At 41.2% G+C, this 118,678-nt stretch overlaps 9 protein-coding genes across 17 annotated transcripts; 1 reads left to right on the forward strand and 8 right to left on the reverse strand.

Moving 5' to 3' along the window:
* The first annotated feature begins 6,449 nt into the window (after positions 1-6,449).
* Positions 6,450-29,179, forward strand: LOC124186778 (pyrokinin-1 receptor-like). Of its 2 annotated transcripts, XM_046578784.1 has the most exons (4): positions 6,451-6,660; positions 6,724-7,521; positions 21,852-22,078; positions 25,744-29,179. In XM_046578784.1, the coding sequence occupies exons 2-4, from the start codon at positions 6,771-6,773 to the stop codon at positions 26,503-26,505; spliced, it is 1,740 nt and encodes a 579-aa protein (XP_046434740.1). In that variant the 5' UTR covers positions 6,451-6,660; positions 6,724-6,770; the 3' UTR covers positions 26,506-29,179. The 2 variants fall into 2 exon arrangements, with proteins under 2 accessions (XP_046434732.1, XP_046434740.1); XM_046578776.1 differs by having other exon boundaries at positions 6,450-7,521.
* On the reverse strand, positions 27,497-60,993 carry LOC124186763 (pyrokinin-1 receptor-like). 3 transcript variants are annotated; one of them, XM_046578747.1, is made up of 6 exons: positions 60,861-60,993; positions 57,735-57,972; positions 39,303-39,552; positions 38,258-39,151; positions 32,633-32,838; positions 27,497-30,863 (listed from the first exon to the last, which is right to left on the reverse strand). In XM_046578747.1, exons 3-6 carry the CDS (start codon positions 39,469-39,471, stop codon positions 29,973-29,975), a joined length of 2,160 nt encoding a protein of 719 aa, XP_046434703.1. In that variant the 5' UTR covers positions 39,472-39,552; positions 57,735-57,972; positions 60,861-60,993; the 3' UTR covers positions 27,497-29,972. The 3 variants fall into 3 exon arrangements, with proteins under 3 accessions (XP_046434703.1, XP_046434713.1, XP_046434721.1); XM_046578757.1 differs by lacking the exons at positions 57,735-57,972; positions 60,861-60,993 and adding an exon at positions 46,515-47,338; XM_046578765.1 differs by lacking the exons at positions 57,735-57,972; positions 60,861-60,993 and having other exon boundaries at positions 39,248-39,443.
* Positions 60,566-63,784, reverse strand: LOC124186812 (sorting nexin-4-like). The gene is made up of 10 exons (XM_046578840.1): positions 63,437-63,784; positions 62,798-62,904; positions 62,496-62,712; positions 62,308-62,413; positions 62,055-62,164; positions 61,835-61,972; positions 61,554-61,764; positions 61,348-61,480; positions 61,142-61,256; positions 60,566-61,050 (listed from the first exon to the last, which is right to left on the reverse strand). The coding sequence occupies exons 1-10, from the start codon at positions 63,545-63,547 to the stop codon at positions 61,000-61,002; spliced, it is 1,299 nt and encodes a 432-aa protein (XP_046434796.1). The 5' UTR covers positions 63,548-63,784; the 3' UTR covers positions 60,566-60,999.
* A 133-nt stretch (positions 63,785-63,917) lies between these two features.
* On the reverse strand, positions 63,918-72,198 carry LOC124186790 (splicing factor 1-like). Of its 2 annotated transcripts, none has more exons than XM_046578805.1 (9): positions 71,999-72,198; positions 70,420-70,572; positions 69,545-69,620; positions 67,083-67,235; positions 66,828-66,934; positions 66,563-66,729; positions 66,314-66,472; positions 65,968-66,236; positions 63,918-65,881 (listed from the first exon to the last, which is right to left on the reverse strand). In XM_046578805.1, the coding sequence occupies exons 1-9, from the start codon at positions 72,126-72,128 to the stop codon at positions 65,326-65,328; spliced, it is 1,770 nt and encodes a 589-aa protein (XP_046434761.1). In that variant the 5' UTR covers positions 72,129-72,198; the 3' UTR covers positions 63,918-65,325. The 2 variants fall into 2 exon arrangements, with proteins under 2 accessions (XP_046434761.1, XP_046434752.1); XM_046578796.1 differs by lacking the exon at positions 71,999-72,198 and adding an exon at positions 70,763-71,091.
* Positions 72,199-74,136: 1,938 nt separating this feature from the next.
* On the reverse strand, positions 74,137-105,820 carry LOC124186751 (rootletin). 4 transcript variants are annotated; one of them, XM_046578705.1, is made up of 28 exons: positions 93,963-93,978; positions 93,486-93,807; positions 84,842-84,934; positions 84,540-84,776; positions 84,254-84,456; positions 83,757-84,141; positions 82,908-83,054; positions 82,517-82,819; positions 82,201-82,437; positions 81,983-82,119; positions 81,745-81,905; positions 81,527-81,657; positions 81,090-81,452; positions 80,664-81,023; positions 80,404-80,596; positions 78,877-79,236; positions 78,610-78,795; positions 78,292-78,536; positions 77,989-78,204; positions 77,726-77,927; positions 77,540-77,658; positions 77,277-77,453; positions 77,105-77,212; positions 76,849-77,028; positions 76,100-76,312; positions 75,701-76,006; positions 75,184-75,573; positions 74,137-75,108 (listed from the first exon to the last, which is right to left on the reverse strand). In XM_046578705.1, the coding sequence occupies exons 2-28, from the start codon at positions 93,492-93,494 to the stop codon at positions 74,824-74,826; spliced, it is 5,946 nt and encodes a 1,981-aa protein (XP_046434661.1). In that variant the 5' UTR covers positions 93,495-93,807; positions 93,963-93,978; the 3' UTR covers positions 74,137-74,823. The 4 variants fall into 4 exon arrangements, with proteins under 4 accessions (XP_046434661.1, XP_046434679.1, XP_046434672.1 ...); XM_046578723.1 differs by lacking the exons at positions 93,486-93,807; positions 93,963-93,978 and adding an exon at positions 105,691-105,820; XM_046578716.1 differs by lacking the exons at positions 93,486-93,807; positions 93,963-93,978 and adding an exon at positions 86,286-86,517.
* LOC124186820 lies at positions 95,247-96,530 on the reverse strand. Its single transcript, XM_046578852.1, has 2 exons — positions 96,268-96,530; positions 95,247-96,165 (listed from the first exon to the last, which is right to left on the reverse strand). The coding sequence occupies exons 1-2, from the start codon at positions 96,424-96,426 to the stop codon at positions 95,953-95,955; spliced, it is 372 nt and encodes a 123-aa protein (XP_046434808.1). The 5' UTR covers positions 96,427-96,530; the 3' UTR covers positions 95,247-95,952.
* LOC124186802 lies at positions 100,383-104,250 on the reverse strand. 2 transcript variants are annotated; one of them, XM_046578827.1, is made up of 2 exons: positions 103,698-104,249; positions 100,383-103,486 (listed from the first exon to the last, which is right to left on the reverse strand). In XM_046578827.1, exon 2 carries the CDS (start codon positions 103,369-103,371, stop codon positions 101,749-101,751), a length of 1,623 nt encoding a protein of 540 aa, XP_046434783.1. In that variant the 5' UTR covers positions 103,372-103,486; positions 103,698-104,249; the 3' UTR covers positions 100,383-101,748. The 2 variants fall into 2 exon arrangements, with proteins under 2 accessions (XP_046434783.1, XP_046434774.1); XM_046578818.1 differs by having other exon boundaries at positions 100,383-104,250.
* A 3,971-nt stretch (positions 105,821-109,791) lies between the features above and the next one.
* Positions 109,792-111,290, reverse strand: LOC124188189. Its single transcript, XM_046580758.1, has 2 exons — positions 111,191-111,290; positions 109,792-110,772 (listed from the first exon to the last, which is right to left on the reverse strand). The coding sequence occupies exons 1-2, from the start codon at positions 111,243-111,245 to the stop codon at positions 110,414-110,416; spliced, it is 414 nt and encodes a 137-aa protein (XP_046436714.1). The 5' UTR covers positions 111,246-111,290; the 3' UTR covers positions 109,792-110,413.
* A 225-nt stretch (positions 111,291-111,515) lies between these two features.
* On the reverse strand, positions 111,516-112,356 carry LOC124174448. Its single transcript, XM_046553626.1, has 2 exons — positions 112,284-112,356; positions 111,516-112,077 (listed from the first exon to the last, which is right to left on the reverse strand). Exons 1-2 carry the CDS (start codon positions 112,342-112,344, stop codon positions 111,659-111,661), a joined length of 480 nt encoding a protein of 159 aa, XP_046409582.1. The 5' UTR covers positions 112,345-112,356; the 3' UTR covers positions 111,516-111,658.
* Between the last annotated feature and the right edge of the window lie 6,322 nt (positions 112,357-118,678).

A 118,678-nucleotide genomic window follows, 5' to 3' on the forward strand; every position in this document is an offset into this window, starting at 1 on the left:
TAATATGTATGGTATGAGAATAAACTTCCGGTCAGATATTATAAATGACATACATGAGGAGAAGAACTTATCCGATTGCTCAGCCAAGAATCCAGTTGAATTTAACTGTCGCTTACATCAACTTGTTGCTGAAATTTAAGTGAGGTGATCATTTTTTAACTTGAATAAGCCGGTTACTGGTAAAAATTGTCGATCATTTCGGCGGACGATTTCGCTGAATCGCGTCATTTATCACGAAGCATAAAAAGGAAATCTAGAGACTATCCGAGTTTCGGATAGGCGAGAAAATTGGCCGCCGACATTGACTTACGAGCCGAAAGTTAATTCAGGAAAAGCGATTATCTCGATATCGAGAGGGAACGGTAGCTTGTAAAGAATCGTGAAACCCGGAGGCGAAAAAGCTCAAAAGCGTGAAGCTCCAGGTAAATGTAAGGGTGAAGGAATTTTGCGATTCGTTGGAAATTTTGGATAAATGTTAACTTGTCACGACTTCGAAAGCTGCATAAATTCTCAGCAACTAACGATAAAACGAAGTTGAAAATCCTGGGAACTCGCGTCGCCTGTTTACGACATTGAGTGAAGACATAATATGTTTGAGAAAATCCCGCGACTAAGAGAATCTTCTTACCGGCGTTAAACGTCTTTCAGCTCCTCTAAAATCTCGTGATCCCCGCAAATTTCGCGAGTTTCCAACGTGGGGTTGCAGTTTTTTTTTTCCGTTAAAAGCTGAAACGGAGGAAGAAGATGGGACGAGGAGTGGGTCACTCGAAGCAACTGACAGTGAAAAAGGGGGTTTATGACAGCCATCAAACTCGAGGATACAGTTTCTTTTTTGCATTTTCCCCACAGCAGGGATTTTCCGGGAAGGGAAAAAGCTGTTCAACTGCCCCCGTCGCCGGAATGTAAAGCTTCTCTGACTCTAGCCATGCAATGCATTTTTCCTTCTTTTTCTGGATGGTGACACATTCTTTTGTAAAGTCACTTTTCGCCCCACGCTAGATTCTTTCTTGTCCAATTTTTTTTCTTTCCAACAACATCACCATGGAATTTAATACGAGAACTAAACTTCACTTAAGAATCCCACGGTGTTTCATGGCGGATTTGAAATTATTTTCAATCACTTTTTATCCACCATTTTCAATTAAGGGATGAATTTTCTTTATGATTTCACGCCACGCGTACGTAAATCTCCTTTAATCACGCGCAATAATTTATGTTTAGCCATGTGTAAGAAGCTTGTTCGTCAATTATCGTTATAAACATTCAGACCACTTTGGGAGCACCGAGAAATTCCCCAACAAATTTAGAAAAAATTTGCAAACAATCTACTGAAAACGAACCACATTTCAATTCGCACGCAAATTTGTTTCTATGCCCGCTTTTGTTCAGTGTTTTGTACAATTAGAATCAAATTCAATTTTATAACAATTTATTTTATTAACGTCAATCCGCTTCAATTAATTCCGTACCTCAAAGACGGAATAGAATATTTACAGAAATGAGAAGAAGAAGAAGAAGAAGAAGGAAAAAATAATAGTTATATAACCTTACGCTTAGTATACCTAATTTCTAACTAAAATCCATACAATTTCAGTTCCGGTTAAATTACAAAGTTTTCTTATCCCATGCAGTTCGAATTGCAACGATTTGAGCGACTAATGCCTCGGGCTGATTGCAACTCCGCATCTCCGTCTGTCTGAGCACACATCAACCATATTTTGCTGACCTAAATTTTATCCTCTTCTCTTCTCCTCCAGCGTTCTTCGCTCATTTTTCATCCTTATTATATAATAATCGGACCGAATAATTATCGGGTTATGAATGATTCAGTTCAACGTTCCACTTGACAATTAGAGTGCAAATTTCCGTGAAATTCACAGCAGCCTGATAAATTCGCGATTCGTTAAGCGATTCGCACGAATTTCCGCGCCTCGCCATCATTTCACTGCGCTCCAAAAAAGCTCGGGATAAATTTCCGCTAATCTTCGGGGCCGTGACTTCCCCCGTTATCAAGGCTTCTGCATATTCATAGATCCGGATCTCGCGCTTTTTCCTGACCGCCGCGGTCTGGCCTAACATAACTCTCCTACGCTTCAAGTTGACACCTTAGAGGCACCTACGTGAAAGCTCAGTCGTTGAATTTAACGATTCGTCCTGCCTCGAATGCCAGGACGATAATCGTGTTTGTTATTCAGCCGCACCGGAGATGAGAGATTGACTGATTCAGCATCGGCAGCCTGTGGAAATAAAGTTATCGATCGACTTGAGTTTGGGTGGAAAAAAACTAACGATCGTTTCGTGCTAATTCAATTATTGACCCTTTGGCTGTTGGCTTAGATCGTGTAAGGGCTTCGCTGTTATTATTTCACCAAATCGGCCGCGATCCCGTTTTCCCAACCACTTCGACGGCGTTTATCTGTTCCTGGAACAACACTCGTTCCATCGATATTGCCGAAATTGCCCACCGACTCGTTTATATTTCGCGAAAAAAAGCAAACTTGATGAAAAAAGATTTGAACAAGTAAACACGAATGAAGAAATGCGAGAGGAAATAGAACGGTAATAATTTTAAATGCTTTTGGCTCTTATAGAGAGGAGATGAACAGACGAGCTGTGAAAATTCAGGAAAGTAACATTATTTCTTATTGTTAATTGTTAAGATGAGTTTAAAATTTTCTTCAAGAAATATTCAGACGATTCGAACAAACTGTGGCTCGTATTTGATTCTTTTACCGACGCAGTTTCTTATGAAGCGTTAATTCAACAGTGGACAGGTCATAATCAGTTGGATCGCAAAATCGTTCGACGTCTAGACTTTTGTATACCTTTGGGAACGATTTTGATTGTACGTAATGTGACATGTGGGAACGATAAAGTTGGCAAGCGAGGGTCAAGAGACGATTACTTTACACGTGGCGTTAAATTTCTCGAAAATAAATTTTGCACAGTCTGATGAGAGGGTGCAGTATTCTATGCATTATCTGGAAGACAAGCGTTCTCAACGTGATATACCCTCCGCTATACGTTTTCATCGTGTGAGTAGAAAAATTATAATTTGTTTGAACAAAGGCTTTACATCATCCAAAGACAGCTTTTTTCGCGGGCTGATACGTTTTGTCATACATACAGCCTTGAGCGTCGATTAACCTTCGAAGTTAATTAAAAATGTGGTAGAGTAAGGGTTAATTTTTCGTACGAACCTGACGTTTGCGACGACGAGAAAAGGGAGAAGTTGACTTTGTATTTGTATCTCACAATCAGTTACCAACAGCCTCTCGATCTGAATGAAATACTCGTTTGTGTCTGGAGGCAGTAAATTCAAGTTAAACTTTTGGCAAAAAGATAAGTTGAGCTGCGTCAAGTGTCTTTTACAATTCGCCTGAATCCTCTCCTGCCTTTCGAATATGTCGATCTATACGTACGTACTTGCAAATAATATACAATACAACGATTCTTTACTTCCTTACATGGAAACGGCCAATTGTCTGGGTAAAATTTCTGCGTTCGCACAATCAGTCAAAGTGCGAAATTTTATTATCACCCTCGTTGTATTTCCTCTCGTGAATTTATCCATCATCAAAGGGGGGGGGGGGGGGGGGGGGGGCTGCAGGGTGTGCTTTTCTAATGTTACGATGAAACTGCATTAATCCAATGCCGTATGAGCCTTGGCGACACAACTGGGACAAGCTGGGAAAACAAACCTTCAAGATGAAACACGTCTTTCCTTTACGTTAGACGTCTGTTGCAAAGGGTCAAGGCGCTCGTCATTCCTTAAGCACATAAAACCGAAGGTTGCAGTATGTTCACCGCCCCTAATAACCTCGATCCAGTGCCAATATTGAACCCATAGAAAATGACGACGGGACTTTTCAGTAGAGGAACGGCGAACGGTTGCGACTTGTTGAAAAATTGACGCAATCGAAGACTGTTGAAATCGATTGAATTAATCACGAGAAACCTTCTCGTCTCAACTGATAGATATTTTAATATCGTTTGACGTGATCCTTAAATAAATTTTGCGAGAAGAATTCTCCGCAGCGGAATTGAAGCCGAGCTATGAAAGCACGAGTCCCATTGTCGAAGGAATAATTCAAACCTACGAACCGTACCAAGTCTGGCTTTTGTGATTTTAATTCAAGCCGTGATTTAGCAAGCCCTCCCAGCTGCCGAAAAGCTCGCCTACCGTACATCAGAATGTTTAACTAATCGTTATAATGGGACGTGTGGAACCGCGAAGCTCAAGAGCGCTTTTAGGGAATACCAACCGCAAGAATTCAATTCCCGAGAAATTGCCAAAGTTGAGAAAGCAGCGGCAGATCCTCTCGGTTCCGTGGCTGTAGTGCGAAATCGTTTAGTACAACGCACCCTTGTCACGGAGCTTTTCGTAACCCAGACCTGGACCCTTTTCCCTCCCCGAAGACTTTCAGAAACTACCGTCGTCAGAGAAAAATAAGGAAAAGTGTCGACTGGATATTACGTGAGTAATTAAGCCGTGCCTCTCCAAAATAATCGAGTTTTCCCGAAATTCCATTTTTCCCTCGCTCGATCATTTCTGTTCATCGTTGCAGAAACTCCACATGGCACGTATAACTATAACGCAGTTTTTTCCTATTATTTTTCTTTTACGCTCGATCATTTCCCCATAAAATTTGACGGGTATTGATCGATTCAAGATACCTGTCACATGGTCACTCCACGATAAGCGATACGATGCAGTCTTACAACTGGCGTGTATAAATATAGGTATTCTGACATTGGTGGTGGAACGGATCGTCGTCATATTGTCATCATTCCTCATTTGTACAAAGTGCGTATGCGTAAGATAGAATTTTTCTTCAAAGTTGTTTTTCGAGCACGGAATAATACCCACATTTTTTTTCACACAGAAATTAAAAGAAACTGACGCATGCGAGTGTTTGATGATTATTTTACGCAACCGACGAATTTTTTTTCATTTAGTAACACCACTTGCGCTATATTATGTATAATAATACGACCGTGAACACATCTGCTGTCAATGTACGATGAAAATATAACGATCTATTTACACAGATGCACCTCGAGTTAGGAATTCATGAGAATATCACCGGCGCTTCCGACGCAGATTCCAGCATGCGGTAACAGGTTTATTCGGATTTTCAGCCTCTGGGTAAAATGGGTAAGGTGGTTATATACGTACGATTCGCGTCGCGGTTCGTTTCAAACGATGCAGATATTTGCATTCACGCCGCTATCCGCCGCGTCTGAAATAATCTGCGTAATTTATTTGCGAATTCAAACTCGGCATGCAAGGCAAATATCGTCTGGAAACATCCAGGAACTCATTTTCGTGCATCGATGAACTATGTTAAGATTATTATTTCAAAATTTAACAGAGAGCTTGCGAAGGCTGCCGATTACAAGACTGCTAGGTTATTAAAAAGTTTCGAGCATATTCAAATGCTGTAATACATGTTTGGCAAGTTTTTCCACGTAGCTTAACACTTGTTTCGGTTCAATATATGGGCAGGATTTGCAAATCCCGCGGGACTACATCTCTTTTTCCTATCACAGGAATTATGTAAATCGGACGTGACGGCCTCTGGAGTCTCGTGCATTGTAATTTTCTTTTCTTCTTCAACGCAAGAATATATATGCCACTGTATCAAGTGGGCGAGAATTTTCATATCCGCTGGAAAACAATTTCCTTAAAGATACACTTTTTGGTTCATCGGTTTCTGTATCGACGACAATCTCTGAATAAAAAATTGGCTCAAATCTTGACGTGAGGAATTATTAAGTGGCTGTTACCGAGTTTAACATTAAATTTCTGAAAAGTCAAGTTCCGATCTACAATATACGTTTTATTGAATAATTCAATCGGATCTTTTCAACTCAATATTGGATCCTCTTAAGCAGCTAACTTTTCTCTCGTTATAAACTTTCTGAATCGGTTTTTCAACGGAGTACGTTTTATCCAACCAAATGAAAAGAATACGGGTGAAAAAAACTCCCTTCTGAATTTCGATTACCCGTAATTGAGTTCCGAGCAGTGATAGACTCTGGTTTATAATTGAGAAGACCGTGAAAAATCGATCAGGTTAAAAAATGTGTACACATTTTTTGCGTTGTATAAAATCATCTCAATTTCTCCTTCCGTCGATCTCCGGATGTTGTCTACAAAAATATCTCACTTGCACGTATAAAATCGTATTCCTTAATTTTTTTTGCGCGATTATTACGAGGCCGACGATCGGAAGAGAAAAGAAATCGTCAAGGCAGGAGAGATGAAGTTCCAAAGGGGATGCAAATCAGAGTTATCGCGAATCGGGCAATAACAATAGAATTCCGCATCGACTCGAGATCAGCGTGCGAAACCTGCGTCGCTGTTGGTGATTCGCGTGACCGCGCACAACCGACGATTCCCTTCCCACTACGCGAACTTCGACGCCTCCGCCGCGACGCTTTTCCCGCCGTCGCAGTTGTCCCATTGAAGCGGTGACTCGCGGAGCGAAATACGGAGAACCGGCGGCAACTCGGTGGCCGGTTTGAATCGCGAATGACAAATAAAGCAAAGGAATTCAAATTTTACCGAGCGGTGATAATATCCCAGTGAATTCAAAGAATCCTCAACAATACCCGTAAACAAACACAAACCATGGTGAAAAGTGGCGATTATCAGTGAGTTAAAGATGGCCTGGAACAACTCCGGGGCTAATTTAACGGGGCTTTTTTCGCCCCTAGATAACCATTCCGCGTGGTCGAAAGACGGAGGGGACGCGGCTTACCAGATGCTGGGTCCGCGTCGAGACGCGCTTTACGTTGTGGTGCCGATAACGGTGATGTACGCGTCGATATTCCTCACGGGTATAATCGGGAACGTGAGCACGTGCATCGTGATCGCGCGTAACAAGTCCATGCACACGGCCACCAACTACTACCTCTTCAGCTTGGCGGTCTCCGACTTGCTCCTCCTGGTCTCCGGACTTCCGCCGGAAATCTACCTCGTCTGGTCCAAGTACCCCTACGTATTCGGCGAGGGTTTCTGCGTCCTGAGAGGACTCGCAGCCGAGACGTCGACGAACGCTACCGTGCTCACGATAACGGCCTTCACCGTCGAACGTTACGTGGCGATCTGCCACCCCTTCCTCTCCCACACCATGTCGAAACTCTCCCGTGCGATAAGGTTGATCCTGGTTATCTGGTTGGTCGCCCTTTGCTTCGCCGTCCCGCAGGCCCTCCAGTTCGGCATCGTCGTCCACCCCGACGAAGCGTCGGACATCGTTATGTGCACGTACAAGACGGTGATCCTCGAGCACTCCTTCGAGCTTTCGACCTTCCTCTTCTTCCTCGTTCCCATGACCCTCATCACCGTTCTCTATGCTCTGATCGGACTAAAGCTCAGGAAGTCGAACATGATGAAGAGAGTTTCGGGCAGCGGTCCTAATGGCCGGAAGGGCGCCGTCGTAACACTGAGGAAGGACAGCAGGAACTGTCGACACAGCACCGGAAGGTCGTCTCATCGTGTTCTGAAAATGCTCGGTGAGGATTCGGCCTGAATCTCGATTCGCCGATTGTTTGTAAACGGCTTTGACATTTTGCGAGATGTCAAGGAGCAGGGAACTTTTTTCGTGATGCGTCATTTTCGATACCGCGGTTCGGTATCTGTTCGACTTTTTCTTTTTTTGTTTCTTGTTTTACCTCTTTTTTTTGTTTTTTTTTTGTTTCAAACTATGGCAATTATCGCGCACAATAACTGAGAATAACGTTATAAAGTAAACATATTTTTCATTCATAATTTATTCTCAATTTACGATTTCAAGTCGTTATTGATTCTTCATTAATTGAAAATCGGTTCGTACATGATACTTAATACAATCATGCTCAACGCTTGTAATAAGGAACGAAGCGAAATTAGATGCAGAACTTACAGTTAAAATATGGTATTTTGGTCAATATTAGCATTTCTCACTGTTAGATTTAATTACAAGTTCTTTAAGAGTCATAATCAAAAATTACAACTGATTCACCAGGAATTATGGTTCAATTAGAAATATTAATAAACTCACTAACACGAATGTGGTAAATTTCGTCATTCTTTCGCACTTACATTTCGACCGTAGCTTCAACGATGAATTTAAATTCACGTATTTATATTGATTGTAAAATCGAATAATAGCCACGCAATGCATTGTGAATAACTTACAAGTGCGAAAAATGTATGCAAACGAAAAACCTACAAGTGCAACGTTTTAGCGTGATTTGTAAGGAGAACCTGATGGAACCACCGGAATTTAAAGTTCGTAAAAAGAGACAAACTTACTAGTTTAAAAGGGCGAAGGGTACGAACAAGGCTTCACTGTAAAATATAAAACAAACTTTACGTCTCCCGAATTTTCTGTCTCGCAAAAATGCCTGTTGTATTACGATTATTGGGGATCACTGTACGAACCGTGATCGGATCAATTTTTCTGTAGTCAAAATCACCCGGAATTCATACCATCGACGTAACACCACGTTTCGTGCCGTACGTAACAAGGGTGGAATTTTCGCAGACTTGGGGGATAAGTATTCGGTAATTCTCTTCTCGTGGCTTGTATGCGAGTCTGCATTTTTCTATTAGGCGCATACCTCTTGCCGATACCCTTGACGAGTTCTTCTCACAGAGTTAGACTTCACTCTCTGATTTATTTTATACTTTTAGGAAGAGAAGCCGGAGTAATTTTTTCTCGCTTGCTTCGAGTCAGAGGAATTCCGATGCGAAATTACGCTACGTTAAATCACACTAATTTCAATATTTGGACTCGTTTCTTCCACCTTGCTGGCTCACAATTTTCCCCCTTTTCCGTGGGATATCGTATAACGTTCGGAAGTATATTTATGTTAATAATGCTTGTGTAGCCTGAGTATCGTACTAAAAATCCGTAATTTTGAAGCCAGGTCTTCCAATATTCATTTTTATCAAATCATCGTTAATATTATTGGAAAATATTTCCCTTCAGAGCCTACGTAACGTTGATGAAATTTCCTCCGGCAATTCGAAAAGCTTCGTAAATGTAGCCGATGTACCAGGAACAAAGAAAGAAAATACAAATCTTGGCTTCTTATATTATCTTACGTAAAATACATAAAAGCTCGCGACGTAATATATCATGAAACTACGTACAGATGGCGGGATAATCCAGGGAATAACGTACGAAGAATAGTCAGGAATATTAATATACAACCCGTTAACGATACTCAGACAAACCGAATCGATGCGCTTGAAATCCGCAGCTGGTAGAAACGCTTGCAATTAGAAAGGTTTTTAGTATAATATTTCCCTGAATCGAGAAAATTAAGAAAAAAAAAAAAAATAACGAGACGTAATTTCTAAACGAGCAATCAACGAGAAGCAAAATGTAATGGAAAAAAGAAGGTAGTGAAGTGAGAAGAGATTCAAACACTAGGTCGAATCATTTTTCTTTTTCTTTCATTAATTTTAGCTTTGGGTTTAGATTTATCAATCATCCTTAGAGCGTCGATTAATTTGGCATTAATTTTCTCGCTGTATGTAAGCACGTAGCGAAATGTAATGCAAAGTTTGTTTTCCCTCGCGGCGTAAAGCTCGGTGATGCTCGTACATACATTTGCAAGTCGAATTTTCAAGCGGCTCTCGCATATTGAACGTACATTACACATACATATACATGTATGTATATGTGTATATGTATACCTGGAAGCCACTAGACTCCAAAGGTGTTTTTCGGTCTATGCTAATACTCGCGGGTAATTTATTTAGATCACGAAACGATGATGTATCGTTTCAAAATGAATGCTCAGCTGTGTTTGCCCACCGTCTTATTATATCGGCGCATTAATCTTGGACAGTTGCTTGATCGTCCACCCGTGTAACACAGGGTATGATTTTTAAGAAGGAAAAAACAAAAAAAAAACAAGAAACACTCGTACTGGCAAGAATTATTACAAAATACTTCTCGTCTTCGTTTCCGTCAGAGTTGACTTGATCAATTACTTCTCCATGCAAATTCTTTTCCGTTTTCTTTCTTCAATCGTGATAATTCACTCTATTACTACTTTTTTCGAAGAGCACGAATAATCTGTTATTTAGCAAATTTTTTTTTTTATCATTCGCTCAGCGTCTGATGAAATATTTTTCCAATAGATGGTTTTTTTTCTTTCTTCTTTACCAAATAATTAGTCGAGACAAGGTTGCGGGTTTTTTGTATCGGACACATGCTTGTTTTTTAAATTTATTTTCAATAATCTCTGCAAAAGTCTGGACAGTATGCGATCGCGATATAATCGATTTTGGAAAAAGACACGACAAGATGGAATGAATTAGAGACTGAAATGGAACGAGAATTCCCATTGAGAATTATATTAGTCCCTCGGTGTATCTTTCATCCTGTAATTACAAGTTCGTATACATACAGGTATGTACAGGAAGAAGGTGTCATTAGCCTCGCTGTATTATTTCACAGCTGTATAATATCGCAGCTAGGCTCGAGCGACTCAACTTCCCGAGTGTATAGAAGCTAAAACGATCAATAATAAATGCATTTCAAACTTCGCCTTCAACAAGTCGGTAATCAACGAAGTAAATTTCGAAAAGAATAGAACGAGAACTGAAGCGATAATCATCGAATTACGTCACAAGGATGTATAATCCTTTAAGTTTTCACTGCTTATCGTGACAGCGAATAGTGATAATGCAATATTACGTATTGATGGAAATGAAAAAGTGGAGAGAAAAACAAAAAAAGGAAAAAATTGATGATGCAAATTTCAACTACGCGGTGACGCGGATCATCGGCAGATAAAATTGATGTACATGAACGTGTGAAACACGAATAAAAAGAGGACAAAAATTGAATTCCATATTCGCAGCTGGTTATTAAAAAATTTTTTAAATACTCGGTTCCAAAATTAAATAATCGCTGAATGGTTATTGAACAAATTTTATAAATTTTAGTGTAACAAAGTATAATATCCGACATACATCGACGTCTCGATTCTTTAGCAGAACTCGTACAGGTTTTCAGTCGTTTCTCTCCGTAATTTTTTACGGTACGGGATTTCCATTATTATTCGACGTCTTTTTACTCGATTAATTTACTTTTTAATACTTTTTTCTTTTTTTCTCCCTGCAACGCGAGGCTCTCAGTCTGCTTGGCGTTGCCGACTTCCATCGGCGACCGGTTTGTGCCTTCGTTTCTCAATAAGGTTGGATGTACGGGAAACGTGCGTTGTAAATGAGAGATTACAGCGATATCGGTGTCGCAATGAATTCACGCAGACAGACGTTGCACACTCGCGTGTGTGCGAATAATGTGTATTTTATCTACATTTATTAGGTTCAACCTGCATCTGGTCGTTTCACGTATAACGATATCTAGCGACTTTTATCTCTGCGTATCTATTCCGTCCGTTGAGTAACGAACGCGATCAGGTGAAAATAACGGCGTTGTTATGCGAGTCAAAAAGAGAAGCAGAAAAAAGACTTGTCGATCATCGTGATTTCATCATGGCCGAAACGATAAATTGTATATTGATTGGGTATCCTTCGTTCTTCAATTTTATCGCGAGAAGAGGTTTTCTTAAACGAGTTTTTCGACTTATGTATTAAATTCCATTAATTTAAGGATGACAGATAAATTTGATACATACGTACATAATAAGTAATATAGGATCTGTCGAGAATATGAAATATATATTTGAAATATCGTTTTACAAAGAGAAGAGACAAAAACTTTGACCGTGAAAATTTTCTTTTTCTTTATTTTCTTCTTTTTATCTTTTATTCGCCTTAACTCGAACATATCCGTTATGCTTGAACGATTGGTTTTAAATATATACGTTGAAAAAATCGTTTTCCGAAAATCTCTTCTGGTGAGTTTGTATGTACGTCAAAAATTAAACACGTGTTACATTGGTTTACATTAGATTACTTAGAAAAATCTTCATTCTTATTGTAAGTTGTAAAAATCGTTTCAATCATGTAAGCGAACATAAGACACATCTAATCTTTTCCGTACGATGCAAATATTTGTTGAGGAAAATTTACTGTTTCATTATTTTACGAACAATTCTGTATCGACACAATTATAGACGGTGATTCAGATATTTTGGAGAGTCTATCATACGTGGAAAAAGAGTCGATGGTAATAATTGTAATAATAATTCTGACGCTTGCTGATTTAAGACTTAGACCGGATTGGGCTGTATTTAAATATTCGCGAAAAAGAATAAGAGTCGAAAATAATAATAAAAAAAAAAAAAAAAACTTACAAACGGGCTGAAAAAACGGCTGAAGACGCCAGAAAGGCGTTTATTCGAGGAATCTTTGTTGTCTCGGGTCAAGATAGCTTGTAAAAATGCACTATTTTGCAATCCATGCCGTAAGAGGTGGCAATTTTTGCGCAGACTTGTCGTTGAGATTATTACCGTTAATCGTTAGTTACTTATTCGTGTTATGAGGGTAATTCTCATGGGTGTAAAACGGCTCAAGGCTCGTTACACAATGACGATAATATTTGACCCTCGTTATTGTATCGAGTCGATAATGTTTTGCCAAACTTTATCACGTCGGTTGTTAATAATCGACACGTTTCTTCTATTCAATCGTAAATTGGAGAATTACGCGTCCATTGGAATATTGTATCTCTGGAGTGTCGACACGGCGATAAATATTGTCGCAATTTCAGATCCTCGCGGAATTTGCCAAAGCATAATATAATACCCGGGAGAAGCTTCTTCGCCAAGTTGGCAGCTCTCGAAATCGGCCAAATTACACCCGTTAATGTACATTGCGCTGTACTTTTCAACTCGAAGTTTACGGTGAGCCAATTTTGCCCGCTTACGACGACGGCATGACGTCTGTATCTCCGTACCAAATAGCATTAGGGACAATTTTGGAACCTCGTTGTGCTCTTCAGTCGAAGTTAATTATTCCCGCTCAGAGTTTCCAGGAAGTCTTATCCGGAAACGGAATTTTCAAATTTTGTTTAACTTTTCAGGCACCCAAAATGAAATCTCGTTTCTTCGATGTACGATTTTTTTTGCAGAATATCATCGATTCCGCATCTCTGATGCTTTTGTAATTATAGAAAATTTGCTGTTTTACTAACTCCGAGAATAGATCAGCTCTGCTTTCGTAGAAAAGTATATTTTTTTTTTTCTCAATGATAATTGTAGCCGAAAATTTTCGTTGAAAGATAATACTCTAAATTTGCCAAGTTTCGTGAGAGGCAAATGAAGTAACGAAAAGGAGCAAAGACAAAGCATTACGAATGTAAAGTTGAAAAAAATTGTGCCTAATTCGCAAACTCACGGTCCATTTGTCAAACACACGAAGTTTGCACTTGTCCCGACAGTCGGGGTGGGGTTGAAGTTCCGAAATTGAAAAGTTTCAAAAGACCCAAATTCTTACTTATTTGGTGACGAAACTTGAAGTGAAAAATTCAAACTTTTACGAAACAACAAAGTTTCGAATGGTCGGAAAACCGACGGGTCAAGATCTGAGACACAGGGTTTCGATAAAGAAAAATTCCGAAAGTTAAAGTATCGGCAGAGTAAAATCCCGAAAGTTAAAATACACTCGCACCACGTGGCTTACTCAACGAGTGGGTGTAAAAAATCAGAAAACCCAAAAATCAAAATGACCAGGATTCCGAACGTAAAAATATCGCAGATCTGAAACAAAGAAAGATCAAAGTGGTGAAATTTCATCAAGCTAGAAATTCACAGAAATGAAAATTTTCGATCGTTCGGAATTTCAGTGTTTCAGATTTTGTAAATTTCCTCATTTTCGAATTTTCGAAACTTTGAGCGTCGTGTATCGGACCACACGCTACGTTGATGTTTCGTCAAAGTTGCGATTTGTTCACTTTTAAGTTTCGCCAGCAAAAAATTTGAGCTTAGCGCTTCCGAAACTTTTTAAGTTTGAAATCCCGAGAACCTGGGGATAAACTACTATCCGCCCGATCGAATCTTGACGCGTCCTTCTTGTTCGCGTCGAGAGTAAACGGGATCCGAGAGGCTTTAGTATTCCTTGCCTCCGGCAATCGAGCCCTGGGTACATCTGTCACGGTCTATTTCAGTGAATTAGCGATACCTTTCATCATTGCGCTGCCGGCTACAACTTCCCCGAAAGCCCTCAAGCCCAAATCCTTGTTTTGTCTAAAGTTGAACCGTCGCTTCGAGATTTCCGAGTATCCTGGTTTCTCTTAATCGCCAATATGCGCAGGTGAAGTGAAATTGGATCCCGCCAACGGAGCGAATCAACTATCCTTAATCATTTCCGAAAAACGTCAATATATGAAAAGTCAACCGTCAGCCAATTACGGATTTTGTTACATTATACCTGAAAACCCTCCAGGTGCTTCGGTTGAATTATTTATCCACACAACGAGAGACTCGGTGAACTTTATAAAGCTCAAGTACGTTGCCAGGAAGCGCGCTATCCGAAAACACGAATGAGTACTTAGTTGGACGCCCTGAGCACGTGCAGCTTCACAGGCTTGTCATTTCGGGTAATTACTAACAATAAGTAGAGCTTAAAGGTACATTACGCGTAGATAACGACCAGATTGGCCCACAACCAATTTTCGTTCCACGTATGGATCATTCTTCAAAGAGCATTTTAATCCGTTCAACGACATACATTTTCATCCAATTACCGTCATTTCTTTTCGTATTCTGAATCAACATTCATTTCCAGATTTGTTCAATTTTTTTCTCCGAATAACCTACTAGCTATTTATATTATAACGTATAACGTATTATACAAATGTACTGAAATCTAATCGGTATAGTTATTTCTCGCTTTGATGTTCTTCGTCCGCAGTGGCGACAAGGAAAGAAAAAAAAACACATCAGCGTGATGCCTTTTTCGTATAATGGTCGCAGAGGATTTTCTTTTATCATTCTTTTTACCTCGCCTCTTGTTACAGTACAATTACGTTTTTTTGTAACATTTACTTCTCTTCGAATTACAGACACTTTTTCGAGTCCAAATTTATCGACAATTATACATGGTTGTTCTCGAAGATTTAGTATTCGAATTTTTTCACACGAGTAAGTAAAGTTCCCAAGGAATATTTGATTTCGAAAACCTTCGTCAGATTTCTGGAAAGATCATTGTCAAATTATTCAACATTATTTTACGATTAACCTAGATAAACGTGATGCGGTGAAAATATAATCGTTTCCACCAATGTATCAAAATTGCTACAGCAGGAACATGTCATACTCGTACATCAAGATGATCGAAAATTTTATCCTCTTTTTATTTAATCTTCACCCCGTTCCCTGCATGATAAAAGTATCGTGAAAATCTGACGGAAAACCTGCCTCGAAAAAATAAGTATTATATAATATGCGCACGCATGTAATCAAAATTAAACCCACGCGGGACGAGAGAGAATATTATTACCTGGGGGAGTGGTTTTACAGTAAAAAGAAAGAGGCGCGGAGTGGTGATATCTTTCATTTATAGAGACGTACTTATGTAGCAAATTGAATTATCGTATAATAAGATCTGCCGAGAAAAAAACCTCTTTCATAATCAACCGCAACAGACAGCCGCGTGGTTTTCTTTTTTTTCTCCAATTTTTCCCCTCCTCATTGGAGCGCTACTTTTTTTTTTGTTTTTGCACAAGTCCATTTCAGCGTTCGAAATTAGTTTGCGGTTTTGCAAATTATTGTTCTAACGCTTCGAATGTGACGAGTAATCAAAGTTTTAGCCAAAATTGTAGATTGTAAACTTTGACAGGGGATTAAACCGGAAATTAGATGTGAAATTACGTGGCGATGGCATCCAATTTTTGCGAGTGAATGAATCTCTGTAATTCTTCGTCACGGATTATTTATTATACAGATTTATCACAAAGCGAGGGAAACTTGTCTTTGAACCACCATGTAATAGTTGCTTTTTTTGCCAATAGAAAAAAAAAACGCTGTATCGGAATAAGCGTCGAGTCTTATTTCGCAACTTGTAACACTCTTTGAGACTCTTTAAAAAGCTCTTACACGTTACTTCGTCGAAACGTCGTTGCGTGTATTGCCCCGACTGCGACGTCTCAAGTAGATTTGGGCTTTACAAGCTTTCAACAAACTCGTACATCTCTTGCTCTCAGCTTTCTTGCTACCATTCAACAAGTTCAAACGAAACATATTTCGGCAGCTGGCTCAGCTTTCGCTTTTTATTACACTTCTTTCCTACCTTCAACGTATATCTGTCGATTTGACTTTACCCGCAAGTACATCCAACTGCAGCTTTTTGAGATCGATAAATGCGACGTTGATTATTTTCACTTTCCGTTTCCAGCCGAATGTTCTCCAATTTTAACACCTACTTATCGTTGGAAATGGTAAACTGAACTGGAATATAAAATTCCGATTGTTAATCGTTATCATTTTTCAAGTAAGGTAGATTTTCAGTCGCGGCCGCGGATTTTGATTACACACGGAAAAAAAAATTCTGTTCGGCGAGCTGTATTCTACAGCTCCAGTAACTATACGCACTCTACGGTCTATCTTGTAGTTACAGCAACTATATATTAGTCAGCTCTGATAGCTGCAAGTTGTTCAGCTCTCACAGCTGAATGGTTTTGCTCTAAGAGCTGTAAGTTGCGCTGTGCTCTGGTGCGTTGACATATTTCATAACCTTCAAATTTCATGAGTACGATTTAAATACAGTTGATAGATAATTGTTTAAATAGTCCATTCAAATATGTAAATGACACTGAATAAATAATGATAATAATGATGAAAAATAATACTAATAGCAATATAATTGTACTATTTAATAATAAGCGCTGTGAGCGGAGCCGAAAAATTCTGGTCTAGCTCTTCGAACGAAGCTGTTTAGCTGAGAGAGCTGAACAACGTACAGCTATGACAGCTGACTAACAGTCAGTTATACGAACCATGCAGTGCTCTTCCAATAACAGAACGTGTAGTTCGACGAACTGTTTACAAGTAACTATCTAATGTTTAGTTCCACGAGCTGAATTTTTTTTTCCGTGCATGAGTAAATTAGTAGAAACAAATTTTTCAAAGAATCAGGAAATGCTAATTATCGTGGGAAATGGGGGATTAAACTGAAATATGCAGTTCAATTATTCGATTGTTATTTTTTTAGCTTCACGATTTTTTCGTCATTCGACTAATCTTCTCGATATTTCATTCTTCCGAGAGTTTTTCATTCAACATTTAATGAGGTATAAAAATTTGCGGCACAATCGTGACTGGGAAAAGCCCGCGATACAAGTCGGCTTTTCCTTTGAATGTGTATCAAGGTCAACACCTCTAATCGCGTGCGTTGCGTGAGGTCCGAACATTACCTGGATCTGAATAATCGCTGCATGTATTTTACCCGTGTAGCAGTTTTTACACACGTGCTGCAGTTTCTTTCCTTCTATTGTGCGAATAAATTCTTGTTCGTAGCTCTGGAGGTGAGCGGAAATTCGGAATCATTCGTTTTTTAAAGCTACAAATTTTTGCAAATTTAACGATTTGGTATTTGCTGCCTTATCGACATTTTATCGATGCGTAGGCCATCCAGATGCATCGTTATAACGAAATTGAATACATTATAAGTCATAAACAAACCTCAAGGGGATTCCCGATTAACTTGAATCGCAGTTAATTGTCTGCTAATTTTTATTTTCAAGAAACAAAAAAAAAATAAAATCGACGTTGATTCATAAACCCGCGGATTTATACCGCAGTGGTTATAATAAACAACGCTGATGCGCTTGAAAAATGCCTGCGGCTAAAGTTTTAATGATATGTATGACTAGCATATGTGGTAGATAATGTCGGCCAGGCGAAACATGGGTCTAGACACAGGACTGGTAATGGAGAGCAGGATATTTTAAAAAAAAGACGTAAACTAATTAGCATTCGGAAAAATTGTCATTACGAATATTCATCTTGGTATTATTCTTTAGTAAGTATGTTCGATTTGTTCTGTTTACAATCATAATTAGCAGAAAGGATGAATAATAAAAATAGTAGAAAAGGAAAAGGACAAAATAATGAATTATTATTTCACGGAAACACTTGCGTATCACGAAACGATTTTCGATGATACACGAGCAAGTGAACATAACACGAAGCGTCGAATATATCGTACAATTACGATTGCAAAATGAGTATAACGATGCAGGCGTTAACCGTTTTTTTTTTTTAACGCCGAAGCAAGCGTGACCAGTTTTTGCACAGAGTTGCAGGCTGAGTAAAACAATCGTCGTAAATAAATTTGTTTTTCATTATATATCGACGAACATGAGCTCAAAAGCTATTATAATTGTACAGTGCGAAGCCATTATAAACCGGCCGTATGAGATGGTTGGAATTTGTTTACGTTATCTACGAGCAGACACCCGATGATCTGTTATTTATTTACTTCGGTTGTATTTTTAATTTCATTCTTTTCACACTCGCTCGAATCGCTTGTATACGCGTAATAGTTCGATTTAGCGAAAGGATAAGATAACTCGTTCTCAGCGTGCTGATCGATTCGAAAAAGAAAAAGGGAGATACAAGATCAAAGCCTCGACGTATCGCGCCTGCAGTTTATTGTACAGCTGAACATATATAAAATCACCCGATATGATCGCTTTAATTACATGGCTGCTCATGCGCCATTAACCACACGAATCTCGCGCGTGTTCACAAAATTTATACAAATATATCGGTACGCGTGCTGCGTATTACTGAAAAATTGAAAGAAGCCAGCTCATCTGCAAGCTGAAAATTTAATACCAGGGTACAAAAAATTTTCAACATATTTCTTTTCACATCAGGTACTATATGCACAGTGTACATCATACCTATGTATACATAATACAGCGACGCGAAGCCGTGGGTGAGATATACATATATACATACACACATATGTTTAGATATTGAAATAAATCATGTAAATTGAATTGTAATTGCTCGTTTGTCAAGCTTGTTCCGTACATTGCCTACAGTAACTTCCTTGAACGGACGCGTATATCTTAAAAATCACCGTCAAAGCGTGCAAGTAATTTTTTTTCTTACTTTTTATCCAGGAAGATCAAAAGGGTCGTGACTCCTCCTCATTAACAACGTTGCCAGTGAGTTTGTCGTTTATGAATAAAATTACAAACACGCGACGAACTTTCGGCGTTATAACGATGCGCACTCAACTGAGCAGAGTGAACAACGTTTTGAGCGAACAAAATAATAACGATGATGATAATTTTAGAAAATTAAAGTGCAGAAGGAACAGAGAATATAAAATATGACGTCCCTTGCATATTTGGATGTGCTCAACAGCTGCTGCACGGTTTACAGCCTGCCTTTGAGTTCGAAATTTTCGTTAATTATCCGAGGCACGTCGTTGTTTTGCAACGTACACTTGCTAATGGTTCGCGTAATGAAAATTCAGCTCAAGGAAAGATAGAGGATTATACGGGTCTGCGCACCAGCTCGCAAGTAAATAAATTCGAGTGTGTAATATATGTATAGAATAACATTTTTCCACGGAATTTGCAAGTCTGAACGAGCGATGGTTCGAATTCGATACACGCTAAAAATTCGGCATCGCATCGTACCTGCAACGTATGATATTCGAGGCAAATCATTGTCAAATCGTCAAAATCACATACCTATAATACGCATACCAATTAGTTGTTTGATTTTCAATAATGATTCAGGATGTGGCGTGATAATTATGCGCACAAATTTAATTTAATCACGTTAATAAACATTACGCAGCTTCTCCGATGGGCAATTTTCAGCAATTAATTTCCTTCTATTCGTCCACTTTGAATATTCTAGTGCGAATCACACAATCAACGCAATCGTCACGCGCAACATTGTCATCGGCCAAGTTGAGACGCTTGAAAGCAAATTAAAAAGCCCCCGCACGTTCTGTTCCGCAGATACGACAAACAACAATTTTCCTCCGAAAGCTCGGAATCGGCGACGAGCTCAATGTGATCAGGGGAAAATTTCGGAAAACGCGTTGAAACGTGAATGCCTTACAGACCAAACAGTAAAATAATGGTTTCGATGAATGCGTAACTAACGACCACCTTTATCGCCGAGATGTGGGCTAATTGTTCGGCACTGTCAATATTATACTCATCTCTCCGTCTCTCTTGTCTCCAATTAATGACTATGCCACTGACCCAAATTGCTCGGCGTCGCCCACCCATCAAACTTTCGTCAGTTCGAAAGTTCACTAATTTAGTTGGTAACCCATGAGACCACAGGAGACGAAGTGTTTCGAGTTCTCGTTACAAAATCGTGTCGCCACGTCGAGGTAACTCCGTGTCAAAATCCCGAAGGCACCAGGCACCATGAAGACATACATAACGCATCAGGAGGTGAAGTTTGAATGGGGTAAACCAACCCCCTTGATAACGTTTGTTCCAATCTTAGCGTCTCGTTTCCGCAATACTGTTAGTTCCCAAAACATTGACGAAGGGTATTTTTTTTTTCGGGGATGAATATATTCCAGGTACACAATACTTTCGGCTAAATTGAACGCGATTTGACCCTTGATAATTTATGCCTCATCGATATCCAGGAATAATCACATATGCGTACGAGTTATAATTTCGGACGAAGAACCGATCGATGTAAGACGTCGTGAAAATGCGTGGAGCATAAATTGAAGCGATCTTCGAGCGTAAAAATTGGCTCAAATATTAGCTCAAATTACCGATGCGAAATATTAGCCAAGATAAAGACACGATCGAACATGGATGATGGAGACAGTCGAAAAGAATACAGACTCGACAAGAAAAGAAAAATGAACACAGGTCCGGTCGAATGTTGGTTTCGTTACATCGTAAGAATATCATCATCGGATATCTGAAGTGCCGGTTCGTTTAGTGTTAAGGACCCTGTTCAATTACGGATCCATTAGCCATTATCAGGTGGTCGTTACGGCTCACGTGGCTCGTTACGCCTCTTTTGTACGATGTTGAATATGTGGGCAATGATTTTCAGCACTCGTAATACCATAACATCACACTGTCCTGCACAGACGACGAGATCCGATTCGCGCAAACCTCACAAGTGCGATAAATTCGTGACACGGTACGGACGCGAGACGGTTACGAATTAGCATTTTTAATTATACTCTTGTGGCACATAATGTGTTCTTTGACTGGCAAATCAATAGCATAGTTGCGAAGGAATATCGAGCTATCGGTCTCTCATACAGCGGGAACGCTGAGTGGCGGCTGTCAACTGGCAAAATGACTTCCCAAGTTTTCCACGCATAAACCACGTGAAACATCACCGCCTCAATCACCTTTCACGAACCCGGGTTGTGCCTGGTCATTACGATTCAACGCGTAATAAAGCCTATTTACAGTCTCTGATCCGAAGCCAGCATAGTGGTCAATTATAATCAAAGTGCTGCTCGACTAACCTGCATAATTAACACCAAGTCTACCTCTCTTTCACGTGAAGAGAATTAATTAAGCGACTCCGTTCGTCCTCTACGCGCTTTCCTTTCCTCGGTCTTCCCATTTCACTGATCATACAAAATGCCGGGGGCGGATGCTCTGACCACATCGCATTAAAACGGGCTACACTTGCAACGTAGCATCGTTCCATCGTTTTATTGACTGATCGTTGAATCGAGCATCTGTGAACCTGATGTTTTCAATTAGTTACGAGCTTTGGCGTGGCACACGCGGAACTTGAATGCATCGCTGGTACTAAATGCAATCGCACATGCTTCGCATAAAGTTGAACGTACTTTGCACCGCTGTCTTTTGTAATGGTTTTCGTAATGGCAAACCTGTGTAAGCAGTCGGTACACGTCGATGTTCGTTGATACAATGATGCGCGAATTATGATTTCTCTCATTCCAGTGGCTGTTGTGGTGGCGTTTTTCATCTGCTGGGCACCGTTTCACGTCCAAAGGCTGATCGCGATCTATGGGACTAACACGGTGGACCACATAAGCTCCAACAGCCCTTGGATGGCCTTTCTGTACCTGCTGTTCACCTACATTTCCGGGGTTCTTTACTACTTCTCGACAACCGTCAACCCCATCCTCTACAACATAATGTCCAACAAGTTCCGCGAGGCTTTCATGGTGAGTCCCGACGTCGAAAGCCTTCTGCGTCAAAAAATAAGTCTTTCGGCATTGGCGAAAAGTCGAAAAAAATAAAACTTGCCAGTTAGGCTCTGGGTTTTCCTGATGGGCGTGACACTTGATAAGGCTCGTGAAATATCGTTCGAGTCTCAAACAAAACCAAAGTTTCCTTCTGATCGTGAGCTCCAAACTTTTGACCAACACCAGGTGTAATAACGCTCAGGGAAAATCAATCACTGAGAGTGGTTCAGCCGTTGTACAATCGAAGTCTACCGCGAACTAAAAAACGAGACGAAAGCGTGAAAATCAAAGAACAGTGCTGAGATTCAGCCTCACTTTCGTTTTCGATTCACTTCATTGAAGAAAATGAAGGAGGTTGAAAAAAAAAATATGACCAAGAAACGAAGTAAATCAGGCAGAAAAAGAACAAGAAAAGTGTGACCGTTATCTGCAACTGTAGAATCCCGTTATCCTTTCAAAGTTTTATAAATGCAGAATTTGTGAGTATTTCAAGAACCGTGAATACTTGAATACGCTACGTTGACTTTTAATTGGGGGTAAAAACCAGTTATTGAACGTGGAACAGGTTAGGCCTTTTTCCTTTTAATTCCATTCCTCGATAACAAGAAAAAAAAAGTCAGTTTCAAAAAGTGCCGTAATGTGAGGAAATTTTATAATAACGATCGTGTGCTCGATTTTTCGTAATTCGTTGATGGATTGTTACAGCGTTTTTCCTTATAAATCGGTCGATAAATATTATCGACCGCGTCTGGCCAGCCACCAGCCGCCAGCTTTGGTTCACTTTTCTCTTGTTATTTATTTCCGACCGGTTGAATCGCGGTGCCTGAATTTGACTCGCGAAGCGATAACGAGCTCTGAGCTACGGTAACATCAACCGCCTGGAGGAATATGACGTGTAATAACTTGACACTTCACACCCTCCTTAGTTATGAAATTGTCGGGATAATATTTCTCAGTATCCCGAACGAGGGAACGTCGCAAAGGATAATGCCCGAATAATTTCAGATAATTACAGAAAGCCGCAGAGCTTTTGCCGTTGCTTTGAAAAATCTCGGTAAAAACTTTTCCAAGTGAATTAAGTTCTGCTCGAAACTTATGCAACGATTCTGTTTACTCGAAGCGAATTTAAAGTAAACAAACCGGTGCGAAATCAAGTCGTTCATCTTTAACGACTATTGGTTATACCGACCATAAATAGCTGCAGTTAGAATATCCCATAACGCAAACAGTCGATCATCAAGCGCTACATCTAAGGTACGAAACTTTTTCATTGCCTCGTTTCGCGATTTTCAGCGTTAACACGATAAAATTCCAAATTCATACTCCGTTTCGGACTTGAATTTTTTATCCCAATATTAAATATAATATACGTATTCGAACGAATGCTGAGCCTAATAAAATAATAAATATCTTGTGGAAAACAACGTCGAGGCGTGTTATCGATTGTTGACGATCAAGCTTAACGTGGGGGTAGAATTTTACAGCTGTAATTGCTGTGAATAACGATTTAGACACGTTAAATGACACGTTTATTTAAAAAAGAACGTTACGATAATGCGGGTAAAAATGTTTTTGCAAATGAAAAGGAGTCGAAAAAATGTGGATTTAGTCGGGAAAAATGATAATTCATTCATTCGGAATAACGTCTATCAAATATACAACTGCCGAAGGTGAGTATATAAAAATGGGTTGTACGTTTCGATTCTATAATATCGCGTTACAATCATAAATGATTCATTAATCAATTTATTACCAAAATTAAGTTCCTAGTTGCAGTCCCTGAAATTTTCATCATTAGGGATTATACGTACTGGAGAATCGAGTAAGGGATAGGAAAAAGAATGCGAGACGGTAATAGCATATGGGGCATTCCGTGTAAACTCGACCAATGATTGTCCCTCACCATTTTTAACTTGCTTGAGGATTTTACGTACGATTTTCCAATCGCAGAGAAGCGCTGCTGAATTTTTTCAAACTTTTTCTCACAATCGTTAATGTTTCGCTCATTCAATACCGTTAAGGCAAAACAGACAAGGATATGCGGGACTGAATATGTCGGAGGTCAGAGACAGGAGAACCCAAATCGAAACGCATTTACAACGAAAAAAAAAAAATGTTTTTTGGCCTTACAGCTGAAACAGCTGTAGCAGCAATAGTTGTCGACGAAGGAAAGCAATGTGTTCAGTGATAAATTTCCGCTATCACGACCGACTCGGAGCTCGTCAAAATTCCAACTGCCCTCGTTCCGCGATCGCGCTGTCAAATCAAGTTCGGTTGATTCCCCCACTCTCGTGGATCACGATATAGGTAATTCCCCAAAATAGTTGATTTTCCATGATTATTCAAATCTATCTAAAATTATCATTCTTAAAAATCTCAAAAATCTTGTTCGTCATCCCGATCACTCTGATATCGGTCCACGATGGGACGACTTATTTCGATTTTTTCTGTCACTATATGTATACACATCTTGAATAAACAAAACGCCATGTTTCAACATTCCAAAAATGCACAAAAAATAAAAAAATTATAAAAATTCTGCACTCTTGCGTCGAAAGATTCAGTGGTGAATACAGGATTTTTGGTCATTTTTTGAGGATTTTCAGAACGTTGCAACATGGCTTCTTATTTCGTCAAAACGTTTCAAGTGCTAGAAAAAATCGAAACAAATCGTCCCATCACGGGCCGGTATCAGAATGATCGGGATGAGATTTGTGATTGTTGAGAATTATTTGGGAGTTTTAATAAATGCCAATTATAGACAGGTACGAATAATCGTAAAAAATTAACGGTTGTAGGAAGAATCGAAAATGGTGAGGGAAAATCATTAGTCGAGTTGACGTGGAATCCCCGGTATGTATAACACACATTTTTTTTGTTTGGAGTCAAAATTACAGAGACAATTATACTCAAAATTACATACCTATCACTATTATATTGAAGTTACATTCGAGAATGTTCTTTCAATTTTTCTTCTACTCTTTCAAATATTAAAACAGCTGTAAATTTTACTTCAAAAATATTATACGTAGCTATTAAACTATTCGGAAATAATCGGTTTTATATATTAAACTACCAGAGAGCCAGTTCAGAGTATAATCGTTATATCTCACCAACGTGTAAATTCAGCAAATAGAGTTATAAATCCAGCTGTATTGGCCTTTTATCGCGAGGGTTCAGCTCGCCTTCTACCCGTTTATTTCTTTTTCATTTGATCCTACTTGCATACATATGTATATATATAGTTATTTATTATTTCTGTTTGTCGTAAGGGGACAAGGGTGAAAATGTCGAAAGATTGAGAAAATAGAAGGTTCATAATATCGAATTTTCAAAGTATGGAGATAAAGTACAGAAGACTAAAATATTCAATAAGATCGTTATAATTCTGATAATTCCATAAAAAAATGTTGACTATCCTTATATTCTTAATCACTGTGACGATTCTATATTTTCATTTTCCACACACTGACCTTTCCACATTTTCAAATTCTATGGGAGATAAATTATTGCATATTTAAAAATTCCACATTGTACAAACTTTTCGCCCCGAACCTCGCAAGCAGATCCGTATAATTTCCTCTCGATTTGTTCTCATTGTTCGGCACGTGTTTCGGTATAATCAGCGTATCCATGTGTTCCAGGAAACCCTCTCCCGCTGCTGTAGAATCGGTGGCTACAAGGGCAGGCGAAGCCAGCGTCGTTCCTATTCGACCCTGTCGCGGTCCCAGCAGCGAGCAAACGGCGTTTTCGGCTGTCGAAACGGGGGCCCACACGGGGCCCAAGAAAGCACGGACTGTTCGGGTAACTCCCAGTCAATAAGAGACGACAGCTTGCAGCAGAGCGTGTCGGGGGGCGGTGGTTGCAACGCGGTTTCGAAGAACCCCTCGTGCGATTCGCGGCTACCAATGTCGGGAAAGCGTTCCTCGTCTCGTCGTACGCTGAGCACGGAAATCGGGAGCAGCGAGGCGAATCCCAGCGGCGTTAAGCTCAGCGGTCAAAGTCAGCGCGGGCGTTGGTCGCAAGCTCGTAAAAGCTCGCCGCGACGGGAGGGGAGTCCGCATAGTCCCGAGGGAGCTGCGAAGGTTCGAGGAACGGCGATCGTCTACTACAGGAGGAGCGGCAGGCCGCGGAACCGACGGTGGTGGGACATCTTCAAGTGGCTTTCGGGCCGCAAGCCCGTCGCGGGACGCGGGGCATCATACTCGCCTCCGGGGCCCCTCGAGAACGTCATCGTCGACGTGCAGATAAACCCCGAGGAGTACTCGATGACCCCGTGCAACATCAGCAACACCAGCCTCAGGGACGTCGATCACAGGGCGATGGACGAGGAGCTTTCCGCGTACATGGAGGAGATCAGGAGGAGGGAGCTTCAGGGCGAGATCAGGGCCTCGGGGAACGGCTAGGCTACGGACTCTTTCGTCTTTTTGTCGAAATCGCGGCCAGTCAGCTGTTTCGTCTGGTTAAACTGTGGTAGTGGGTTTAACAAATTGCCCTTGGAGAAGATCGTCTGGTTTAATTGGTGCGCAGGCTGCGAGATGAGGACGCGTAATTTGCGTCCCGTCAGTTTTTTACTTACACTCCGGAGACAAGATTCGTGCGTGCGGAAAATCATTATTAATTAGAGTGCGGGTGCTTAAAATTCCTTGTTATAATAATGCGGTGTGTTAATGTAAAGAAAATTCATCGTGTCGTTTCCTGATTGGACGGATTATATTATGTTATATTATATTATGTTATATAGCTGCTGTTTTGAGGACGCATCACAGACTCGATTTTTGCGGTGATTAATTTACATCAAACCGGTCATCCAGATAATGAGATTATTATCGATGATGGATTAGCGTCGAGTTCGCGTGGAAGAGATGACAAGAATGTTTTCGCTCAGTATATTTGATTATTGGTAATTTTTGTGTTTCTTTTTTCTTTGACATTTTTTCTTTCATTCTTCTTCTTTCTTCTTCAGTATTGTTTTCACGCGTCATTTGAGATTGCTGTAGCGTTCGTAAGCTGGCAAGAACAGTGTAAATTGTATAAACATAACTGATTATTAATATAACATGTAATATATTTTCGCATCGACTGTTTGTTACTGTTTGTATATGATTGTATCCTGTATCAAAGACGTTATACTACAATTAGTGGCAGATACGGTTCGCGTTAACGTGACGTATTTTTCGTTACTCTATAATATAATCATAATTATTTTAAAGAGTGAGAAAAAATTCACGTTTTTCGCATTAATGAACTATCTATGTTATAAGTATAATGCGCGTGCGTGTGTTTAAAATTTCCGAAGGAAATGAGAGAGAAAAAGAAAAAAACAATTAAAGAAATAAAAAAGTCGACACTTATCACGTCAATAATTATTCACGCAAATTATTTTTTTAATTCCAATTTCCAATGTCTCGCGTATAGGACGATTAAAATAACGTTCAAGCTCAAACTGACAAAACGAATTATGAACGTAGTATTATAGGGGAAATTTTTGCATGTATATACGCAATGACACTTTATGACGCTAATGTAAATAAATTTAATCTACTCATCAACGACTCGTGTGATCGATCGCGGTATGCGCGATTATTAGTTAGAGTTGTAATTATACCGTGGGGGAAAAAAAATTGACCAATTATATACGATGTGTTGGAGAATCGATCGATCATTGTACGTTTAATGTTTATTGTTGAAAGTAATCGGCAGTTGAATGGCTTTATTGTGATGTTAATTTGTTGGAAATTTTCTGTGAAAAAGCAAAGTAGAAAAAAAAAAAAAAAATAATAAATTCAAATATTCTTTAAGTGAAAAGAATCGAATTGAAGTATACGAATATTTAAAAAAACGAAGTCAATCAGACGGACAACGATTTGAGATATAAAATTAGGAATAGGCGCAATTACTGTGTTGTGAAATTGCAAAAATTTTTGTTTGTGTAAGGGTGAGAGTAATGAGCGCATAAGTAGAATTACCGAAGTGATAAATAATCACCGGATAGCTATTGCATGAATATGTATGACGAAAAGACAATTTGCAAATGTTGAAAAATAAAAAAAACTAATTCAATTCTTACATGCAGGTATAAAATGATTGAGAAATTCTGTGATATTATGTTACTACAATTATGTGTTTACGCGTCAATTTTTAACAGGGAATGTTGTTATAAGTTTTTCGCTCTTGCTGTATGTTTAATTTTATGTGTTCCATGAATTTTACTATATCCTATATGTATAACGGATTTGTGACAGTCATGTGTTAAATGTAAAGCGTATGTATGTATTACAGTAACTTTTTGAATTTTGGTAATTCTGACAGTTTCCCGATTGAGAAGCGACCAAAATTCAACGAGTTTAATATATCAGATATATACTGTCTGAATAAATCTGCAAGACTGTTCTTTCATTACCTGTTTTACCATCCACGACGAACCTAATCTCGATGCTAGAAATTGAATCGCAAATTTTACCTGCCCTTACGGCGGGTTAATGAGTACAGTTTCGTTTTCTCATCATTTCTTATGATCCGTACTAAGGACTGTTCAGATTAATAATTAACATGCCCACCTCAAACATGCCCGCGTACATTGTTTAATTTGAGTATGCATAAATTTTATTCATAAGCGACAAAAATATAATATAGTACACACATATGTATATACATATATGTACTATATATATTTACATTTACAAAAACACGTTATTATAGTATTGTGAACGTAACGTTATTACATATAATATGTATATAAATTTGTTTATATCTTAAGTAATCCCCTTGTTCGCGTATTCTCAGAATTAGAGGTTTCACTCAGATAAGAGGGTTTCCCTCTAAAGTAAATTCTATCGAGATAAACTCGCAGCGTTCCTCGAATTACACACGTCGATGTAAAGCTGATTAAAAAACACATGCATAGGTATAACACGCCAAGTAAAATTGGCGATGTAGGGTTGAAGCAGCTTTTTGTCTTTTGTACACCTCCACCTTCCAGCAATAATCGTAAAACACGCGGCTACCGGATCTCACCTCAAGTACAACAACAGTAGCGAAAAAATTCAACCTACGCTGCTGACGAATGCTTCGTACGTATATGCTTTAGAAAAAGTCGAAACGAAAAATAAATACATAAATAAATAAAAAATGAAACAAGCTCTTGCGGGTTCCGACCAAAGACGAGAAGTCTTAAATCAGATGGGAATTTTATATCTACTACGCAACGTTATTTGTACGCAGGTATATAAATGTAAGTCAGAGAACAGGAAGAGAGCCTTTTCTCAAAGGTAAATTGTGCGTGCCAAGCATATCTACATACGTAGGTACGCACCATTTATTATTCCTCGAGCTTGCCTTTATATACCTGTTTATGTTATATATATATTTATATCTGTCTATTTATTTATTTCATCTTCATTTTATGCCTATTACGTAATTAAATCTCGCCATTCCGGCAACTCTGGTTTTGTACCTACACGGTCAGAAATTTACTTTCTACATAATCCAAGGATCATTAAACTATTTGCTTGGCTTAACGATGGTTTTCTTAATTTTCGAAATACGAATGCGATTACATTCGGAATGCACAATCCTCAAGATCTCAAAGTCGAGATTTTTTCCTCTCCAGTGTGATTTTTACATGTATCTTCTTATGTAGCTACGCACGAGTGGCAGATTTTGAGTTAACGGATCGTGTTCATACCTCGAAAAACTTTTTCAATCTCCAAAAAGGTCCTCGTCCTCCGTCGATCAATCCGTTAAACCGATCGCTCCTTCGCTTTCGAAAATTGTACCCACCAACACGAATGTCACAAAAAAACAAGAGGAAGACCTACCGTAATAATAATTCCAAGCAGACAGTGACCCTCGGTATTACACCTATTAACAATCAGCCCTCGAGGCCTGCGGTAGAGAGTCCTAAAAAGCGTTCTGAACCAAAGCTCGTTTGACAGACGGTTTGACCGTGGGAAAAACCTGAGGGATCAGATACTCTGGCCGAATTATTCCTCTTGAGATCCCGCATGACGAATCTGTGCTCGTGGAATATCTCTATGTCCTCAACCTTGGCAAAGTTATCCGCACAACCGACCCCCCGACCGACCATAGTTCCGGAAGTTATCGTCGTCGGACATCGCTCCTCGTCTCGATCACAAGCGGAGACCTTTCCGTCAGCATCGACGTCGTCCTCGTCGTCGGCACCCTCGTTTTTGCCAGTTTCCTCGGGCGTCCGGTACGATTCCAAGAGAACAACCGTCTTCCTGCAGGCCTCGAGGACCTCGTCGTCTTTTTCTACGGCAGTCGACCCTCTGGAAATCAGACGTAAATGCATACCGTTATTCCCGATTGCCGAGGATGAGGCGGTGGAAATCCGCGCCGTAGTTTCGAGGTGAGACCTCCGCGACCGGGCGCTTTTTCCCGCGTCATCGGCCAGGTCGGCCAACGCTTCCCGCAGCTCGTTCTCCAGTTTCGGAGCTTCCGGTTTCGCCGCGGTCGCGGCGTGACGCCGACGGAAGGACACCACCAAGGGTCGGCGAAACTCTCGCAAGCTCGTCACCTCCGTGCAGTCCTGCGGGAACCGGGGACCACTCAGGCCTCCGTCGTCTTCCAGGACGCAGCAGCCACCCCCGTTCCCACTTCCGTTGCTCGTGCTGTTGTTCTGTGAGAATCGCCCCGACAGGATTGAGTAGCACCTACCTACGCCTCCCGTGGCGCCCCCGACGCCGCCCCCCGTTCTCCGCCGCGCAAGTCGACCTCGGCCGCAGCATCGGGCGAGCGTGTCCTGTCCCAACATAAATGAGAAGGAGGGAGTTTTACTTCATCCACCTTTCGGAGCGTTTAATCCCGGGGGATTTGTTTGGGAGGATTTGATGGGTATGCAGGTGTACTCTGCTTTTACTTTGCGGAACAGATTTCTGCGCCACCGGAGGCTGGGCCTCGCTTGTTCTTCTGAAAATAAGAAAATTCTGGATTGACGTTCGTTTGGAGGAGGAGGGAACGTGGGTTAACGCGAATTCCGAATTTCTTTCAGCAGATATGTAAAATGAAACTCTCTCCCGACTTTAAAGCCCTCGTATACATATGTACGTACACGGCACGTGGTTCTCGAAACAGAAATTACATTCGGGTCTCTCGAATGATGGAAAGTTCGTTTCGGGTAGATGAAAGGTTACGCAAAACCGTGGCAGCTTTTTTAAAAGAGAAACGAGATTCGTATATTCAATAAAATTCACCAGATTCCTTTTAACTTCCCATTCCTCTGGTTTCTAAGAAAAAAGAAAGTTATTGCAAACGTGGCTAAAATGAAAATTTCAGTTTTTACTAGATCTCGACTTTTGAAGGTCTAGATAACCACCCCTGACTATTTTCAGACGGACGATGGGTGTGTGTATTTATATGATCAATTTTTTGATCCGACGATATCTCGAAAAGAAATTGTCGCGTTTTAATGATTTTGGTCTCAATCGACGCGGCTTTTCTAAACATAGAACTAATCAGATTTTGGTTCTGACCGCTCCAGTTCTTTTTTAATTATTCAAATCACAAATTTCTAAGAAATCAAATAAATATATATTCAAATTATTATCGTGGTGTGCTTGCCTCACGAAAATCTGATAATGATGTTTCAGAAAGAGTTTGTCGATTCAAAGAGACAGTCGGAGTTCTGATCAAAATTATACCAAGACAACACGACGAATCAGGTGCTTTTACAATGTCCGCAATATTCCGAGCGAGTGGATAAGGTGAAAAACTTTTCGCGCAGCTTGAACCAAGCGAATGTTATATTTTCCAAAGACTTGACAAAGTTTTGTACTCGTTATCATGTACAAATAAACTTTCGGTACAGGTGACTAAACGGAACTTTGTTGCATCTCGGAGCCCGGTTGGGCACGCAAGCCAGTTATTATTATATCGCTACCAAATTTTACGAATTCTGAAAAGGGAAAACTCTTTGACTATGTAATTAAACACGTGATCAGGAATGAGCAATTAAAAGTTTGGCGTTATCCCAAAGCCCGGACTTTCAATACACGGCAAACTTTTCATAATTGGCAATTTTCCACCCTCGACGAGCTGTTCGCGGTTCAGTTTGTTCGTTGGTCCGATTCCTTCTTATTTGAAATCTGGACAAAAAAAAATTATACAATCGCGATAGCAAATTGCGCCAGAAAAATACCCGGACCTCTGATCAAGGATCGTCCACAGGTTACGGACAGGCCGAAAGTCGGTAAGGGAAGATATTTCATCCCTCGCAATCGGTACTGCAGATTCTGGTTTCACCCTTGATCAGATTTGACGGATTCAGGGTACTGCTTTGACCGACCACTGCGTTGAAATTTAGATGTCTCAGGGGCAAGATCGCGGTAACAAGTTGCATCGAAAAAGCGGCTGATATTTAACCAAGGGAGGGATTTCCAACCCTTACAAATGGTGGAACAGATTCCGTTCTTACCCTCGGTCGGATTTGGGGTACTCGGGATGCCGCTTTGTCCGATCTTTAGGGGTGCAAAAATATCTTACCACCAGAGTTTCGACTTGAGCTGAAATTACCTTGAAGGCCTCGCGGAACTTGTTGGACATGATGTGGTAAAGCAGGGGGTTGATGGTCGTCGAAAGGTAGTAGAGGACCCCGGAAACGTAGGTGAGGACGTTGAAGACCGCGACCATGTGGGGGGCGTGGTTGGTGCCGTAAACGGCGAGCAATCGCTGAGCGTGGAAGGGAGCCCAGCAGATAAAGAACGCCACGACAACAGCGACTGGAAATAGAAAATAGGGAGGATGAAGCAGTCGGACGTATGCGTAATAAATCGCGAGAAGCGCTTGCGTCTGACAAATGGAACGATGGATCTTTCGCCGATTTGAATTCGGCAGGGGAGTCCCGCTCGCTGATTTGTGACCCGAGAAACGGGCCCGTTATCGAGGGCTGAAACCCATTCGGAAAGATTGATTTTGCGGTAGATAAAGCCGGCGATTTTCACGTACTTCGCAACTCCTGACCGACCCTTCGTGCCTGGAAATTTTTATTGAAATCGCGCATTTCCGTTTCACGTTATATCGTTAATTACGGTTCCGCTGTTTTTCGAGCCACAGGAAGGGGTTGAAAATATTCACCCTTGCTTTTCAGCAAACAATTTTATAAAGTTTGGAATTATTCTGCTCTCGTTTCGACGATGCAGGATGGATAAAATTCAATTTGCACGCGGCGTGCTCTGCGCAAAGTCTTGGAATTCGTACCGTTGATTCAAAGAATTACTTCGGTATAGATACCGAGTACTCTGTCCGAATAAGCTTTGCGCAATGCACCAATGTTGCGACAATTTCTGAGAGGTAAACAGTGCGGTTCTTAGACTCGAATTCAAGCGTCCACCAGGCAGCTTTTCATTCCTCGTTAATGCGACTTGAATTTTGCTGAATAATTAAGCTGCAGAGAAAGGGAAAGGTCCTTGTTCAATGCTCACCACTTGCGCAAGAGAGTCGGTAACAAAAGACGAAGCGATATTTGCTGGGTAAATTCACTTTAGAGTTACTTTTTTATTCACTCTTCGTTTGGGATCAAGTTTTAATGGATTGGATGCTGTTCGTAAAAATATCAGGAAATGAAAATGTAGATTTCTTTTAAAATGTGAAAATTCGGCGTCAATCGATTATAAAAATTGAAAATCAGGCGTAGAAAATAAAATTGTGATTTATTTTCCTCGCTTCGTTCAACAGTCACACTTCGATCTTATACGCTTGAGCATATTTGAGGTATGGAATTAAAATTGATGCCAGGTTCTCAAGTCACCGTCAATGATCGTTGGTGCTTTTCAAGAGGGTAAGAAAATTGCAAGGCAAAGTATTTTTCGCCAATCCTCCTTCCGTCAGAAATACGTATAAACCTGAAATTTTCTTCATTGTCATTTTTTCCCTGCTCCTGTATATATATATATATATATATATATATAAATTTCAAGGAATAAATTTTCCGCATTTATTCAACGCCCCAGCTTCACCTACAGCAGCTTGGATTTTCCGCGGCTGTGTTCTGCTTTAGTATTCCGGTGTCTGCACGGCTGGTTCCATGCTCCCTGAATAAAGGGAAAACAGCTTACATATCTTCTCGCTTTTCCCAGGTAGGTAGTACAAGAGCGTAAGACTCGTTGCCACCTCGTCTCCTTGCCGAGCGAGAACCTGCACCCTCTAAAATTATGTTAGATGGACCTCCGCGTCAGCGACGTGCGTAAAAGTCAAAATTACCCCACGTTTGTTCCCTAAGCTGCATAACTACAGGAGCGAAATAATATATAGCGTGGCAAATGCCTTAAGGAGGATAAATTCTCAACGTAAAAAAAAAGAAGAAGAAACTCTACGACTTGTTTACTTGTGGTAATATTTAATTATCTGTTTAATGAATGAGCTGACAGTTTTTACCCGGAGAAATTCTAACATTAGATTAGAAACATGCGATCGTTAACGACAAAAGGTTTCTGCCAACACGGATTCAAAGGGCGATGCTTACAGTCTGTTGCGATTAATTTTCACTAAACTGTCTATAACGAAGCTTTCATCACGTTATATTTCAACGTTTACGATACTCGGTTTCCAAGCTTAGCTTAACTTAATTGCCCGTTTACCGTCACTATTTATTATTGAGTTGAATTCATTTTTATTTGTTACTCACGGTGAGCATTGAAAAATTATTATTATTCTTGGGCTTTACTGTTATATAAGATATTATGTAACAGGCAATAGGCTAGAGACAATGAAATTCAAACTTAACGGTTTACAGATCAAAAATTATGTGGTCGACCAACACGAAAATCGGTAAATCTATCATTCAACAGTTGCCTAAGTCTTGTAAATTCATGATTCTTTCCGTAGATAAAATATTTAATATCATTAAAAAGTTTAAACTACGTAGTCTGTGATGATAATAAAATTGTTATACAAAAATCTACGAACTCTGTAGGGATTCAAAATAATTAACCTTTAATAGAAAGTAGAAAAATAAATCGCGCTGTGTGACTCCAGAACGAACAGAACCAGAAGTAATTAACATACATGTTATAAAAGCAACTATCAAATTTCAACTACCAAATTTATACTTATCTACACTTTTAACCAATAACCTTTCATTGCGTGAAATAAAAAAAAGACTAAAAATCTCATTTGCAATATTATAATATATTTAAAATATTAGTTTTTAAGACTACGAAACGTTACAACTAGAAATTAAAAACTGAGACGGATCGTAGAATTTGAAATCACACACGGTTTGTATAGATATACCACCGACTTAGAAACACCCGCACGTACATTTCAATAAGATTACCTCACGTCAGTTAAACGCTCACGAGATACCGAGATAATCTCTCCTAATTCACTTTTCTTATTTCCTGCCGAAAAAGTTGACCGCCTAAAAAGAGAAAATAAATAAAAAATTAAAAGAAAAGAGGAAAATAACAAGAAAAAGATAACAAAAAAATGTTCGTGTTCCCGCTCATCCACGTCGACTCGACTTTATATTACACGAGCTATTACGAACGTAATCCAAAGAACGGGAGGGAAACGGAGATTGAGAGAAGAAAGGAAATCTTTTTCTACAATACTTTACTTCCCCTCATAGTCGTGGATATTACACGTCGTCCACTTCGAAATATCACAGCGAGAGATTTTCTGTGAAATTATTTTCTCCATTACAAATATAAAGTTATATTCCGCGAAAATTTTCTTTAAAGACAAAAATAAAAATGAGGAACAAAGAATTACGGTAGAAAATCCTAACTAATTATACCCACGTGACGGAAAATTTTCCCCGTATTTAACGCGATGCTCAAAAGTTATCGGCTTAAGCGCGGACCTTCGGTCCAGAATTTCTGTAGTGCGAAATTAATGGCGTGATAACGATTAAAGGTCGGGTGTATTTGGCTCGTATCTATTCGAGGCAGGGGTTCATTAACTCGGATTACAGACTATCAATGACATTAAACAGTAACCAGCAATTAACTCGTTCGTAGTTAACCGGTGATCTAGTTGATTGTTCAGCAAGGGTTTACTTACTAAACCCAATAATTAATCTCCAACGAATATACGAATGTGTAATATAAATCGGTCGACAAGTTGGAATTCTAACGTTTTGATATCTTGCTGTTTTCACAAGTTTCGTTGCGGGGAGGAGATTTTGTTCATCAATTTATCAAATTCTACAATTTTCGGATAAATTTGAGCCTGAGAGAATGGTGGAAAGATTTATTAGAAATTTTCTCTTTCCTCGTAGTTCCGCTATTATTTGTACAAATTGCAATTTCACCCTGCAGATTCGATGTTCGCACTTATAAGCGCGTAGCAACAGTTCGTTTATGTAACACACGTATATAGATTCGCCCAGCGTAACTTTCCGCGTCGATCCCTCGCGGAGCGAGGCACTTAAGTTTAATGATCGTTGGCGACGATTTAACGTCTGCAGCCTGAGGCCAGAACTAAGGGAATAGGTACGATCTTGTCGAGCCGTCGATTACGAAGCCGCGAAACATAATGGCGAGAATAACGCCCTTTCTTCGGGGAGTAACTTTCGCAGCTCGTCTGGTAAAAATAGACGTTCGATAGCCGATCATCCCTGCTATAGATATTGCCGTGATGTAGATAAATTTTTCATATATTGTCATTTGAAACATCAGGGAAAAATCTACATTTCACAATTTCATAACGACATTCAAAATAAGATTATGTGTTGTTTGTTATCGTTTGTTGAATTTCGAACATTGCTAAGGGTGCGGAATAACGATTTTTCCCAAACATGCATCGTTAAAGTAACGTCACTGACTTTATCCCGATTACTTTTTTACAGCAAGAAATAAAATGATAGTGGATATAGGTATACTGTGTATGTATACATGATTTTGGACAAATGCTCACACGATATACCGAAAAGCCAGTGTATGTATTACAGGTATATAAAATAAAAGCCTGATCGATTTTTTTTCCAGGACTCGGCATCGTTCCGCCTGTGAAACCTATAAATTCGTAGCTAGAAAATACCGTGAAAAATGACTCTGACGTTCTAGGTTTTCACGCCGCAAATCACCGGCTCGCAGCGAATGTTACAATGATATATTTCAAACCTCGCAGAAGGTGAAGCACCGCATGCAGGTTCTGACGTACAACATCCAGTATTAGCTGAACGCGTGCATGGACCAATGACAAAGTAGGTAGCACTTTGACACCGAGGGAGGGTTACTAAGTCTGAGACTTGTGGTAGGTATGTTTCGACCCTCGAAACCGCTGGAAACTAGTTCCAAAGTCGTAAAACTTCAGGAGAAACAGCGTCCGCGAGTTTCAAAATCGTATAAAGTCTTCGTCGCAGCGTACGCGACTCACTTTTTCATTACTCATTTCCCTGCCCTTAAATAAAGGCGGCTCGTAACGATGCATCAGACGTGAAGATAAGTAAAGAGCAGAAAAAACAAAATTTGTTGGAAGAAATATACGGCGAAAGAAAAAAAGCTGATTAAGTTGGGGTGATTTGTAAGCAAAAAAAAAAATGGATCTTTTGTATTTATTTTATTACGAGATAGTCCAAAATTGAATAGTTATCAGATTCTATTGTATTGCGGTGAGCTGAGTCTCTCTTCAAAAATACAAAAATAGAAAATACATTGGTATAAAAATGAAAAAAAAAATAACAAAAACACTTTGACATCAACGATTTATCTCAAATCGTTTCAAAGTATAGGTTGGTTATCAATTGGATTTATTCGATTTGACTCTACGAATGTTCGTTCAACTTTGAAGAGTTTTTATTGCAAATTCACAACACTGGATTCTCTATCATGCTGATATCGTTCAGTATTTTAGTTTACATCATTGCAAGGATATAATTATGGTCGACAAACAGTGAATTGACTATTGGAAAAAGGGGAAATCCATGTTTCAGTGACTTTATAGAGAACAGCCGTCTGAATAAAATCAGCTATCGTATGTAGTGGAATCGAATTTTGATTTTATGCAAAATAAAGCATCGATGTCTAAGGTTGTCTCTAAATGTTCAGTATTCTTCTATTTTTTTACAACTTAAAAAGATAATAATTCGAGAAGTAACATCAAGATATTTAATGTGCGACTAATTCGTAATAAAATTGATAAAAGGCACCGATGAAACATGACTTTAAAATGAATGAAAGAAAAGTGGAAACTCACCGAGCATTTTGACGACGTGCCTCGTCGCCTTGTTCTGAACATTCTTGGAGTAATTTTTCCTTCCATCGTCGTTGAGGCTCGCGTCGTTTCCCTGTCCCTGACAAGTCTCTGGCAGCATAACGGCGACGACTTCTGTGGCCGGTCGTTCCTTTCGTTTAAACATGCCCCTGGCCTTGAGGGAAACGCTGCTTCCGGCTGCGCCGCCTCTCGCTATTACGCTGGAGCGTCGAAGCTGGAGTCCAATAAGTACGTACAAAACGGTGATAAGAGTCATAGGAGCGACGAAGAATACGAATGTGGAAATCTCGAAGGCGTGAGGAATGACGACCCGCTTAACAACGCAAACGTAGTGATCCTCGTACGGAATCCTACCGTCGTCGAAGGTCTCGTAAACGATGCCAACGGACATGGCCTGGGGAACGGCGAGGCAGAGAGCGACCAGCCAAATCGCAACGACGAACTTTATCGCCCTTGTCAGCTTGGACATCGTGTGCGAGAGGAAAGGGTGGCAAATGGCCACGTAGCGTTCGACGGTGAACGCTGTTATCGTAAGCACAGTGGCGTTGGCCGAAGTCTCGGCGGCAAATCCTTGGATCACGCAGAACACCTCGCCGAAGACGTAGGGGAAGTGGGACCAGATGTAGTACATCTCGGGCGGAAGTCCGGAGACCAGGAGAAGCAAGTCGGAGACCGCCAAGCTGAAGAGGTAGTAGTTGGTGGCCGTGTGCATGGACTTGTTTCGCGCTATAACCACGCAGGTGCTGACGTTACCGACGACGCCGGTCAGGAATATCACCGCGTATATAACCGTCACCGGGATCACGATGTAGAGGGGGTCCCGGCGCGCCCCCCACGTGCTCCGGTACCCAGAGGGAACCGGCGTCCCCGTTGCACCTAAGAAGAGACCAGAGGATGATGAGGCCGCCTCGGCCTCCGAGAAGGAGAGCGACGTTGGACTCGCCGTCTCCTGGTATCTGTAGAGCCACCTACCGTCCTCCAGGATCAGAGGAACCATGCCACCCAGGTTCTTAGACAAGGTTCTTACCTTCTTTGGACGAGGTTGTCGAACCCCGTCCAGTCGGTTTTACGGGCATTTTTCCGTTCAGGAATAAAAGGCCTGATAATCTTCCACCGGAGGTTCTTCCGGTTTGAAGGCCGCGCTTTCGTCCCTCAGGACACTCGTCGGGAAAGGAATGTCTCGTGTCTGGAAGCATGGAGGAGCCATCATCGGCCTTGACGTGATTCACTGAGGGACTGTTGAAGTGTCTTTCCACATTCCGATGAACCTCTGCACTCTGCGAAAATATGCGAAGATAAAATTTTAGCAAATTTGTTAACCAGTTAGCTTCTTTGGCTGACTTTGATAATTCCAAGCACTGGGGGGCTGGGAGAGAACCGTTTCCGACTCTGAAAGTCAGGGTCTCACACGCTTCACGGGTTGATTAAAGTTATTGAAGAAAATGCATAATCAACGGTGATTATTAAGGTGTGATGAAAAAAATAATTTGCGATTTTTTACCATGGAGCCCCCTTAGAGTTTGTTTGCGTTAAAAGAAAGGTTCTGTCAACAGATGAGCGTTCTACGTTAGGTAGAAAATCGCGCTCAGTTGATTTTTTACTTTTGTAGGTTTTTAAAAATTTATAAAGTATCCCGAATAAATTTTTTTCCTTATTGCTTACATCGCACATAATATCAACTTACATCACACAGAAGACCCACACTTCTAATATTTAGTCTCCGGTTGATGTTTGAGAAGCATATCAGACGATCTTTTTCTTTGTTAATTCAATCTCATAAAACAGTTATAATTCAATATGAACTTTTAGTTTAGGAGAATAAGATTCCCAGTTGATATATTGTTGTGTTATGGATCTTTGGGTTGAACATAAACGTCAGGAAAGAAATAATAATTCAAGTGCTACAACGTGTTTCTTCAGAAATACAACAAATTGTGAACAAAGCGCTATCTTCCACATGACTTAAAACGCACATCTTTTCACAAAACCTTTCTTTTAACGTAAACAAACTTTTTCGCGGATACCACGGTGGAAAATCGTAAATTATTTTTTTGAAACACCCTACTGGTTGTGCTCCTCGTATCGTTCGATAAGACCTGTAACCGCGAGATAGGCCTCGGCAAGAAAAAGCCCCGAGCATTTCGGAGTAATTGCCTACACTTTGGCCCAGCCCTTTAATTCAAATAACGGAAGCTATTTTCGTTGGATCCTGGCTATATTCTCGTAAACTGGACACCTTGGAGTTTCACGTTAAACTTACGATTAGGAAGACAAAATTCTCCTTCTAACCCGCGAAAAATTAGCTCTCAAGAGGGGTATATTATTCTAAGTTCTTAAAAATTACGTCAGCGAGGAAGGACGAGGGTCGAGATTGTTATTCTTTCTTCCCATTCTATAAATAGAAACCTGTCCTTTGTCGGTGCGAGGAAATCAGGAGTTTTGGCGAGGACCGCTGCTCGTTATAGCGAAATGTCAAGCGGACTGAACGATCATTCACGCATTATTTCGTGTTCCGCGGCGTTTACGGACGCGGCCAAAATCCGGAGGTAACGTTCAGTTTAAAAAATCATTTACCCGGATGCGGGTCTCGCCTTTTAAGGGATAAGGACGGCATTAACTCCGCACTATCAAGAACACTCGGTGCAGGCTCGTTTGTATATTTATTCAAGTTTGCCTTGCATAATTACGCTATTAGTCGGAGAAGGATAAACTTTTCCGAAATTCATTGCGATGGGTGTAGTTAACTTCAGGGAGAACATTAACCGGCAAACAAACACAATGAATACCGAGTTGAAAGTAAATTGAGAGACGCATTTCAGAGGCTGTCTAACTTTTGAGCACTCTCTTGAAGCAGCGATTTTCGGAATTCGCGAGTCGAGCTTTCGAGAGCTTTAACCGTGACCGTCCGCCAAAATTCTTGTCTGTCACATGCCGTCCCATCGACGCTGTCAGCTATCGCGTTATTGAGCCGAATGATTACTTCGTTACTCCAACCTTCGGCCGTTGAAAACGGGGGGAAAATTTAGTTTCTACGATTGTTATCATAGATATTTTTCTATGAATCGCGAAAATACATCGCAGAAGCGTCACCGATATTTTGTTTCCAAATATTCTTAGCCGAATATCCGCGTACACGGAGGCGCGTCACGTAATGGAATTCAATCATGAGCCTGGCTTATCTGAAGTCTATACATTCGTATACGCAGATAAGTCCCGTGGCTGTAGGGCCCATTGATTTATAAAAACAGAGTCGAACACCGGAGGTACGGTACTCGAAATTATCGCATATCGATCAAGTCTGTGTGTACGAAATTATACCGGCTAAAGCGATTCCTTGGGCAAAGACCTAATACGTCTGAATTTGTGGAAGGTGGTCATTTTCTCGAGAGTGATCAGCCCTTAGGGCTATTAACTCAGTAGGTCATCGGTAGGTACCTCAGACTAGCTGCACAATTTAATACCTACAGAAAACTGCAACTATGCGGAGTGCATAATTACACATATTTTATTAATGGCAAAATTAAAGCTCTTATTTGTTCAAGAAATGACCATCAATAACGGAGCCTTTTAGCTTTTATGGTAACATAAAACGATTTCATATCGATTCGCGACGTACGTATCAAGTTTCCAATCTTCTGACGCAAGGGTCACGAATCGCGTTTCTTCATACGACACATTTAGTGCACGTCACGTGTTAAGGAAATTTCGTTCCTAACAAGGGCGTGTTGATTTTATTCTACAATTTGACGAAAATGTCGCCTATCCATTCCATCGTACTGTTTTTTCATAGTGTGAGAATTTCAATTGTGACGAATGCGAATGATATTTTCCAAATTAGTTAATTAATTGACTCCGTATTGCACATCGCAACATAGTAAATGTTACACTTCAATTAGTGAATTATACTAAGGATAGTAACTAGGTGAAGATAATGATTAAAGAATTTGCAATTGTATTAGCTCGATTTAGGCGAAGTGCCGTTTTGCACCTCGAGGATAAAAATTCAAAAACAACCCTATTAAGGACCACCCTAATGTATCTGTAATACTCTGGGGCAAACACGTCGTATTATTGAGTATTGGAAAAATATTGCCTTCCCGAGTTTCGACAAGTACTACATTATATTCGAGAAGTAGCCATCTGTCCATCCATCTTCGCTTCAATCTGTCCGCCGCACCGCGACGTGACGTACCTGGTCTACTTATACACGTTGGGATGATAACCCTGGAAGTTTCCGACCGGAAGCCAGTGAAATTATTAATATCGAGTAAGCAATAGTCCGAGCTTGCGGATGCTGTTATCAATGGATAGCGATAAAAGTGAAAGGGATGTGAACAGTAACAATAAACCCCTCGTTGCCCCTTCCGGAAAAAAAATTCCACACCCCAATAATTTTCGTCCTGATTTCTCGGTGAGCTCAAAATACATTGTTAACAATTTTCCAGTTCAAATATTCGTCGGGGATGAAAAAAGTGGAACACACAATAACGGGTTTGATATATAAAATATTCAAACAGCCGTATATGTATATCCGTATAGTTGGTAAGATTTTCAAGAATCTAGGGTAGAAAAAAAGGTATTAAGACTATACTCTATACTTCATCTTTCAACATTTTGGAATACCGATATGAAAAGAAATTCTATCTCTCGAGCATTCGAAAATTTAAAATAATTCGTCAACCCCGCTCCGAATTTCACTTATTGAAATAGCTGAGCAAGCAAAGAAAACGTTGTAGAAAAAATGAAAAATCAAACGACGAGCGATAATTTTCGGTAATCACGCTGCTTTTCCACTTTCAACCGACGTTACAACAACGCGTATTAATTTCGTACAATGTTTCGATGAGGTTGCGTCGTTACGATCACCGTACATAGTTGCACATGTTTAATCGAGCGATGTGCATCAACCGATTGAAAATACAAAAAAACAAAAAACATTTTTGTGGAGGAAAAAAATGGTCGGTTTTTAATGGGAAATATATATCTGGGGTGCGTCAGGGCGATGCAAAATTTACAACTTCACCCCGAATTCACGTCTCGCTACCCACGTGAATCTACCGACCGACATCCAGGGGGTTGCAAATTTGCATGTGTGTCTTCCTGCTAGACCCGAATCGTCTCAGCCACGAACCTGTTATATTATCCCAGGGAATTTTCTCTCCGCATTATTTCTCGCCCCTCCCCGAGTTTTTTCTTCTCCGTCGTTTTTGTTGTCTTTTTCAACCAGTCGGTTATACGGAAAACTTTTAACCCCTGAGGCTGCTACCGCCACTGATCCTGTCGAGGAATTAATTGCAGTCAGTTTCTTTCTTCCACGCTCGGTTTTAAGCGGGAAATAAATTTTTTCAACAGCTTATGAGATAAGCTCGATTAATCAAACAGAGGCTAGCTTTCTCTGAAGGAGAAAAAAAATTGAAATGTGCTTTATTCCGGTTACTCTGCAGATTCAAGTTATCAAAATAAGAATGAAATATTTTTCATCGCACAGCGGGAGGCGCGATGCTTGAAAAACTTTCGTTCGCATCGCTCTGATTTATGGTTAAAATTTCGAACAGTTTTCTTCAAATTTTATCAGAAGCATAACGTATCGCACCTCGTAAATCCGACTTATTGAATATCGCGTTCAAACTTCCTCAAGATTGACGATTTTTTTGTTCCCTCTTCCCGGAAACAAAGTTTCATGAAAAATTATAAATAATTGAATTTATTGCTAACCACACAAACATAAAAAGAATAGACAAAAATCGGTACTGGATATTCGTGGACGCTTTCCAGTCTCGTTACTGCAACTGAACCGGGATGATAATGTAATATAGGAGAAGTTAAAATATCACTTTTTCAACTCCATCTCTTAATAGCGATCTCTCCAAAACTTTTTCGGCCACAATTTAAACCACGAATGCTCTTTACGAACTCGCCCTTTAACGATTTCTCCGCCATTTAATGCGTGAGCGATGGCTTCTACCAGAATTATAAATGGCAAGTTGTGAAATTACTTGGGGAAAAAAATAAACCCGAATGAGAAAACAAAAAAAAAAAACACAAGTCCTAGGATCAATAATAAGCGTGGAAATTATGCTCTAGCGTGTTTGGCCGTTTACAAAGAGTTTTATAACAAGCAAAAAGAAGAAGGAAATTCAAAGCTGAACGCGCGCTGCAGCGACAAATCTAATGGAGTTTTGATGGATATTTTTCTTTCTTTTTTGTTGTTATCTTATTTCTCGAAGGAAAAACCGGAGCGTTATTAAGTCTCAGGATAGATCGACGTCGGATCGGTTCACTGCTTCTAAGAGCCATCGATTAGAAGATCGCGGATACGGTTTTCTGGGCCTCAAGCATTATTCCAACATTATATGCGGTCGCAAAGTTGCCTGCTTGACTTTCATCGCGGTCCTTCGCATGATAAGGACCCCAAGGAAGTGCGTTAGAATAATTTACACCTCGGCTTGTGAGGTGGAACAAAGTGTAACGAGTAGATATAAAAGAACTTGTAACGTCGTGATTGTCGATAATTCTTGAAACTTTCCGGTTACGCAAAATTTTCACACTGCGAAAAATGTTATTTGTTATTGTAACTGGAAAAATTCAGTAAAACAGGTATCGTTAAAAAAAACTGTTGGAACATTGTTAAAATTGCGAAAAACCAGGTACTTTTTTAGTCAAGTAAGGCTTTAACATCAATTTATTGTTGCGCAAGAATTAAATTTTCGCAAGAGTTACAAGAAAATAGAACAGTAACGGACACTAGACCTTCTGGTAACAGCTACAAAACTATTCTTCATTTTGTACCTAGAATTATATTTTTCGGTTGTGCCGTTGTGTCATTGCTTTATTTTCTGCTTGTTTTAACGCAAAATCAGTATGTTTATTAGACCGCACTTCCTCGGTTGAATAAAACTTGATGTATTATTAATTTATTGTTGCATCAAAATAAAAATAGTAGCAGTGATCAATACTAGTTAGTTAGTTAATCCAATACTGGATTTCCTGGTTATAGCTCCGAAAGTAATCGTTACTTGCTATCCAGAAATATATTGGTGAAAAATGAAAACAGTTAAGGAAAATCAGTGCAATTTCGTCATTTTACTTTTCTCTCTCATAACATTACACTTGTCACCTTGAAATAAACAGCATATTGTCCGATACCAGGGTGTTAATTTTCGAAGCTACATTTCACCCGTGAAGCTAACCATTTTTATTTTTCACGACAGGTCACGTAATGCGAGAACTCCAATTAGTTTGACTCGGAAGCCGTGCGGCATGCATTGCTCCGTTGGGAAAATAAATCGTTCTTTCGATGTCGAAAAAATAAAATAACAGAAAAAAATAACCGACTACAACCAAACGAAGTAGCCAAAATACACGAAATGTTACCGTCAAACTGCTGCAACTATAACGAGGTTCGGTTTAATGGGCAGCGTCAGCGCGCAGCTATGACAATAAACACCGTGATATTGTTTGCGGGAGTATCGGAGGGTGGAAATCCGGATTGTTGAAGACTGTTTTCTCAGTGACAAACCTTGTGCAAACAGCGCATAATTTTGATAGGGCGATGAGACGACGGAGGGAATTCAAAGCCCATGAAACCGTGCAGTGCAACGTCAGTGTTGCCGATGCCGATGTGGCATTCCGTAGTTTATGGCCATGCAATAATAGCCAGAGTGCTGGATTCGCACTCTCGAAATCGACCGGTACGAGGAATGTATATAATTTGATTAATGACGTACAGCTGCGACCTGGCACATTGTTCCGGTACCTAATATTCTTCGTTTGATTTATACGAATGATGAGTTGGAATGAGGGAGCTTTTGTTACGCACCTTTTAATGTATTTTTATTTTTTTTTTTTTTTTTTTGTAACAAAGGGCGCGATTCTTGAACGCGGGAGGGAAACAAATCCGCGTACGATGTTGTTACGTAATTCGCGATAACGCAGGGCAGGACAAATTTGGAGAGGGTGAGATTTTTATTGACCTGGGGTAATTGGCGAAATAAATTTCGCAGGGTGAATGGAGAAAAAAACGAGAAAAGAGAAAAGACTCGAGATTTTAATATAATTCACTCGCGAACGGTACTTTATTATACACCCGAGGCATTTAGCGAAGTGAGAATTTCTAGCACAGAAAATTGAACGATAAATTCAATTCAAGCTTTCGGCAATGCTGTTCAGAGGAGATCCTTCATTTTCATCAACTTTTTTTTTCTGTTTAAGTAACAAATGTGATTGTGCATAGACTTACCTTGCACACAGTAGACGAGAATCCCAAGCTCCGTATAATTCACCCCGAGATCTTCATCATCTCGCACAGAAAGTTTCACACATCGGTTTAGCCATTAAATTATAAGTTAGTTTTTGCAAATTACGCGATCATTTATCAACACCGTGAATTTTACGGGTTAAAAAAAGTCCGCGCACGGTTGACAATACGAAGAGACTCGTCGGAATTGGGATTTCGAAGCGAAACGAAAACGTGTAAAAAGTGATTACCTAAGTAATAATTTAATAAAAGCACACGCGCAACGATCTTCCCCTCTTGCAAGCTCTACACTTTCTAGACCCGCGCGTCTCGCCGTTCATTCACAAAGTCCGAGAAGCGAAGCGTGGTTTTGGTGAAACTGGATACCCCTCGGGACGCGAGCTTTAGTTCAGAGAAGCTCACTCGCGGTCCGCAGGAACAATGACACGCAAGCGCGTCGCCCTTGCACCTTACACATACCTACACGGTGTTCACGACCACCTATAACCCAATGCTAGAAAAGAGCCAGCGATGATTTATCCCGGCAATATTTTATTCACTTTTTCTGCACCGACTGATCGGCTTCTGACTCTCGAGCTGCATAAATTCTTCGGTTATATATATCGGAAGAAAAAGTACGCGAAAGAATGACGTCTTGATATATCTTGAGTCGGGTCTTGGCGCGATAGAAAAAGCGCAAAAACACCCATGTTTTCTCTCTCGTACACAAGCGTAAAATCGCTCAACTCTCCCAACACCGGACGAATCGCGTTTCCAATCACCATTCTGTTCACTATTGCCACTAGAAACTTTGAACCGACTTTACGCTCGATTCTTCCGACGTGAACTGAACGCTATCCGAGTTTTCGACTCTCAACTTTCCAGGCATTAGTGCGCATGCGCGAAGACCGGTAAGTGTTGTTGCCGATCGGCTGTCTCGATAACACCGTAACAATAACACCGGATTAAAGACTCGAGGATTTCTTAATCTCCGTTCGTTCTTCAGCTTCTGTTTCGCGTCATAAATTCCGGCCGACGATTCGGATTCGACGGATTCGAACTGTCGATCGTAACGCAGCTTTTTGGGCTTTTTCTTTATACCGAAATTCGCGTCCCCTTCTGAGACTTTGAGTCCCGTCTTTATGACGTTGTTGTTTTTTGTTTTTTGTTTTCTTTTTTTTTTTTTCCATTTAGTAGGTACGTTCCGCTCGTCCGTATCGTCTGAAACGCATTACGACAATCCCGTCAAATGAAAGCCGTCATTTACAGAATTGAATTTGTCAACTGGTTTCACAAACGCGAATTGAGAATGAAATTTCCCTGGCAGGGATGTGGTGGGCGTCGGACGTAAGGATCTATTTTTCGTTTAACAAGACTCGGCGACTGTCTGCATCTTCGTGTATACGGCTTCGGTCTCGTTTAAATTATTTCTTTCCACCCTCATCGCTTTCGGTTCCTGCTGCGTGCGTTAATCGATCAGAGGCTTGTCAATCCTTGAAAAACGTCCGACGATAATTGCATCGCCACTGTTTCCCCGAAGATAGTCGCTCACGAGATGCCCGAGGTTGCAATGACTAAAAAAAGCTTTACGCCCGTGCAGTCGTACTTTACAAGACGAGTTATACTTGGTTAAACTTTAGTTACAAAACGTGATAATCCAAAAAGTTTCTACTCCTCGGTATCAGTTTAAGTTAAGAATATAGATCGCAAGCGCGATTAACGCTCATGTAGATCGTACAGCAAAACACACTAGCGTAAATGAAACTTGGAGAAATTTATCAGAAACCCTTGAAAGCGGATTTGGGGGATGAATTGAGGTCGGTGGTATATAACTGGGTAACCTTCGAGGGTTGATATGATTTCCCAAGGTACCATTTTCGCGACCGCGCGGATACCTACAAGGTTGAAGAGTATGAGGCGTCGAAACCCCGAAACTAAGAGATTAACCACCCTGGTGGTTCTAATTTATGTACAGAGGTAGACCGTGCTTTTATGTAAATGTGGGAAATGATACGGAAGCCGTTGCATTTCACTCGCGGAAAATTTCTTTCAAGAGAAAACGCAAGGGGTCGACTGACTGATTTTACTATGAAATGGATCGGAAAACGGGCTTCGAATTCGATTTAGTATCTTGCATGAGAAAAGTTATCCGTCGACCTCGTTTTCCACCTTCCACGGTATATAAATTTGTTCCGTGTGTTATGTGACTAAATTCGAAGGGTGGATTCCGATCCTTGACGTGAATCGCGCGGATACAGTTTTCTTTATTTATTTATTTTGTTTCCCTTTTTTCTTATCTTGAACACAACGCGACAGGGATGAGAAAGTATAAGCTCACCTCGCGCAACGATGCACGGAGTTGGCAGTTACATGCGGCACAAATTACAAGAACAAGCCGGGAGTTTTTCACTCGGGTAAAGAAGGTGGGTATAAAGAGCTGGTTGTTACGCTTGGTGAGCTTGTAATTGCAACATAAAGTCCGTTTATTGCGAAAGTTCTCGAGGTCAGAAGCGTAATGAGGGTTGTTAGAGGTTCCAGATCTTCGGGGGATACTCAAATAACGCTTATGTATTTTTTAAAATGAAGGAGAGAGGGAGAGCAGAAGGATGTACCTGGCGATAGAATAAGGCGAGAAACTCGAAACCTTCGCTGCAGAAAGATTAACCGACCGATTACAAAGGGCGTGTACTTTTTACTTCCCACTTCATTAATCCCCCCCTTAAAAAGAACCCAACAACTTCGCAAAAGAGATAATTGGCTATGATCGTGACCGTAATCAATTATTCGCGGAGTATGAAAAATTAAACTCCTTTATATCACCCTGTCGCAGTTACATCGTACGTTAGCTCCAAGTTTTCGGGTGAAACTTTGATCAAAACAAAATAATAAATAACGACATCAATAACAATGATAAACAAGGGGGGACAACAACGAACCATTCGGTAAAATGTAATCTCCTTAGAGTACGTACGTATCAGCTATAAAACAAATTTATTCACACTGAAATAAGGAAATCGTGACCCTGCACAAACTGTCAGCGTGAACAATTGTTGACAATTCTTACGTGGCCATCCCCCCCCCTCCAAGAATTTCTACCCCCCGATGGGAAGAGACGGCTATTAATGTCCGCGATATTTCTCCCTCTGTGAAAACGCACGGCCATTATTCATAAACATGTTTCGCATACCTTATACCACAATTCCGATAAAGATCTGACACAACAACGTTCCGCCGATTCGGCGTATAATGTCTGTGAGATATGAAACCGGCACGCGACTTGAAGAAGTTTCGCTACCTGGTACAGGGTTGGAAATGCATAATATCGAATCGACAGCCGAAACTGTGTGGTTTAATTTTGACGGGATGAATCCGCTTAAAAATCCCGGCGAGCTTTCGTGACCAAGTCCTGGTCATTTTGAAATTGTAGTTAATTTTTCTCCGGATGCTCGTCGCTTTTTTCAAATGAAATTATGCAAATCGCCGCGTGTTTGTCGGACTGCGAATTAACCTGGACGAACTTTGCATAAACTTTCGCACGTGTTCATAAAGGGAAATTATAAGGGACGGTGGCGACTCGTGACAAATCGAGATGGCTGGACAGCCTTAGCGCGAACGAAAGGCTCGATAAAAATTATACGAGCGGTTGTTATTTCAGCGATATAACGACGAGGAGACGACGATTTTGTTGTTGTCGTATCTCGTGATTAAAATTATCGGGTAAATCTCAGCTGCGAAGCTAAACCAAGGGATATTTTTCGCCGTGAACGTTACGAGAGTGAGGACGAAATTATTACACGGGGTGAAGTACGTTACACGTAGCGCCTTGGAGAGAAAATTGGGCAAACTGATCATTTCTGGTGGGAAAAATTTATGCTTCTCTTCTCCCTGATACTAACAATAATCTGGAACAATGTATGCGGTAAAGGCAAATTGTTTTTAAAACGCGATAATTTACATACTTTAGCTAATTGCCAGATGAACATTTCTTCAACTGGAGGTGATGCAAAAATGGGGTCAAACGCTTCAAAGCACACAAGCAACGCGGTCTAATTTACAGGGTTAATAACGTTCCTCATTTAGTTCACCGCGTCGCTCGTAAATAGCAAGAGATTAACTTGTAACAGATGTTGTACCTACTTTTCGTAGACGGGAATCAAAAGATCCCGGCGTCAGGAGAGACGGCTTGAAGTTCCGAATTGGAAAATTTCAGAAAGAGCCGAATTCCGATTTTTTTGTGGCGAAACTTAAAGTAAAGAAATCAAACTTTGACGAAACATCAAAGTTTCGAATGGTCTGAAAGCCGACGCTCAAAGTTCCGAAAGGGTAAAATTCCGGAAGGTCAAAATGCCGAAAGGGAATGTAACTACGACAAGTTAAAGTTCCAAAAATGTGAAAATTTCTAAATCTGGAACATCGAAATTCTGAATGATCGAAAATTTTTAGATCTGCGAATTTCTGACTTGTTGAAATTTCACGACTTTGATCTTCTTTGTATTGGATTTTCGACGTTTTTACATTTGGAATCTTGGTCATTGTAATTTTTTATTTCAATTACAGATGTTTCACTCTATCGAAACTTTGCTCTATCGTAACTTGTATCTTCGGGATCTTGTATGTCGGAACTTTAAGCCGTCGGTTCTCCGATCATTCGAAACATTGTTGTTTCCTAAAAGTTTGCTTTCTTCACTTCAAGTTTCGCCACAAAATAATTCGGGGAATTACCCGCTTTCGGAACTTTTCAAATTCGGAACTTGCACCTCGGACCTAATTGCTGTCTCGGACATGACGTTTAATTCACCTCTCCCGATTGTATCCACACGTCAATTGACCCACGGTGCCCGGCACAGCGTGGATAAATATTGATTATTTACCGTCTCGACAGCTTCTTCGCAATTCCCTCAATCTAAGTAATTCCCTTTTTTCTTCCCTCACCCCCTGCCGTTATCTCTTCTAACTTTTTCTCCTATATTATTCTTGTATACCCAATTGTTCAATTCGGGATCGCTTATTATTTGACGGTAAGTGCGTAATGGAGCGGCAATCATCGTACAGACTCGATGAATTGGCAGAATTTCCCGCTTGTCATGCGCGAGGAACTTCATTTCGGTCACAATTGCGCGACTAGAATCGCGAGACCGATAATATGCTTCCGAATTAGGAAACTCCCAAAGTATTAGGTATCAATTTTATACGCGTCTTGGCAGATCAATAGTTGCCGGTCAGTTTCTTCGCGTTAACGAGGAAGGTGTGTCTCTTCTACACGTGTATGCATACGAATCAAACGGACCGAAATTCTGTTTGTTCTCTATTTACCCTGATCGCTGCCTCAATTAACCGCAATCAGCTGCGACGGGCGCGAAATAAACGAATAAACAAATTTACTGTTCGACTTTATTAACAATGTAAGAATTACTCGCCCTGATCTTCTTGCAGTTTCACAGAAATATTAGTTCCATGTTTCTCAGCCGCTGCATCGGGTCGGAAATCTGGACGTTTGGATTTCGGTAGTTTCGAGATCTGCTTGTAGACGCAAATTAGCCGATTTCAACGGACCATCTAATCACAAGCCCTCCACTCGGAGAACTGTTTCGTTCATCAGTCAAGTACATTATTACACGCTACAATCATCGAATTGAAAGGGAATTTCTCTTGTCACTGTCGCCGCTTGGTGATTAATTAGGAGGATGAGTGGACCGAAGTTGGAAGCTGCGTCAGTTTATCTACAACCGAGTGTTTCTGCGAATGAAGACGTTATAATTTAGTAGCCAGCAACGCGTGACTCTGTAGAGAATTTATCAATGTCAGTGGTTGCAGGCTGAAACAGTTTTCGAACTGCTGTTAGCGCGGAAAAATTCATTGAGTTGATTGCCTTTTTTGTTAATTTTCTCTTGCTCTTTTTTTTTTTTTGCTATTATTTTATTTCAAACTCGCTCTTCGCCTGCACCATTAATTGTAGTTCTGCAGGGAAACTGGAAGAGTCTTGATTAGACTCAAGCGGTTCGAGCAGTCTTGAGTCCAGGCTTTATTTCCAGGTCTTCGTGTCAATTTACGCAACTTTAACCGTAACGAGGTCGCAGACGATTAGCTTGCGAAGCGTTTGAAGTGATCATCCTTGCCCCGTTAAGTCCGTTACTCTAGAGAGTATATTTTCGGAATTAATTCATGCCGAATTGAGTGTGTTATACTTGGGACAGGATATCAATCTCTAAACTTCCTGGAAATTATTACACCGAATACTTTCGGCGGATCAAGTTTCATATTGATTCGAAAAATCTGAGAAGTTTGTTCGATCAACAACGATAAACGGCGCGCGAAAATCGAGTTGTTCTCCCTTTGTTGACAACTTCGATGAGAAAGTTTTTCCGGCAGAATTATTCAAGTATAAGGTATATATAATATAATTCTTGCGAATGATAGCAACTCAAGAGAGCAAAGTTTGCCAGTTTCGCAAACTTATTGTTTCTTCGATGCGAAAATCCATTTCGTCAGAAGCTCGGAAACGGATGAGAAGACATGATCGTGGATAATGATTTTCGACGTATGTAATGTAGGGTCGGTTGACTGCTGCTGTATACTTTGTCGTTCTAACGATCAGCGAGGTTTCTTCGTGTCATTTATTCGAACATAAACAACGGAACGTTCTAAGAAAAAAAGAAGAGAAAATGCGGATTTTCTACGGGTGAATAAATTCAGCCCGTTCAACAATATGCTATTTGCGTATGTATATATAGGCACGCCGAAGCAACAGCTGAAACCATGACGATTGTTTATAAAACTCTCTTAATCAGGCCCTATTAAACGAGAGTCAATTTGCATCGAGCAGACACAGTCGGGAAAACGCGTTTGCTCCCTTTTCAGGCGCAGGATATTCATTTCTCAAGAACGAGGAGGCGGAGCCAAAAGCGCGGATAATTATTTCGGGCAAATTCCGGGTGCGATTTAAACGAAAGGAAGTTGGCCTTCACGCTCTAGGTTGTTACCCTAAATCCCAAAAGTTTTTAAACAACCCTCTGAGTCTCACCGAAATCCTAAAATTCCTCATTCCTTATTCAATTAACATTTTACAGGATAGCTCACTGAGAGAATTTTCTAGTATTGGTTTATACTACATAGTTCTTGATTGAAAATTAACTTTGTAGATTTAACCCTTTTAGTCACACATTATTGTGCTTGATCAACTTCTACGAGAAGATGGAATAAAATCGTTTTTAGGGTCGCTGATTGCGAATCGGAAATCAGATTACGAAAATTCAGTATCGCGAATCCAATCAGCGACCTCGAAAACCCCGGCAAAGAGTTTTTTTCGTTCACCATACTGGATCCGCCATCTTGAATTTTTGTAACTTGTTTTCAGATTCGTAAACAGCTACTCCAAAAACTTATAATTTATGTAAAATATATATACGTATAGGGGGGTAACTTTCTCGGAAATGAATTATTCCTTAAATATTCACGATTTTTTTGTTTCAGCCAGTTTGTTTCTAACAACACTAATCTACATAGTTATCGCAACAATTACCCTCGAGTATTGAAAAGCTATTAGCATACCACCAGAAACAGCAAAAAGGCGCAAAGAAATATGTTTTCAAAATTCTCTAAATATACAAAAAATTGCTGTAAAATAGGTGGTGAGAATACTTACCGCTATGACTGAAAGGGTTGACAATAGAGTCAAGTAAGCGCCAGTCTTCTTTCCAATTATCATCACGCTATTAACTATTGCAGCGATTAGATGATTGGAAATATCTTCATATTATATCCACCGAATATTCTCTCCCGACCATCAAATCTGACAATAAAATGTTGCGAAATACGTAAGGGGAGGTTAATTTCGAACATTGACTTAGATTTCTCTGTTTCAGCACATCGTGAGTAGGAAAATACCGAGCGATGGGGTTGGCGTAGGTATCGAGGTGGTTAAAAGAGCTTCTGCGTGTTGTTGCGTAACAACGTGAAAGTAGGTACTTGTGGCTCGTTTTTATACCTCTTCCGGGGTCATTCGCGAGGCTGAACGAGGTGGATGAGAGACGTTGTCATCCGACGAGGTATCAGAGCGCACTCGTGACTCGAGTGAAATCGGTTGGGTCCAAGCTTTTCCGAGCTTTGTCACAGCTAACCGCACGAGCCTGGCAAATTGACGAACAAACTGTTGTAATCAGGGAGGCGCGACGCGACCCTGCATACAAACTGCCGTCTTGCTGTTATAGACCGAACTCGTTGACTCGGGCCTCGGAAAAGCCAAAGACGACGCAGCGCTCGAGAAATGTCTGGAATCGCCCGAAAATCAAATTGGATGAACGGCTGTTGTATTCAAGAGAATCTCCCCCCAGATATTCCTCATAATCATACGCACTGCCCTGAGTATGAATATCATCTTATTCAGTTTCGCAGCGCCAATTTTATCCCCTTTATTTACATTTCTATGTGCGCGAGTCACATAAGCACGTGCGGAAAATCGTGCAATTTTTTTACTTCTCGTTATTGATCGGTAGCACATCGGAAACTGTAAAAAGCAGTCAGAAACGATCGTGGAATCGAATAAAAAAATATGTATGTATGCATATTTAAACAAATTTACTCGCAATTAATTACGCCAAGTTAAAAGTTGTGCGGTAATTGTAGAGTGTTGAAAATAGAACAGACGACGTTGATGGAGAACGATTTTGACACCTATGGACAGGAGTTTTTTAAGAAACGAAAAAAGGAGCAGTCAGGATAGAGCCATTCCTCCTCGACAAATTGAATTACGAGGCTTTCAGCTCGGCGCCGTTCTTCAAGATGAAAGCGTTTATTCTACCTCTTCACCTCTGTATTCGTTTCACTATATTTTTTTTTTCTCCCTTCTCTTTAAGCGTTCCACTTGGCAGACACAATCAGCTGTATTTTGCACCGTGTAAAAACCACTCTTATTCATCGACAGGAATTCCGCCTACAATATCATCGATTACCGTCACTCTATTCGCGTATAGGTATAAGGTAAACAATAATCGAACGTTGGAACATTCGAAGCTTTAGCTATTCTGCAACGATTCGTGGAAAAAATTTAAGGGACCTAGATTGCGAATTCCAAGGGGTAAAAGACAACCAGAAACGAATCAGACTTATAGCAATTCCGATATCAGGGCCGAAATCCGAATTGAGGTTGGATATCACACGGATTGGCATACGGCGTTATCATCGCGCCGGCTGCCCACGCTTCTTACATTCCGATCTATTTTCATTCTCCCAAAGTGGATTCCTCCCTATCGATACACCGGTGATCGGGCCCCGTGAAATTCGGAGGCAGCCGGCCGCCAACCCGGTTTATACAGACCTAAATTCCCCAATTCCGGACCTCAGCTGCCTACATCGCGAACCCGGTAAATCACCCGATTTTTTTTTCCATCTTAAACCCCGCCCCGAGTCGATCGTTGTAAACACTTTATATCGCGGGGTTATTTTAGCCTGAATAAAAAAAGTCTGCCCGTTACTGCAATAATTATGTTGTTAGATTTTACGAGCTTCAAAGTGTAAAAACGAGGCCGCGGAATTGAAGATCCTCGTTTTACGCCCCTCGTAACAGGGGCGCGGTACAGAATGTATATATATCTTTTTTTATTCATATTTTTACTGGGTATACAATCCCCCCCCCCCCCCCTCCCCCAACCTAATTCGCGGCCTATAATAGGTCGGAAGCGCGGCTATAACTCGAGCACTTGAATTTACCGAATACAACTTGGAGTTATAAAATATTGGGCACAAATCGATTACTCGTAAAATCTAAGTCCAATTTTTTACTTCGGTCGGTCGGTCGGGCGTTCTGTCCTCGGGTTTTTATCGGAGGTTTGGTATAATAAAATCGAGTGTCGCCACGCGGAGCCGAAAGTGCGGAAGAGTAAATTCCTATCCTTGGAAGCAAGGGTTCCTAGAGATACAGGACAAAAAACAGCTCAATACCTTCCCGCGACCCCATAAAACGGGTCGGTTTGTATGTGTGCGAATATTTGCGTTACAGACTGGAGGGAAAAAAAATTTCGCATGCTTCTCACTCGGTTTTCGATTAATCGGCTGTAAAAAGGCAATACAATATATGTATGCAATCCCACGGATATAAATCGCTTGAAAGGGAAAACCGTCGAAGCTATCTCCTTTATTCGCGATAGCTGAAGATAAATGTGAAACTTGAAAGAAACCGCGAATTAGGAGAGGCTCAAGCGCGATAGCGATATTCGATCAAACCTTGATCGGGTCACCGGCATCGATGATTCTCCAATTAATTTTCTCACAGATCCCGAAACGTGACGTATCGTTAGAAATACCAGCAGAGGCTTGTATTACGGTATAATTTTGAAAAATTGAAACGAGAATATTTTCTGATCTATAATTCTGCAGGTGATGATAATATTTCGGAATTTATTTCATCGGGGGAAAACGACACACGCTTTCTTCTACATTGCGACTGGATCTATCGCATCGCTTATAAGTTTCAAAACTTTCGTTATCTATCCGTACAGCGGAAAAGTTTACTTTACACTTGTACGAGTGTCGAGCTAATAAATTTCCGCTCGCCTCAAGTCCATCTGGCGACTATCGGAAACTGCACCGTGAAACGTAAGGCGAGCAATTCTCTGCAGATTCGAGTGAACGGACGTTTTTCTAGTACGACACTCGAGTTTCATTTTACGCCTGAAAATACGAAGACTTGAACTCGAAAACTGGGGAAAATTTACGGCCGTTAAATTTTTACCTTTCGATACGGCGTACGTATAAGCGATAGAGGGATTCGATCCGTTGGATACACGGAGATGTTGGGTTCTCTGGAAACTTTAAGCTTTGCCTCGGGTGACGCGGACCCTCAGAACTCCGCTATCAAGGAGCTAGATATACCAATTGCAGGGCTTTCACGCGTTAAACAATTGGGATAAGAAGTTGAGGAAATAATCTGGCCAGTCGCCAGATGGTAGAAATAATTTCTGGTACATATACAGGGTGGGCAAAAAATTTGGGAAAAAAATGTCACGACGTTTCAAGGTTGTCAGTTTTTCCAGTTCTAGTAAGTTACTAAAACCCAAATCGTTCAGGCTATCAACTCTATATTCGGTTGAAATTCACTTTGAATTGAAGAAAAATATAATGCACAAAAAAGATAGTTTAAGTCAATTCATAACTAATATTTTCAGTTTTTTCAGTGACCAAATTAAAAATCACATGATAATTCTAGGTTTTCCACGAGCTTTTAAATACCTTGACATTTCCAGTTTTTCCAGATGTGGGGTCAACCTTGATGTAAGAAAGCTTCCGTTTTCAGTGCGGCCAATTTAAACACGCTGTGCAGGATTCTCGAGACCCTCGAAGACGGTCAAGGGTCGTGAATTTGTGCAGGCTTCGATTTCCGTCTCGAGAGTTTCTGTTGTGGAAAATCGCAACTGCGACGAGAATTAGGCGGCGAAGTTTACCTCGAATTTGCGAAAGCTCGGTACACCTATACATGCAGAAATTACACAACGTTGTACATAACGTAATTAACAAGATTAATTTCGAGAGATAACGCGCCACCTGCACTCGTGCAGATAAATACATACAGACGTTACAGGTATGCACAAACGTGAAAACCCGACAGAGACGCTGCAAGCGTGCCAGTTGGCGCCGGATTTGCACCATTTGCGGTGAAGCGAAACAAGCATGTGATTAACCAGATAAACTGAACCAATGCTTCCCCGTTCAACCGGAACTTCCTATAAAACTCGTGTGAACGGTTAATTCGAGGCGTCCGATTAAACCGATCCGTGCCGATCTCGTTAGCACCGAAATCACTCGCTAATGATCGAGATTCGGAGACGCGAGTTTTCGGAGAAGGGAGAATCTCGTTTCAATGTTTATCCAAACCGCCGTTCGAAATGTTTTTTAAAGCAAATATAAAATTCTATTTATTTATCTATTTATCCCCTCAACTTTTTGTCATTCAAACGTGGATTTCAAACCAAATTCGATCGCCTTCTATCGTTTTCCAACGAAAGACAAACTGTTTGACAAACAATCTAGTCCACCGATCATCAACGATTCAGAAAACAAGAAACGATTATTTTTCAGTAACATTGTTCTATTTTAATCGAAATTTGAAATTTTTGCTTCCCTGTGATAAATTAATCACAGCGTTACTGAATATGGATTTCCTTCCATTGGTCAAATGGCATTCGTAATACCGGTCCTTTATAGCTGAACACGCGAAGTAGGTACGGGAAATGTATAAAGGCATATATTCGGAAGATTGATAAACACGTAAAATGCTTCCAGGGTAGAAGCAGACGGCAATTGAAAGGCACTTCGTACGTGGTTTCATACATTTCGCCATAAATCATTTTCGTGGATATTGAACGTTTTAAGTGTCTCGAGAAACCCTCGACAGCAAATGGAATATAATTGTAGGTATATGCAAATTAGCTTTTCATGGATACGCATGATTTCCATACACGTAATGCGTTTCACGCCGTTTCCAGAATTTCGGTTCGGTTTGATTTATACAATCCACGGATTATTTTTTCACACAAATTGACAACTAACTGCAATTATTTATTGTTTTCGTTGCGCATGCAGTTAAAATTTATTCCTAGAATATAAATTTACGCTGCGAACTTTGAAAGAGAAAAAAATTGATTAGAGGTATAATATTTGCAAATACAGTTTAAGGGTCTCGGTCAATAAATTTTATCGCAATATATTTCGTAAGGAATTTTCAACGGCGACAAAGAATCTTCGCCAAAACTTTTATGACGAGCATCTATGCTGTGACTCAGAAATAAAACTGAAAAATACGATCTTGACGGATAATGGGAATTTTTTTTTACTCATATTTCACGGACAATCAATTTTTATATTTTTGATCCAAGATTTGGCTATTACATACATCCAAATATTACGACTTCGTTGTTATACCTTGCCAAAGAAATTACAACATTCCATTCGTTATTCGAGCCGGGAAACGTTTAGGAAATTTTGCGTCTCGGAAGTTTTCTGCTTTACCGACGCTTCTGTGATACGTCAATGCGAAAATTAACGCACATCATTCGGCCGGATCAGCGATTCCGATTTTTCCGAGATTTTTTTTCCTCGTGAAAAATATATTTCCCAGATTAAGGCGAGATATTATCACGTCACAAAATTAATACGACAATCACGGTACACAACGAAAAAGAAGATACTAAAATTGCACACGTGATTAATTAATTCTATTCTAAAAAATGACGCACGCTTTGCGAACCGATCAATTACATGTAATTTTTTGTTGCGAAATTGTTGAACCAAATCTCGCGGAAACGTTTGTAGGACGAACGATCCATCACTTTCATATACTAGCTCACAAACAGTGGGCACGTGATATTTTTTATCAAAGCAGGAACGTGTCAGCAGCCTCGTTGACTTTGGATAATTAATGTGTGAGAGGCGTAACAAGCCTCGCGTTACGATTGTTACGATTTAAGGTTTAGAAAATTTTCTATTGTTAATAAAAATCTGAATAATTCTATTCCCCGATATTCGTTACAGACTGAGGATAAATTATTGGTGAATTTTTGCATTAAAATAATTATTCTTGCGTGTTGAGAGGATAAATTTCTTTTCAAAGTTTATAAAATGTAAATTGGGAATTTAGAGCTTGTGTGAAGCAAAAAAAAAAAACTTGATTAGAGAAATACTCTAGGTCAACGGATTAAGCTTATATCAAAGCTCGGTCGACTAGGTAGAAGTTTGAAAATCATTGTGCAAAAATTTCACCTCATCCTACGTCGTTTGAACTTTCACACTTGCGGTAGAAAGCGGCGCGAAATAATCTCAGGCAAAACTCCATCCGAAACTTTTGCCTCGATCATACTTAAGTCGATAAGTATTATTGGAAAATCGCATGACTTCCATTTTAATCATAACAAATCTCCGGCAAGATGTTATTTAAATATTTTCGCGGATCGTGCGAACACGTCATAACCGGAAGTTTAGCATGATTGATCGTTAACAAAAAGTTATACTGTGATTCAGTATTTTATGAAGGAACGAAAACTCGTTGAATAATTTGATTCAAGCGTAGGAACGTTGTACGTACATATGCGAAGTTTATTAAATTTTTAAAGCAAATTTTGCGTCAAATTACGCAGACGCTTTTACTTAAACTTTGCCGAACAATAGAATATATATATACACGTATATATCTATATTCATAAATATATATATGTTTTTTGTTTTAAATATATAGATGTAGGTACATATAAATACTAAACGGTGCTGCTCGTCTTTCAGGTATTTATACACAACGCGTATACGCTGTGCTCATTATGTATTATGCACAAACTAATATCTATTAAATAAGAATATTTAAATAACCTTAGAACATCAAACGTCAGGAGAGCTTATAAATGCAGGAATGTAGATGTACATCGGGTGACATGGAACGATTAAGGTTGTTTTGTGATGTTGCACTTGATAAAGAGATATTGTACTTGCAGGATGTGCTTTGAATAGCTTAAGGAATACTCTCAAGGCAATCTTTGATATGTTGCCAAGTTTGAAGACCCTGAAAATATCAAATGTTAGTTTATTTTCATTTTATTTCGAACAAGACTGCAACGCCAAAAACAACAGAACAAAAGTACAGCTTTTATTACCTTTCTAGCTAACTTAAACTGTAGAACACAATATGCAGCGAGAGTTTCCTTCAAATCTAGTACTTTCTGGTGCTGGAATCTTTCTATATCCACCATTGCTTTGATGGAGAAAGATCTGGAAATAAAGTGTCGACCGTTATCAACGTCCCAACCGATAACATTGCAACCGTCAAGATATTAATGAAAGTCAAAAGAGCTTAACTCACTCCAAGTCTTCGTTCGCCTGTTTCACAGCTGTTTCACTTTGATTAATTCTCTGCTCCAGCTGGTGAACCTTCAGCTCACGCACCTCTTCTGTATCCACAGACCCGAACAGACGGGATATGAGCCCAGTTTTACCTGTAAACGATGTAACAATGCGTGTAATAAATTGTTGAGAATTAGATGTTTATTCTTAGAGATTTTCGTATACCTTGCTGCAATTTATCCTTATGCTCACAAGTCGCGGTGAGAGAATCGTAGGTCTCATCGCTAACCAGTTGCAAAGCTTCTCTTCGTCTGACGACTGCCTGTAGTGCAGAAGCCCCAAATAACCACTCCTTCAATTGGTCTGCGATGAGTTCCTCCTCCTCTAGAGCTGTGTCAATACTCGCGGCTATGGAGTCTAAGTAATGTCCAGATTTCTGTAAAAATCATTCAGGATAAGGTATTAAATACCGATGAAGTGAGGAGAAGCAAGGATAAATAAAGTACCTGCAGACCATCGCCCATTTCTTTCTCTATAGCACTCCACTCGCTGAACACACGTCCATAATTAGCGTGTAATTTGTACAGTCCATATTGCTTTTCAACCAGACGTGCTCGAACTCTAAGTAGGTTGCATAAATTGCTCTGAAATGATGAATGGTGGATAAATTCGGGACATGATCGCGGAAAGGTTGAATAAACAATGAATCTTTCTGTACCCCCTTACCTGTAATTCAATTCCGTAGTTTTTTATTGTTTCAAATCGTTTATCAGGTTTTTTCAGTCTCACAGCTACGCTAAGAGCTTTTAGCTTGGATTCTGCTAGATGCAGATAGCCTAGAAGAAAGAAAGAACCGTATCACACTATGCAAGGCTAGAAAAATTCGTGCTACAATTATGTATCCTGATTAAAATAGACCTGAAAAACTCAGCTGCTATCTTTATCAGTGGCACAAAAGTTTAGCCAACTTTATACTTACCAGTTTCCTTGATACTCTCTCGCCAATCGTTTTCCTGCTGCAAGAAACCCATGAAGTGTTCGTCGTGTGATAACACTGGATGTGAAGCAACACGCAACAGGAAATTCTGTAGGCAGTAAGCAGCGGGAAATATAGTATATATTTAAATAATTTATTAAGCAAACATAATCTACAGTCTACATCCTTACCTCAAGTCCAGCTCTACGGCGATCGACAAAGTCAGGATCGAACGTATCTGAAGCTACCTTTTGCCATCCATAAAGTACCTTCTTCTCAGGCAGCGCAGGCAACACTATGTAAGGATAAGATACCTCCAGGTAAGCACGTAACAATTCAAATTCGGTGTAGCGTCTCCATAACGAACTAAGTCGTGTCAGAGCGCCTTTGAAATCTGGATCGGTTACTCTGAAACACACACGATGTATCATTAGTGCGGTAAAATCTCAGGCTGAAATCAATATACTTGTTTAGAATAACAAGACCCACTCACTTGGTTTCCACCAAATAAACCGTGTAAAATTCTCTGAGATTTAAAGCTCCGTTGGCACGCTTTTCTGCCTCCACTATCACGATTTCCATATGATCAAGAAGACAATCCTGAAATGGCGAATTAGAGTAATATTATTTATCGATGATCTAATGCTCACAAAGTTTTTTAGCAAATGTTATTGAATCGGGATCCAAAGGAAGAATGTTAAAACTCTTTGATATTGAGATTTTTCAGTTACTCCCACGTTATTTACTGAAAATATTTTATTTACTTTATTATAAAACTCGTGTTCAAATCAGAGTTGAGTAAAATTGATTGGAGAGATGGGTCACTAGGTCAACATAACAGGAGGAGGACTTTGCTGATTATAGTAGAAAGTCAACAGGCGAAGTATACATGATAATATTGTTTGTACACATGTCAGGGTGCGACTAGAGTATTTGAATTATCTTCTGCCGTTAGAATTATCGCGTTACCTATTTTTGATTCTCCCTCTCTTAAATATGTAGAGCAGATCGAACTGTAATCATATGTAGGAATAATGTTTAGAAATTACAAATAGACACTGTACCTAGGACGCGTCTCTCAATCTTCTTCCACCCCGTGATATTATACTAAAAATCATCGATGCGTATTTACCTCTTTCCGTATTATTTCCTCTGATGTAGTCATGTTGGCTGTTGTTGTTATTGTTGAGATGTTATTTCCTAGTCTATCGTCGTAATTCCCGTTTTGAAATATTTCCTCCATCGTTCCTCCGTGCAGACGGATATCGACTTCGATTTAATATTAATTCGCGATTGTCTGTCCATCAACTCTTCGCACTACGCCAAAGTCACCTGATCACATCACGACCTATTTATTTCATCTTTGGCTAGCTAATTGCTAAAGCTGCTGAACTGACGTCGATGCAAAGCGTCGCATCGGAGGTTCCTACCCGTCTGAACCGAGCGGTGAAACGAACGCGCGTGCGCCGAAAGTCGGCGTGATGAATTGGGCCAAGTCGCTACAGTTTGTCCATTCGTTATCAGTTTAGTCGCTCGGGTCGTCCAATACGTCCCAGAAAGCCAATACATCATATGGAAGAGATATACTCATTCAAAAACATCATACGTGTCGATGATTAATAGAATGTATCAAGATTCAAAACTAATGTTTGCAGCATGATATAATTAAGAATTTCAAATTACCCAAGAACCCTTGCGCAGGGTGCGCAAGAGTGGGGAGCAGTCGCAAGGTGGGGAGGCTACGTGTATAAGTCCTATGTGTTGCCCCTGCCAAGTCACCGATTAGAGTGAGAGAAAATGCCTGCAGCTGTCGTTCTTTGTTTTGTCACAGCTTCAACACTGTGCGCAAAGCGCGCAGTCTTCTCTATGGCAATACATAGGATGGACAAGTAGTACGCCTAAATTCCATACGACTGGTTCAATTATGCGACTATGCTCGTCCCATTCGTCAGAATTATACCTTTATTATTGATAATTTTATTTTTCAGTAATATTTGACATATGCAGTACAATACACTGATAATAACCCAAATGACATTTCATTCCACGTAAAAGTTTTGTTAAATTAGGAAGATTTATAGTGAATAAAATAATTAGAAATCTGCGCAGGTTGATGAATATAGTTACTTATTAACTATTATATACGCATGCGCTAATTAAAGAAGTGATTATGTTTTACTTAGTAAATTAACCTTTTGTTAAATTTCTTGTTTCTTTTTCTTGCATCATTTTTTGATTCTGTATCGTGCTTTGTATGTATATACTTACATATACTGTTTGAGTATATGATAATTTATACTATTGCTGTTGTGAAATCCACAAACAAAAATTATATTTATAATATAGAAAATTGTTCCAAATTTTCGAACGTCATTCGAGGCTTTTCACATTGTAGACAAAAACCCCGTGCAAAATTTTTTCTAAACAGCCAACAGATGTTGACGTACAGTATATAAAAACACTCACATGCTTGACTGTTTGTCTTTGGATCTATTCAAGAGAAATAATGTTACAAAACATCGTTCCTATCAGGTGAGGTCCGAATCAATTTTCAAGTGGTTCTGTTGTACACAGACGGATGATCGCTCAAAGTGATGAAAAAAAACATTTGTCAATTAATTAGATTGTATCTAACAAATCTAAATAACTAACATTGAATAATTAAATTTTAAGGGACGCTTACTACTGGAAAAAACAAGATAACGTTTTTCACACAATAAAAATGATAAATTTCATCGGCTGATTTGTGTTATTCAGTGTCTACTCCATGATATCTCGTAAATTGTGATACACATTCTGAGAATACGTGTTTCAAAAATAAGATGACTCACGTGAAACAACGTAAGAAAACGAAGAAAAGACGAATTTCAGCCACATCTCGATCGGCATGGACACCCAACCGACGTTATCGAAACCTTAATTTCTCACACTGAACGAAGTAGCAAATTTAACTTACCCTTTTGGCTGTTACACCTAAGTGGTAATTCAAAATTAAATTTCGTGGTTCGACTCAGTTTTGCACTAACTGGTTGGCGGAGGTGGCGGCGGGGGTTGCGCCAACAATGTCGGTAAGCTGTTCAAATCGATACCCGGCGGTGCAGGTGCCGGTTGCTGAGGTGGCGGAGGTACAGGGGCTGCTGGCGGCCATCCGCTCAGGGTTTGCTGTTGCCATCCCGGATATCCAGGAGGTGGAGCTGTTCCAGGAGGCGGAGGACGCATCGGACTTTGTTGCCCTTGTTGCCACGGTGGCATTCCTCCCATTCCCGGGGGCATTTGGCTTGGTGGCATTTGGCCGGGTGGTGGAGGCTGGTTGTTTGCAGTCATCCACGGCATCAACGGTGGAATATTGGGTTGCGTGGTTGAGCCGGGGGGCGGAGGTGGCGGCTGCATCACACCTGGAGGCGGAGGCATGCTGACCGGAGGTTGCCACTGCATATTCATACCATTCATGCTGTTCACATCGTTCTGGGTCCAGGGAGGCGGCGCCATGCCTGGTGGAGGCATCATTGGACCGCCTTGCATCATCTGCGGCGGTGGATGTGCCGGAGCTGCCATCAAAGCACGAGGCGCTTGTTGCCTGAAAGAAGTATCAATTTTTATAGCTAATATTGTGAAGAATATCAGTAACATAATTCTGGTCAAGTCAGGGAGTCGACGACTTACCTATCGAATAGACCCGGATAATTTGTGTTTTGGGAGCGTTGATGTCCCTTGGATCGATCTGGGGGTGGACCCTCGCCGAGCTCAGCCATTAGTGACATGTATTCCTCATCAATCTTTGCTTTATCGCCACCTGGGGTGATTCCAGTCATTCCAGCAGCTGCTGGACCGCCTTGACCAGGTCGTTTTGATCGACAATCTCGCGCTATATGTCCTGCGCCTCCGCAACTCGAGCATACGATGTTATTGGTAACATTGGGTTTGTCAGGACACTGGAAATAAGTTGCAAGATAATAAAGATTAGAGCTTCTGCAGCGGACCAGAAGACGAAGAGTGGTGATATACTTACCAGCCAAGATTTGTGGTCGCTTGCGCCACAGTTCGTACATCGAGGTCCGTCATTCTCTCGAAGTGTTCCATTCAGTAATGCTAATTCGCGTAATTGATTGCGACGTAAATCGTTCTGGCCCTCAGGTACTTCAACTCCTTGTCTAATTATTTCATGAATCTAACAACAACGATACACTTGTGTATTTTTCTGGAGTATAGATTAAATATTGGGATGGTTTCGTTTGGTTTTCATTAGAGGCATACACACCCTTTCAACTGCTTTCTTCACAGCATCAAGATTGTTCGCAGTAATGTACGCATGCAACGGTTCGTCCTCTCCTGGCAAAGGCTGACCATCTTTTCTACCAACTTTACCTTCTTTCACTGAACCCTTTCCACGAATAATAATCTTGGCGCCGGTTTCTTTTTCCATTGCTGTAAAAGGATGGAATAGGAAAAAAAATTCAGCTACTCTGTACCAAATAAATTCACTGCAGTCATGACACAAGTTTAGCATAAACAAAATTACGTACATTTCAAAGTATTCCCACGTGGTCCAATAAGCAAACCGACAAAGTTTATGTCCGGATGCTCCTCTTGTGGAATCATAACTTTATCATGTACACGGATTATTGGTGGCCTGTAATGAATAAAGTTAGACTATAAATTACAATCATTCTTAATTCCATCAGGATGTATAAGTAATCGAGTTTTCAAATTATAGTATTTTGATGACACGAAGTTTCAATCGAACGGTGAATTGATTACAGGATTTTTTTAAATCTCACTTGTAATCTGGTGGCGGTTTGAACTCAGGATTAATTTTCAGTATCTTCTGAATAAGATTGTGCCTTTCCTCCTCCAATTTTCGTCGAGTTCGATATTCGCGGGTGTTCAAGCGCTTACCATCGCTACTGTAAATCGGCTCCGGAGATGGGGACCTGAAAAAAAAAGTAATCATAGATCAGTACCTGGGACATAGGGAGATGGTACTAGCGTACAAGCGACCTGACTTTCTAATCTCACTCTACCTAAAACTTGATTCTCACTTTTATGATTTTTAATTATAGAAAGCTAGTTGTAAGGAATTTTCTCTGAATGCATGAAAAAACTTCAACTTCACATAGCGAAGAGCTGATGACAATTCTATGTTTTCACTTCATCATTTTGAACGCAGTTATTTTTTGTTTGTACGTTACGTAGGCTTTACAAGCCTATTCTATACGGTGTATGCTCTCATTTCGCTGACTAATGTCCAAAAATTTCTTTGTAGTTCCCTTTGTACCTATTTATACACAGTTTGCTTCAAAATAAATTTTCCGCGTAGATGATATTTGGCAGTCACACAACTCTTATTGCATTTCTTAAGAAAATGACTTGCACGAAAAGAAAAACAACTTCAAGTCTAGATATTGTACTTTTGTTTCTGTGGCGTTGTTAGTATATCGTAAAACAATGCAGTAAAAGACTAAATGATAGGCGAAACTTTGAGAAATTATTTCTATGGGTTGGACATCATTCATATTATATACCAGTTCATGACGTAGCAGCGTATTATAGTATTTCACATGATTAGTTTGCCCCCAAAATGCAGAAGACAGAGGAAGACAGAAGAAAATAATGAGAAAGAATTGATAATTAAAGGACCCACGATAACCGATTGTAAGAATACATATGGTCTTTGAAACACGCTGCCAATGTATTGAAATATTAATGCAATTGACCGTAAACACAATGGCTTAGCTATTGTGCGTATATCGATTATATCATATTGTAGTGAGCCGCTGGTAGACTGCACGATTGTGCACGGCAGATATGGATATGATGTCAGCTGCTAAGATAAATCCTGTGATTATTAGGAAATAATAATTTTTGTTTAATTAGTCATATGTCACAGAGCTGTATGCATGTACGCTTCTTGCATACTTTCAAACAGTATACAAACACTAAAACGATAATACAATAATACACAAGAATGCGTCCAGCTAAAATTGAATTAGTAAAACCTATTGGAATAAATTAAAGAGATTAAGAAATTACTGTGAAGATTAATTCAAGTTGTGTTCCTGAAAGTAACGTTAGATCGATGGGTAAAGTAAAAATGATTATATTATTAACATTTACGCTTTCATTGTTTTCTTTTTCCTGTAATCTGCCCATTAAATTTTTCATTAGTAGTAAAGATGTGCTGCTGTATGCTATCTGTACAACCTGGTTCTTAGCATTAAAGTCGTAATCATCATTAGTGGTTCATTCAGATGCCGTGCAAATCACGGCAGTCTAGTTACCGCACGAAATAATGACAAAGGTGGCCAATGAATATTCATTAGACACAGAATAACGGGACATTTACAATTCTACAAATTCGGCTCAATGCATTCAAGTCAAGTTTCATTATGCAAATCATCCTGAGAAGCACGACGAGTGAATAGTACTCGCCTTGCCAATACCATACTTTTAGCCAGGTATTTTGTAGTCACAAATGTTGACTCTTGATAGGGAATTGTTTTGCTTTAGACTTTTCTAATTCTACATGAACGGTGTGCACTCAAATATCCAAATCTAATACGAAATTCATTGGTAAACTCATCGCCTAAGGACTACCAAGGATAGCCACTCAAGGGCGTTGATTTGAAGCCTACTTTGATCCAATTATAAGCTATGTGAGATTTCTTTCTGTAAATATTTCTGCGCTTGAGCTGCGATAGGTCTTTGCCTGCCTATCTTTAGCAGTCTGAAGCAATGGTAAACGCAACTTGTGCATTCAGCCACCCGACTCATCCCGCAACCGTAACCTGTTGCTATAGTAGGTACTGGGTAAGATTAAATACTAGACGAAAAAGGTGCCAGGAATGCCCCTTAGGTATTAAATACTGCTACGCAATCGATGGAAAAGAGAAACCACCTCAAGCGATAACATTGAAAAAAATTGCATCATTCTAAAAGTTTGAGGCATAAATTTCCTTGCCGTTAAGTATCCTAGAAGAGTGTAGCAGTATTCAATTAAAATGAAATAGTAAGATAAATTGATTAGAGCAAACCAATATTATCATAATTCATCTTCGGTGAACATCAGAGCTCGAGGTTCCAAGCCCCCAGCTCTCAGTTGGCCGTCAGGGGTCCGACTAATTTATGTAGAGCCATTTTAAAAACCTTTTAACAACCATGAGTTAGCGGCTGCTCAGTGACGGCAGTCGATACTGTAGGTATTGTAATGGTCATTTTTTTGGTACGTAAGATTCGTTCAAACCTTTCTTCGGGGTTTGGCGGTATTCCAAGGTCGCCTGTACGGAGTTTCCTGCTGATTTCCTCAATCTGCAGCTGAACTGTAAACCAACGGGTTAGAGGGGGCGGAAACCCCAACAGTTAGACAATGCCAATTTGTCAAAAGGGTATACATTGCTAATGTATAGCAATATATGTACATATGTTCTTTTCATAAATCGTACGATATCAGCCTGAGAATCAAAACCTTGAGTGGAATTGGTTAATAGCATGAGTTATAAGTCTATAAGATTAAATCTATCAAAAAGTATCACCAAGTTCAATCCTGACTCATCGCACATTGTTCACATTATTCCATCACAACGGCTTTCTCTCAAAAGTAGGTTTACCCACGGGATTGAGATTATATGCAATCTAGGTCAACGGTATTCGTTGTTAACATACAGCTCCGAAAAAATCAGATACAAAAAAAAAAAAAAAAAATTGTAAAAAGGTTCTCTTCAAAGTTTTGATCGTCCCAAACGTTGAACGATATATATTTTTATTTTCCTTATTGATTGTTTTTTTTTTCTTTCTTGAATCAAATAATTAATAGTAAAACTGCTTACCTTCACCACTAAATAACTTTTATCTTATACAGTTTAACAATTTTTCCAACTTTTTTTTTTTTTCCCAAAAATAAATTTATCATACTTACATCGTAACGGTCATCTAATGTGAAGCAAAAAAAATAATAAATAAATAAATAATAATTGAGATAAACAAACAAATGAACAAGTGCTTTTCGAGCTCCAAAATTTTTCCTCGCATAAATAATACAGTACCACCTAAATGTATCCTAGAGGCTATGAGCTTATAGGAGTTACGACGGATAAGACATGGCAAGAAAACACAACTTACAGAGGTAAGCCTGCTCCTGTTCCGGGGTAAGATTAGTCGGGAGAACCGTCGGCATCCCTGGAATGAATGTCTTGTCGTGTTCGCTACCTCCCCATCTGGTCTTCCTTCGCTTACGCCGTTCCTCTCTGGACTCCTTGTCTGATTTTCCATCGCCTGAGTTTAAGAAGGATAAAACAAAAAAGGGGAATATAAGTGTTAGTGGGTAGCTCTCTTGGGTAATTGAAAATACGTGCAGTCAGTGAAATGTAACTCCCAGGTTTTCATCATCGAATCGAAATGTAACCTGTGCGCGAACTTAGTGGCTAATTCAAATCGAACGAGGCTCCTGAATTTCACTACTCACTTTCAGCTTCCCGCTTTCTACTCTGGGACGAACTGCTGGAGCTTAACGAAGTCCCGTTGGCGATAGCCGCAGACACAGCAGCAGCTGCAGCGGCTGCTGCGGCGGCCGCGTTTGCCGCAGCGGCATTTTGCGCATTTTGTAAATAACTTGGATTCAACAGGGACGTGAAATTCCGAGACTGATTCATCGCTGACTGACTCCCTTCACGGGCAGGCGCACGATTATTACACCTATTATTAAACTCTGGCACCGCGTTGCTGACGATTTTACACTGTAACGGAGTTAGCAACAGAAAAAAATTCGATACACTTCAAAGATGGCGATCCCATCTACGACTGCATCCACGCATGCGCACTTTCCAATGTTGCCAGACCTACCGAATATACGCGCGTCCTTCAGAGGCTGCGTTTGATGCGGCTGTGAAAAAAGCGCGTCTTTTCAAATTCGATTATACACCCGACAAAGGTCAATCTAAATTCCGATAATGTTTTGTACAGTTTGAAAAACCGTGTGCTGTTACCTTGAAGAAGAATCGAATTGCAACTCGAACTACTCATCTGATTACCGAAAGAAATGATCAATTTCTATAAAATTCGCAGCGAATTTTTAAGCGCATTCAACGAAGCTGTACGAGTCGGATTGCCGTTGGTCGGGTGACAAGTGCGATATTGTAAGGTGAAAATTTTACTACAAATTTAAAAGTACAACATCAGAGATAATATCAAAGGAGATATCTTATCTGTAGAAAAATTTATTGAACAATAGTGTACTAATGACAACTTCGATTCCTAGGAGGACATGATTCATTACAGACGTACGCAAAAGTGGATGAGACAAACGGCACAGCTTGTCATTCCAGCAATGAGAATTTAGCGTTGGAACATCCTTGGCGACGGCGTCCGATTTCAATTGCGATAAATCAATTGCAGGTCTTCTGCGATGTGGACGAGCGCATTTACCCGACGATTGTGTGATTGCGCGTGCGGGTTTTTCTGGTTTGTTGAGGCTATTCCATTTCCAACCAGTTATCTTGGCGAGTTTTTTTATCGAGCAATTCGGCATCCGTCTATACATCTTCCATAAAAATGACGAGTTTGATTTCGCTGATTTTGCAGTGTTCCGGACCATCTGCTTTGCTTTGACACCTTTCCCGCGAGCGACGCGACTCATTTCAAATTTTTATAATAAGCCTCACATTACTTTTTGTTAAATTCGGTTAAAATGTCATGTACTCCCGTTGGTGATCATGTGTCACATCTCTGTCAAACACTTGTTTTATAAAACAACGAAAAATTACAGCCGAAATTAGACAACTCTGTCGATTAACTCGTAATTCTGCGATGCAACGTTGCCTCAGCGTTCGCATCGCGACGCGAGTTTTAACGGCATCGACGTTATGCGGCGCAGACGCGGAGGCGAGTAATCAACGATCGTGGCTCTCATGCGGTGAAAGTAAGCCAAACCACCGGATATTTCCCGGCTAATCCAAGTCCTGCGAGCACCGGGAGTCCTAGAGAACCAACATACGTCGTAAGTGCACGGAACTTGCGCAGAAGAATCGCGGGGATTTCGCGGGAACACCGCGAAATTTTAGCGCTAGCTCTGCACATTTGCAAGATCCAACGGAGTCTCAGGGACTCTATAGGAAAAAAAAGCCCTGGTGTAAGATACAAACATCAGATGCTTCCGCACTCGGTTCCAGTATTGTCTGTGTCCGATATCCGAATTTTCCTTCCTTTTCTTGCAGTATCATTTGCAAACGTTGTAAGTATCCCCTCAGCGACATGCGTTGAAGCTCTAGCTTCGTCGAGCGGGATTCGTTTCTTCCCAATTCATCTTGGAGGCCCTGTTTTTTATATTCCAACTTCGCTAGTGCTTGTCGCATTCTTTCAAGTTTCTCCTATCGCAGATAAAGGTTGTTACGTGCCAGTAACGATTAAGATAATAATAGATAAAGTTGATCTGGGGCTTTTCTCACCTCGTACTGACTCTTTCCTTCAGACTCGCTACTGATGGTTAATTCGGGTGGTCATTTTTTCCCGCATTTGTTCATTCTCCTCAGTTCTTTGCACGTCGGTTAACGTTTGACTCTTAATCAAACAGATAATTATATTAACAACAACGATCATCAAGCCATTTGTAAAATAAGACATATTTTTGTAGCATGAAAATATAGAGAGTTTCGGGTTGTGAGTTAAATTTTTATTATCTACTCATGCAATGTTCAATATGAAGTGAAAATTATAAATGTCGTTCGAATCTCATGAAAATGAGTGAAACTTATATTTATATACGTTAAGTCAAATTATCATTCACCGATGTAAATTGTATGGGATTGATATATTATTATACTATGTATTGTATGTATAGTACATGATGCCGTATATGATATTTTGGTATATAAAGTTGTACAAGGACATGAAACGTAGACTTATTTAAAACAAACGTGTGAATTTTTCATGTTCCGATACAGTCGAATGGTATAGTTTTAAGTCTGAGTAGATGATATGGCTGGACTGGATGTCAATATTCTCAATATTAAAGAACTGACACAATCCATTCTCTGCCATCTACATCTTCTGGCTACATATACTCATAATAAGTTACAATTTTGATCTATCGGTAATCTATGCCAATTATATAATCAGTGAATCTGATTCAAGCAAACTCATAATGATTGAATTGAAAACTTGTAAAAGCCTATGCATGTTATTTGTTTATGCTCTCCTCAGATGATAAAGTTTGGTCTCGGGACGAGACTAAACATAGCATTTCCTTATTGTATGCACATTCTGTGTTGCAAGAGCCTCTTCCACTGTATCGATCATGAACGAGGCAATATTATAATACACTTAAAAAATAACTTTGAATATTGTCATAAGATAGCCTGTTCATTATTCCGTAACATATGTATCATGTATAGATTTATATTGTTCAGAGATCAGAGAGCAAAGATAGATAGAGAGACTCTTTAAAATGATTATTTCGAAAACTATTTGCTATTAACTTAGAAACGGTTGTTCGCAATTTCTTAACGATAATATATATTAATATTGTATATATATATATGTAATGTGTATGTTGTGTAAATAATATGAACGATACGTATACCGCTAGATAATTAATCGAAAAAATAATACTGGAGGCATAACAAAACAAGTTATAAAATGAATCTAACAATAAATAATTGAAGTTCGTGAATTATACTGATACGAATAAATAATATAAATATATATTTATAAATATATATACGAAGAACATATTTGTAACGTTGTAAAATTTGAAATATACTCAACAATTTTTCCTAATTTTTCTTGCAATCAACTCAAAATAAGATCTTCAAATTTCAGTGCTATAATTTTTTTCCAGTTCAGTCAAATTATATCAGATTTATGTGAAAAGAATCAATTAATTCTGAATTCGAACAACGAGGTCGATCAAATATTCTGGTCTCTTTCGTACGACATAATGCGTAATTTTCGGTGATAATATTATTATTGATCTTCACAGAGTCGATATGCTGGAAGCAAAATATATAATAAAACAAGCGATAAAAAAAAAATCAATTCTGTAAATGTATAATATAATATAAGTGTATACCCACGTATATAACGTACACATAACGAAATTTTAGGCGTGATTTACGAAGAATAGAGAACATCGACTGACGCACAGTTACACAACAAAACACAAATAAATCAATGTAGTTATATAATTTGCATCAATAATAAAGAAACTTGAATGATCATCTACGTAATAATATATCTACATCTGTCCCTTCCGGTTCAGATCGACTAACTTTCTTCGGTCCGCAATGCCTACCGAGCATCGAGAGAGAACAACTTCTAAATGTATCCTCAACTATCATAGAATGCCTCATAGCAGTTCCCAAAACGAAGAATACACGTACCGCTATACAATATGATTAAATATTGTGCAATGCCCTCTCGATCAACGCATTTCGGCAAAGGCACCGAATTTTCATTACACATTGATTGAACAAATGTTATCATTTTTCCTTCCTTCTTCTCGGATTCATCCTCTATTGATTAGTTTCAGATTTATTTCAGCCGCGTCGGCGTCGGAGATCTTCTGTCGTACGAAGAGGACGGAGGCAAGGCCAAAGAAGGCGGCAAACTCGCGGTGCTGGAAAGAGTCGAGTCCAATTTCCTGGCTTCGTGTTCCAGGAGTACCGCGTCCAAGGATGGATCCTGCGACACCGTCCTCAAGGAATCCCCCAGAGCCTGTCGAAGCTGTTGCATTTCTCGCCCTGCGCGAGAACTTCGCAGCACGTAAAGTTGACGGCGTTTGATTTCCTGATTCAGTTGTTCTCTCAGCAATTGAATCTGGACGCGTCAAAAGCCGAACGATAAGAGATAAATGTTTACTAAAAAATCCGAATACCGTTACACAAAAAATACCTGATTTTCAAGTCGCAACACTTGTTGACGGTGGCTTTGCTCTCTGGCCTCTAGCAATTTTTCTGCCTGCAACTGAGCTGCTCGCAATCTTTCGATCTCTCCGCTTCTATCCCTGCTTAGATCTGACGTCGAATGCGAATGGGAGTGCGAATGTGACGTTCGCAACCGAATAAGCTCCGCTTCCTTTTCCGCGAGATTCGTCTCCAATCTGCGAATCCTCAATCTCAGATCTCTGTTCTCTTGTTCCAGATTTTCCACGCTTATGTTAGAACCCATCAACTCCATCTGAGCCTTTTCGGGACGTTCGTAACTCTTGCTACGGATATTGCTCGATCGAGATGATGAAAGCTGTCGTTCCATGTTCCGTTTGTCTGCTTCAAGAGCTTTTACCTGTGAAAATACAACATCGAACAGAAATGTATCTTTTCTAACTCATACCTGATATTCACATTCTATCATTCCATCACGTCTCTGTAACGAACGAATCGATAGAATCCGAAAAGAAAGAGCGACTCACTTTATCGTTCAAAGCATCGACCTTTCCTTTAAGTTCACTTCTTTCTCGTTGTGCACTGTGGAGTTGCCTTACGAGTTCTTCGTCTTTGTTTGATGAGCCTTCCGGAGGCCAGCTGGCCAATCTTAGTTGAGATTCCAGGCCGGATCGTTGTACTTCGTTATTGGCCAATTCGTTCTGAAGCCTGGTTGTCTGGTCGGCTAAAGTTTGATTTGTGCGTCTGAGCTCAGCCATTGCTTGCTGCGTGGAGTCCAGCCTCTCTGATAATATGCGGCGCTCGTTCTCGCTGTTGGATAGTTGTTTCTGCAGCTGGTTTTAATTGGGAGGAATGCAATGAGTGTACACATGAACTCTTCCATCTACGACCATCTAAAAGCAATATACTTATAGCTGTATCTCAACCTGTTTCAGTTTTTCGTTCTGGCTTTGAGACGACGCGTTACTTTCCATGAGACTTCGTTGCAGGGCGTTTATCTCATTCCTGAATTCACTTTCGCCGGACGATGCTCGCTCCAAAGCCAAGTTCAGTTGTTCAATCGTTGTTTTCAACGAGGCGCACCTTTCTTCTAGGCTAGCCGTCGTTCTGCTTTGCGTTTCAACTCTGTCTTGCAATTTCTAGAAAAAATTCCAACAGTAGCTTGCACGACAGGAGCGAAGAACAAGATCCGCGATGTACATCAACAGCTACCAAGCAAGTTCTAGTCTCCCGCGAATTGAAATTCGAAATGCGCGCCTTTTCGCATCGCAAGTTTTAGTAGCTTTGACGCTATGCGGCGCAGACGCGAAGGAGAGTAATCAATGATCGTGACTCTTTCGTAGTGAAAGTAAGCCAATCAACCGAATATTCGCAGGCTAATCCGAGTACAGGGTACATGGGGAATCCCAGAGTCTCAGCAGAACCCTTGCCGATGCATCGAGTTGCGCGGAGGCGTCGCGAAGACCCCGTGGGAACGCTAACCGAAGTTCCGTTCAGATGTAGCGAAGCTTCGGTGGTAGTTCCACGTGGACCTCACAAAATCTCAGCGCTAGGTCTGCGCATTTGCAAGATCCAGCAGAGTCTCAGGGACTCTTTTTTTTTATAAAAACCAGGTGCAAGATTCAAATATAAATCATCCTCTACACTCAGTTTTAGCACTGTCGATGTTCGATACCTGAATATTTCCTTCCTTTTCTTGCAGTATCATTTGCAGACGTTGCAAGTCTCCCTCCAGCGACATGCGTTGAAGCTCTAGCTTCGTCGAGCGGGATTCGTTTCTTCCCAATTCATCTTGGAGGCCTCTTTTTTCATTTTCCAGCTTCGCTAGTGCTTGTCGCATTTTTTCAAGTTTTTCCTATCGCAGATAACAGTTGTTACGTGCCAGTAACGATTAAGGTAATAGGTTGAAGTTGATCTGGGGCCTTTCTCACCTCGTACTGACTCTTTCCTTCAGACTCGCTACTGATGGTTAATTCGAGGGTGGTCATTTTTTCCCGCATTTGTTCGTTCTCCTCAGTTCTTTGCTTTAAGGCTTCGGACTGGAATACATACAAATTACCAGCTGACCTTTATACGTATTTGCATACAAAATGAGGTGCATACCTGCGCTTGGAAGGCGGCCTGTCTCTGGGACAATTTTGCCTCAAGTGTACTTTTTTCATCCTGTAAAGATCGCAGGTTGCTCAGTAAATTGTTGAGCTTCGAATCAGCCTTTGACTGGTTCTCTTGTGCCTCTGTCAGCTGCTTCCTGATACTGTTGATTTCAATTCTGCAATCGTCCTGGAATCATCAAGAAAACGGGCACACGTCAAGGTGTAAATTAGCAGAAAACGTTGAACGAATGGACGATTGCAATTGGGCCCTACTCGCTCTCGTTCAATTTGAGCCACTTGCTGCATGAGAGATCGAACCCCCTTTCTCACAGCCTCCGGATCAACATCAAGTATGACGTCTCGTCCGCCGTCTCCGTGATCGGCGTGGCTTGCTGCAACATGTATCCAGCATTGAAGATGGAGAACCTTACTCAAGGGGATGGCTTATGAACTACGTACCACGCGCGGGGCTCCACCTTCGCGAGGGGCTCATTAATTTGAAAGGCATATTGACGCTGCCGTCGAGTTGAATACCAGCAATACGACGAAGAGTCGATCCGACACTGCTCAACTTTTGCTCAACTTCTTTCTTGGCTGTTTCTAGTTGGTTTAATTGAGCATCCAGAGCACGGACCCTTCCCTCAGAACCGCCAAGTCGGGCCTAGAAGTCAGAATCAAAGGATTTTTTTCTCGACGGGATATCAGAATAACATTAGGCATACCTTGAGTTCCTGGAGTTGTTGCGAAGCATCAGCCAAACAGACTTCCAAGTTGTGCTTCTGATCCTCCAGTTTTCGTTCCCGACATCGACTGTCTTCCAGTCGGATCAGGAGCTCTTGTTCTCTAGTACGCCATCTCTCGTCTTCTTCGTCTCCTCGGGAACGAAGTCTTCCAAGTTCTTGGCGAGTCACTTCCAAGCTGTTGTCCAAGTCGATTACCTATGGAGAAAATACAAAGAACCAAAAGTGACTTTACGAAATGCTTCACTACCGGTCGTCAGAAGCGAATAAGAAATTGAGCTTGACCTGTTTCTTCAGTTGATGCAGTTGCAGTTGGAGACGTTCCCTTTCTTCGGTCTCGTTAGCTAATCTCGCCTGCAACTCTCTCTCCTCGTTTTGTCCCTGAGCATTTGCAGCCTGGGATTTTTGCAGCTCGTCCTGAGTAGCTCGGAGTTGTTGTTGCAGCTGCATCGCATCTCGCTCCATGTCTCGGAGCTGAGACTGGAGTCGTGATCTTTCGTTGTCGATTGTAGTCCTAAGGTCTTCCAGACCTGCAAGAACCACAATTTGCAGTCAAGCTTTGTGGAAACGGATCTCAAAAGTGTCATACTGTTTGGAATTTACCTGCAATCTTTTGATAAGCTTCTTCCAGAGCTCGAGCCTGCTCTCGTTTTTCACCCTCCGTGCGTTTTACGTATTCCCGCAATTCCTTATTACTACTGTTGTACTTCTCCTTCTCATAGTTCGTGTCCGTCAATTGTCGGCGAACGTCGACTAGCTCCTTTCGCAACATTTCGATTGAATTTTCGGCTGCAACAATTTAGACTCGTGAGGAATTGCCTCAAGAGTGTTTGGCAATAGTGTCGATGAGGAAAATGAGCTGAAACGTACCTTCTTTTAATTTTCTGCTGGTCTCCTGCAGTTGATTTTGTAAACCATCGACCTTGTCTTCGGCCATGTGTAGCTGTACCTGGAGTTCTTCGGTCTCTCGCTGAGAGCTTTCCTTCTCCTTCCAGAGTTCCTCGATTTTTAAATCGAGCCGCATTTTTTCCTCCTCCGCTTTAAGCTTGGTTTCGTCGTATCTAGTTCGCAGTCGAGCCACCTCGTCGCGAAGCTGATTTATATTATTGCGATCTTGATCCGCGCGAGTACCTGCCTCTCTGCGCAAGCGATCCAAGCTTCCTCTCTCCTCTTCAAGCTCTCGGTACACGCCTTCAAGTTTTTCCATCAGCGCTTGCTGATCGTGATGAGCTGGATCACATAAATACAAAGAGGAACATATACAAAAGAAAGTTACCAATGAGATAAATCCATAACGTGACAAACTTCAGTTTGTTTCGTAAAAGTTTCACGTTCTGACGCGTGATGAAATTTTTGGTTATCGGTGCTCAGAGAAATGATATTATGTATCCATTCCGCGAAATACTGGACCAATGGTCGGAGAAATTCACACTAACAGTGACGTGAATATTCTGCAAAAATTGCAGAATCGTTTCATCGAGTTGTAAAAGGTGATGGACAGCGTTGGTGAGCGCATATCAACGAACGATAAATCTTTCATGATTCGACATCCTCGATCGAGAAGACGACTAACAAAATTAAAAACCGACACCCGTAATCATTTCAGAAACCAGAATCACTTCGCAAAATCTATTTCTGCCTTTTACCCAGGAGAGCAGCGGCTCAATTACGCGGTCGACAAGTTAATTAACAGTCCTTATCATAACCGATACACTACCTGTTGCCCAGTCACGCTTGGATACCTGCCTTGCGAGGGAAGCAATTACCTCGCGTACTCGAGTCCACGTTTGAAGAATCCTCATCACAAAAAAACGAAACAAACTGCTGAAACTGAAGGACTGAAAGCCGTTCAGGACGAGATGCAGGATATGCGAGAAAAGCTTTCAGCCGTTGTCGAGACTCTGACAAAGGTCGCCGATGCTCTTGTAAACGGGAAAGATGAAGAACCAAATGAGGACGATAAAAAGCTCAGTGCCCATCAGTTCGAGAATAAAAGTGTTCAGTTTGACGGACGTGGGCCAAAGCTACGGGATCGTGGTCGAAACGGTTTCTGTTGCCTTGGAATGGGGTCAGTGAAGAGTGTGGACAGTGACTCCGATTATTACAGACCCGAAACGCGCGACGATTCCCGAGGAAAATTGTCGAAGAACGATGAACTTGAACGTCCCAGATCTCTCACTGATGATGAAAATCAAGTACCTCGCGAGACTTTGAGTTCGGAAAGCAGTAAATCGCGAAGTTGTGAGGCAGTCGCGGTGTGTTATTTTTTACAAAAGTTATTGTACCGTCTTAAGCTTCTTTTCCTCTGATATTTTTAGCCAGTAAACGCAAACGGATATTGTCATTGAGTCACTAATTTTTGATTTTATTATTTCACTTGACGGCGATTCGACTCACCTATCAGGAGAGCCTGTTGCTTGTCGTTTTCTGCTCTTAGAAGGACCTCCTCGTGCTGTTGGCACAGATTTTCAATGTGTTGTTGAAGATCTTCGATTCTCTGCTGGAGCTGTGCTATTTCGTCATCCTTTTCACCGCCCAGCTGCGAAACTGACTGCTGCAGACGCTTCTCCAAAGATGTTCTTATTTGTTCCTAAAATGGAAAACGATGTCGGTCGCATGAAAATCGTACCTGAAAGTGTTCATTGCTTAATATTCACCTTTTCTTCGTTCAGCTTCTTGACGTTGTCGTCATTCTGCTTCTTCATGTTTGCAATAATCTGCTGGAACTCCGCCTCCTGGTTTCCGCTCTGCTGTGTCAGCGTCTGTTTTATATCCTGAGCTCGCCTCTCGCTGTTCTCCAAATCCTTCGTAAGCCTCATGACCTGACCCTTCAGACTTTCCTGTCTCACCAATAGCTCCTGCTGCTCTTTTTCTAGCTGTGTTTTTTTCGCATGCGTCGCCTCGAGGTTCGTTTGAGTATCGAACAGAACGCCTTCCAGTGCTTCTTTCTCGCTACGGAGTGAAGCAAGCTGCTCCTGAACGCGCTGGAGTTCTTTGTCGGTGGTTTCCAGCAGTACCTATAAGAAAAAGGAGATGAGAAAAGCGCTGCAATCCTTCAAACGAGCACAAACTACGATCCTCACTTGTTTCTCTTCATTGTCCTTAACGAGATCTTCCAGGTTCCTGTTGATCCTCGCGTTCATTTCATTGGCTTGTTCCAAACGCTGCCTGAGCCTCATCAGCTCCTCATTCAGAGCCTCTTTCTTCCTGGCAAGGACGGACAACTGATTGCTGAGATCGCCACGTTCCCGCGACACTTGACCAAGCTCCATCTCAACCTTTTCTTTCTCGATCTCTAGGAACTTAACTTTTTCGTTCAGCGTAACCTTGTCGGATTCCAAATCGAGGCGGGCCTGTTCCGCCTGAAGCAGTTCTTTCTTCAAGGATCCCAGGTCGCCTTGCTGATCCGTACATTGACTTCCGAGTTTACTCTTCTCGTCTTGCATCTGCAACAAATATTTACGGCCATGTGAAGAATATATATTCTCGATTAATTACTCGGAGTAAAGAATATTATAACCTTCTTCAGTTCATCTTGTAGCCTTTTCTTATCCTGCTCACTGTTCGCGCACATGGCTTCGAGTTTCGCCAAGGCTTCTTGAGTGTCGGATTTTTCCAGGAGGATACGTTCCAGTTCTAGCTCAAGATCACCTGGTTTTGGAAGTAGACATTTGCACCAAATTCGAGGGAGCTAATTTGAAATAATTTCTGAAGAGGTATTAATTGTTACAACCTTACCTTTACTCTTTTCAATTTGTGATATGAGACCGTCGGACTCCATTTTCTGTTGTTCCAACATATCCTTGGCGAGGTAAGTCTTGTTCAATTCTTCCCTCAAAGTCAGAAGCTCTTCTCGCATTCTACTGCACCGATCTTCTTCCGACCGAAGACTTATTTCTCTGCGAAATTAACAAGCTATTAAAATACGTACGTTTGATGATCATGTAGAACCTGAACCGAACAAATTTTCTCTTACCTCAATTCTGCGTCCTTGTTGACCCGATCAAGTTCGGTTTGCAGATAAATTTTTTCGTCCTCGAGATTGTCAGCCAATTTTTGTAACCTGTTGTTCGTTTTTTGGAGTTTGTCGTAGTCCGTATTGAGAGCTTCGACCTGCCGACAAAGCGGATATTATCGAACACCGAGTTTTAAACTGTTCATGCAAACGTAGGTCAAACTTGGTCTGCAACCGACCATAGCGTTGATTTCCAGTCTGTTTTTGTCAAGAGAGTTCTTCTCCGCTTTTACAGCATCGAGATTCTTCTGAATAAGATCCTTCTCCTGCGTGAGTTGGGTGCAATGAGACCTCGCGGCGTCCAACTGCGAAGTTAATTCGGAAACCTTCTCTTCCAAAGCCTGGCTGGATTCTTCGGCTGACTCGCACTGCTTGCGAGCGATCGTTAGCTGCTCCTTGTTCGTTTGAAGTTTTACCTGAAGTTTAGAAGCCGTGAAAGTTATCCATCACCATTAATCTTTCCATCACCTCCCAGCCATCTCTGGTCATCGGTACCTGAAGCTCGTGTATCATAAGCTGGTACTTGTGCAATGCCGCTTGGACGGCGCTTATCGTGCTTTCGGCAAAAGCTGGCGTCGTGTTGCTCCGCGTTCCCCTCTTAGGTGACCGTTGAGGAACAGCTCCTGTCGGCGAAAGGTGAATGTGAGGTGGGGCCTGAGTGTTTTCAACGTCCCGGGACTCGGCATCCTGGATCACGGCATGAGCAATGTCACGCAAGGCTGATTGTAGGAGTTCGACATCTTCCTGGATGCGGACGACTTGGCCCATTCCCGCCTCTGCTTCCCCGCATCTTTCCTCCTGCGGGAAATAACTATGTTCTTTAATAAACTGTCTTGGCCGGTTCTGGTTCACCAGGACTTAGCACGAGGTACGACGAGCCACTCACCAGGGTATGGACCTCGCGTATCAATTGATTTATCCGGTCTTCCTTCAATCGAATCTCGTTCTGAGCCGCGTCGAACTGCTGCTTCAAAGCTACTATCTCAGATTTCATGTCACAAGCTTCTTGAGCTTGCTGGAACTGCTGGGAAACCTGAATCAGTAGCGAAGAAATCAGTATTAGTAGGGAAAATGGAGGTAACCTGTTCGTGAAACAATAGATTCATACTGCTTGCGTATGCTGCTGAAATGAACGCTATAGAATTTGAAGTTGAAATTCCGAATTTGAAATGTTCACAAAGCGCCAAATTCCTAATTTTTTGGTAGTGAAATTTAAAGTAAGGAAATCAAACTTTGACGAAACAACAAAATTTCGAATGGTTCTAAACTCGACTCTGAAAGTTCCGAAGGTGCAAAGTTTCGAAAGAGAAAAATTCCGAAAGGACAAAATGCCAAAAGAGCATAACTCCGACAAGTCAAAGTTCCGAAAGTGCAAAAATGCGAACATTTAAAAATCTGAAACATCCAATTCCGAATTATTGGAAATTTTGCAGGACTTGGCGAAAATTGACCACTTTGAGCTTTCGTTGTTTTGGATTTTCGATATTTTTACGTTCGACATCTTGGCCATTCTGATTTTTCTGATTTTTCACACCCACTCGTCGAGTAAGCTACGCTGGGTGAATACCGACCATTTGAAACTTTGTTGTTTCGCAAAAATTTGATTTCTTTACTTCAAGTTTCGCTACCAAATAATTCGCAATTAGGCGCTTTCGGAGCTTTTTAAATTCGAAACTTCAACCCCGCCCCCCATTTAAGACTGTATCTTACGCAGTAATCATACAAGAATGCATACCGATGACTGCGCATTGGTGGCTTGCATTTTAAGTGCGAAATTAGTGCTGCCGCAAGCGGTCGCCATTTCCCTTGAGGTGAGAGAGATTTCGTTTTGGAGTTTGGAGAGGTCTCTTTTCGTTGCGGATTTCACCTCGGAGAATAATCTCTTGACAGAGACTACATCGCGCCATAGATTGAGCAGCCTGTTATGCTCGGAGGTGTAATAATCATTGAAGGCCTGCTCCTCCTCCTTCCACTCGTCCTCTTTAACGGTCATCTCCTCTCGCAGGGCGTCCCAGTCGTTGCTCAACTTCTGAAGATCCGACGTCAGAGCTTCGTTGGTCTGGTGAGCGTCCTCCAGTTGGTCTTTCAGGGAGGCATTCACCTGCAGGATTTTCTCACATCTAGAAATACCAATTCACCGTTTGAGAGTAAAAAAAAGTAACTTGAGATCGAATTCCGACTGACGGCGCGTCTTCGCATTGAAAAACGTTTCTACTTCCAAGATTCACTCGCCTTCTGCGTTCCTCCGCAAGCTTTTTCAGCGCCGTTTCCAAGTCGTGGATCTGCTCATCTCGCAATTCTCGGAGCGTCTGATGTGCGGCATCAAGAGCTGATCCACTGGGCGCGGAGGAAGATGGTCCCTTACCAGCGTCCATTGGCAGTGACTCCATCATCTGGTTCTCCAAGTCCGAGCATCGCTGCTTGTACTGCAGCACCTGAAAAATGAAGAGTAAAAGTTGAAATCACGAGACGAGTCTAAATGGCTCTTCTGCCTCGCGAATAAACAATGTGGACTTACCTTGGCTTGCAGGCGTGAAACTAAGGTGGCCTGATGTTGCTGCGCCTGTCTGTAGGTGTCGAGTCGCCTCTTGTAGCTGGCTGCTTCCTCCTCCAGACGATGGCGTAGCTCGAAATTTTGCCGGACTAAAGCATCGGGAGCCATGTCGTCATCACTGCCTCCGTCCCCACCGCCACTTCCCAAAATCGCACTGCGTCCAGATTCCATTCTGCCACTGCCTCCGGTTCCTCTGTCCGACTGTGAAAAGCACCGAAAAATGATCGATCGCGAAGCTGACGCGAGCATGACAGATGTTTACAAACCTCTCTAGATTTCACACTTCCTCTGAGAAATGGGGGTCGTCGTCTCTCCATCTGCCCTCGGGGCGTCAGGTGAGAGGCGCTTTTGGTTGGCACCTAAAACAGTAAGACATTGGTGGTGACCAGACAGTCGGATCGATAAGTTTACCTCGGTATAACTACGACGAGAGTAGCTCAGCGTATTTCGAGGCGAAGTCAAGGAACGTAAAATTAAAAAAAAAAAAAAAAAACATTTAACAAGAGTTGATCGAGATGCTCGTCGATCGAATGACGAATTCGATCTGACTATGGTTGATTCGTCTGAGACTTTAAGGCTTGGCCCTGCTCGGTGTACGATAAAATCGATTCCAACTTCCGGATCTCGGTGATTCTTCATTGACGGTTTCGAAGCTCCCCAAAGTCTAGTATTATTAGACATACGCCTTGCCTATTGACAAAACAATCTTGTCGAGCTGCAACTAGTACAAGACACGCGATAAAGACAAGGATGAGATGTTGGTCTAGCATTACGGCGGCAGTACGAATACCGTGACTGGCGGTGTCTTGCGTGAGAAAAAAAATGCGTGCGTCCATGAGCCATCAAGTTCTTCAAGTTTCTCGAGGTTCGACGAAACTTTCCAAAATACGTTGCATTTACGAGAGATTCCCTCGTTTTTCGATCCCCGGGAAAAGAATGCGCGGTAAGAACGTTTTGCGGCACGACCTGATTTCCGGAAATTGGACCTTGAAGGGTGGCGTAAACACGCGGAGCAGTTGAAAGAAACATCATAAGGCAGTCGAGACAAAACAAATTCATATACCTCCAAACAGAAAATTGTCGTGAACTTTGAACGTCGCCCACATAATAAATAATATGAGATTCATCGGAATTATTGTGCGGGAAAGTGGCACGCACACTTCGTACGGCCAACCCGCATACGTGACGGATATCACGAAAATTTATCCGTTCATTGGTGCAGCGGGAGACAAAACCCTGGAAATATACTGTAACTCGTTCGAACTACAAAGTACATACGACTCTGTGACTGCAATCGTCTGGGGCGGACAGACAATTTGATAAGAGAGTGTAGACGCCTGGTTACAAAGTCCAACGGGTTTGTACGCGCCGCGAGCAATTAATCAGAATACAATTACTAGTTAATTAAAAGCCAGTTTTGCGCTTCCGTTCATTCTATCTTTTAAAAAATATGCAAGTATTATACTTCACCGTATCAATCGCGTATTTATACCTCGGCTATTCGGACTATCGAATAAGACAAATTGGTCAATCGATCTCTCTCCGATCTTACATCGAACCGGTTCGGTATAATGATCGGAATAACGGTTTCTATCCTCCCAATGACGACGATAATAGTAATTTTCTTTCCAACCGATGACAGTGCGCTTCGGGGAACCGAACACTCGTCCTTCGCGACTTGCGGATCGCTATGAATGGTTATTTACTCACTCTTCGGAGTTGCACCTCTGGCAGGATCCATCAGGACTGGACATCGGCCAGATATCGTCGCGTTGGTGAGTCCGTCGAGTCTAATTCAACAGCTGAGCCCGGACTGAGGGGTGCTCGTGCTTTTTCGACGGGCATGCCCGGCAACCTCGTGGCTGTGGCCCTTTCTATCGGAAGAACCGAGTTGCCGGACTCTCAGGTGTTGAACTCGGCAGGCAGTCCCCGAGGGAAAAGGGGGGCGGCCGTTCTGCCACCTGGCACTGAACGGCACCAATCGATATACGCTCCGAATACTATCCCTGCAGGGTTATACGGCTTCCCTGCGCCTCGGAGGTGAGGCGATACCGGATATGCGGGCATTTTCGAAGAGATTACCACCCTCGATATCGAGGACGATGAGTGCTGCGGATTTCAGGGTTGAAACCGCGGAGACGCGGAACTCGAGGAAGTCGGCGTCTTGGTGCACGGAAAACCGCTTACCTATCGGATCTAGGATCGATGCCTGTTTCTCCGAATTAGGTGAAGCGCGTCTCTTCCTCCTGCAATTGACTATCGACCTGAACCTTGTGCACTTGCAAATCGTTTGATCGTTCGCAATTTGGCGTAGCGTGGCTGAAATAGACTTGAGAAACTTACTCGGGGGCTATTGGTCTTAGATGTAATTTTAACCGGTACGATAGCTGCAGGTATATTCATCCTGAGAAGAGAGCTTATCGAGCTTGGACTCTGGTTTCGCCACCCGCGTATTTTATGGGATGGTAATTTGGTGCCGGGCATGGTCGTCGAATTAACGGCGAATTTGATAACGTTCGCGGAGAATCTAATACCCAATTAAAACTTTCACGGTTTAATCAGAGTCGTGTTAAGTTGAATTAGCGCTCTGATCAAACCGCGGAAATCGCAACGGTTCGGGCTAATCAACGACCCAGAATCCGGGAATCGTCGAGCAGATTTCGGACTAACCTCCGAATCTCAGTCGAACGATTAACTCCTGGAATCGCATGCGAGGACTGCCAGCTGGCTTAATATCGTCGAACATGGGAACCCTGCACCTGGTTTGTAAGATAAACCCCGATTGCAGCCACCCTTCGATCGATCGAGTTATCGGCCAACGATTTTTAAGCCGCCAGAAATACCTGCCAAGTTAATTACCACCCACAAAGAAAAAAAAAAAAAAAAAACCAGCTTCGCGTGGAAAAGTCGAACAAAGCACCGTCGACGGTGTTATTCGTCTATGATTTCAAGGTGTGCGGTACAAAGAGAAATCGGTGATCAATTAAAAATCGATACTGTGACATGCGTCAAATCGATTTTTATTCATCTATGGTTGACATAATTTTTCAACGTAACGATACGCTTGTTTTCGATCTGCAAGGTTTGTTCAAAATTGAAAGAGCAAGAAAAACAATGATTACATTTTTAAGATGTAGAAAATTTTTTACCATACATTAAGTATGTTGGATACTGAGTAGAAAAATTTCACACGATTCCGTACTGAGTGAAAGGATTTTTTGAGTCGCGTGATATTAGTTTGATTCAACTAAATGCGGGGAACGCAATATACTTACTCCGTTAGATGATAAATAAAATAATTATGTTGGTCTAACAAAATTTAGTTGAATCAACAAAACATTTTGCTAGACCTATAGACCTTGAATCGAGCCAAATGAATATTTACTCCGCCGCATGTGACCACACATTCGGTTGATTCAATGACTGTTTTTTTTTTCTCAGTCCAGCATCAATGTAATTTCACCAAAAGTTAATTGCACCGGTGATTAGCCTTGGTCGGGTATGACGTACAGGTGTATAATCTTTATCGTTGTTAAGCGCATTGGAAGGCTGCGCTGATATAGAAGGTGTAAAAGATTAGAAATAAAAGGGATGTGAACCGGCGCGGAAGGGCATTGAAGGGGGGAAAAAAGCCGTCAAAATAAAACGCGTCGTTATCAGACGACCTAAATTAATTTCCATCAAGCCTAATATTTGTGTGTTGGTTTCAAAGTTACGTATACGTAATAATATACGTGATGACATAGCTATGATTCGTGCATCAACTTGTCCACACAGCTCTTGTTTTTGCGCGACGAAAAAGAGTTAAATAAACATCTGCAATTTGTCGATCAAGTCTGTATACGTTATAACGTAAGCGAGCAGTCTCTCCTTTAAGCGACTCGCACTACTGGCATAATCGTGGTCAGCAAACACTTAACGCCACATATACTCGCGAGTCTCGGTACGTTTAGACTTTAGACGAAGACCTTTGGATCGAACAATAAATCAGTCGTTCGTTTTGTGATTTTGAAACGAGAATTGACAAATTAATATGTGTAGACACGCTTCACACGCACAACGTATCGGCCGGGGGAAACGGTTAACGGTTGGAACTTGAACCGCCGCTAACGTGAACTACCAGCTCAGCAATCCAATGAACTGGATTGAACCGCGTCCCATTGTATCTCGGCACCGACGTTCGTCTACGTTCCATGCATAAATTTTTTACAGACCGACACGGCTCTCTGGGTCACTTTGCTCGCGGTGTGTTCCGACTCGCCGGCGTATCGTTACCGGAAAAATTTCCATCCGTGGATCTCGGAATTCGAATCTTCGATGCATGCAACGTAGACACACAGACACGCGTGTCTAGCCTCAAGGAATTCCCCTCCGCTTCGTTTTCCAGAATACTGACGGACTCGTTGCCGCATAGTTTCGGCCAATTTCCTCCTTCAGGGTGTCCTAGACCTCGGGACAAACCGTCCGGATTGACCGTCGGGCCGAATCTCGGGAGTTTCGCGAATCCGGAACCCCAGTCAACAGGTTCGAATCGAAGAAGTCGCGTAAGTTTTTAGCGACGTTTTTTACCGTCAGCGAATTCACGCGGCGTCTTGGTTTCCTTCTCCAATGATCCGGCTTCTCCTGCGACCTTTAATCCCTGGAGGTTTCAAAGTCTCGTTAAAGCCTGACGATGTACGAAGGGCTCGTGCGCTGGATAATTCGTTGGTATCGACGACTGATAAGAGAGTCGGGGAAACGGGGTGGAGGCTGATTGTGAGACGTAACCCGTCTGGCTCAAAGTCCGTCCGGTGTTTTCCCGCCGGACGGTGTCAGGAAATAGTCGCGGTCAATGTCCACTGAATAAAATAAATGTTTGCCTTGGGCCGCTCGAGCGTTATTTCGGTGCTAAGGGACGACGAAACAGTTTCACCGATAATTTACGAAGCTCTTTAATTACGAAGCGAGAATTTTTTTACCAGCAATTTCCAGCCCCGTTTGCGTCATCTGATCGAAAATTTCTTGCGTGAAACGAAGTCTTGACAACGTCTGAAACGGCTCGTGCATCTCGCTGTGTTATTTTAATGGTGTAATTCAGTTCTGATATATTGCTACGCTAATTGGACAGATTAATTAGCCAATTAAGACGATCACGTGACCAGGAATTGAACTGGATCTGATTTCACGTTTGAGCAAAGAAGATTGGCAAAACATGAATGGCGCAAACGCGTGACAAAATGTTTTCGGTGTTCAACCTTAGACGTGATCGGTGAATGAAGATTATTTCTTAGAGACTAATTTCATACTTCACCAACTACCGCCGGTTAAAGTCCAATAACTGTCGAGTTTCTCATTTTTTCAGTATTAGTTTGTTTATTTTTTTTTTTCACGTGCCGTTCAATAAATGCAGTCACGGTCATGCAGGTCGTAAATGAAGGGCGTGTGAATAAAAATATTAAAAAAAAAAAAAAATTTAACGACAATTATGCGAAAAAACTAAGACTAAAACTAAGTGATCGCCTAATACACTGCTAGAGTTTTTATCTTTCCTCTTACAGTTTCGTACAATCAATATCAGCACCGACGAAGAGTCCTGAATTCTGTAATACAACAATAATTCAAATTTATAACTTTTGGGTCGAGAAAAATTTATCGTAATTGCATAGAGATTATTTTCAGACGATTAAATTTCGAAGCGAAAGCAAGAGAGAAAAATCACTCGACACCTTGATTACTTAATCAAAAGTGTTTTTGCATTCTAGTACGCAGATTATTTTTGGATACTACGTATATTATCCATGTATGTATTATAATTTTAACGGTATTCTGGCGTAACCTGAAGATAACGATTGGTGAAATTAAATTAATGCGCGATATAAGTGAATTACGGGCATTACCGTTTCATAGATTTAATTATTTTTTTCTTATTACAGATCAATGGTAGAAAATGATATCAAATCAACCTCAATTCGTTAACGAAAATACCAAAATTACCAGGGAGATCACATTTTTTTACGATGCGCGTGTATGTAAATTACAAAATTTCCGGGGCTTATCGCTAATTTGTACATCGAAATCGGTGATTTTGAGAGAAAAAAAAAAGGACAAAAAATTATGCAAATCTTTTACTGCGTGCTCCCTCTTGACCTCCAGTTTATTGCTTGTGATCTAAAATTGGAAATACCAAGGATCCGATACCGCGGGATTATTGCATATCAAACGGTGCCGTTTGGTAGGTTGAATCTTGTCAATGTATACACAAGTTCGAATACGAGATACTTTTTATAAAAAACAAGTGTTTTTAACCTTTTATTTAGATGTCCCCGATTTCGTTGAAGGCTTCGATGAAACACGTACTTATTTGTTGTTAATTATTTAGTACACGGGTGAATGTGATCAAAATTTGAACCTTGGTTTTGGAAAGTGTGTTGTAAAAGTTTCTCTCGATCGTTAATTATATTTTTCTTGCAGGAATGGCGAAATAAGTAATTCTACGATTTACTTAAAGGTGAAGTTGCTAAAAAGCGTTGAAAATTGAAATCAAGTTTTATATATAAATCTCCCACCCACCTACAAGTCGTTTTATTTCCTACATGCCACCTAATGAATTGGATGTTATAACGTGTATATATATATAATATATAATATATATATGTAGAGGGTAATCAGTTCAAGTAAATAAAATGTCACCGGGATGCTGAAAGATAATTATATACGAAGACCACGAGGCATGTGTAAAAAAATATTTTAATACGATAAAAAAGAAAGTAAAAAATTGAAAAAATCGAGCAAACTAGTGAAATGATAAAAGAAGTGTTATGTCCGTGCATTCTCTGAGCACATGCTCGCAGATAGTGCAATATGGTAGCGAGTTACACCGCTCAATAAACTTATCTCAAATGATTAATTATTAACCAAACCATGTATTAGTAATAAACAACATTCAATGTATTTTTTGCTCTTTTAACGAGCACCGTAGACTCATTTATTATATCACAGTGCACGCATTTCTCGGATAGATGTGTATAACATATCTGTATTATCTTGTAATAAAAATGCCACGCTGATGTGTTGGAATATTTTTAAACCAATAAATTATTTGATCACGATCGATGTTAAGTAGCAGTGTAAATGATCATTCATTTCTCGGCCTCAACTCCCCCTCCCATTATATCAAGTCCATGGATATTCCATTGATCGCGAAAGTTAAATATTCAAGTTATCACTCTCTGCGGTTTTTAACGTTGCGACGGGTTGAAAAAAAAAAAAAAAAAATAGAAAATGAAAAAGAAAAAAAATGGTAGAAGAACTAATTGATCCTTAGCAACATGATACGGAGGTATTTGACAAATTAGTTTCGGTATAACATTAACACATACCATTTGCATGTTATATGATTAATCATAATTTTTCATATACAAACAGTTCGTCAAGATTATAAAATGTCACGATTCTCAATTTTTTTGCGTAATCTTATAAATTTGGGGAATGTGGTAATACCCCCGATTCGAAAAATTTATCTAAACTTACATGTAACGCCGCATGTTGTTGCATAACAACGATTTGCTTTTTTTTCCCCATTCCAGGCCGCGATTTTCGACATCGCGACGAGGCACTTGGATTCATTAATCGAAACAACGATCAAAGCAAACGGTAAATTAATACAACTACAGTAAAAAGTATATTCCATTCTGAATCTCGTTTCTTTTACAAGAACGCATTTATCACTCGAGTATTTCTCACCCCGTGATTCGACAACCGCTCAATCACCCCTTCGAGCAGTCCCTGGACACGTGCTCGGCCACCCCAACTGGTCTTTTACCCTTTAATGAACACGCATTGGATGACCACGCGGTGCGTCACCTTCGCGCAAGGGTGACCACCGTCATTCCGCAGCGTCCCTTAAGCCGGCCTTTAAAAACGCAATCTTCCTTTTTCTTTTTTTTTTTGGTATCGTTAACTGTCTCGAAGTGAAACATTTTTTCCACAAAGAACGATAAGATTTGGTCATTTAATCGATACGCTGATGGACGGTCATTTATTAATAAAACCGCGATGCGTAAAACATTGGATAATACAACCGGGATCAAGATTTCCAACGCGTATGTATAATATTATACATGTATGTACGTATACATGTATGTTGCGTGCGAGTTGCGTCAGGGGTGCGCACATGGCGCCCCCTTATCTCCAACTGACCACATGTCGTGTTTATCGATTCTGAGGTAAAAGTGTACCCTCGGCATTATCACTTTGTAAACCTGACGAAATTCCAAGCCTGCGTTATTATTTAAGCTAGGTTCAAAGGTTTTGTACCGTATAGATATAGGTATATATTTTTGTACTTGTAGAAGCGGTCGAACCGTAACGGTTAAAATACATATGATAAATGGTGCGAGAATTGGCACCCGAAGATCGCGTCGATGGTTGGAACGTCGCTTTCTTTCCAGTGCGAGTCGAGGAGGTTTGAAATTGAATTTGAACTTTCGGGACAACGAAGGACTCGAAACGTGGCTAACGAAGTGCTCGGCTCTTCAGATTCAGTTAACTCGGAGGGTATAACACGAGTGTAAGTTTGATTCGAAGTCAATCGGCATGTGTGCGGGAAGCGGGCTGAGCCGCAATTATTTCGAAGAGAGAGAGAGAGAGAGAGTTTGAAACACCTCTGATAGTCAATCAACGAATCACGCATACGTATCCTGCCGGCTAAGAACACGTGGTGTCTCCGCTAGCCGGTCTAAAGCGATCCGAGATAAGGAGTTGTCGATCAATTCCCCATTTCGCAGAGCTAAATGCAAGGCGAAGCTAGTTACCAACTATATGTAACATGTACAAACCACGACGCAGTGCCCACTCGAGGAGTGAAATCTGTTGCGCGCCTTGGTTCAGGCGCGGCGTGCAAAAGATTTGTTCGGAGGGTGGAAAACTCACCCTTGGCATCTTCGAGGCTTCGGGTTCCTCGGCTGGGGTGACAAAACGCCGTAGACGGCGGGCCGAAGGGTCTCTGAATTGGGGCGGCGGCGACAGAGATGTCGGAGGGTGAGACGAGGCCCTGCGGATGGTGATCGCAAGATCCGGTGCGCTCGGGGCGGACGCTGAGCTTTCACTAACGTTGCTCGTCGCCGGCCTGCTCCTACCTCCTACATCCTGGCCATCGTGATCGCGTGTCACGGTGCCTATCCGCGTTTCACCGCCCCCTCGGCCCTCCGGGGGTGGCTGACACCGGGGGGCGTCCCCCTCGAGTTCGGGAAGGCTATCGGAGAAAGTTAGCAACAAATTTATGCCTCCGAGTTGCGGGGTTCAAGGAACCGGAAGCTGTCCTGCCGCGGTGCAGCTTCGGTTGGATTCGAAAGAAGTTACGCTCTTCGATGCGGCTTGGGAGGATTGTTTTAGAGGTGGACGACTTACTTGGGGAGGAAGAGCGACGGATCGGAAGAGGGCCAGCAGAGCGGAGCTCTGCATCTTGCTGGAATTAGATCGACCATGATTGACTTGCGAGGAGATGGAGTCTCCGCTTTTCTTCTAATCGGGAAGATGGTTGGACGACGTCACTTTTGGTTATTTAAATTACGCGAGGATCGCGGTGATCGTAGGATTATTAATTAGCCGGTGTTGAGTGGTGCGATCGTAATTCAAAGCGAAGTGAAAGCTTTTTGAAAAACGAGGAAAGACACGCGAAGAAATTAAATTACTCGTGTAATTTCTTAGGCGAGGGAGAAAGCTACGCGTTTGAGAGGGAAAAGGATGAGTCGATAAAGTATAAAGGCTGCGGTGAAAAAGTTACGGAATTATGAAGGGCGACTAAGAGAAGAAGAGCGAGGGGGAGGAATTTTATTTACGAGGGTCTCAGCCCGACGAGTAAATTCCTGCATGTATTTATGGTTGAATAAATAAGCGTGTATATCGGACAATATTTTGGAGTCGTGAACAGCGACTCTTCGAGGGGGTAAATCGGAAATCGGTACAGCGAAGTGGGACACGCGAGCCTTCGGTTTAACCGAGACGGAAGAACCACTCGAACAGAAATAGAACATCAAGGAGGAATCGGAGCATTATGAATTCACCGTTGTAAATTTGATTCGAATACCGCTTATAATCCCACACAAATGACAGGACATTCCATTTCTCTGTTTAAAGATGACGGTCATTATTAAGCAGCGAAATTTACTCAAGGATCGAACGGCACCGAAATCACGCGACGAAGTCGGTTCTTCCAATGCGATGTAAAGTGCCGGTGAGACCGGGTTTTTCAAAACGGCCAAAATTTGCCTATTCGCCGAAAATTGACTCAAGGACCGGACGTCCTTCTCAACGAACCGCCGACGACTGACTAAGCAGCTCTTTCCTGCTGTCGGAAATTGTTATTAAATACCGTAATAAGAGTTCCTTAGAAAATTTTCAAGAAGGGTTACAAAAGCGTTGGATCGATAGCGTAACACAAGGCGAATTCTTACAACGGCCCTTGCGATTAATCAGCCCTGTCAGATATGCAATGTTGTTGTTGCGGCCTTTGTTGTACGTACGAAATGGTACGGCGAAGATACCTTCACGTACAGCGAATCATTTTATGAGTAATTTTACGACTTTTCTCATCCAACAATTAGAAACGTTTTTGCAACACTGTCGGTGAAAAAACTTGTATCTAAATACTGTTCACTCTCATGTCAGTTATTATCCAATCTGTGCAGCGAATTGATTTTTGATGCGATTTCAAATCGTTTATTCGATTCATTTTCTAAGTACTCTTACACGATACAAAATTTTAGAATTATTCTTAAATTTGTTTTACGTATTATAAAAATCGACGAATATTAATAAGAGGTTACATATAATTGACTTAAGCGTGTGTCTGATTTTATAAAGTGATTAATTTGGTAAATGTAACAATTGGAGTCAGGATAAAATTCCTGTAACGAAGTTGCTGATAGTATTTTGTGTATCGCCAAACGGCGAAGACGCTCTTAATACAATGAATAAATATTTGATTGCATTGTTTTTTTCTTTCTGCATTGTTACTTTATTATTATTTCATTAAATTTCATTATCCATACATCTCAACCGCGAGTAAAGTCTACATGAACATGTCGCAGTAATCTGTGCGCACATAACGTAGTGTATACAAGACTAGATTGAGTCACGTCAAGGAAAGATAAGAATCTTCCGGGGTAAATAATACGACTCGATAATTAGAGAACGATGTAGAAACGAGCTCCGACTTCCGGATCTTTAACGTTGTACAATGCTGTATAAACACAATCGTTTAACAGCGAAGTATGTAGTAATAAATTGCGAATCTAGGTACCATAACAGGTTCGTTGTTATAATACGTGGAAAAATCGATGCCGCCAATTGTTCGATTAAAATTACGCTGGACTTTTTCACGCTAGTGGGCGACTGATTAAATCGCTCGCAAGTCGTACAACCGGTGTCTGTAGACCAAAACCCTGATGCGCATCGGCTTCCCGCGATCCGTAGCGAAGCTGAATTTCACGTGGTTCGATCCGACTCCACCGGAAGTTATCGTCGCCTCTCCGTTCTCGGTTGTCCGGTCTGAAATCACCTCGATGCAACTGATGTTCACGTTCATGGGTCCGTACTGCGCCTCTGCGGTCTTTCGAATGATTAAATTATGCCGAAAGTGCGTAAAAGAGATACGCCGGAGGCGACGAGCTTGCGGAAAGCCCGTTCGGCCGGTGCTTCGTTCGATATTTACCTGATTCGAGAACGGATTTGAGTTGCGACGGACTTCGTACTGCCATATGAGGTCCCCGTTGTGACCGGAAGCCGGACAGTCGCCGTAGAAGCGATTTCCGAGGGCCAGAGGCAGGGCGAGGATCGCGAAGAAAGCACGAAATCCACTTGCGGACAGCATGGCGGCGGACGGAGCGAGTAACGCGACAAGTCGAAGAGACGAGAATGACTCGGGGAGAAAGTGTGGAAGATGGAAGAACCGGGCTGCTACTATTATTGCAAGCGTAGAAGCTCGTCGTATGAAATGGGGAATGTAATCTGCGGATATTGCGGAGTTGTTGCTCACGTTGCAGTAATTATGATGTAATTAATTATAATTTTGTTTTGCTTCACCGCTGCAGAGAAACTCGATGATCCGAGTGTTCGATCGTGCTGAAAAAACACATTTTATCTGCGCCGGTGTTATGCTGCGAGCCAATATTGTGATGTATTAATAGCAGAGATACCGGCAGCCCCTTCAAATATCAACACAACGCACTCGGTTATAACTGCAATTCAAAGTTTCGAGTCATTTGTGATTTCGTTGCCGAACCCTCTCCTCGTCACGAGATCATCTTAAGCTTCGAAATGATTTATCAGACGAGATTGAAAAACGGTGCTTCGATCCAATCGTTTGGCAGAATTTTAGCACCAGCGATGTACAAACAAGTACAGAGAGATGAGTGTAATATTCTCGCTGGCAGACGCGCGGATTGCAGCTTGATCGTGAATATTGAAAACCGCGAGGGTCAAGGCTGTGCCATTTTGATAATGAACTTAATCAGCACACATGAATATACCCGCTGTTGTACGTTTAGTCTAACACTTGTTGGCTTCTCTCGTACAGCGAACGAAAGCACATTTTGAGTCGGTGATTTTGGGGGTGGGAAAACCTGCACTTACGATTCGATGAATTACGGGGACTGGTAAATGTACCCCTCTTGGAATAAAACCTGGGAACGGTAAGGAGGCACTTTGATATCACTGCAAAGTGGGGCTTCGGTAGTAAAATCGAGGCATTGGTTTGTGACTTTAGAGTCAGGTGAATTGGTTCCCACATTCCCGTGCCTGGATCCACATGGTACAGTCTGTACCCAGGAGAATCCTTTTCGCAATTTTCTCTTACCAGACTGCTGATTCTTCGCCCGATAATCACTCCCGACTTACGACTCGAGATGATGCCAAGTAATCGACGATACACCCTTTTTCAACACTAACCATTGGGTACATGGATCTTGAACTTTCCAAAAATCTATTGTTTCTATAATTTTTTTTTTTCAACCATAACAAAAGAATTATTCTAATCAAACTTAAGGTATACGGGAGAACGACATTTGAACTGTATTTCGTAAAATTTTTATATTTTACAAATACGACACAATAAATCCTGCAAGCTTTATCTAAAATCAATAAACAAAATATTTTCTCTTAATACGTAATTGTATATGGCCAGCAAGGGAACGAAGAATTTGTAAAAAAAAAAATTTAATTCGAACTTTTGACAGAGCTTTTTGAAAAATGTAAGATTTTCGGTACATCTTACTCCATGTATTTATTGCCTTGTAAAATAAGTTGTGAGCGAGAAAATAAAAAAGTTCCTTTATTCATTCACTACTTCATACACTCACCTACTGACAGAAAATGTTTGATTTTCTGATTTCAGATGAAGCTAACGGTAGTTGACGTTGTCGTATTTTGGGATGAAAATTTTACGAAATATAGTTCAAACTTCGTTGTATTCAACAAGAGAAAATAATAGAAAAAATGGATATTTTGAATGTTCAAGACCCACGTAAATCCTCAATTCAACAGAAGCGAGTTCGAGAAATTCTTAGGCTAGTAGAAAAATTGGGTACATATTTCTGTATACATTCCCCCTATCCTATGCAATATAAGTATATTGCGTGTTTACCGGGGAAAGAATTACGCTACTTTGGAAGTTTATGTATCGATCGCGGTCACATCTCGTCGTCAAGGAACTGCATTTCAATATTATTGCATGATAAGATTCTCTTATAACCTTACCCGCTCTGTAGGTATATGTTAATACGTGTATATTCAGATTCTACAAGGACTGATCCCGCTGTTCGAGATATTATACATACATACTGTAATACGCTATACCTATGCTGGTTGAATAGACATTTTATTGATAATTACAGAAATTATTATCATTATTAATAATATACAGTCAGCCTGCGTTTAACGATCAAGTTTTTCGTTCCCTTCAATTTCCCTTCCTATTCTCATTGCGTGCCGATATCCTCCCGCCCCAATTTCCTGCCCTCATTATAAACGGATCTCTTCGAAACTTCAACTCTCGCTATAGACGGTTGACAAAAGCTCTTGCACCGTGGTTATTGGCATTAGAATTTCTTCGAATAAAAAATAAATTATAAATAATTTTTGGGAAAAAAAAAAAATTGATATTCAAGAAATTCGTATCAACTTGTAACGAAATAAATCAAGCACCGACAAAATTCATTGAATCTCTGACGAATTTTCCATTGATACGGATATCAACGATTCTTTCCTCAGACATAATGTTCATACGACTGTAACGAAGTTTCTGGAAAAAAAAAACCTTTGCATGAAAAAAGAGAATTTAGAAAAAAAAAAAAAATACCCGTACAACTGCACCGAAACGAAAACTCGCAACGCATGCAAGCCTACAGAGTTGCACAATCCGCGTAAGGCGCCTACGATCACGTAGTATGATGCACGCATGTGTTGTCGGAATGAGACAGGGGCGGGGGAATGACGTGAAAGTGCAAAGCGCACCATCGAATGCCGTCAAGAAGGCGGGCGGGGGCGGAAATGAGGAGGGGTGGATGGGGGGCGATAGTAACGCGGAGCCGGCTGCCAAAGTCCGATGGTCGAGAAACGGCCTGGATCTTTGACTGCGTCTGCGGTCTGCGTCTGCGGACGAAAGTTTTACGTCGAGTTGTCCAGACTCTCGATAAAAGCTCCGTGTTGCTATGGGTACGAGGAAATTTATGGAGAGTAAACGAGAGCTTGCACAGGCGCGCGTCGACCGGCACGTTGTTGGCGGAGCGACGCTCTTCCTATTTTGTCGAATAATATCGGAAGATCTGAACGTAACGCAATATCGCGTCCTTGTCTCAGTTAGACGTAAGATTAGGTTTATTGTTAGTTTTTTTTTTTTAACCGTAGAAATTGCTGAGCCTAGGCTTACGTCTCGATGTTTACCGCTGCAATTTGTTTTCATCGTCATCTCGTTTCTACTATGTTTCGTTCTTTTTCCTCCGAGTCAAGGGAAACGGCGCGTATGTCGGACAAATCTTATCGATGCAATAATGCTGCTATATTTTTAGAACGTATTCATAATCCGGTAGATTACTCTTGAAGACTCGTTTTTTTATTTATTTTTTTTTTTTCTTTCATTTTTCTTTTAGAAAGTTATTTTTTGAATGAGACAATTATTAATCTTCTATTTATACCGTTCAGGTTTCTAAAAAATCTGAAACCTTAATTCGTCTATTCTCGGTAAAGTTAAAAAAAAAATAAAAAAAATATTCAAATAACTTATATACATTTCATTTACGCACAAGTTTCTTTAACTCCCGACAGCAGTGGCGATTACTTCATTCGCGAATCTTAATACTAAAAATTTCTATTACCGTTTGATGAACTTTTAGTTGTAAGCCGCAAGCGATTTCAGGGTTTCGTGTAACGGTTATTACATGTTGATATAGCACAAAAGTTACAACAGACGTGCCGATAATGCGAAGCATTTCGGTGAATTCGCCGGCCCTCTCATCACTCCCAAAACGGGAGAGAATTGATTTACACAAATTTGTATTGTAAAAAGTCAGAAAAAAAAATACATTAATCGCAATAACATTGATCATGTCGATTAAATAACTTGTCGCGATTTTCGTAAGTTCTTCGAGTAAAATTTCAACAGAAATTTATTGCACGAGAAATTATTGTATCTTTGATCTATTACATGCTGTCTTGAATAAGATATTTTTAGACGGAACGTAACGAAATTTTTTCCCAGTAACTTTCGGAATTCTAGAGGTAAATTCACTGAAAACTAACCAAACGATTCATTGGTTAAATCATTAGTTATCATTCAACGGCTGTACTTTGGAATCTGTATTTCTTTTCAATTAATTACGTCAAGAAATTGCTTATGAGAATATTGCTAGTAAATAATCTAGCTGTATACATAATGTATGTACTATATATGTTATATTCTCGATTTAGCAAGATCTATGGTATAATGTTAAGAAACGTACATGTACCACATATACATGCATGTATATGCGATTAAAGAACAGAACAAGTATTTAGATCGTATTACAATTTCTTAGTCAACGTTGTTATAAAAAACATAGTCTCCACACACAATCTTATTTTATAAATTCTTGCATACACACGACACTATGATAATTACATATACATATAAATACAATATGAGAGAGTAAGAGAAACACAATATAAGTCTATTATAAATAAGCAGAGTACTTTTATCTCAACTATGATAAAATTCGTGTATAATGATGGTTACAACATTTGGCGACTCGTAGGGCATTGATCCTAAAATTATTTGTACACTTGCGTCTACCGTCGCGCTCTGTGAATCTCGCAAAAATCTATACTTATACATGATATATTCTCTCACACTTCGGCACCGTTGAGTCAAACTAACTGTAAGCTGAATAAATTCTTATCGATTCATTCGAAAATACAAAACATCGAACGCAAAAAAGCAAGAAGAAAAAAAATAAAAAATAAAATAAAAATAAGAGAAAACTTTAGAAAATGAAAAATTAAAATTCAAACGAACATCAATCACGTATTGCGGAATATTTTGTAACGACGATAATCTTCGAAGCGTTGCATAATACCGTGCAATAATTTCCATTATGAGACGACGTAATCTAAGGTTCAGATTCGTCGTGAATATTTTTTTCGATTAATTTTTCTACAACCGTGTTATTTTACACGTATGCGCGGATACTTATCGTACAAACACGCATACGTATATACGTTTCGTAAAATATATTATACCTTATATCGACAGACCGTAATCTTTGTTCGAGTTAATAATTAACTCGAAATATCCATACATTCAGCAACCTTTCGTACGACTTTTGCGAAATCAATTTACGTTATACTCGTATACATATATGTATAAATATAATTATATCCAAAAATTTTATTCAGATATCTTATACGTCGTATATCTGTGTATATGTGAATCTTGTGATCGTGTTACCATCAAAGTTATATCAAAGCATTAAATGTACGTATATAATGTATAGTCTGTACGCATATATACGAGTCTGTATTTACAATTTGATAAAATTAATTAATACGCATGAAACACGAGGGTATTCGATACACGCCGAATGTTCGTGTGAACCCGATTAACCGTTGCGGCTGATCGACCTTCGATCCTTCCCAAACCCTTGAACCCTCTTCGACCCTCCCTTTACTGCACCAGCGCCAAGGGCTGGGCGTGTTGTCCGGCAGGCTGGGCCCTGATTACGCCAGCGATGCGCCTGAAGGGCAGCTGCAGATGGTAGTAAGCGCAATAGGGCAGAGGGTCCCAGTAGACGAAAAGGGTCTCCCGCTTGTCGAGAACGGTGCCGAGAAGATGGGAGGCGACGTCCGTCGGAGGCCTCTTCAGGGCGTTGGCGACGGCCTCGTTGAGATTCTGCCCGCGATCCCCGTTCGCGAGATGCTCGGAATTCTGTCTCGAAAAGTGCCTGCAGGGTCGCCAAACGAGCCTGGGATGAACGCCGGTGTGGCAGACGTAGGGAAAAGAGACGCCGACGCGACAACCGATGGAGACGAGATCGTTCTCGAGGCCCGATTCGGCCAGCCGGAAGCTCAGGTGACCGGACATCTTGTGGCCCGGTGATCGGGCGAAGAAGCGATCCAACCAGCGGGAGACGTCGGGTCTGTCTTCGGGTATGAGGCCCCGATGCTCGTCGACGCGACAGGTCACGTTGGCGACGACCTTCGAGTCCTTGACGGTCGTGCAGGTGAGAAAATGGGCGCCACCCGGATCGCGAACCACGACCCAGGGCCGCTTGTCGCTTATCTCGTGCTCGTAGTTCTCGCTCCTAAAGTCCCGGACCGTCGGGGGCAGCACGACTTTGGCACGGTCCCGCATCCCGGCGGGCCCGGCGGCCAGCATGACGTGTCTTCCGGTGCGGAGGACGCCGCGTTCGTAAAGATTGGCCACGTCGGCCGAGGACCGGAGGACAAAGTGAGACGGAGTCGGAAGCCCGACAGACCTGCATCGACGCAAAAGCTCGAGCGGATCGTCGAGGGCCGTGACCTCAGAGGCGCCGGGTACGAAGCACTCGCATCCAAGGGCTTCGAGGTGAGGCTTTGCCAGGGCGTCGTAGTATGCGGTCGTCGAAGCGCTGACCGGTATGTAGTAGGACGGTTTTTCGCGCTGGACGATGTCGCGGAGGGCCTTGACGTACTGGGCCGCGGAATCTGGGCCAGGTATGGGAAGCGTGTGGAACTGCGAACAGGCGGTTGAGAAACGGGCCAGCCCAAAGAGGCCCTCCACCTCGCAGACCACGACGCGGGCACCGGCCTTGTAGAAGTTCCTTGCTAGGTGGACGGCCTGCACGGTGCTACCGCCGCTGATCAGGACGCATCGTTTGGGCCTGACTCTCTCCGAGGCCGGGGTGTAGAGCGCGGTCAGGAACCACTTGAGGGCCGTCAACGGCAGCTGCAGAATCGCCCATAGCATGCAGACCCACGCCGAGACCCACAATGCCGGTGCCCATATTATACAGCTCGCGATTTTGTACGCGGCGGTGAAAACGCCGATCACCAAACCGGCGTACCAGTGACCGATGCTCGTCAGGATAAACGGGCGACTCTTCGTCGACGGAATTTCCCTCGACGCTGATCGTCGGCGGTCCTGGATCGGGCTCGTCGGATGCTGTTGGTTCTGGTGGTGGTGGTGGTGGTGATGGCGGTTGGGCCGTTTCGAGGTCAGAATCGTCGTCTGGGTGCTCGAGGCGCTGGATATCGTCGAGGAGACCGAGGCGCTCGAGACCGTCGATGACGAGCGCTTCAACGTCAGCATCGGGGAGACGTCGGGGGGCGACGTTGACAGAGGTGATCCAGGTGACGGAGACGAGGCCGTGCTGTTCCGCCTTGAGATCGGGGGACTCGAGCCCCAGAATCTCGACACGTTCTCACTGCCGCAAGAAGGCATGTCTGATATTTATCGCTGACCTTTTTTTCAACACTCGAGCTACAGTCTTCAAGCGAGTCAATATTTCAGCTGCGAAAATCGATTCTGAACCGCGATAACGAACTGGCATTAAATTTCGTTGAAACGTGCAAGCTATCACCTGAGTTTAACAAGTTGACGAAACTCCGAAACGCCGGATGGTTTGTTCTTCATACCTGCGGACGAGATTTTTGCTGCTCGGCTCTTCTTTCGAACGGTTCACCCGACGATCGATGTTCCTTTTCTTCCTTAGAATCGGAGATCACACTTAATTGCCGATAATTTCCTCGACAGGATACACGAATAAAAGCCCTCTTCGGTCCATCCGCGACGGTTGTTTCAGGCCGTCAATCGTCCAGATTTTCCGTTTGCTTCCCTTCGCCACAAGAGAAAACGGGCACAAAATAAACAGTAACGAGCGTTCCTCGCAATTAACGGTGCTTATTGTCTTAAGTCAATAAATATGTGGGTGTCACACTTGAGAGGGTCGGGCAACGCGGCGGTGATAACGTGTATAGAAGAGAGAGAGAGAGAGCGAATGGGAGAGAGGGGGAGAGAGATAAGTTTTGTCGAAGAAAGGTGAAAATAAACGTTGTTTGTCGGCATGCACACACCGGGTAAACTGAGACCGAGCCGGTCGAATCTCTGCTTCTTATGAGCTCTGCATCTTGGGCGCACTATGAACCTTCCCCGCCTTATCTAATCACACGTATAGCGGAGTGACCGTCGCATAAAGAATGATGCGCGGGGCCCACTGCTCTGGTATAAACTCGGACTTTTCATTCTTTCTAGTCTCTAGCCGACGATGTCTAGGCCTCCAAACGAGCTGATAGATAGACTCGAGCGACGTACGCCTAACCCGAAATGTGTAAACACGTCCTAACGTTGATAAGACGCGCACGAGTTCCCTCGTTCATCACCCTCCGTATTACGACTATGTTTGTCAATTATTCACTGCTTGAAGAATTCCTGCGTCTGTGTTAAAGTCCACACCCTCTGGTTCAAAACTCAAATCCAATCGGAGGAAATTGTCCAAATAACACCCATGGGTGGTTGGTATTTTCACGCCAAATGGGACGGACTTGTACTTTGATAGAATATTTTCGGTGTTACGTTTAACACCGTCTTTTTCACGGTGTTGGAGCAATGATAGAACACCAAGGGTTATTCGGTCGGCAAATTTCAGGGTACTAAAATTTCATGGCGAAATTTGGATTTCGTCAATTCGAAGACGGTCCGAACGTCACTTGGCGTCACGCGAATAATGTTGATAATGTACAATCCAGTGCCAGCGACGAAATTGGTCGAAGACGCCCGATTTGTACAATTTCAAAGATGATTTTGGGAAAGATGGGCTAACAACAATGGCTGGTTTGTCAATGTTCTTGGAATTTGGATCATAGATCACCTCTCTCGATCTCAAGCAACGAAAATCCGCAATTGGCGATAAAGTTTATGCCTTGTATGTCAATCGATTATTGCGGCAGGTACTTGGGCTGTTCAATACGCTGGCAAAACCGATTGCAGTGGTTGACAGAGGACGGAGATTACGCCGAGTGAGCCAACGCGTAACACCGTCTCGGTGACATCTGTATTTGCCGGGGACCACGAGTGACAGTAATCAGTGTTAAAGACGGGAACTGCTGTAGTTTCAATACTCCAAGCCTTTCGACCGACCGCGGGTCTGATGCTCGACCACCGATAAGGATGGCAATGGCTTGGAATCGAGAACGTTCACCACTGTCATCGCAAGCTGTGCTTGAGCAGCATTCGTTGTTAATTCATGGTAACGAGCATCGACGGATCAAAACAGAGGTGTGCTCCGCTTGCTTCTTCATTCGAGAAACTTTTTCCAAGGATCAATGAAAGGTTGTAGAAATCTGATCAGCCTTTGGGGGAATAAGAAGTCGACATCTGTCGACTACTAGCGCTGTAATTTAAAAACTTCAAAGCTTGACAGGTTGAGCGAGATGTTTCGAGATTGCAAACATCAGTGACTGAGTGTTTTCAGCAGTGAAATTCCAAGTTATGCTCGTGTTGATCGAAAATCTGCGGTTGTTAAGACGGCTGACAGACGTTAGACGCTGATTATTAGCTATTGAAGTAAATACGAAGCAAGCTAGCTGCGACGATTTTATAACGAGGTCTTAAAAGCTAAGCGTCACTCACCGAAAGCTCTGCTCCTAGGACCGATTCCCGATTCTGCACACTCAAAAAGCACAACCCCGATGAACACCGCGCGAAAAGCTCCGGTGAAGCTGAACCACCTGCCAAGAAACGACGCACGTGTCAGCCATTTTTGCTTGTTTGGTAGTCGGTGCGTGTTCAAGCGTAAACACTGTACTCGGAACGAGCAAGTGCCGAACCTCGAGTCGTTCTTCTTTGTTGAAAGTCGGCAATAGCAGTTTTCGATCCGTGCTTGTCCTTTCTTTCCGCGGCACAACCGCGAGCATTCGGCAATGCAGGAATACCGAAACGCGGTCGCCGCTCGAGGCGAGGCCAGACATTGATCATTCCGTTCCATTTCGTGCGATCATCGCTGCCTCGACGATAAGGAAGTCCTCTGTTATCTACTCACCAAAGTCTCCACACGTATTCTCGGGCGTCAACTTGACGGTCCGGAAAAAGCGGCGTCGTCGGTCAGTAACCCGAGTCCCGAAGAACGCCGTCGTCCATCGGGAGCCGTGGGACCAGATCGGGATGACTCAAGCCTAGGGCGAGTAGAATTTGGGTGCCGAGTTCGGGCGGGTCCGGCACCCATATTTCTCTCTGAAAGGTTCATCGCAGATGGTGGTTGTAAAACCGGGGTTATAAACCAGTCCGCTATCTGAAAGTGGACGGGGCGAGACGCTCGGAGATGCTGTCGGAGCAAAATAAGAAGAAGAAGTTGAAGACGAAGAAGAAGAAGAAGAAGAAGAAGGGTGAGCGGAAGAGGAAGCGAACCCTCTTCCATTTCCGCGCGCTTTCGCAGGGGCGTAAAACCGGGCAATATGCGGGTATTGTCGGGGCTTCCCGGTAAATTTAGTGCTGCATGTGTGCGCATAAAATCCGGGGACCGGGTGCGTCCTTCGCCGGAGGATATTGGCAGGGGAGACTTGTAAAGATGAGCTTATTAGACGGGAGACGGGGAGGCCTCGACGGAACGGCCGGCGGTCCAATAAACTCGCGTTTCGCACGGGGTGCTACCGTCGCAGGGTGATCAAGCTCCCTCGTAAACCCGGTTCCGAGCCAATGAGGGATCGCCTCGTCGGCCCCCGGGATACCCGGTCCTCGGAGGCGGTCGTCAAGCCAACTTTGACCCGGTAATGGCGAGCATTCCGGACGAACCCCGAGATGGATACCCCGCCGACCTCGTAAAGCTTCCATCGTCAAATATTAACTCCTCCTAAATTAATCTCGTTAAATTGATCGCTGACTCCGGCCTCTCCTTTGGTGATAAGATCGTCTTATTCGGCCTATTAATATAGTCCTTACAGGCGGTAGGCTGGACGCGAAAACCGTAACCCGTATACTTTATTTGCTACCGGATTTTGACAAAATTTAGTCACCTTTGACCCGAAATTCTGCGTTTGTTTCCTGGCTTATTTCAAAGATCAGTTTCTCTTCCACTTTGGATCCAATTTTTAAACCAACCATCAAGCGTTGTTGCGATTTTAGCAAAAAGATCGGTACTAAAAATTGTGACCTCAACTGGCGTCTTAAAAACTGTTTGAAGATGAATCTAGTTATGTGAAATACCGAAACGTTCTAGCTATTGTTACTACATTTTTGTCAAACATTCGCAATACATTCAAAGAAGCTGCGACTCTACCAAGCATGAGAATCTGCAGGTTTTTCCTTGAAGAAACAAAACGGAAACATTATTATCCTATTTTTGAAAATTGTTTCACACCAAAGCTGTTCGTGTGCAAAAAACACTTTTCAGACAAATTTAAGGAATATTAAAACCATGCAAGCATTCAGTTCTGGACTATTTTAAGCCGTTAACTGAATTCTATCGATGAAAGAAATTTCATCCACATCGTTTTTTGTTTGCATCACCTACATTCAAAACACGAATATGCGACTTATATGCATAAATCAAACGTTCTGTTTCCGCAACGTTTTAAAAACTTCAACGTACTACAGCTTTGACATATATTCATCTTTCGCCTTAATTATTCCGAGCAATAAGTAAACATGTGTAAAAAAAATTCCAATCTTAGAGTCTCGACTATGATTTGTCACTCTAAACCGTCAAGCTTTGCCGTAATAGGCTTTTATAAATACATTCACTTCTTGCGGCAGCGCATCGTTAGGCGATGATTAGCCATGCAGAGTTTATTTTGCTAAAACTCGTTCTGACCGCAAAAGAAGATGATTCGATATTGGCATATATGATTAGTACTTAATGCACAGTCCAAGAGTTGTCAGACCGGTAGAAAAAGTAAAGTAAACAACTGTAAGTGCATATCTGAAGAAGTCAAAACATTTTAGCGATGGATCAATTTATAAGTCATCAAATTCATTTCACGACGCTCCGTATTGCCGGTTAATTGGTACAGGTAAGTGAATTTTTTCAATAAATTTAATTAGTGCGTCTCATTATACGGGCAAAAAGTCGGTCGTAAACCAATCGAGGAGTACAAGAATCAATTAGCTGAGTATCGTTTGAATTAAAAGAAAAGAAAATATATCCAAGTCACTACCGTCTTGCAACGATGCTGTTTCCGCCTCATTATCTTCGCTTTAAAATAAATTCATTATTTCGATTCCTAGATGAAGGTTTTTATCTCTGCATTTTTCCATTTTTTTCTTCAATTTCGTTTAAAAAAAATGTGAAAAAATTCCAAACTCGAGACATCAAGAATCACTTATCGTTGAGAATCCAGTCGTATACTTATAACAGGTATACAATTTGGTAAAAATTCTCTTCTCGGTGTTTTGTTGAGTCCAATAAAAATTTTCTCGTACTTAACTTACCTGGGTAAAGAACATTCTAGACACGTAGCCGTCATAATCCTTCCCAAAATTATACACCGGGCATTAGACGGGAAATACCAAAGATGCTGACTGAGCTTCCAGAGACAATATCCCCTGGATAGTGGACGCCATTACTTTCCTGACCCTCGGATAAATTTCAGGCTGTCACAGAGGGATGCGAGCGATCTCCCCTGTTGTTGGCATGGCAACACCTTGCTTCCCATAATGCCTATGGGCGTGGGATCGATCCAACGGTTACGACGCGAGATCCAATGGTTCATATCAGCATCAGGCTGGCCGAATGGCCGTTGCCAAATTCAGTTGATATTTCGCAGCTTGTTTAGTTTGGACTTAAATTCCGGGTCTCAGATACGTAGAGTGTAAATATATATTTATAATCAGCCTAATCATCAGCTCGGTCCGAATCTAATTGTCCTCATTTAATTTAATCGTGCGAGGATAAGGCGAGGGTTTTTTTTTTTTTTTGAAAATAGTTTACGGCGTGAAACGACGAGATCGCATCGCGTATCCGAGGCTTATCATTACGAGATCTTAACAGCCGCGTATAATGTTTATTCAACATTACCGCGGTATTTGTCTGGCTTTTAATTTTTTTGAGTAACTCTTTTTATTGCGTAATACGTGCAGAATAATTAAGTCGGACATTAGGCTCGATCGAATTCTCCGAGGGACTTTTACGCGCGAAACGCCTCCGGCCAGCATTTCGCGCCAAAGTTGAGTGCGGATAAGCGAAACGCGGTACCCGCATTTCTGCAGTCTGACTAAAAACGAATTACACACGTACGAGCAAGAGTGAAAAGAGAAAAAATCGGGCTCAGAATCGCGCGTCGCGCCGCAGGATCGCCGAATACTGAGCCGAGCCAAACCGCACGGCTTTGCGAGACCGGCGAAGTTTTCAGAAACCGCGGTTGAGGATCGGGCGACGGATGCTGCGGCCAGTCTGGACCAAACCGGGCTCAAACAGCACAATGAAAGCCCCGACCACGAAGGGTTAAAAGAGCAATATAACGATAAAACTGCAGAGCGAAAAAAGCAACCGTGCGCATTCAAGCCTCGTGCCTTCCTTTTCGGCCCGTTTTGCTTCGCCCGTCGAAAAAGTCACGCTCTGAGTCGAAGCCAATAACTGTTTTGTACCGATTCGATTTTTCGGTAAACTGCTTCAGGCCCAGATTTTATTTATTTTATTGCCACGCAACTCGCGTAGACTCGTAAACTGGAGGAACTATTCTACTCGCTTTTCAAACAGCATTTTTATTTCAAGCTTATACAGTTTACAGAGGACTTGTAAGCACGGTGAACACGAATTTTGAGTCTGGGTTCTAGATGCCAAATTTCGATTTCTTCTATGTAAATGATAAATGAAAAGACAGTTTTATTAGATAAGGTTTGTTTTTTTAGATACCGGAACGATGTTTCAGATTTTAAGAAAAATGACCTATCTTCTCAAACACTTATTGCAAATAACAACTAAACAAACTTCAATTTCAGAGTTAAATCACTGTTATACAGAAATAATAACTAATAATGAAATGCAAATGTAAAAGAATTGATAAACAAAGTTTAAAAATGAATATTTTTTGAACTTCTATTATTGTACGGACTTTCTCGTATCAAACCCCAAACATAATCTTCCATCACGCTCTCATTAAACTTCTCCTAATAACGTTAATAACGATAAAGTCCATCGCATCTCGGTGAAAACGCGTTTTCCCTTTTCTTCCGAACAGACACCAATATCAGCTACCAACCAAAAACTTCAAGCCATATTTATCACCGTAAAAAAGACGGATCCAAACTTTATAAGTATTAAATAAAGGTTTTGGTTATTGTTCGATGTATAGAATCGAAATTTATTCATCTGAATAAAAACTCGAAGCAATAAATTTTTTTCTGACCACCTGTGTAATATTTATCCCTGATTCGAAGATCCGCTGCTCTGTCCGCCGAGATTTCCGATGCTGGATATCGACGCGGGAAGATTAGCGAGATTCCCGAGCATTCCGGCCATTTCGCTCAGGTTCGGCATTGGCATTGCCATCACCTGGAAAGCCCCAAGATACATTTTCGCCCCGGAAGTCATCGAGCCGACACCAGGAAGCCCAGAAAGCCCTGATCCTGATACTGGCGAGTCGTTCGAGGACAAAAACGGGACTGACAAAGCTCGAGGATCCGATTTTGGTTCTTCTTTTAGTTCCGTTTCACCGTCTGACGGCTTCTGGGTGTTCTCACTTTTCTCAAGATCTATGCTGGTCGGCGCTGACGCAATGCCTGAACATTTTTTGAAAATTTCACACGAGATTATTTGAAGTTTCAAGTTTCAGTGCCTTTGCAAAGTAAACACGTTGAAGTTGATTAAAAAAAAAAGTGATTCGCTAAGGTCGAATGATGTAAAATGAAGAAGAAAATGATTTCTGGCAATGGAAACGCCACGAAATCTGGAGCCGTTGGAAGTGTGGTGCTGAAGCACGTGGAGGTGAAATTATACGAGTACTTTTCTACGGCGCAGTAAATAATATGGGCGATTATTGGATAACGTTAACAGCTCTGATACAACTGGTAAAAGTAATCGAGATTGTCGCCACAAAATAAACCTGCCAGAGGACTCGTGAAATTTATTCCTGTTCTCGATGTACGTCCTACCCTCAAGTCTGAGGAAAAATTTGATTTTGCGTTTGTTATCACTTACCTACGACGAAGCCGTGCAGAGTCAGTAACAGGCAAATATTTTGACGCAAATTCATTCTCGTCTGCGAAATATTCACGCGGATTTGGTAGTCTTCGATTCTGCACTGATTTCTTATATACCCACCTTCGCACTGCTTTCGCGTTCCCACGATTTGGGAAAGGAAAAATTGAAATCAGTCACGCTGAGCGAGTCGCGGATACATAAGGAATTATGGTAAAATGTTCGATAAGATTGCGCGTGGTTTTTACCTGATTGGAATAGAAAATGTAGAGGATGATTAGACTGTTTGGATTCTAGGTTGCAAGTAATTTTGTAAACGATAATTGAATGCGTAAGAAATTTATTCGAAATTTATAATCCTGATTGCACATATTTGCGTCTTTAAAATATGAAATATCAGATTACAGGTATATTTAAAAACGAATTCTAAAAACAAATCATTCGATAATTTCACAGCAATGTTTTGATCTAAGCTTGCTGATTTTTTTGCGCATCGCCGCTTAAATTAATGTTCGTAGTTGTTGGACGTTCGAAATCGACCGGATCGTGGGGAACTTCGTTTGATACAAATTCAAAAAATTTGTCGACCCAGCCGGAGAAAAATTTTGGATCGCTGTTAGAATCTCTGGCGAGTCTTAATTGATCTCGGTCAATTACGTTCTCCGTGAAATTTTTAACCGCATTTCGAAGCGCTTCCGGTATCAGGGAATCAGTGATGGCTGCTTTTCCCGCGTTTCCGGATGACTCTTCGCTCGTGTACTTGGCAAACAATCGTTCAATAATTTTTCGCATAAATTCATCCTCCAGTTCGCGGAACGCGTCTTCCGTCTCCGAGTTTTCATCCCCGACAGCTACACGGATTTCCGATTTCTCGGGCAAACTTGCACCTGCGCATCACGAAATCACAGAAATCAGCGAAGGATCGTTGATGAATATGAAGCAAGAGCTTCCCAATAACTGGTGAAAAATTTGTTTCAACTCAAATCAAGCAATAAAAGAAATAAAGAATTTCGATCAAAGTAATAAGTAAAAATTTTGATAGAAGGAAAGTTGTTGGACAAATGTGTATTGCACAGTACGAAAATCAACTTACAATTCGAATCGTGGAGCCACATCACGGCGATTGAAATTAAGAGCGGTAAAAGTCCGGACATTTTGAACGGAATGTGAGCCGAGCCAGGATTGCGTTCGTTTTATATATGCGCCCGCTAATTCTAACAAAGCGAAATACCGTAAGCGGAGCGTTATCAATTCCTGATAATTTATTCGGGCTGCGTAGCCAACCGTGTCATGAAATGATGAGTGAAAATAATTCGCAAATTATACATCGTTGTTCAAAGTGAAACGGAATTTTGCAATAACTGTCGATACGGATACCGGCATCCGTTCAAACGCGGGTATAATTCACGGTAATTAGCGTCAAGTGCGATCAGAATGTTACCGGGATGGCAAGATAGCTGAATTTCGACAAATTTTGAAATTCATGAACATCGGATAGCCACGCAAAGTTCGCTGTCGTAGCCACTGCGCAACGACGTCACCGCAGAAGCAGAATTCCAACCAGTATAATCTGGCTTCCGGTAGATGCACCATATTTAAAACATGTAACTAGTTTTCCGTTGTGCAATATCGCAATTTCATATGCGGGTCAGCATCTGCGGCTTGGATAGTGAAAATGTCGTTGCGTAAAAGTGAACGACTGAAAATAGTTTAAAACATTTTGCAATTTTTCGTTGAACAAGGTTCAAAGCTCCAAAATCTTCTTAACACGTCGGTAAAAGCTTAAATTCATAAGAAATTTTGACTGCTTCAAACGTCCGTAAATCTATGAAAATCAAAATTATTTGAGCAGTTCGGTATAAATTTCAACTTACTGGAATATCAGCTCTCGCTACGACTAAATTTAAAAAATGAGCAAAACAGCATGAAGCTCCACGTAGTTCGAAAAGTGTACAGTGGCACTGTTCTGAACAACAACAGACAGATTTTAATGCGGTTACTTTGATAATTTTACAACGTTGATTCAATGCTTAACGCAATTGCTCGACTACTTACAGAAATCTTTTATGCACTAAAGCCTCCACGACACGTGACGTTCAGTAAGTGATCAGTGAACACACTAATCATAGACATCCGGAAGCAAATTAATATTATTAATATCAATGATACTCGATACATGATATCGGATTTCATTGTTCTTCCGAATTTGCCAAAATGTCGTGTTAAAGTCGAAAGAAAACCACGGTAGTTTTTTGCAAATTTTGAAAGCCAATAAATTTTCAGTTTCAAGACTGGTCTGCAGGATCCCTTTCCAAATAATGACGCCTGCTGAAACTTGAAAGAAACTTCGAGTTCATTTCGTTGCACAAATAGCTGCGAAATTTTTTCTGTTTTTTCGGGTTTAACTGTTCAGAAAATGATCGCCGCGACTTTATGCTACGCCCAATGGATTTTTCTCTAAAAAGTGGGTTTGTTCGACCTCTTGATTGATCGATATCATTCGTTTCTATAATCTGTCAAAATGTGATCTAAAGTTGGATGACATTATTTGATAATTTGACGTAAATCCAGATTTTTACAGAAAAAAAACGTTAATGGAAATGCTGGGTGAGAGGAAACTTCAAATTTCAAGGGGTGGACGTAAAAACTTGGAAGGGTTAATATTTCGAATGACCGATGTATCGAAATTTCAAACGTGCGAAAATAAAATAACTGAAGATGAATTGTTCGAAATATTTATTTTTCAAAGTGTAACTGATTAGCAGTCACTCCAAGTTATTCAGTCGTTTTAAAGTCTGACAGTTGGGTCAAGTTATGAAAAATAATCGCTCTTTTCGTAGGGACTTTCGATCGCGGGGGACTCGGATCAGTTTGCGAAATACAGAGACATATCCTGAGTAAAGGAAGGTGGACCTTAGAGGATGCAATCTATGGGGGTAATGCTTGATATTTTCGGTTCGTAAAACTTTATAGAGGGTAATAACACGCGCAGCCAACGTTTCGTCGGACCCTTCGTCTACGTCGGTTCCTCCAACTTACACATTCTCGTCAAGCATTCTTTTTCACGTAAAGAAACGCACCCCATCGAATCCACCCCCACCACCATAGAGGAATTTCGTAAAAATGGCATCTTTCCAATCCTCTCTGCGTTATCAAAGCTTTCTAAAAATTCGTAATTTTAAACTTTTCATGGTCTAATCTTGTCGCTTCATCATCCCCGCACCTTTTTCGATCCGCAATGATCAAGATGATCTATTGCAAAATAGATTTTTCCGTTCATTTTTCATTCTCTTGTACAATCAATTTTCTCTTTTATTAAGCTGTGATTATTTACCAGATTTTAAGTGAAATATGGCGTACTTTGCGGTGAATTGGTGGTAAAATGACAATTTCGAGCTTTTGATACGTGAGCTTTTTCACCGTTCAGGGTTCACAATAACAGGGAAACATCATTGCTTTGCCTGCATCTGGTGTCTCTTTACATGTCCATACCTACAATTACAGTTTGCATGGTAAGGGTATAAGGTAGGTAAGGATATAGGAGATCTACAGGATTTGACCTTACCGACTGTAGCAATATTGCCACTCGGATACAATCCTAACAGCTTTAACCATAGATGGCAATGCTCAACAAACCGGAAAACTGACGCGTGAATTCACTTTGGTGTAACTCGAGTTGCCAGCTTACAGGGGCCTTCTATTACAACAAAATAATACTTAGCAGTGCATATCAAGCTTTGATAAATTCAAAAAAGCCTTCGTTTAATTTCAAATTTTATTTTACCAATTTTATAAAATTATTCCGTGTACAAAATTACCAACGAGCAAAAATTATGCGAACAAAGAAATTGAAAAAATAGTATTTTGCATCAGACTAGGAGGAGACGGCATAAATCAACCAAGGCGTAAAATGAGAAAATCGAAAGTTACGTGGGTGTGGCGGTATATCATCTATTTACGCGTGGGATTAGCCGCGTGGGTATGGGTATAATAACGCGAATCATATAATGCGATGATAATAATTAGTGTCTATGGTAATTCGAACCAGGTGTAATTTGTGACACCTGATGAAAAGATCGCGAGAATCGATAAAATTCGGCAGTATTAATTACGCGGATTGAAATGGTTGGACAGCGTTGAAGGTGAGATATTGAAAACATTCGGGTATTATTATTAGATTCATCTTTGAGGAATGGCATTTAGACGTTTTCATCTCTTCAACTTGATGTAGGTATTTATAATTTGAAACTTCAAAGAATGCAGCCGGTGGCGAATCAAAGCGGTTTTCGACGTTATACGCGGTGCACAAAACGCACGCCGCTTTATATTATAATGATAATAGTAATAATAACAATAACAAGTGCTATTCCCCGGTGCTTTTGTCCCTGGCAATGAAGAGAGTTTCGACTCGGGGTGGAAATAGCCGACAAAAGAGGAAAAAAAAGGAAACAGGGCAAAAAAAAAAAAAAAAAGAAGAAAACGGGGAAAAAAGGTCTCGAAGCCAAGACTGCAGCACCGTATGTGTAAACAAACTGAGAAGATGCGACCAGCCGTCAACGGCGAGATTCTACCGACCAGTATCCTCGGCTCACATACGAAAATTACAACGTTAAAAACTCTTTTACAGGTTAAAATATAAGAAAAAACGTGATTTTTTTCTTCAGCCAGAAGAGGATGTAAAATCTCACCGAGTCTTCGATCATTGTATTAACTTATCGTGGCGTGGATATTTCTGAGCAAGTACAGGAGTACAGTATAACCGCATGTTTCCAATGTACTTATGGTATAGAAAATAGTTTAACGCCTATGTATATATTCATCCACGTATTCTGAGGAACCGTAAGATTCATGAAGATGTTTCAAATTTATGCAAAACTTTCCGCCCACCACAATGCCAGCTTTAACGTTTTCCCACCGTAAATATTGAGATTTCATGTTTGTCATATGCGATGTGATAAATGGCGTAGGATCAGAACGGATTAGGGAAAAAATTTTAAAAACGAAACAGTGGATGAATTGAAAAGTCTCAACTTTGCTAGATTAATTCAATTGATATTTTTGCGGTAAATTATATTCAGTATATTTACGCGTCTTTCGGAATTCTAATTATACTTACGATATTAATAATAAAGTATCGAATAACCGTAGCCTCGTAGATCTGTCACTAAATCAGACTTAGTGAATATTTGAAACATCGTTGATTTGCTTGAAAATCTAGTCTGTAAGAACTTCAGAATGATTGTAAACGAAAAGGTGAAAAACGATCGGTCGAACAGCTCAAGGAGCAAATCTTCTTTGTTATTAATTGACACAACCTCTCTTTATGTATATTTCATATCCGTACCGAACGATTTCCCATCGCCAAGAATATCAGCGACATTGGCACAATAAATGATAATCTCTGCGACACAGTAATAAACACGCCGTGGGTCCCAGGGATCGAGTAGGTATAATATGTAAGTACCCATCGATATAACCCGGCGTTAATTGATTTACCGAAAAATATCAACGAGCGATTAAAATTTAGTACCTACCCTCGTACATCGATAGAGCAAATTGGTCGATGCCGCAATTTTGCAGAAATAACGTGACGTTAATTTACGGCTTCTTTCGTTTCATTGGTTTCTGATCCGAACGTGTTTGAGAATTTGTCTCGAAGCTCAAAACCGTCGGATAAATTCAATCGCATTTCAAGACTCGAGGAATAAGATTCGTAGATTCGTTACATGGCCTCAGATTGTTCAATACGAGGTAAAAATTGATCTCGGGGATAACCTGAAGACCTAAATTGAGCTTGCGAGCGAGGCGTGAAGGGTCGATATTTGTAAAATGGAGTTTCGAGTTCAAACACGACGTGGATACATATGAGCGATGTAGCAAGCCAAACAGAAACGTTGAGTGTACAGAAGATGATCGTTGGAGTAAGGCAATGCAACATCCTTCGAAGGGTACACTGAACTCGGCGAGTCCGGTTGTCAAGCTAGCGGTGATTCTTCAAAGTCCTTGAAAAACTCTTCGATATTTTATTTGACGAGTTCCCGTCGATGTGTGTAAGGCTTGCAGCCTTTGGCCGACGCGACGGCTGCGAGTAACTCGGCTCGAAGCCGAGTTTCGGCCCGTGAAGAACGCGCGACGTCGAGGAATTCCTCGGCTGTTTACAGAGGGACAAGTGATAATTAGACGTGTAAACTTGCGGGGCGGACGCGATCATGCGACGGCCGTCGGGACGACGAGACGTCTTCCTTCCATTTCTCGACGGGACAGTAAGCCGCGAGCTGCAGGTGCGGCTCGATTGCATCTGCCCCAAAGTTTTTTGCTTTTCGAAATTCGAGGAACAGTTGCTTCGCATCAATTCCGGAAGTCGTGGGATCAAGATTTGGGATCTCGATTGGGTTCGCTCGGAAAACCGTGTTCAAGGGTTTCGAAAGCCCGGGAGTTTTTGTAATTTGAATAAATTTTGACCAACTAAGAAGTATGACTGCAACTGGTTTAATCTGGTGGACAAAATTGATTTGAACAAAGCTTGAGTAGAGATGATTTAAAATGGAGAAATCAGATTTTTGAGCGTCGGGTTTTATCCTCTTTCGGGATTGAAGACTATCCGAGGGTGAAGTGTCGATGGTATGGGAAGTATTATTGCTGAAGAATGCACGATAAAGTAGGTGCGATCGCTGAGTGACGGGGAAAGTACCACTGACCGTTAATGTCTTGTTCAACGATACACAGCCACCCGCAAGAACAACCGGGATTTGTGTACGTAAAGAGAGATGCGCACCTACAAAAGGTTCGAGGCAACGTCGCGGTTGTCCTGCCGCTGCAACAGCATGTTTTTATAATCCACGTTAAACGTAACTTTACGACGCGAGAGTATCGGGGCAAATTGATTTCATAACCACAATCGCGGAATTAATGAACAATAAAAATATTATACGTCGGCAATTAAGCGAAGAAATTGCTCAACCCGCCGCGAGTCGTCGGCTACCTCGACATCCAGTCTTTTCTCCTCCGGCCTCGCAACCACCGCGGATTCGTTCTCATATTCAGCCCTCAATTTTGCTTGCGGAAAATTGAAGGAAAAAAAAACGTGTCAAGTAAGAAAAAATTTAATAAAAATAAAGACGCGGGTTTCGAGGTCGAGGAAAAACTGTGTTAATCGAGGTGTTACGTGATTCAAAGTTAAGTGTCCGATCGGATTGTAATTGTAAGGTGGACGTCGGTTGACCCAAAGAAGATTGCAAGCTCGTTCGGATGAATCAAAGTGTTTCGGAGTGCAGTGCGCAGCAGCGACGGACGGACGAATGGGTTGATTTGCGATAAATTTTTGGATAAAATGAGGAACAGCGGTGTGGATTCGCAATGGCTTGACCGACGGAACGGCGAGTCAGGATCGTCCTTGTGCAGGGGTGCAGAGCGCGTGCGCCTCTGTACACAACAATTAAGTGCTTACATTTATGCCTGTCATAATTGGCTCCGTTAAATGAACAGAGA

Source organism: Neodiprion fabricii, chromosome 1 (genome assembly GCF_021155785.1).
Source record: "Neodiprion fabricii isolate iyNeoFabr1 chromosome 1, iyNeoFabr1.1, whole genome shotgun sequence".
Lineage (NCBI taxonomy): Eukaryota > Metazoa > Arthropoda > Insecta > Hymenoptera > Diprionidae > Neodiprion > Neodiprion fabricii.

Coding starts and splice junctions, on each gene's coding strand:
- LOC124188189 (XM_046580758.1), bottom strand. CDS start 111,245: ATGAATTTGCGTCAAAATATTTGCCTGTTACTGACTCTGCACGGCTTC. Junction 110,773..111,190: donor TCTGCACGGCTTCGTCGTAG/GTAAGTGATAAC, acceptor AAAAATGTTCAG/GCATTGCGTCAGCGCCGACC.
- LOC124186820 (XM_046578852.1), bottom strand. CDS start 96,426: ATGCTGTCCGCAAGTGGATTTCGTGCTTTCTTCGCGATCCTCGCCCTG. Junction 96,166..96,267: donor CAAATCCGTTCTCGAATCAG/GTAAATATCGAA, acceptor ATCATTCGAAAG/ACCGCAGAGGCGCAGTACGG.
- LOC124186763 (XM_046578747.1), bottom strand. CDS start 39,471: ATGCTTCCAGACACGAGACATTCCTTTCCCGACGAGTGTCCTGAGGGA. Junction 39,152..39,302: donor GACAACCTCGTCCAAAGAAG/GTAAGAACCTTG, acceptor GTCTCTTCTTAG/GTGCAACGGGGACGCCGGTT. Junction 32,839..38,257: donor GCACGTCGTCAAAATGCTCG/GTGAGTTTCCAC, acceptor TTCTATTTCCAG/TCGCTGTTGTCGTGGCGTTC.
- LOC124186790 (XM_046578796.1), bottom strand. CDS start 70,949: ATGAATCAGTCTCGGAATTTCACGTCCCTGTTGAATCCAAGTTATTTA. Junction 66,730..66,827: donor ACGTGGGAATACTTTGAAAT/GTACGTAATTTT, acceptor ATCCTTTTACAG/CAATGGAAAAAGAAACCGGC. Junction 66,473..66,562: donor TGAAGAAAGCAGTTGAAAGG/GTGTGTATGCCT, acceptor CGTTGTTGTTAG/ATTCATGAAATAATTAGACA.
- LOC124186778 (XM_046578776.1), top strand. CDS start 6,672: ATGGCCTGGAACAACTCCGGGGCTAATTTAACGGGGCTTTTTTCGCCC. Junction 7,522..21,851: donor TCGTGTTCTGAAAATGCTCG/GTGAGGATTCGG, acceptor CTCTCATTCCAG/TGGCTGTTGTGGTGGCGTTT. Junction 22,079..25,743: donor AGTTCCGCGAGGCTTTCATG/GTGAGTCCCGAC, acceptor CATGTGTTCCAG/GAAACCCTCTCCCGCTGCTG.
- LOC124186751 (XM_046578705.1), bottom strand. Junction 77,659..77,725: donor AAGGTGGAGCCCCGCGCGTG/GTACGTAGTTCA, acceptor TACATGTTGCAG/CAAGCCACGCCGATCACGGA. Junction 77,213..77,276: donor AGGCCGCCTTCCAAGCGCAG/GTATGCACCTCA, acceptor TATGTATTCCAG/TCCGAAGCCTTAAAGCAAAG.
- LOC124174448 (XM_046553626.1), bottom strand. CDS start 112,344: ATGTCCGGACTTTTACCGCTCTTAATTTCAATCGCCGTGATGTGGCTC. Junction 112,078..112,283: donor GTGGCTCCACGATTCGAATT/GTAAGTTGATTT, acceptor CGTGATGCGCAG/GTGCAAGTTTGCCCGAGAAA.
- LOC124186802 (XM_046578818.1), bottom strand. CDS start 103,503: ATGCCTTCTTGCGGCAGTGAGAACGTGTCGAGATTCTGGGGCTCGAGT.
- LOC124186812 (XM_046578840.1), bottom strand. CDS start 63,547: ATGGAGGAAATATTTCAAAACGGGAATTACGACGATAGACTAGGAAAT. Junction 61,973..62,054: donor ACTACGGAATTGAATTACAG/GTAAGGGGGTAC, acceptor TCATCATTTCAG/AGCAATTTATGCAACCTACT. Junction 61,051..61,141: donor AGTTTAAGTTAGCTAGAAAG/GTAATAAAAGCT, acceptor TGATATTTTCAG/GGTCTTCAAACTTGGCAACA.